The 144,179-nt window shown below is 34.5% G+C and overlaps 1 protein-coding gene and 2 long non-coding RNA genes across 11 annotated transcripts; all 3 read left to right on the plus strand.

Moving 5' to 3' along the window:
- The first annotated feature begins 3,480 nt into the window (after window positions 1-3,480).
- Window positions 3,481-90,591, plus strand: LOC127872961 (uncharacterized). Of its 3 annotated transcripts, XM_052416484.1 has the most exons (11): window positions 3,481-3,648; window positions 27,941-28,123; window positions 34,903-34,991; window positions 36,539-36,634; window positions 38,259-38,534; window positions 41,294-41,389; window positions 46,054-46,332; window positions 49,202-49,297; window positions 67,336-67,425; window positions 85,976-86,428; window positions 86,534-90,591. In XM_052416484.1, exons 1-11 carry the CDS (start codon window positions 3,606-3,608, stop codon window positions 86,966-86,968), a joined length of 2,136 nt encoding a protein of 711 aa, XP_052272444.1. In that variant the 5' UTR covers window positions 3,481-3,605; the 3' UTR covers window positions 86,969-90,591. The 3 variants fall into 3 exon arrangements, with proteins under 3 accessions (XP_052272444.1, XP_052272443.1, XP_052272445.1); XM_052416483.1 differs by having other exon boundaries at window positions 85,976-90,591; XM_052416485.1 differs by lacking the exon at window positions 27,941-28,123 and having other exon boundaries at window positions 3,489-3,648; window positions 85,976-90,591.
- Window positions 49,568-66,445, plus strand: LOC127872966 (uncharacterized). 4 transcript variants are annotated; one of them, XR_008045860.1, is made up of 6 exons: window positions 49,568-53,852; window positions 54,475-54,603; window positions 55,389-55,450; window positions 57,553-57,627; window positions 59,080-59,192; window positions 65,038-66,445. It is a non-coding gene; the product is annotated as an uncharacterized LOC127872966 (long non-coding RNA). The 4 variants fall into 4 exon arrangements; XR_008045862.1 differs by having other exon boundaries at window positions 57,553-57,623; XR_008045861.1 differs by having other exon boundaries at window positions 55,389-55,440.
- A 28,334-nt stretch (window positions 90,592-118,925) lies between the features above and the next one.
- On the plus strand, window positions 118,926-133,379 carry LOC127872967 (uncharacterized). Of its 4 annotated transcripts, XR_008045864.1 has the most exons (9): window positions 118,926-119,182; window positions 120,524-121,364; window positions 121,601-121,656; window positions 123,514-123,536; window positions 124,914-125,001; window positions 125,427-125,505; window positions 125,937-126,112; window positions 126,345-126,463; window positions 126,822-133,379. It is a non-coding gene; the product is annotated as an uncharacterized LOC127872967 (long non-coding RNA). The 4 variants fall into 4 exon arrangements; XR_008045866.1 differs by lacking the exon at window positions 124,914-125,001 and having other exon boundaries at window positions 118,928-119,182; XR_008045867.1 differs by lacking the exons at window positions 118,926-119,182; window positions 120,524-121,364; window positions 121,601-121,656 and adding an exon at window positions 122,469-122,691.
- Window positions 133,380-144,179: the final 10,800 nt, after the last annotated feature.

Consider the following 144,179-nt stretch of genomic DNA (forward strand, 5'->3'; position numbering starts at 1 on the left):
GATGGTGCAGGATGGTTCCATTGGATTTCCAGACCCACAGCCCTTTCCAAATGACACCGTCGAAATGCCCTATTTCTTGGTTGGAGATGACGCATTCAGCCTTAGCGAGAACATGCAGAAACCCTATGGACATAGAGTCCTGACAAGAGACGAAAGCATCCTGAACTACCGGTTATCCAGGGCTAGGAGAGTATCAGAAAATGTATTTGGGAATTTTTGCCAACCGATTCCAGGTACAGTAAAGTTCCGCTATTAAGACCAGGCAAAATAGTGGTCTCAATTTCGAATTGGTCTTAATATCGGACCATTTTCCTTCATAAATTAACCATTTGAGACTAATCCAGCAGCTGATGTTTCACTTCTTAATATTGAATATTGGCAAAAAAAACGCATAATGTTTTAAATCTTCGAAGTGGCCTTAATAGCGGAACTTTACTGCAATACCCTTTTTCAAAACACAATTTCAAAGAAATGTTCACGTTAACTTTTATCACATAACAATACTGGTCATCTGTAATTTCAGATACTTCTCGCAAAGATGAACTACAGCCCATCTACAGTAAGGCTGATTGTAAAGACATGCTGCATTCTCCACAACTTGACGAGGATCAGGTACCCCACCATGCAGAATGCACTGGTTGACCATGATGATGGAAGAGGCGATCTGGTTCCTGGGGAATGTAGAAGAGGTCGCAACATGGAGGATACCAGGAATGTCAATACCAGGGGCCACAACACAGCAATAAAACAAGGCAAGATCGTGAGAAACACTCTGAAGCACTGGGTCAACTCTCTAGCGGGATATGTGCCAAAGCAAGACAGGATGGTGCCACATTACAGATTGAAATAAAGTGTAACATATTTGTGGAATAAATTAATAAAGAGTATTGTTGTTTTTGTATTGGCCTTATAAAGGGAAGTAATAGTAAAAGTAAGACACGAAATTTACGCAAAATCTTTAATGAAAAAGACTTAAGGTAGCGCACCTCTAATGGACAAATATCCAAATATAATCTAATTAATTATTTTCTTAATCAGCATCATTTCACTGAACTACATGCAAATTTGTAGGTAGGCTTTCCATGCTTTTTAAAAAAATATACCGATTTTTTTCAAAACCACCCCCACGCTCGGCTTTTGTCCAGTTTATTTTCACCCCTGGAGTTAATCAAAAGTTCCATAATTCATTCAAATTTCCAAATATGGGCATGCAGTTGGTGTGTACAGATGCTGTAAAGGTGTTTAAGTTTAAACAAGATGAAATAAGTATTCTTTTACAGACATTTATTTTTTACAATTTTTTATCTATGGAAGAGCGCCATGAAATGTAAGTGATTTCAGCCAAGTAAAAATTGGGTCGGTTAAAAACAAAGTGTCATAAAATTAAAAATAGTATCATTTAAGTCATATTTTAAACTTATTTTTTATAGAAACACTATATACAGCAAAAAAAACAAGAAATAGACAGATTTACCGTTTACTTTTTGAAATAAAAATGCAACATGCATGGTTCGTATTTTCAACAGTAAATCACCCAATTTCGCCATAACGTTGTTTTAATTTTAATAATTGAAGAATGTGCATAAAAATTGCTACATATTTAACAATAAATATAGCTTATATGCCATATTAAATCAAATTACGTTAGAAAATAAATAAAACGCGTCGCAAAAAAGTATACGTCGTCGGCAGGATTCGAACCTGCGCGGAAATATCCCAAAAGATTTCTCGTCTATCGCCTTAACCACTAGGCTACGGCACCTAATAGTAGGCTCTTCAACCTTCGAAGAAATCGCGGGAAATCATTAGAGGTGCGCTACCTTAAAGCATAATCAACATGCATAGTCGAGTCGGAAAAAAGATATCTAAGTCTATATAAAAAAGTCTATATCAAAACGCCCGGATGGAGAAACACCGTTTCGGAAATATTCGGCTGTATGCGCAATTATGCGCAAGGTTGCGCTTACATTCGTATCTTTACGCTCTTAAAAGCTCCTTATCGCTAACCGAAAGAACGAATATTATTTGCGCGACCTAACGCTTTCTAGCGAATTGCAGTAAATGTTCGTCAAACTTCGTAAATCATTCGCACCAAATAGTTCCTCTACGTTCACCTTTCGTTATAATATTACACAATGCAACAAATTTTCTAACAATTTCGGTAAGAATTCGCTAGAATTCATAAATTTACCCTTTTCGCCAGGCTTCGTCATATGGATTCGTCTATGTGTGAGGAGGCTTTAAAGCAATGACCATATTGCTGTTTGTGTGCACAGAAAATAAGTTGCACTAGTAAATCTTTATGTATGATATGTAAATGCAGAAGAAATTCAAATATTGTCAGCTTAACTATGTGCATTAGATTTCATCGACGTGCATGGTTTTGGTGTCAATTCAAGTTTAAATGCAGACGTCCATCGCTAACAAAAAAAGGACCTTTTGTTTTTTTCTTCTTAAGCATACACATTTTTTAAACGTTCCTTGATTATAAGTAGATCTACCCGTTAAATCTAAATCAGAAATGCAGTCAATTAAATCTTAAATCGTTTAAATGATTAAATGTTAAAAATAGAATTTGAACTTTCTGCATTCTGCGAGTGACTTTACTTTATAACCTTAATAGGCTTCATCGTCAAATGCGCACGCCTATAGGTTTTGTGTATAGATCTAGGTTTATTTTATAATACATTAGACTTGAAGCCCATGAGTACACACACATATAACATACAATGTAGTCAACAATGGTCAATGACATACAGGCATATGCATTATGTATTTTTTGCAATATAGATTTAGAATTAACAATAAAAGAATTGGAAACTCTAAAGACATGCATATTAAAAATGAACATTTTTTAAAATGTAGATCTATATATATATATATATATATATATATATATATATATATATATATATATATATATATATATATATATATATATATATATATATATAACACCGATTACCGTTACGTACTTAGTTTATGCAAGAATATAATATGCATATTGTAGAGTCGTATCTTATTCAAATTAACATGAATGTTCTAAGAATGTGTTTATATTTATATATATCTATTTTATGTATTTATTTAGCGTCAAGAATCTGCAACCACATGTAAAACCTATTTCTAAATGTAAATTGATAACCAAGAATACACATTGAACGTCATAAAATGACCGTTAATATATTCATATGAACAACAAAGCACGATATTTCTCTATCGGTACATGGTGGGAATAATCCAGACTCGATTTTTCTTTGGTACGAAGCTTTCGAAAACAGTTTTCGTAAGTCGACTGATCAAATGTTTTTTAGGTTAAATAAAAACATATGAACACGGCTTTGTCTTTCTGTTAATGGTCACAAATATTTGACAATTAAATTCAACAGACAGAACATATCTACATACTTTATTGTTTTAAACTAAATTTATGCATATTTCTTTTAACATTATTTGACATTGGCGCCACATTGTATCTCCCAATATGACGTCATAATAACGTCACACAGAGTTTTGATTTCTGCGTTCTGTATCGAAAACGATAAATCAAACAAGATGGCGTGTGTTTTCATATCGTAACGACAATTATTCATCTTAAGTGGAAGATGAAACACATTCTACTGTTAATCGCGACTGTATATGTCACTGGTAAGTTCTTTTGACCACAGTAATTTTTTCGGGATTTAGTGTCAATGTAAGAAGATGTAAAAATAATGGGTAACATTTATTTTGTATGATAACTGGTTAGGCCAGACGGCATATGCAGTTTTTGTCAAAAATAGCCAATTAAAGTTCACCCTTGGGAAAATTATTAACAATTACTCAACTTACAAAATTAGTATTTCAAAACATTGTCATGGCATTTGTTTACAATCAGCAAAACGTTTATTTGAAAATAATAAAGCCTATATCCATATGCACATCTCAAAACATAACTTATTCAATCAGTTCCGGTTAACTTTTTGCTGCATTTGTAACCCCTGTTAGCATTATACAAAAGCTTTCTTGTTAAAACTTTGTTAATTTATTCCTTTACCTAATGTATACCTTAGAAACTTATCATTTTGATTTTATTGGGGCATTATGGAAAAATTAATACAAATTAAGCGGAACTGATGATTATCCGGAACTGGTTGACAAACTGTACCTGAAAAAATAATTTTTTTTTATTAATAATATCAAAAGACCCAAAATGTTCAAATATCCCTCTTATATAGGCTCTTTAACATAGTTTCATCCAAATGGATCGTTTCACATTTTGGTAAATTGACAAAATTTAAGAAAATGTTTCAGATTCGCAAATTTTTGTTCATGTAATTATGATATTTGTGAGGAAAAAATAATATCGAACATTTACCATGCTCTCAAATACCATTTATGTGTATCTTTTGACGATTTAAAAACCTGAAAATCATAAAGTGTTGAAACACGAAACGATTGAATAATTTGGAAAGTTCTGTTGTCATATTTTGTGACATTACGAGGATTGCATATTTGGGACGATTGAACTTTATCGGTACGAAAAAAAAATGGAAAAGCATATAAAAACTATAATTGTATGATTGCTAAGCTCACAATACATAACACAGCGCTACACCTAATAATCCTTTTTATTTTACATATTCCTTCAGTATCGGGGGCTACCGCCCCCAAACCCCCGTTTTGTCGATAGTGGTAATCAACTGTGTACTTTTAAAGTTCAATCTAGCCGCATATTTAAAGTATAGAATACATCATTCATTGTAAGACTAAGAGCATGGATCGGCAAGTGGTCTAAGCAGGGATGGAAATTAGTTGTTGCCCGTGAGCCCGGGGCAAGTAGATTTTAGCCTGGGCAACTTAAAATCATAAGTTGGTAGTCCAGCCGGGCAACTAGCATTTTTAAGCTTGAAACATTAGTACAATTAAACATTTAATAAAATTGGCGACTGTTGATTAATAATTTTAATAATATTTATTCATAAAGGCCAAGGAAATAATTCAACTCAAACTCATATTAAGACATTATACACAGAAAGAGTGTAATGTAAGCAATTTTGTTCAGTTATCTTTTATTTAAAGAAAGTATTAGATACACATGACAATACATGTACATTGTACTGGGCTCGTTAGTCTTTAGCTGGGCAACCAAAATAGTAAAGATGGTTGCCCGTGTGGGCAACCAATTGTAAAACGTTAGTTTCCATCCCTGCTAAGTGTCAGAGTTTTACTTCAATCTAGCCGCATATTTTAAGTATAGAATAAATCACTCATTGTAAGACTAAGAGCATGGATCGGCAAGTGGTCTAAGTGTAAGAGTTTTACTTCAGGAATCAGTGGTTCGAGCCCAGTTGAGGGTTACTAGTTTTTCTTTCTTAAATTGTATTCATGTTTTTTACTTAAGCTTTTTAGATCCATTGATTACATTTGTCATTAATCAATATAAAGCATTTAATGACAAACGTCATTATCTTCCAAAATCTGTGAAAAAGATTTAAAATCAGCTTCTGGCAAATTTCGGGATTAATGACACATTCCTGATAACATATAAGTTATTTCTCTATAGTTAGAAAATTATTTTTTGTTTGTTATTGTCAATTAGCATGAAATTTACTGTACACAATTATTGCAAAAGTTTAGAGCTTTCATTTCAAACTGATAACTGTGAACAGATATATAGGATTTTCAAACAAATCAGGGTTCAGAGGGCGAGTGCTTTTTAGAATTGACCTGTTTCTAAAGAAATATCTTAAATAATTTTGCCTCTATTTTGTTTTACAAACTTAACAATATTGAAGGATTCATAACATGTCTTACAATTATTTTCCTTCACTATTTAACTCTTAAGTGGTAGAATAAACAGGAGAATAATAGTACAATGTATGCTTGGGAAAACAGGTTTTTTGCAACTTGTTCATGTGACAGGTGATGATCTTGATAAATACACAGCCAGTATGATGAACATCTGTAATAAAATCTTGCATTTGAAAAGTATTTTTCTTAGATTCCATGTTTTCCACTGATAGATATTTATCTTTTGCAACAAAATGCTGCAAAATTGGCAGGGCCCTAGTTTGGCCGTTTTGAAATTCGTCCCCATTCCTCCCTAAAAATGGTATACTTTTTTCCCCTATTTTTAGCTCTACTTGCCGAAGGCATGAAGAGCTTATGTCATGGCGTGGTTTCCGTTGTCCGTGCGTGCGTTAGACTTTTTTGTTTACAAGATCAAGTCCACAGTTTTCTTCCGATTCTTTTCAAACTTGTTCAGTGTCTTTATATTAATGAGGACTTGAAACCTATTGAAAAAGGGTTACATCAGAGTAAAAAGTCCAGAATTATCTCCCCTTGAATTTGAGAAAATTGTGAAATAAGGCTTGTTTACGCAATAAAGTCCATAGCTTTCATCCAATTATTTCCCAACTTGCACAGTGTCTTTATCTGAATGATGAGACAAACCATATTGAAAATGAGTAATATCGGAATTATAACACCAGAATTATCTCCACTTGAATTTGAGAAAAAAAATGAAAACTTTGTTTTTTTATGTGATTAACTCCATAATTTTCATCCAACTCTTGGCAAACTTGCAGTGTCTTTGTATCAATGAGGACTCAACCCCTTTTTTAAAAAGAGCAATATCAAAGCAATTAGTCCAGAATGACTTCCCCTTAAATATGAGAAAATTTTGAAATCCCGCTTGTTTACACAATCAATTCCACAGTTTTCATCCAATTATTTCAAAATTTGCACAGTATCTTTATATCAATGAGGACTTGAACCCTATTGAATATGAGCAGTATCGGAGAAATAAGTACACAATAAACTCCCTTTGAATTTGAGAAAATTCTCCTTGTTTGCGCGTTCAGTGTCTTTATATTAATGAGGACTTAAACCCTATTGAAAATGGGTTACATCAGAGTAAAAAGTCCAGAATTATCTCCCATGAATTTGAGAAAATTGTGAAATAAGGCTTGTTTACATAATAAAGTCCACAGTTTTCATCCAATTATTTCCCAACTTGCACAGTTTCTTTATCTGAATGATGAGTCAAACCCTATTGAAAATGAGCAATATCGGAATTATAACTCCAGAATTATCTCCCCTTGAATTTAAGAAAATTCTCCTTTTTTTGCGCGATTAAGTACACAGTTTTCATCTTATTCTTTCCAAACTTGCACAGTGTTTATAGCAGTAGCCCTCATAGGCCTCTTGTTTATTTTTATACTAATGAAAGCTGGTTACATATATCGTGCTATTTACCTTTGATTGAAGGTATATTTATGTGAAATACATTTAAATATAGCAATTTTAAGTGTTGAATGGTTGTTGATTTTTTTTTAAATTCCCCTTTTCGCCCAAAAAGACATGAAATTCCCCCCTCTAAGGGCCCTAGCCCCAATTCCCCAAAGTATAGAAATTAAAGGCCCTGCAGGGACATCACATTTTATATAGGAAAAAAGGTCATTTAAAATATTTTGTTTAAAAACTATAATTTTATTTTTTCTATCAGTTAAAATAGGTTCCCAGCTTTTTTCCATTAGTTTAAATTTTTTAAGATCACACTGTCTGTCAGGTGATGCATTCAGACGCTTGAAACCTTTTTTCCCTGTAGTTAAATTAATGTGATAATTAACATTTGTGTATACTATGTGGTCTTCTATCTGACGTTAAAAACAATTATGTTATAAGTTTATTTTTTATATATTATATTCTGTGTAAGTTTAGTAGAGGCTTTTAAAGAGGGGGGGTAATCACGTGACAAACAAGAAAGCGACGTCCATGCAGACGAAGGTAGTTTTCATAGTTTTAAACCATTTATTATACGCCCGTTTTAAAAAAACAGGACGTATTATAGTTTCACCTTGGCGGCGGGCAGGTGGCCGGGGGGGCGGGTGTCGTCCACAGCAGTGTCCGCTCTCTAATTGAAATAGTTTTCATCCGATCTTCAGCAATCTTGGTCAGAAGTTTTATCTAGACAATATCTAGGTCAAGTTGGAATATGGGTCATGCAGGGGAGAAAATTAGATCACTGGGTCACTAAGTGCATTTCAAGCATTTAGCATGGTGTCTGCTCTCTAATAGAAGTAGTTTTCATCCGATATTGACCAAACTTGGTCAGAATTTGTATCTAGACAATATCTTGGTCTGGTTCGAATATGGGTCATGCCGGATCAAAAACTTGGTCACAGGGTTATTTAGTGGATTTCAAGCATTTAGCATGGTGTCCGCTCTCTAATTGAAGTAGTTTTCATCTGATCTTCACCAAATTTGGTCAGAAGTGTGTCTAGACAGCGATTTTCCTTGTCCAATTGGGAAAAGTACCCGTACTGGTCCGATTGGGAAAAATTGAGTCGTGAAAACCTCAAAATTGGGAAAAATCGAGTCGTGAAATCCTGAAATTGGGAAAATCGCGTCGTGAAGTTTGGGTCTTATTGAATACATCATACAGTTCATACTTAATTGAACATACCCATTTAAATAATCATTTGCAGGCATGCCTTAATGACCATTAAGTTATAAAGTTTATATAAATAACAAAATATTATAAAGAACACACCAAATCAATTACTAGTTGTTTTAATCTCTTTTAAAGCAATGTCTCTCTCTTTCATTTTTGTGAAAATTTCAACAATCTTTGATGTTTGATCATCACTCAGTTGCTTGCATCCCTCCCTGCACAGCATCATTATTGCTGTCAATGTGTCCTGTGATAGATGGTTCCGATTGGTTTTATGGCATAATATTTGCTATTATGACTCATTTCAAACTACGATAAAGTTACAAACCAACGTAAAACAGGACGCTGGCTGCCTGGCAAAAGAACCGGAAACAGTAACAACTCTATTGATTGAATGCGCTGAATAATAAAACCCGAAATTAATCGAGCGCGTGGTTACACACAACTATACGATTTTCTTTGTTCGCTCGCCGAAAGTTGGTTTTTTTACGAAACTTTCTATCGTTTTGAGAAAAAATTCGGACGCTGATTGGGATTTTTCCAGATGCCGATTGGGAATTTGGGAATTTTCGCTCGATTGGGAAAGTACCGTTTTGGGAATTTGGGAATTTTCGTTCGATTGGGAAAGTACCGTTTACCGGTACTTTATAAAGAAGGAGGAAAATCGCTGCTAGAATGATGATATGTAGGTCAAGTTCAAATATGGATCATGGTTATTAGTTATCAAGTTGTTCAAAACTTTCAAACGGGCGTATCTTTGAAACAGTTTGGCACTATTGTTACTTGTATTTTTTTATTCCGCTCACTTTCAAGACATATTAGGAAGAAAGTAACTGGCTTTTATTTCATAGTAAATTATTCGCTCTAGATCTCGACTTTACTCGGTGCAAAATTTCTAAGTGGGATTACCTAATTAGGGCTCCACTAAGAAAATTTGCGGGTGAGTAAAGCAGTCTTCACGATAGTTCATTTTACCCACTAGCCATTCGGGCTACTGGAATAGTGAAGAAAAGAAGCCCAGCAGCAAAATTACAAGCCTGAAGTAAATTCGTTAAAATATACACCCTGCTTATGGGTTTCATCTTTCAATATCAGATAATCTATTAAAAAGTACAAGTTCTGACAGGTTATGTTAACTGTAAAGCCCAACCCATGCCAAAGACAAAAAAATCTTACCGGACTTGAGGTCCGATAACTTTTAAAATTTACCCGACCTCACCGCATTTTACCGGATCTTATTCTGCTTTAAACAAGCAATAAAAAATATATTGTATAGTGTTTAATCGTTATAACGTTCACAATGTTTAATAATTCTAAATACAATAAAATAACGAAATTTACACCCGTTCAGTCAGCGCTTCCGGTCGTCAATTACGCCCAAAACCGGCAGTATTACGTCCTTTTAACAAATGGCAGAAGTCACTTAGATGTCCGATAATCCGCACTCGTATTCTTGTCTAATATCGAATAATAGTCACATTACACAGCCATTTATGCTGATACAGATGCATCACAAAAACTTCTCAGGTAATTTTCCAGTCGCCAAACTGTGCTGTTCAGCGTCCATTCGGTAACGAGAATGCATATCATAAGGGCAGGGTTAACTGGCGACGGCGATCATTATTTCTGATTGACGTCAGTCTTGAAGTTAGCGTTTATCGCAGATTGATTTACAAGTAATCACAGTTTTAAAATTTACGCAATATCCATGGACTCTAGATGACAATATACGATCCGTGGCAATATCCAATGGTAATAAATTAGTACATGAAAGACGGTGTCCGGTATCATCGCACCTTTTTACCATAAACAATAACTTAAACAATTATTGTTCCTTATGAGAAATTAAATGCAAATGGTTAGCAATTAATAACGTATGGCGAGCAAGTTGTGAAAACAATACCCGTTACAAATTGCATGTGGTAACAATTTAATTTAAGTAGAAGTATATTTCATCATGTCCATTTTTAGAACTGAATAACACATTTTTTCTAAAGCCACGGTCATGATAATAGTATTTAAGTCCCTTTGTACGCATCTGCACCATTCACTACACATGATGCCATGTAAAACCCGTGTTTTAATAAGAGCACGAAATTTTTGCTGACATAGTTGAGTTCCACGCGTGGAAAGCGTACATGTCAAAACAGACCATGCGCCTTAGCTATATATATAGACGTGCATGTAGTATTTTTAAATGAAAAAATACATCAGCATTAATGCACACAATTAGATAGTATTGACACATTGAAACTATAGACACAATACGTACATTTACGAATAATAAATTAAATTAAATTCCCTAATTGGTTGTTATAACAAAATATTACCAGTGAATATAAATATGCTTGCACATTGCGTCACTTGATTTTCGCATGTTAAATGGGAATGATCCCATCCGAAAATTTACTTTTCATAAGCGCTTGCGTAAAATGGCAGACGTTTGTGTTTATAAAATTCATAAACACATTAGCATCAATACTAGTCATATTTTGGTTTTGAACATTAAAATTGGTATTTGTTCATATTCTAGTTTCGTTTTCATTTTTTTTACCAAAACACACAATTTATTTATGGTCCGACATTGTCGGGAATAATACAGGACCTCAGCAAATTTTATCGGAAATGTCCGAGGTCTGATGTCTTTCGCATGGGTTGAAAGCCTATTGCAAAAACAATTTCACGTCAAGGTAAATATGTCCTTCATTAATCATAACTCTATAATTTGTGATAAACAACTTCTTCGTTCATATCATCTGATCACTGTCATCCTGGAAATCCTCATGGTCAGAAACCATATCCTGTAAAACAAGCGTCCTTACCTTTATTGACTTGCTTTCAGTTTCCAGCCAGGCTTCGCTCCAGCTATGTATTTAAGTATAATGCAGCCTTTCGAGCGTAGGTACTTACAACTTTGGAAATAAACTTACGGAACGTACACACACACACACAAGGTTACAAAATAAAACGATGTTTATTCCGGAAATGCAAGCCGCAGTTGTCGATTGGTTTACTTCAGCAGTAAACACATCAGCATGACGTGTGCCAAAAGTGCACAACCAGTCTAAATTATTCACCACCTGGCATGGATTACGACTCGAAAATAACCGATGAATGTATGGACCAATCGGAATGGGTTTAAATCTCGTAATTTAGGCGAACTTAAACGAAGTTCTTTCGGAAATCTTCGCAAAGTTCTCACAAAATAATGACATTTATCACACTTAAAAATGTAAACAATATTGATACACAGAATTCCTACTGGCCCAACAGGCGTACGATATGGCAATTTTAATAGGCACGGGCTATAATTTACACGCCCAGGCCCCCTGGCGTGCGCTTATTTCGCAGACTGGTAAAGTCGAGATATAAAGCGAATTTAAAAACGAAATACACGCTAACAACCTTTTTACTGATATGGCTGGAAAGTGAGCATCATTTAAAAATTAAACAGAAGTAATAAAGGGTATAAAACGGCAAAAAATTACTGTTTCGGAATGGACATCGCCATCTTGACTATCACATGATTACCCCCTCTGTTTTATATTATCATATATTGGATTTACATCTGCTGGTGTGTGCTCCTTTTAACATAAGTTTTCACTTCCAACACTCTGATACACTTTAACTAAAATGAATTTAAAATATTGAGGTCCACATTCTTTTCTTTTACATTAATCATTAAAAAAAACTCCTTGGGGAAATTAAACTAAAAATTATATATGGAAAAAATGAAATCATCTGGGGGGAAAAAACTTAGTCACAGATCATGTGCCCAAAATTAAACTACTGTGAAAAATTGTAATCGCCAAAACGTAGACAATTTTAATTTGGTTATTTTATAGTGTTGGCTTTTTTTCAACCCGAAAGATGTAGAAATTCTAAATATAATCAACGATCACAAATAATTCATTTTAATTTCTTCCATTTATTGTTGATCAACAAAGGTTATAATGTGCAACTTTTGTATGTATTGACCTTATTCAAGAAAAAAATGTGTATAGATTATTTTAAATAACATAAATACTCAAAATCAATGAAAGTTTTGCAAAATATTTTGTAAAATAAAGTTAAAATAAAAAAAATCAGTGGTCCTCATAGCTATTGCCAAAATTTCAACGCTAGATATGTGTTCTGGTAACATAGATTTAACACGATACAAAATGCTCGTTTTTATTTTTTGTTCCACAATATGTTCCATATTAATTTCCTGGCACCATATCTGAACATTTACAAGCGAACATGAGACTGGCTTCGGGCAGAGTCGGAAGATCAACATATTAATTAGGACTACGTCTTGCTTCCAAAGTTGCTGAAGCCAATCTTGCCTTTGCTCATAAATGTTCCAATATGGTAGCTGGATATTCACATGGAATATATTGGGATCAAAAACCACAAAAACTATCATTTTGTATCAAATTAAATCCATTTAACCAGACCAAGTCTAGTGTTGCAATTTTGGCTATTGCTAGAAGAAACATTGATTTTTATGTATTAACTAACTTTAAAATAGTTTACGAAATATTTATTGATTTTTAGTATTTAAATGGCTTAAAATAAAAATGTATAATCCGAAAAGTATCTTTAATGTAAGTTGTGTGAACAGCGCATATTTTAGTAAAGAACAGCATTTATTTCCTATTGAATGGTGAAACACAGCAATGCACATGCAAAATTTAGTCCAGTAAAATTTACAACTGGCCTGTACCTTTTTCCTTTTTGTAGGACAGTTTTGCCTGTAAATGGTGATGTTTTTTTTCCCATGTTTGCGTGTGAAAACAGAAACTGATTTTTTGCTGTAAGATATCAAGTTTTGCATTATCTGGTCTTTATTTAATGCCATAAATACAGCAGTCTATAAACCCTTTCAGTTTTTGCTGGTTCATAATTTTTCTCCCTTGTGTGGCGTCTTGCAAGGATTATCAATTGTATCGATTGTAAGCGAGAACAGAGATTTCTTGTTTGACAGTGTTTGTTTTCAACGATGTAAATGGACTTGATCATATGCACTAAAAGGTTTGTACTTACCTAATTGTTAATAGTGTTGTTTTTTTCTGATGCAATTTTGATAATTGTTTATAATGCTGATAAAGCAGCTGTATTGTTTATGTCTGTGATATGTTTTCGCGATGCCAAAATATTCAAACAAACGTTTGTACTGAAATAAATCCTGTTCACTAATGTGGATATTGATTAGATAGAAGGAAATATTGCGTTATTTCATGTTTCATGAAAGAAAATAATAAAAATTGTTTCCTCATTGAAAAAGTATAAACAATTTTTTGACATTTATATTTTGATGTAACTAATGGTAACCAGTTGTTTTAATTGAAAGCAAACCACATCCTAATGCAACATCTTTGAGTTTGTTAAACAGCTGTTTGTTTGATTAGAAATTTTACATTATTATATCCCATTGCGCATGTATGTGTCAAATATCCGCCAATATGAATGTTATGAAAGAGCATTTTTATCAACAGATTAATGGCCACGACTATGCTGCGCAAATTTACCCAGCATTATACAAGTTATCAGACTCAAAACCTGATTGATAACAAGTCCAGTCTTCGAAATTAGCACACGCCCGATCGCCCGTGGCGAGTAAAATTACTGCCTGGCACATACAAAAATTCACGTTTGTGGCCCGCGGGGCATGTAAATTATTGAAGCCAATTGACAGTTTAAAAAAAAAATCGTAAGCGGTTCTTGATATTTGCAGATCTATTTTTCAATTTTGCGAACAAACACCTTGCCGTAAGTTGTAAAACAATGAAATTCAATTGGTTTGACAACACGCACCTGCTTGCACACGTCATCGTTATTGTTTTTGACCGATGCAGTTTGGTCACATTCGGTTCTTATCGACGGTTTCTCTAGACATTAATCGAGAAGATGCTTTTTGAATCGATCATTTCAATCAAGTAATACGCTTCCGTTTTTGTCAATGTAAACAAATGTCATTGTCGACATAGAGGCAGTATCTTAGGTATTTTGATGGGGCTAAGCCCGATAAAGCACTTCCAAAATAGAAAATTGACAATGATTTAGAGAAAAAGGAAGCCAAGAAATGGTACGAGGACACCAGAGAACGCTCTTTTCAAGAGCACTGGTGTAACGATTGACCGTCTTAATTCTAGTGATTGATTAGATGTAATTGTATTCACTACTATTGAAACAAATGTTCTGCTTTACTATGTGTAGCATGTAAGTGTTAAAATGTTGTGATTTGTTATAATTTTGGTTAAAAAAGTTTGGGCATGTAAAAAATATGTTGGGCATGTAAAAATTCTTAAGTAACTGGCCCGACTGGCATGTAACTTTTCAAAGCTAATTTCGAAGACTGCATGTCCATGACATTAAAATTATTCTAGAAGAAGCCAATGGTAAATTGTTAAGTCAATTGATTTGTTTTAAAACATTTGGAAATAAAACATTAATTTTATCAACATATTATACATAATTATGTCAATGCATATTTTTAAACAATAGGATAAAAACATTAAATTAATATGTTGACCACGTTTGTGGAATTCATGATACTGATTTGAATGATCCAAAATAATAGGTAAAGTTGTTATCCACTTGTAAATTCTTTATATTTCAGGGTTCGCACAGGGCTTGAAAAGTGCTTGAAAATGAGTCCTAGGCTTGAAAAGCCCTTGAACAAAGGTTGGCCTTGAAAAAGTGCTTGAAAAGTGCTTATTTCATGTACAAAAAGCCTTAAAAATGTCTATTTCTGCTCAAAATTACTTTTATCATCGCTTTAATTATTAACTTAAATCGTTCTTAAGGGAAATATTATGAAAATTTATCATAAATTCCTTCGCGCAAAAAGTTGAGTACGAAATATAAGCTTCGTACACTATTGAGTACGAAATGTTATGTGTACACGTCACAGATTATGTGTACTACGTCAGAGGTTCTTCGTTGTGATCAATTTTCGCGAGTGAAAACGCAGTGATGGGGAAGTGTCGTTTCAAACCAGGGTGGTTAACTGAATATTCCTGGGTACAGAAAACAAATGACATTCGAAAAGCACATTGTCGATAATGTATGAAGACCATTGATGTCGGGGGGATGGGGGAAAGCGCTTTGAAAAGCCACAAGAAAACATGAAATTGAGAATCAATATGTTTGTTTGTAATAACTTTAAAAAGTAAATACATATGTGAGACTCATTGAGTTAAGGATGGATATTAAAAACATGTATTTGTATGTAATTAAATAACATGTATGAGTTAATATGGAATAAGTTTAATGAGTTTGAGCAATTAAATGACATTTAATGTGTTAATCTGGTTTGAAAATGCATTTTGTTAAAGGAAACTAACGTACTGTTCTTGGCCTTGAAAATGAAAATTTGGCCTTAAAAAGTCCTTGAAAAGTGCTTGAATTGAGGTTTGCGATTTCTGTTTGAACCATGTATTTGATCTTCATACAATTTCAGTCAAACAGGATCTACTTTGTACGTGCCTAAATGTCGCACCAATGGCTATTGTTTGATAGGTCATGGGCTGCTCAGCTATCATACATTTCCAGCCAAGGATGATCCACTTCGAGATGTTTGGTTGAATAAAATATAAAGCTGAGGGATATCATGTAAACAAACAAAATAGACAATATTTTTTCCACATATTTGATCACATCATTCTGGTTTCCGTTTCGGACAATAAATAAAATTTTAACGTTGTGGTTATTGCTCCCTCTTTTCCGAGACCCAATTATATCAAGTCCCAGTGTTTAACATACAGACCATTCACATGAACATTGGTTGTACATGTAGATATATGAAGTACATGTACTGTAGATATATGAAATACCATTGGCTGTGTGATTTGTCAATTTTGTTTGCTTGGTATGATGTTTTTGATAAATATCTTAATTTTATCATTGATTTAAAAACAGATTTATGGTTAAAGAGAACTTTACATTAAAATTGCATACCATTTTGTTATATCATTTTGTTAACTAGTTTTGATTGCATGTCAACTGAATATATATAAATACTTTTTACATTGAAATTTTAGTTTTGGTTTGGAAATACTAGGTGACACTAAGAAAGGCATATGCATACAGACATTCCCAAAAGTGTCGGACCGTCGGACCTGACCGACGTTTTAATGACAGGTCCGATTGAAAATGCCATGTTGCTGGTCCGAATGTCCGGGAAATAATTCAAGAAGAAAAGTTGATTTATTTTATAGAATTCGTTCCAGTGTGCGATCATTTGAGAACGAATATTCCTGGGCATTCCGGAAATTTGCGCTTGGTACCAATTTCGTCCGGTCTTTTATTTATCGATTTCTAATTGGTTAGCGGCTGGCAAAAATGAACGGTAACTGACGAAACCTCTTCGCTACTTTCCGAAAAATCTTAAGATTCTGCGAAATGCTGCTAATGTCCGCCATCTTGAAATTTTAAGTGATCGATTTATAGCAATGTTAAGCACTGCAGTAGCATATTGTAAAGCGATATGTTAACCGAATTATATATTGATTACATATTTGCTAGGTTACTGGTTACTCGTTTACAATTTCAGGGGACAAAAATTCCACTCGTCCGCTCGTATTGACGAGTGAAATCTTGAAAGGACGAGTGAATTTCCCTAAAGCTCTCGTCCTACAGGACGAGTGAAAAAAAACTGATGTTAAAATATATATTTTCTGACCAGTAAGACTCTTTTTCATTAGATAAAATCATTTCTTAAAGCATATCTATTCCGAAAGTAGAACGATAATGCACCAGAAATCGTAATTGAAAATTTCATATAGCAGGTGCGCGTTGTTATGCGAGACTGTGTCCCGAGTAAATATTGGCTTTTTGGTGTAAACTTTGCGCGTCCATGTTGACAGGGAACCATTTGACTTCATTCACTGTAAGTATTGATTTTTTTAAAGAATTATTTTACTGCGAAGTACCGTTTTAAACCAGTCTGAATTTCATCTGAAAAATGTCTGACATACGAGCGTTCTTTAAAGGGGGCACAAGCGATGTTCAACCATCCGAAATGGAAAGCACGCAAGCATTAGAAAAAGGAAAAAACAAATTTGTCTTCATTTATTTATTTTGTGTTCCTCATAAATAAAGTAAGTTAACATTTCTTCTGTGATCAGCTGGCATGAATAACTAAGTAAGCAGCATTTTAGCAGTGATATAGGAAACATTGTTAGTCATATCAGTCCTTTGCAATCTTTCTTTCACACATATTTGAAGGACAAGTGCATGTGTTTGAAGGACGAGTGAAAATTTTAATGCACTTGTCCTGCAGGACGAGTGCAATTTATAAATATTTTTGTCCCCTGCAATTTTCTACATTCAAACGATATGTATTAAGCACATTTTATTATATGTGCAAAACATGCACATGTTTTCGGACTGTCATATTCGGATACAGTATGATTCGTCAATTTTAATTTATTTTCGACGTTCTTTATAACATTTTTATAGAATGACGATACACATGCGGTGATACGGATGGTATGGTTTATAATATTTCGCATTGTAGTCACCAGAAATTGCAACTAGAAATACTACAAAAAAGTACAATAAGCTAGGTCAAGGGGGTGTCCCCCATAGGAACTCGGCCCTTAATCCCCGTTGGGGTCCTGCGGTCCCAGACCCCTAGCTTAATTTTCCGGATTTCACATTTGGGTCAATTGACACCCCTGAAATTAAGAAAACAAATATGTAACCATACAACTTATCGACTTAGGAAAACAACCAATACTTAGTATTAAAGGAGCATCTGAGTTGTTGCCGAACGACATAACACTTAACTTCGCAAATATATAAATACGAAATATATGTTTGTACATTGATGTTTCGGTCCTATGAATCCCAATCCGGTCCTGCAAGTTATCTAAGACTACCGGATGTCATGTGGACTTAAAATACTTTTGGGAATGTCTGTGCATATTGTGAAAAATCAGTACTCAAGTCTGTTTCCTAGCTTCTATGTCACTGCAATCTAAACCAGGGACCCATTTCATCAACAATAATACAAGATGTTTTGATTTATGACAATTTTGTAATACAAACAATATTAAGTAATCCTTTAAGTTGGTATTCAACATTTGTGCGTCTTCGAAAGTTATTAATAACATTGTATAGATATCCTACAAAGGACAACTTACAACAGGGTCCAGCTGACCATTGAATCTGTCAGAATTGCAAGCAGCTATTGCAAAGTAAGCATTTTAATTTAAACTTGTAACAAATTCATGCTACAGATTTGCGTAATCCTTTGGGTAAAACACTTTAAACAAAAATATAAGCTTTATTACAACAAAGATAATTTAAGATGAGCACAACCATATTCTCAACATTGTAACTTTGTATCTTTCTAGTTGTTGAGGTAAAACAACACCAGGGATACAACTGCAAAAACAAATAAAAATGCCAGTTTTAAGCATTATAGCTCCTTTAAAAATTCATGTAACTTATACAACATGTCAAATATTGATCATATTTGGATCAAACCATTTTCTGAACACTTGGGTATAAGGAATACACAATACATCTTTACAAAATTAACATTACACATCTAATGTCACTGACAGCTTAAATGTTAAGCATTCCTGTAGAGGTTTCTGTACTGAATCGAAATGTACCAGATTGTGGTTATGGTACCTAAATATGTCATGGATCTATTCATGCTACCAATGTTTATGTAATTCACATATATTTATAATAAAACTAGGAGTATTTATAGTGATATCATATTAAAAAAAGCAAATATTGTATCAATCACAGTCGTGTATTGTTGTGCTTTCTATCTTTGTTACCCATCTGGTTAGACCTAATGGTACTGCGCTGGTTCATAGCATTCCTGATAAATTTATTCCACTTATAATCAAGGGCTTTTTCCTGCTGATTTTAAAGCCTTTATTGGTTATGTTCCCAATGGCAAAACATACCCGGTACCTTTTTTACCACTTCAGTCTAAGAATCCTCATTTCATAGTTTTAGTTTTGAACTTCTATAAAGAAATAAAGAAAGAGATTTCTGAGTGTTAAAAGAACTTGTAAGTTAAATGACTATTTCTCCTGATTTGTTTTCATTCACATCATTTCTCCTGAATAACATTTCTAAGAAATTCATAAATTTTACTTACGGCCTAAAGCAAAATAAGCCTTTTTTCAGTGAGGCCAGGTTTTGAAGGCATGTTTTTAAGGAAAGTTTCTTTTTACAATCATATTCCTGATTCTGTTTTCATTTCAATAGGTTTTACTCTTTCTGTGTTGAAAATTTCAGATAAATCGGCCAACCTGTTTGAAAATCATGAAACTTTAAAGTTGCCTAAACTTGCAAAAAAATGCCATTTTAGCGTGACATTTATTTTTTGGTAAATAAGAAATGCATGTAATTGTTAAAAGATATTTGAGTATCATATTAAATTATTTTTGTATTTATACTGTAGCAAGACTATCTGTCTTTCTAAGAAACTCTTTTCCGAGAGAAAAAACAAGCATTTTCTAATATAACATGTTTAAAAAAATATACTCAATTGAGGCCAATAGAGCATTTTCATACCTTTATTATATATTGCATGAAATAAACAATACAGGCAGCTTTACATGTATCGTGGGCTTAGCACAAAACGGTCGTAACTGACATTTTTTACAAAAATGACTTTATTGCATATTTTGTACTATAATGTCAATATTTATAATCTGAAAAAATATTAAAGCTAAAATCTGCTTAAAAAAAACCCTAAAACCGTCATTTGGCAAAAGGTCGTATCTGAAAATGAAATTATTTTCATTGCATAACAGTTGTATCTGCAGTTGCAACCGTTTTGCACTGAAAAAGAATATAAACATGATAGTCTAATGGTACCAGTACCTAGAATGTGAGACTGAGACCATGGTAGCAATACATACAGACTGTGACAATGCCGTGATTTGTGTTACCCATTTGGAAAAGTATTGGTACCAGCCAAATTGTGTGAGAAAAACCCAGAAATTGGGAAAATTCACGTTGTAAAGTCTTCATATTGGGAAATTGGTATATTTGATATTTTGCTCCCAAATACTTAAAAATTAATAACTCAATGTTGTCAAGTTGTCATACCATAGAGCTGCATAGGAAAACTAATTAAAATTTGTTTGTTTTTTGTTTTCTTCAATTGTCTTTTTTACAGGAATTGGGAAATTTGTAGTTTTTTTCCTAATTGGAAAATGCCATTTCTGGTACTTTATAAAAAATAAATAAAACGCTACAATCGTACCAGTACTAGTATGTCAGACTGTGAAAATGGTACCAGTATGTATCATGTTAGACTGTGACAATAATACCAGTATGTAGCATGATAGACTGTGACAATGGTACCAGTAAGTATTATGTCAGACTGTGACAATTGTCCCAGCACAATTAACCAGTCAGACTGTTACAACGATACCAGTACTTAGCATTTCAGACTGTTACAATGGTACAATTACGTAGCATTTCAGACTGTGACAATGGTTCCAGTACCTAGCAGTTCAGACTGTGACAATTATACCAGTAAGTAGCAGTTCAGACTGTGACAATGGTACCAGTACGTAGCATGTCAGACTGTTACAATTGTTCCAGTACCTAGCATGTGATACTGTGACAATAGTACCAGTGCCTAGCATGTCAGACTGTTTCCATGATACCAGTACGTGGCATGTCAGACAGTGAAAATGGTACCAGTAGGTAGCATGTCAGGCTGTTACAATTGAAGCAGTACATAGCATGTTAGACTGTGACAATGGTAACAGTACATAGCATGTAAGACTGGGACAATTATACCAGTACTTAGCATGTAAGACTGTGACAATGGTACCAGTACCTAGCATGTCAAACTGTTTCAATGATACCAGTACGTGGCATGTCAGACAGTGACAATGGTATCAGTACCTAGCATGTCAGACTGTTTCAATGATACCAGTATGTAGCAAGTAAGACTGTGACAATGGTACCAGTACCTAGCATGTCTGACTGTTTCAATTATACCAGTACGTAGCAAGTAGGACTGTGACAATGGTACCAGTACCTAGCATGTCAGACTGTTACAATGGTGCCAGTACGTGTCACATCAGACTGTTTCAAATGTTCCAGTACGTAGCATGTGAGACTGTGACAATTATACCAGCATGTAGCATGTTAGATTGAGACAATTATACCAGTATGCAGCTTATGAGACTGTGACTCTGGTACCAGTACATGGCATGTCAAACTATTTCAATGGTACCAGTACGTAGTATGTGAGCCTGTGACAATTTTACCAGTACGTAGCCTGTCAGACTGTGACAATTATACCAGTATGTAGCATGTCAGACTGTGACAATTGAACCAGTACATAGCTGGTCAAACTGTGACAATGATACCAGTTTGTAGCATGTCAGACTGTTACAATGGTACCTGTACGTGTCACATCAGACTGTTTCAATGGTTCCAGTACGTAGCATGTAAGACTGTGACAATTATACCTGCATGTAGCATGTGAGATTGAGATAATTATACCAGTACGCAGCTTATGAGACTGTGACAATGGTACAAGTACATGGCATTTCAAACTATTTCAATGGTACCAGTACGTAGCATGTGAGACTGTGACAATTTTACCAGTACATAGCCTGTCAGACTGTGACAATTATACCAGTACATAGCATGTCAGACTGTGACTATTGAACCAGTACATAGCTGGTCAAACTGTGACAATGATACCAGTAGGTAGCATGTCAGACTGTTACAACGGTACCAGTACATAGCATTTAAGTCTGTTAAAATGGTACCAGTTCGTAGCATGTGAGACTGTGACAATTATACCAGTATGTAGCATGTTAGATTGAGACAATTATATCAGTTAGTAGCATGTGAGACTGTAACAATGGTACCAGTATGTAGCATGTTACACTTAGACAATGGTACCTGTACATAGCATGTCAGACAGTGACAATGGTACCAGTACCTAGCATGTCACACTGTAACAATGGTACCAGTACATAGCATGTTAGACTGTGACAATGGTACCAGTACATAGCATGGTAGACTGTGATAATTATACCAGTACTTAGCATGTCAGACTGTGACAATTTTACCCGCACGGAGCATGCAGGACTGTGACAATTATACCAGTATGTAGCATGTCAGATTGTGACAATGGTACCAGTAGGTAGCATGTGAGACTGTGACTATTGTATCAGTATGTAGCATGTCAGACTGTGACAATTATTCCAGTACGTGGTATGTCAGATTGTGACAATGATACCAGTAGGTAGCATGTGAGACTGTGACATGGTACCAGTACGTGGCATGTCAGAATGTGACAATTGTACCAGTACATGTCATGTCAGTCTGTTACAATTATACCAGTACGTAGCCTCTGAGACTGTGACAATTATACCAGTATATAGCATGTCAAACTGTGACAATTATACCAGTACGTAGCATGTCCGATGGTGACAATGGTACCAATGCGAAGCATCTGAGACTGTGACATGGTACCAGTGCATGGCATGTCAGACTGTTACAATTCTACCAGTAAGTAGCATGTGAGACTGTGGCAATGGTACTAGCATGTCAGACTGAGACAATGGTACCGGTATGTATCATGCCAAACTGTGGCAATGATACCAGTACATAGCATGTCAGACTGAGACAATGGTACCAATGTGTAACATGTCAGACTGAGACAATTATAATAATGATGCTCAAAAGGTAGGAAAAAGATTAATAGGATTTTGTACTAGTTTTTGTCTTAACATTTTTCGTATATCACAATAAATATATTTGAAAACACTGTAGTTTGTATTTGAATTCAGAAAGAGGGTTATAGGCCTGCTTTTAATAACAAAGTTCATTATTTTTTTAAATTAAAATAAGCTGATAAGACTTGTTTTGACTTGAACTCTATTGAATTATAATAATTACAATACAAATATTAAATGCTTTATTAAAGATTTAAAGATATGACAATAACTTGTTTCTTCTTATGTATTGGTCTTCTACTTAATAATTCTGTACAGGCCCCCCCCCCCAGTCACTGTGTAATGATCATTTTTCTGTTACTAGTATGTCTGCATACATTTAAATAATTTTAAAAAATCAAATAAAGTGATAATACTTTATAGTTATAGTTATTGGTTAAAAACAATCACAATGCAATGCATTTCATGTACTCCAGGTAATCCAACTTGAATTCAAATAAATGTAAATTTTTGTATTTTCTTCCATCATTAAAAAAAATATTTCAATAAACACATATTTCAAGTATTCCGAATAAAAGTCTTCATATTAAGACATATGAACAGAAATAAACTGATCTAATTTTCAGATACAACCTTTTTGCATAAAAAATATAATCAAACATTACAAGATTTTAAGCGCAAAACAGTCGTATCTTGATATTTAACAAATATCTCTGACTACAATAATGCCAATAGAGGTATATTGTGTGAACTTTAAATGAATGTACAATACCTACATTTATGCAAAATAATTTTGTATAACTGATAAAAATGAATAAAATATTATTATTTTTTATCGTACTGAAAAGTTTACAAAAAGTCAGTTACGACTGTTTTGCGCTTAGCCCGCGGTATGTAACCTATCTATTTCACTAGAAATTAGGCACCTGGAAGGCACCATCTAAAGATGGTATCCTAACCTTTGTCATAATATTTCATGTATTCTGGAGATTTGTGTCCTAAAATGCACTAAATTTGTCCCAACAGTCACGGTTTGACAGTGTGTCACTTCTAATGCTCACTGTTTGACAACAATAGCAGATTTCTAATTGAAAAAGCTATCTTAACCTATTCTTAAGACCCTAACAGAGGTATACATATTTCAGTGAAACTTATATGCTGACAAGTATCAACTGTAGATTGCCTGGAATATGTGTCCCAACAGTCACTGTTTTTGTCCCAACAGTCACGGCTGTTTAAAGTGCTTCTATTTCTGCTTTAACAACACCCTAAATATAAGCATGCATGTCATTGTCTTCATTGAACAGCCATTGAGAAAATAAGACTGGTCTTTGAACTTTCAGGTTTATCAATTCATCATACTAACTATAGCAACTTTTTGTCCCAACAGTCACGGCTGATTTACTTTACACAGATCACATTTTTAATGGACCCTAAATGTAATACTCTGTGGTCCATATGATTCCCAAACCTCTGTTATTATAATTTTGTTACATTGCAAATACACACAAAATAATGGTCTTAATGCAATGGAACATGTCCCAACAGTCACATTCATATATTTAATGAATTCTTAAAAATATTTACACTAAACCGTTAAATATTTTAACAGAAATTATTATTCTTACTGCTTTGGTTTTCATCTTGCATAAAATAATTAAAGATCTACGAGGTACATTTGATTAAATACTGAATTATAAAATGGCAATACATTTAGTAGGAAGTGCAACATAATATTGTGTTTTTATACTTTTTATGCCCCCCTTCGAAGAAGAGGAGGTATATTGCTTTGCTCATGTCGGTCGGTCGGTCTGTCGGTCTGTCAGTCAGTGTCGGTCGGTCTGTCTGTCCGTCCACCAGGTGGTTGTCAGACGATAACTCAAGAACGCTTGTGCCTAGGATCATGAAACTTCATAGGTACATTGATCATGAGTAGCAGATGACCCCTATTGATTTTGAGGTCACTAGGTCAAAGGTCAAGGTCACGGTGACTCGAAATAGTAAAATGGTTTTTTGAATGATAATTTTAGAATGCATACGCGGCCAACAGGGCACACTCTGAACAATATTACTGAAGCAACTGGTCTGTAATCCTAAATCTTTAATTATCAGTCCAATGAAACATCATCCTTTTAGTAAAATACAGTGGATCAGTAAAAATATTATCAGAATATGAGATTTTTTGTATATTTTTTTCAAAAACTAAAATACAAGATTACTGTCCATTTTTTTTTTTGCAACGTTATATTGCGTTTTTATACTTTTTTTTCAAAAACTAAAATACAAGATTTCTGTCCTTTTTTTTCCTGACAAATAGAACAGTAAACTATATTGTGTAAATGTATAAAAGAGCAAGAATTATCCTCCATTACACTAGTAACTGATACTTCATATGTAACGTTTAGTGGTTTAATTCGTGACATCATCTCAAAAACTATGCAAGATAAGTTGGTCAAAGTTTGAACATTGATTTTAATGCCATGGTATTAAATGACAAACATGTTTGTGTACAGAATAGTCTTAATTCTTCTTAAAATAAAACTGACCATGTTCAAGACTCTTTTTACACTACCTTTTGACTCTTATTTTATCAATTACTTTCATATAAAAGATGCAGGGCTCGAATTTAACTTTTCTCTCTACTAGCAAAACATTGCGAGCAGCTTAAATACCAGCTCTCAAAATCAAAAACATTCTCGCAAAATTTGCTGGAAACATAAATAAAAGTAAGTTTGGACATTAGTTTAGTACTATTAAAACTATATAAAATATGTCATCAACCACAAGTTTGGGTGTTATATATGAAGTTTTTTTTCCCACTTTTTCACTGTTTTCGTGGAAGAATTTAATTTCCGTTTTTTTTTTCTCTCAACTCAACGGTTAACTTTGCTTTATATTTCGTTTTGTTATTTCAATCTGTGGGCAAAAAGAAACTAGTTATTTTTCGCTTCGACGACATGACTGTTCAGGTTTTTATGTCTTTTATAGTGAACATGTGTGGATAATCAACTGTTTCATGTTCTTTGTACCAATACCATCCGCATATATGTACTATAAGTATACCAGTCTACATACAAAGTGCGAGCTTCCGCATATGGGTATTCGGACGTTCTGTTAATTGACCTGGGGTTTAGCGTTCACAACGTCGAGTGCATTTAGCAATATAACTCTCTTTTTTTAACTATTTCTTCACTCGCAAAAGATTTCTAGTGGCTTAAAACTTAACTCACAATTGGTATTTTTCACTCGCATTTTGCGAGTGTGCGAGTGTTAATTTCGAGCCCTGAGATGTTTATCATGCACAAAGTAGTTCTATTTTTCATTCTCTATAACCCAACTTACTCATAACATGGATAGATAATAATATACACGTCTCTTTAAATCCTATATTTTGTTATAATATTTTGTACATTTTTTTACATTTTCTGTCATTCATGGTTAGTTTTTTCATACTGAATGAAAAGATTTCCTTGAAACTTTAACTATTTCATAAAATTTGAAGTTTTGGCAAATAGAAACATCTATATTATTTCCACTTGTAAGAACTTAATTTTTTTACAAAATGTCAGCAACTTGCCCTGCAGGGCGAGTAGCTAAGAATTTCCACTTGCCCTGCTGAAATATGTACTTGCCCTGCAATTTATTGAAAAAATGCAATTAATCATTAACTAATATGTTTTATTGTGATTTATTGTGTTAGTGTTTACTCATGAACTTCAATATAGTTAATATTAAGCTGTTTTAATCACCTTTAGCTTGTTTGTTTTCATTTTGCCCTCATGGTCACGATCATTATGATTACACTTAAGGAGAATTGGAGAGTCCGAAAGGCGTTTTGTTAAACTCAAACAAGCCTCTGTGTGTACAAAAGGCTTTTTTCTCCAATTTTCGTCCATTAAAACTTGCCAAAATCCACTCTTTAAATCTAAAGAGGTGAAGAATTTAGACGAATTTTTTAGCAGTATTGAAAGACCGTATACCGTACTGTATAGGATACATTCACGTAACATACAAGTATCGGCGCATAACGGGAACAGGACTAATTTTAGCACTGTGTGCAATAATCAACATCCAGTTGATTTTGAATCGCCGATTAAACGATGTTTTGTTTGGCGAATTTTTTTTAAAACTTGAAATTTTAATCTTTTCGGCCAGAAATGCCACTCGCCCTGCAGGACGAGCGCTGCCGGAATATTTGTCCGGAGCTGATTGCAACTCGTATTTACGAGCAGGCGAGTCGATTTGTCAATCCCTGAATGGTATAGGTCATGTTCCCAAAGTGGTAAAAAAAGCCCTCAAATCATATGCAACACACAAGGTTATTGAATGAAATGTTTATTTATTTTTCACACTGCAGCATACTTGAATGAAATATGCAAAAAGCAAAACTTTAATATGCTTCAATATAATATTCAATCAAATATTTGTGCGAATACGTGCAAGAGACATTGATATTTTCAGCCACACTACAATTCTCACTCTGGTGGATTTTTTTTATCACCTTATTATGTCACATCCGGCTAAGGGACACAAACATAATACTAGTAAATGCGAATAACTGAAATGGTCTATATGTAAGATTAAATGTAGGTATATTATAAAGTGTAACATCCCGATTATGACACAAACAAAATCCGGTTTAAGAAAAAGGGCAATTTGGAATAACCCTTATAACGTTTTGTTTTGGGGAATTTTATGCCTAATTATTTTTGGGTAAAATATTTATTTTAAGCATTTTGTTGTAGCCAAATATTGGCTTAAAAATATGGCAAATGCCTTGATGACAAAAGTGTCACTTAGTATTTAAAGATATCATACCTGTTTTTAGAAGCAGCCACTGCTGATGTGCTACAGCGTCATCACACTAGCTTGCAAAGCTGTGCCAAAGCATGTTTGGCAGAGAAGGATATAACATGCCGGTTTTTCAAGTTTGAAAATACAACAGGGACTTGCCTCCTGTCAGGACGAGATAAGCCGGACTTTTCTTTAAATGGAGATAAGAAGATGCCTGGTAAAAGTTGTTTCCCATTATGCAGTCATTGAACTTCAAATGTTGGTGAAGCGAAATTTTTTTAAGGCTTGTATGCAAGGAATGTAGCAGGTTTTTGATCATAAATAAATTTGCCCTATTGAGAAAGCCAATCCAAAATTTACTAGGGATGTGAAAAAAATGTTGGTTTTCAAATATTTATTGAATGATTGCTATTCTAATTATAATGTTTGTTTAATTTCTGCAAAACTCAATTATGGAAACACCATTCTAGCTCAGATGTCAGGATAAGTCATGGTGGGTAACTGGTACATTATAAGGATATTTTGCAACTGACTGTCATGCTTCTCTTGCGGATCTGTTCTTGCCAATTTTTGTTTCATCAATGATTGACTGCTTATTGTCCCCTACCAGTTTCACCAGAGGGGTTGTGCTTTGTGCCCTTCTCAAAAAAGTGTGTGAAATGTACGTTTTAAGTACGTTTTGCGTGTGTTAAACGTAGCGGTATTGGCACTGCGTTTTATGTGCGCTTTTTCTTACCGAGTGAGTTTTTAACAAAAACAAACAAACAAAAAAATGTGCGCTTTTTGTGGATAAATGTGCTCTTTATGTGCGTTAAACGTGCGCTTTTTATAAGTGCGTTTTTGACTGCCATTTATGTGTGTAAAATGTGCGCTTTATGTGCGGTAAACATGCACTTTTTATAAGTGCGTTTTTGACTGCCATTTATCTGTGTAAAATGTGCGCTTTTAAGTGTGTTAAATGTGCGCTTTTCGTGAGTTAAATGTGCGCTTTTATATTTTAAAAGCGCAAATTTAACTCACTTAAAGCGCAGTTATAACCCACATAAAAGCGCACATGTGTGTTAGATGTGCGCTTTTATGTGCGTTAAATGTGCGTTAAACGTGCGCTTTTTATAAGTGCGTTTTTTACTGCCATTTATGTGTGTAAAATGTGCGCTTTTAAGTGGGTTAAATGTGTGCTTTTCGCGAGTTTAATGAGCGCTTTTTTATTTAATAGGCGCACATTTAACTCACTTTAAGCTCAGTTATAACCCACATAAAAGCGCACATGTGTATTAAATGTGTGCTTTTATGTGCGTTAAGAGTGCGCTTTTCGCGAGTTAAATGTGCGCTTTTTTATTTAAAAAGCGCACATTTAACTCACTTTAAGCGCAGTTATAACCCACATAAAAGCGCACATGTGTGTAAAATGTGCGCTTTTAAGTGGGTTAAAACTGCGCTTTTCAGCGAGTTAAATGTGCGCTTTTTTATTTTAAAAAGCGCACATTTAACTCACGTTAAGCGCAGTTATAACCCACACAAAACGCATAATTTACGCACATAAATGGCAGTAAAAAACGCACTCACAAAAAGCACACATGTGCGTTAAAGGTTCATCTTTTGCCTTAACAGTTGATTCAATTATATGCTGTTAAAAGTTTTTTTAATTCAGATGCAATAAAAACCAATAATTATATAAACATATATATTTGTGTATTTTAATAATTACAAGATAATTCAATTTTATACTTTAAATTAAAGTATAAAATTGAATTATCTTGTAATTATTAAAATACACAAATATATATGTTTATATAATTATTGGTTTTTTTAAATTAATGTACACCAACATTTTTTAACAAACAGGAGTAATTAAGTATCAATGGCAATTTGATGAAATAAATATTTACATAATTTGATTATAAATAAACAAAAAATAATAGCATACTATAATAACATGTACAGTATATACACACAAACAGCTATATACATAAGAAAGATGCATATCAATAAAGGCCTGTCAGCATTTCTTTGAGGCGGCGGAGTGCAGCTCTCATCTTTCTCTCCACGTCTGCCACCAGCCGGTCAAACTTCTTTGCAACTATTATACTGTCATGGCCTTTGCGCGATGCGTCTCGTGCATGATCTCATTTGATCAGGTCCTGAAAGATATTTTATAATGTAAGTGTTGAATATTGCTGTTATGGTAATCTCGTTGCTATAAAAATTATAAATTTAAATCAAAACTAGTTTGTTTGCTTGTTGTTTTTGGTTGTTTATTTTGCAATTTTAATCCCCTGATCACATGTGACTTAACGCTTTTCATAAATAAATACGTTTGATAGAAAATACTGTTCGAAAATGTACCAAGATACGTGGTCTCATTTTGCTGTGTGGACTGGTCGGAAGTGTGACACCTTTAAAATGCAATAACCAGTACCCTGTATAGTTTTACCTCTAAACAAATCCAGCTTTTCTTGGTCAAGGAGAGGGCGCAGTTTTCCCACTCCTGTTCTCCTCATGTCGGCCAGCTTGTGCAGGGTAAAACCTGGTATTCAAGTCCATACATCAGGTAGTCTCCCTTTTGCTCCCTTTTTTTGCAGGCGCTGCGATGATGCACATTCTTTCCAAAGGATCTTCTGATCAATGTAAATTTCACGGTCACCATGGGATTTAACCTTTAAATTTAAAGTACTCATTTAATATGGGGGGAAAAATCTGTTCATTAATGACCAAAAATAGGTATAAATAACTTTAAGATGACAATAACCATAAAATACAGCCATAATAATTCAAATGGTGTTGTTTTTCCTTTAAAATTGCATTACATTTACTCATCCATTTACATTTCCCAGTGACAATACATAAATATGATAATGATCATAATTATTTCAATAAACTAAATAAAAAAGGGATGCAGAATTAAAAATACAAACCTGTTACAACAGACTGTTCTTCAGTATTCCAAAAATACAGGCAGTTGTTGAACTAGACCATATCACTTTATATGTCTTTAACCACCCACTTTTAATCTCCTTTGCAACAAACTTATTTTTGATTTACACATTGTAGTAAATACACATTTTATTTCATCACACAATACTTCGTGCTGAAAGTATTTCAAGACATTTTACACTAGAATAATAACGCTGGTGGAAAATGTATCGGCATGTTTTGTTTAGTTACAGCGCGTGCTTTCAGTGTACAAGGTCCGCCCATAATTATTGCAGAATAACCCATAGACGATTTTCTTCTTTGTTTATATGAAAGTTTTCACGTGCCGTGTTAGAATCGTTTTCTACTTGATTCTCATATACTATTTAATTTATCACAGTTTACAGTGATAACAATACATTACAATCGCAACATATTGTTTTGTATCACATGCACGACAATTAACATTGAAGACCGATTATAATTAAACCAGTACGCGCAGTCACCTTAACAGACAAATCAGAGAAACCGCTATGATAACTATCAATAGACACACAATGACACCGATAATCGATCAATATGTACATCACAGGCCTTAAGTTTCGACCACCCTCAATAATTTCGAACGCGTCTTTAATCCGCTGTTCACAAGTTTTTGATTCTTGGTCTGACGTGCAATAAACCGGTCCTGACCGGTTTTAGAGACTGCAGCGAATGGGTTTATCACACCTTATCCAGATAAGAATGTCATTAGGGTGTGATGGCATGTGCACTGTGTAATTGATTTCATGACATGGGAATTTTAGCAAACAGAATCGGACCGACTGTTTGGGATTTTCAATCGGTCTTTCCTGACCCCAATCGGTCTAGGACCGACAAAACCGAAAAAAATATGATCCCTGATAATAAGTCTGAATGTTGTTCACTTTATACATGTACCTAAAATGTAGCTTAAAAACAGTTGCTGATTCTGCTTGTTTTCAAAAAGGAACTTCCAATCTGTGGTTCTCAAATAGATAGTGCCTTAACAAATCAAAAGTATATCAACACCCCTTAGTTAGGCTTAGATGGAGGACTGATAGGGTCTGGCTATCCTCTTATCTGATTCCATGCTGTGTCTAAGCCAAAAATTACATAATTTGAGATATACTGATAAGGCTGTCATTTCAACACCAAAAACATTTATTGAAGAATACACAGCACCCTTAACACATTATATTTAATTGTAAATATTTAAATATAACATGCTGAATGGTTTTAGCAAATAATATTAATAGTATAAATATTATTTAAATTGTCTTTTAAAATGTATGTTTATGGTCAATGTGGTAGACATTAATTGTATTAGGGTATAAATATCAGTATAAGAAAGTTCAAATACTTATTTCAAGCCCACATAATACTTTTGACACTTTCAATATTTTTAATTAGTTACCCACAGTCTGATTTAGGTGGAAATTTTTAGAAATGTTTGAGATTAAAACGTAAGCAATAGGGTATGCATTGAAATTGTATGATAAAGTATGTTAACATGAAACAGGTTAATATGGACAACCAGTAATTATTCAAACTGCCCCTTATATTATTACAGGTTACTGAGATTATGTCTATGTTTATTCATTTGATGTAAATAAATTGTTAGAGCCTGCAACAATTTTGTTTTTTCTTCAATTTCTGTACAAGTCATTTGCTAAACGGTTGTTAAAGAGGCACTTTTTAAGAAGTGTGTTAAACATGTGTCTTTTTAGATACATCCGTTTCAAACAGATCATATGATACAAACGCACTTTAAATAAAAGACTAACTTATGCTTAAAAAAGACGCACATCAAAATAGAAAAACGCACTTTTGTGAGAAAAAACCCACATCTGTAAACCTTATAACACACTTCTTAGATAAAAAACACACATTTTGCTCACATCTACACTCAAAAGAGCACTTACAGATGAAGAAAACACACAAAAACACACTTCCTAAATAAAAGACGCACTTCTTAGATAAAAAACACACATTTTGCTGACATCTACACTCAAAAGCGCACTTACAGATGAAGAAAACACACAAAAAACGCACTTTTTCACAAAAATAACGCATTTGAAAAGAAAAAACGCACAAAAAGCGCACTTAAATGCACTTTTGAACACTGAAAACGCACATATTAACAAAAAACACACAATTAACGCACTTTTAAGTGCGCTAAATGTGTGTTTTGGTAAAAAGTGTGTTTTTATTTGACAAGGGTGTGTCCGTCAGTCTGTGAAACTGTCACACTTTTCTGGATCCTGCGATAACTTTAAAAGTTCTTAATATTTTTTCATGAAATTTGAAACATGAATAGATGGCAATATTGACATGATGCACGTTATTTCATTTTGTTCCTACGTAAAAAATTCTGGTTGCTATGGCAACAAATACACAACATTTTTATTTTCTATTTCTGACAATTGGTGGAGCCCGTAGGGGACAAATATTGCTTGGCTATAGTCTTGTAAAATTATGTTCTCGTGGTAAATAACAATGACACGGTCCATTACATTTAATGTTTTATTGTTCTATCCAGTGATTTTTTTTCGCTTTGTATTTAACATCCTGTTCCTTTGTTATTAGGAAAAATGTGTGATAGACCAGGAAATTGAGAAAATTACAAAATAAATATGATTATATATATATATATATATATATATATATATATATATATATATATATATATATATATATATATATATATATATCAATTGTTTATAAGTGCATGTAAAACTGCTTTCTAAATTCATATTAGTAAGTGCTAGGGAATTAAATTGCTTATAGTAGACGCAATTAACCAACTATTTAGTTTATTGAAAAAGTTTGGTATATTTTTGGGAAAATTTTGGTCAGATATTTGGGGTAAAAAAACTTTTTGCCACTCAGAAACAGCCTTTTTTTACTTTTTGCAATTTGGAAACAGCCTGTAAGAGGCTGTAATTTTGGGCAAAAAAATCACTATTAAATCTATTGTTTAATCCATATAAAGATTACTCCTATAAATATGAGGTCGATTTACAGCGGGGTAGCTTACGTCTAATTATTTGGACTATAATTATAAAGATGTGAAAAAAACATGTTTGTTTTCGTGCTATCAATATTAAAAATTATTTACTGGTTGGACAATATGATAAGTTTATCAATGCATGTTTCATCGATTGTTATTTGTAGATGGTGTTGTTAAAAAACATTGTGGGCTAAAATGCAATTAAAAACATGACCTACAAAGATACATAAGTAATTCAATAGACTTATCCCGGAAAAGCACGAGTTTAGAAAAACCCACTAATCACCCCGGTACAAACAACGCTGGTCCATTATATCAACCAATGATAGCTTACTTTAAATCATAGTGATTGATACAGTGTGTGATTTTGAAAGGATTATAAATGGGTCAGCTTTATTTGTACCAGCAGATTAGTGGGTTTTTCCAAAAAGTAGTTTTTTTTCAGGGATACATGTATACAGACTATATAAACACATTCAAAGCATGTTCATTGCTGTGACAGAAAACTATTTTTTGGGTCCTGGTTTTCAGGAAATAATGTATGTATGTTACATTCAATCCTAATTAATATTTACTTGCGGAATTTGCAGTTATAATGCCTGATGTTATCAGGTTATTTGATTTACGCTTGTTCCATGGGAAAGTTATTATTTTTTTATGAATTTAATGTTGCTTTAGGAATATCAATGTATATGTTTCAGAAGGTCAGTATTGTTATCCCCTGCCATAGGCGGAGGGATACTGTTTTGGCGTTGCTCGTCCGTCCTTCTGTCCGTCCGTCGGGAGCCATATCTTGGAAGTGATTTGGCGCATTTCAATGAAACTTTGTATGAGTATGTATATGGATAAGAGGATGATGCACGCCAAATGGCAGTGTACACCATCAGTTAATAACAGAGTTATGGCCCTTTGTATCTTGAAAAAAATGCTTTTTTGAGTGTCAAATGTAATAATTTGTGTCTAGAAGCACATTGGCGGGGGATATCAATTCAACGAATTTGATTGTTTTATTTGATAGAAATATTTAAAACATGTTTGTCCTGAATATTCAGGGGCTGCTGATGTCCCTAGTAATGATGGAGAAGTCAAAACTCTTCTCCAAAAGTACAAAAAAGTTCAGGGAGAACTCGATAAGCTGAAGGTTGGTGATTTTTTTTAAATTTTAATAACTTACGTGGTGGTGGTGGTTTATTCAGAATGATTTCCAAAAAAAAAATAAAGGTGTATGAAATTCAGTTTTTAATATTCATGTACACATTTATTCAACATTATTAATGAGTAAAATGTAATAAATATTATAGGTTCACACATTGGCTCCTAGGGTAATGTGGAAGTTAGTAAAGTATGTACTGGGATTAGGCAAGAGAACTTTGATCAACAATTTGTCAAGGGTGCAGACAAAACTGAAAAACACTGCTACGGAAGGATTTCGTCCTATCAGTTACATTCAGCGTTATATTGTAAAGAGTAATATTATTAACATCAATAATTTCATCAAGACTGGGTAATAATTGTTTCCTGTAGAGTAACAATTGTTTACAGATTTAACTAATGGTTACTTAGTTTTTGGACACACCTGACATAGATTCAAATTCATTAAGATGTGGTCAAAATGAACATTCTGAATCAACTCAACTTCAGTCATGAATTTTGCCCCTAGAAAGGTCAGGTTTTTTTTTAAAGATTTGACCTGTTTACCTATTTTGTTTATGCATTTGACCTGTACAGAAACCTGCCCATTTTTTTTTTTTTTATATCAGTTATCTAATTGAATGGCACTGAGTATGCTGAATTTGCACAGCTCAAGATTACTTCAAACCAATTTAGTAAATTCTATCGGAAAATTATAGTTCTATAGATACCCTCTACATTCTTCGTTGTAAGCTGCTTATCCAAAGCCTCGGACTTCACGCTCATAATTCCGGCTTGAACAAAGTTTGGCCTTTAAAAAAGTGTTTTAAAAGTGCTTATTTCATGTAAAAAAGCCTTGAAAATGTTTATTTCAGCTCAAAATTACTTTTACCATTGCCTTAATTATAAACTGAAATTGTACTTTAGGGAAATATTATGAAAAATTATCATAAATTCCTTCGCGCAAAAAGTTGAGTACGAAATATAAGTTGTTCAAAATAGGTCAAGGTCAAAATTTGATGATAAAGGTCATAAGTTTTTGTTCACTTTTTTATCCCATGGACGTTTTCTTATTATGTTTGAAGATTGGTTATTCTTTAAGACAGAAGATATATGATAAGAATTGCTTATGCTCCTTGAGGTCAAGTTCCCATGTCACAAAGGCCAAATGTGTGTCTAGGTGTTCATTATTAGTGTATTTCTACCCTAAAAACCATATTCTTAGCGGCATAAATTGAATGATTGGACTTGTTTTTGGCAAATGTAACGCCTGGTTTGCAATAAGAAAAATATTAGTTTTCATACAGAATTCACAATTGCTTAAAAGTAGTTTTATTTAAATTTACATATTGGTTTAAATATAAATTGGCTGATATTTTAGTGCATAAGTTTACAAGTAAATAACATTGTGCTATTTAGTCCATAGCTTTTTCAAAACAATTTGGTATTTTGCTAATATTTTCACAAAGCACATTGATGCAAATTAATGCAATGCATATTGTTCAGTGTCACATTTTGATACCAGAACAATTGTATTCAGTTCTTTTGTTTTTCCAGAAAAATACAGTTTCTAAGAGACATATCGTTAGCTTGAGAAGGCAACTTCAAAAGATGAAAGGACGTGTCAATATAATTAACTTGATTCTCAAGAAAGTAAGTCAATTTTGAGAGTTGGAGATTTTTTGTGGCTGAGCATAAAGTAAACATAGAGAGGATATTTGTCAGTGTAAGATTGTTTGTTATTTCACGAGTGATCATAGAAAATATTACTTTTCTATGATCACGAGTGAAATAATAAACGATATTACACTGACATGAACAAATTTTCTGTTTCTTTTATGCACCATTTTCAAGATTATAATTAACAGCTGTTTCCCTTTTGCTGAAAAGTTACCATTTCTCGGAGTTCCTTCCGAAGCGTGCCTCAATACATTTTAATACACAAAATGACGTCATTAGTGTGGCGAAATGACGTAATTATACTAGCTAAACTCTCCAGTTAAACTTTTTACAATGTAAATAAACAGTTAAAAAGCATAAAATTAAAATAAAACTTCTTGTATTCGGTGGAATGTCGATTTAAATTCACTCTTGATCATAGAAAAAATATATATAATTATTTATGATAATCTAAAAATAGAAAAAGGAGTTCCGAAAATTTGTTCTTTTCACCGTTGAAAATAACAGTTTGTTCTTTTCAATGCTGTTATTTCACTGTAGAAATGCCAAATTTTTGTCATTAGGTATACAAGAGCATGTAAGATTCAGGTGTGGCATTTTATGTTCTCATTTTTATATATTATTTTTAATAAATGGGGCATATAACAGGCACAACAGTTTTGTTGCAGGCAGGCGTGCTTCTGGACGTGGCAGGAGAACATTAATGTCTGCTCATTAACTCAAAACAGTTTTGTTTGGACCATTAACCAATGAAATGCAGGGTTTACTTAAACCAAGGCCTGTTTGTCCTTTCCTTGTTAAAGTTCTTGGAGCAAGTTATTTTCCAAGAAAATAGCACATAGGGCTAATACATTTTCATAGTTATATCTCTAAGTTTTCTTTCTACTCTTATAATCAAACAAATTTGAATAAATATCCATGCTTAACTTTATTTTATTTTTTCAACTGATAAGTTTGTCCTTTGGCATTTTAGTTGCCAATGTCGTTTTGTTAGGCAGTTTGTCTTGCCAGTTGTTATGTTATGATCCAACATTCAGAAAACAAATGATTCTGATATATGCAGTATCACACAATCAAGCTTCCTGATTCTCATGAAAACATTATTCTTTACTACTTAGAAATGTAATTCTTAAGTGACTGTGACCCAATTAACACTACCTTCTGAAAACATAACATTTTTTAAAAACATGGAAAATAAAGATTGTTTGAAACTTTATAAGCTCTTACATTTGATAAGATTGTCAGTTCTTTCAAACTGTGACCTCTTAAGAAAGATGATAAAAAACACACATAAGTTGCAGTTGGTTCTATACATTTAATGATTGCTATTATTTATTTAAAAAATAAATTATATGCATACATTTTTCTTTTTGCACGTGTAATTTATGTGTCTGTTTATATATCAATAAAATTAATATAAATAAAATATTGGGCAACTAAATTTGGGGCAAGTTATTGTTCAAAGTAACTTACCCTCTGGACAAGCAGAAGTTGAATCCTTTTGTAAACCCCTGTCATTGCATGTACTTAGGTGAGCTATTTGGGACACCATTTCCCTCATGTCAGAAATTCTCATCTTAGTGTTGTTTGTTTACAGAGCCATGGGAAGCAGATGAGGACCATGTCTCGTCTGTTGAGGTCATTTAAAAGGAGTAGCAAAAACAATAGGAGAGCACTAAGAGCATCCAAAAATAAACAAAAACAGAGGATTGTGATGATAGGGCATCTTGATAATAATCTTGTTCGTAATCTGCAACAAACTGTTAGAAAACAACGTAAGAAGATGCGAAAAACCAAAGCTCATGTTCGCAACTCCATTAGGTTTTTAAAGCAAAAGTTCTCAAGGATGTTGAAAAGAATTAACAAAAGCGTGGTAAGTTGTTTTACTTCTTATTGCCTTTTTTGAATTTCTACAAATAGATGCAAAGTTTAAATTTATATTCCATCTACAGTTCAACACATTGTATAGCTGTGAGCCTTTCCTTATTAAATAGTTAAGCTTAGCCCAGTTCTTGTGGAAGATCTCATTATTTGTTGCATTCAACATATTTCAGTGTTAAAATTGTGGTACCTGCTCCTTTCTTCATCATTTATTGTTTAAAAAAAACATGATCTAAATTTGGAATTTAATTTAGTTTTTTAAATTGTATTTGAATACTAATCAGACAATCGGAATAGTGAAAATTATTTTTTTATTCTTTTGAAAATCTTACAACATGTTTGTTAGACTTCTGTTTACATGCAGAAAATGTGTTTGCTTTTGTCAATTTGGAAAATTTGGCATTAACCTTATAATTATTACAAAAAAAGTCTAAATAATTTAACAGTTTTTGTTTGTCACCTATATAAACCCAAACATGGTAAAAACTAAATCTGTATATAATTATATATATTTATGCAATTATAATATCAGTCTGCATTATAATGGATCTGTATTATTTAACACAAACAAATCAATGCTGACTTTTTGCATGTCAACTGGAATGAATGATGTCAACGATGCACTTCATGCATCACTGGTGTCAGTGAATACATTTCTAGTGTCGTTATGATAAATAATGTTAGTTGCTTGAAATCTTCTCAGGAATCAAGTGAAAACTCTATTATTCAGTTCTAGCTCTAGATTCAGTGCGAATCTTCGCTCTAAGAGTTTTTACTTGATTGCTGGGTAGATAGCTTACTTGTATGGTGTAGAGTTTTCACTTGATTGCAAGGAGGATAACTTAGTCAAATGGTGTAGAGTTTTCACTTGATTGCTGGGAAGATAGCTTATACACATGGTGTAGAGTTTTCACTTGATTGCTGGGAAGATAGCTTAGTTGTATGGTGTAGCGTTTTCACTTGATGGCTGGGAAGATATAGCTGCCTTAGTCATATTGTGTAGAGTTTTCACTTGATTGCTGAGAAGGTATGTTAGTCATATGGTGTAGCGTTTTCACTTGATGGCTGGGAAGATTGCTTGGAGGATAGCTTAGTCACATTGTGTAAAGTTTTCACTTGATTGCTGGGAAGATAGCTTAGTCACATGGTGTAGATATTTCACTTGATTGCTGGAAAGATAGCTTAGTCGTATGGCGTAGCGTTTTCACTTTCACTTGATGGCTGGGAAGATAGCTTAGTCACATGGTGTGAAGTTTTCATTGATTGCTGGGAAGATAGCTTAGTCGTATGGACTAGAGTTTTCACTTAAATGGCTGGGAAGATAGCTTAGTAGTATTGTGTAGAGTTTTCACTTGATTGCTCTGGGAAGATAGCTTAGTCAAATGGTGTTTTATCAGGTGAGTATAGACAATGCACTGTTGTTTCAAAACCCAATCCAGTCGGTTATTCAGTACTGGAGGTGTTTTGATGTTGTTGTTAATGTGGTAAAAAAGTGCTCCATAGGTACTCCTGGTGCCTTTTTGAATAGTGCATGCCTGATGATCTGTTTTTATAAACAAACACACTGTTATACTTGCATGTCTTTTAATAACCATTAAAGAGAACATAAATTGTCAATAAGTAATGAATAAAAGTATAGACATGCATAATATCCAATACACCTATGTTTAGGAAAATAAATAATAAAACATTTAATATGATATAAAAAATCAATCTAATATATCTTTATACTATTCAAAGCAGTAATGCTGTATGATATAATATTTTAATAAAATATTTATACAATTTTCATTCATAATGATTATTATTAACCATGACTTGAACAATTATTTTAACTGTTAAAAATAATCCATTTCTAACCACAGGTGGTTAGCATGTGGCTATGATATTAAATCAATAGAACGCGGGGGGGGGGGGGGGGGGGGGGGGGCCATGTTATGCAACTTCATCTTGATTGCTTTATTCATCCGTCCGTTTAACCGATTTTAATCGCTTAGAGATTAAGCGTCACCGACAGCTAATTGGTGTTAATCTGTTTTGTAAAGTCAATAAAGGTATGAAAAACTCGCGAGTCAGTGTTATTTATTTGTATTTCGTATCAGATAGATATTTATCTTGCTATGGATACCGATTTTAAGCCTATCCTCTTGACTAAAAAACTACTGAATAAAGAATATTCATTTCTTGGTCATCTCTTGTAGAAGTGCAAGGCTTCATTTGTGTGTATGTGGCATTATTCTTTGCAGAGTTATGTGCCCATCAACTCAAGTAAATTTTACATTCTTAATATCATTGTACAAGTGTTCTTTGTATCACAAACAAGACTCAGTTTTCTGCATATCAACCTGAAGCTTTGTAGATATGTGGTTTATGCAATGTAGAAGTAAAAGATGTTTCTTTAGTGTATGGCACAATATTCTTTGCAGAGTCATGTGCCCTTGTACATGTAGACTTTGTTTCCAGAGCTTATCTCTCAGTTTTATGTGTATCATAGATAGATATTTGATACAATCGATATGTGGTATATAGTATACAGATGTACAGGTATTATTTTTGTGTATGTCAGACAATTGGTCATGGTTTGTTATGTGCGCTTGAGCTTGACCAATTACTTCAATAAGTCAACATTGACCTTTTTGTCTCTGTGTGTGGCCAATGTAAACAATTTTGAAATAAATGTTACTTATCACTAGGTACTTGTCATCTTCAATGAGTGATCTATAGCTACAGTTGTTAGGTAATATATTACAGAAATATAAATCTGGTGACCGAAACAAGCAACTTGGGATGTTGAGAAAACAACTTCAGGGAATGAAGGTTTACAGAATGCTTAGACAGCTGAAAAAGGTGAAAACATACATTGTTAGTTAATTGGTGCATCTTTAAAATCTATCAAGCTTTGTCGTAAATTAATATTAAATGAAATGTATTTTTTTCCAAAAGTACAAGTGACTTAAATGAAGTATAATTCATTTGTCAATTTGAAAATTATGGGGCTGCTGCATTGCAATTTAAAGTGGATGTAAATCGAGTTTCCTGTTTGAAACTATTTTATCTTGTATATATTAATATACATATCATTATAACAATAATAACAAAGTTCAGCAGGAAAGAAATCTTATTGAATAATAAAGTCTTATTTGATGGCAAGGGGCCAATTTCATACAAAAATTTTCTATTCTCAATAAGTGTACATACACATGTAATGCAAAATGAAAATAATTGTTAAATATAAGAAGATGCCCTCGAGTTTATATAAACATTTTGGCTTATACTTAGCTATCTATAGATTGTGAGATTTGAGTGGGGAACTGTTGTATCCGCCCAATTTTTCTATATTGTATAAAGGGTTTAGTTTTGACCTACGCACAACAAACAAGTTTCTCTGTGTGTATACATACACAGGCTGTAAATCAATCCTACCACTTTCTTCTTTTTCTTACTTGTTTAGCTCGCCTGATTGCTCAGGTGAGCTTTTGGGATTGGTCCTTGTCCGTCCGTCGTCCACATTTGGTTTGTTTATGTTGGTTTGTATTGTGCTGTTTTGTACTGTTTGGGCAATCGGTCACTTGCCTTAAATAAAGGACCAACTAATTGTTTTAATGAGAATACAATACTGCTCCAGCAGCTGGTGTTTCACTTCTTTATATTGTAAACACTCTAAAGGCCACATTTTTTGTCCGATTAATGAAACTTAAAATATTTGTCTCAATGATACCTCGATCAAGTTCGAAACTGGGTCATGCTGGGTCAAAAACTAGGTCACTAAGTCAAAAAAATGAAAAACCTTGTAAACACTGTAGAAGTCACACTCATGCCCAATCTTTATGTAACTTTGTCAAAATGTTTGTCTTAATGACATGTTGGTTGAGTTCAAAAGTCGTTGAAAAACATGGCCGCCAGTGGGCTGGGCAGTTTTTATGCTCGCCCAAATTTTTTGAGGGGAGCATATAGTCGCCGCTTCGTCTGTCTGTGCGTGTGTCCGTCCGTCCGTGCACAATTTTTGTCCAGGCTATTTCTCAGCAAGTAATGACAGGAATTCAATTAAACTTTATGGGAAGCTTCACTACCAAGAGGAGATGTGCATATTATCAGCCGGTTCTGGTCAGATGATTTTTTTACAGAGTTATGGCCCTTTGAAATTTTCCATTAACTGTACATAAAGTGCAATTCTTGTCCGGGCTATTTCTCAGCAACTAATTACTGGAATTCAATGAAACTTTATGGGAAGCTTCACTACCATGAGGAGATGTGCATATTATCAGCGGGTTCTGGTTGGATGATTTTTTACAGAGTTATGGCCCTTTGAAATTTTCAATTAACTGTACCTATATTGCAATTCCTGTCTGGGCTATTTCTCAGCAACTAATGACTTGAATTCAATGAAACTTTATGGGAAGCTTCACTACCAAGAGGAGATGTGCATATTATCAACCGGTTCTTGTCAGATGATTTTTTTTACAGAGTTATGGCCCTTTGAAATTTTTCATAAACTGTACATATCGTGCAATTCTTGTCCGGGCAATTTCTCAGCAACTAATTACTGGAATTCATCATATTATCAGCAGGTTCTGGTCGGATGATTTTTTACAGAGTTATGGCCCTTTGAAATTTTCCATTGTACCTATAGTGTAATTCTTGTCCGAGCTATTTCTCAGCAATTTATTATGGGAATTCAATGAAACTTTATGGGAAGCTTCACTACCAAGAGGAGATTTGCATATTATCAGCCGGTTATGGTCGGATGATTTTTCACAGAGTTATGGCCCTTTGAATTTTTCTATAAACTGTACATATAGTGCAATTCTTGTCTGGGCTATTTCTCTTTTGTGAACTTTTGTGATAGTAAATTGTCTGTCTTCCGTTGTGCGTCATGAATATTTGCCTTGTTAACACTGTAGAGGCCACATTCATTGTTGGATCTTCATGAAACTTTGTCAGAAGATTTGTCCCAATAAGATCTTGGACGAGTTCAAAAATGGATCCAGTCTGTTGAAAAACATTTCCGCCATGGGGCCATTTGTTGTTCATTCTTCATGAAACTTGGTTAGAACATTTTTTCTATTGATATCTTGGGCTGCAAAAAAACAGGTCATTTCTTTTTATCTCAGTTGAGCAACTTTGGGCCTTTCAGGCCCTCTTGTTTGAATATGTAGTGCAATATTGTGACAAAAAAAAACTTTGGGGAGCATCGCCCGTCTCCGACGGTTTCTTGTCCTTATTTAGCTAAACAGAAACCTTGTAAACACTATAGGCCACATTTGTTTTCCGATCTCATGAAACTTGGTCAGAAGATTTGTCCCAATAAAACCTCGATCGAGTTCGAAACTGGGTCATGCTGGGTCAAAAACTAGTACACCAGGTAAAAAAAAGAGAAAAACTTTGTAAACACTGTAGAAGTCGCATTTTATGCCCAATCTTGATGAAACTTTGACAAAATGTTTGTCTTAATGATATGTTGTTGAGTTCAGAAGTGGTTCCGGTCCTTTGAAAACAATGGCCGCCAGAGAGGGGGCAGTTTTCCTTATTTGGCTATAGAGAAACCTTGTAAAGAATCTAGTGGCCACATTTCTTGTCCGATCTTCATGAAACTTGGTCAGAAGATTTAAACCAATGATACCTCAATTGAGTTTGAAACTGGGTCATGCTGGGTCAAAAACAAGGTCACTAGGTCAAAAAAAAGAAAAACCTTGTAAACACTGTAGAAGTCACATTTTATGCCCAATCTTTTATGTAAAGTTGTCAAAATGATTGTCTTAATGCTATGTTGGTTCAAAAGTGGTTCCGGTCTGTTGAAAAATATAACCGCCAGTGGGCGGGGCAGTTTTCCTTATTTGGCTATAGAGAAACATTGTAAATACTCTAGAGGCTACATTTCTTAATTTAATTGTCCGATCTTCATGAAACTTGGTCAGAAGATTTGTTCCAATGATACCTCGATTGAGTTCGAAACTTGGTTATGCTGGGTCAAAAACTAGGTCACTAGGTAAAAAGAATGAAAAACCTTGTAAACACTTTAGAAGTAACATTTCATGCCAAATCTTCATGTAACTTTGTCAAAATGTCTGTCTTAATGATATGTATCTAGGTCAAGTTTTACGTTTGGTAATGTGGGGACAAAATCTAGGTAATGGGGTCTAATCTTACAAAAACCTTTTAAACACACTAGATGCCATAGTGTTGGTCCAGTAATGATGATACTGGACTAGGATGTTTTTCTTGATGATATTTAGGCAAAGTTTGACATTGGGTCATGTGGGGTCAAAATCTTGGTTAAGAGGTCCAAATCTTACAAAAATATTGTGAAAACATGTAGAATAAGCATTACTTGCAAATGTTTGCATTGCAAAAAAACTCATGCAAATGGACAGTACTCAATCAGAATTATTCATATGCTCACACTGCAAAAGTAAACAGAAGAGAAACAATTTTAATTATGCTCTAGAGTACTGAATTTTCAACTTAGAAATGAACAAGGCATTGTAAAAAAATGTGAGCGTACTAGGGCCATCTTGGCCCTCTTGTTTATCTCACCTGAGCACATTCCTCTGTGCCTAAAAGGTAACGGTCGCACTAAATGGTTAAAGGTTACAGTATCAAAGTGGGCTATTAAACAGCTTTTTCAGCCATAACTTTGCTATGTATTGAGGAATTTTGAAATAACTTGGAACAAATGCAATCAATCAGAAGACAAGAAGTCACGTGTAATACTTTTCTCCCTATAATCTCAGATGTCAAGGTCTCACTTACAAGAATCAAATATCAATTTTTAGTCATAAAACACCTTTTTATAATAGTAACTTTGTCATTTGTCGTGCTATTATCAGATAGCTTACCAAAAACGACACGAATGTGAAGAAGTCAAACCCTGTGTTTATAAAGAAAAAAATGAATTTTTGGGTTGATGCAACTTATCTAATTAACAAAAAACCAAGCGACACAGTTGCATGTGATTATAAATTCTTGTTTATATTAACTGCCACGGAAAAGCAAATGTTTGAAAAAGTACTTTTGTATGCAATATTCCTATTGTGTCCAACTTTTTCCATCTTTTCTTAGATAAACATTCATTTGTTTCTTACTTTTGAAGAAAGAGCGGTAAGACAGCTTGCATACAGCTTTCTGATAATTGAAACAAACAATCTATAAAATTGTTCATAAACATGTTTTATGTTGATCAATATTGTACCTTTAATTTTATTTTAACAAGGTATATAAACATCTAAGTGAATATTTATCTATAAGGGTTCTTGTTATGGTCACGAAATCTTGTTGCAACTTTACATGACCTTTAACCTGAACATTTTCGCCATAGTCTTGGCGGTAAATTATGATTTCATGCATACAATTATCGCAGAACATCCTGGTAAAGAAATATCTTAGACAGCTGAACCAAAATAATAAATATGACTGTTATGTCATGGTCCCCACATTTTGATTTTAAATTCAAATTAACATTTTGATATAACAAAGCTAACAAAAGTTGAAAAAAAATGTTGCATCTGTTACAGTTATTGAGAAAACAAGAGAGATCTGGCAAAAGATTGGAAAGAAAACTACAGCAATTGTACAGAAAGATGAATATGAAAATGAAGCGACGTTTTCAAGCAGAGCGTAAATTTGGAAAAAAAATTGATAAGAAAACTATGCAGAAGGGCTTTCGTAACCTAAAACGCATCATGGCAAAGAAAAATCCACATTATAAAAGTTTGAAAACACTTTTAAATGGTCATTATTTGTTCATAAGAGGACAGCTTCAAAACTTTATGAGAAACCTAACACAAAGTAAGGTAGGTTGTCTATGATAAAGGTCTTACAAAGAATGTCCAGCTATCTAGATTTGCAAAATTTGTGACTTTTGCCAAAAATGTCCTCGTTGTCTCATTTATAAAAAATGATTGAAAAACTTATACCAGAAGGGCTGTCATAATCATTAAAAACAATCTGTTTCCAAAAACTAAGTAACCATAGCAATTTTTGCAAAGAGTCTAGCAAGCCCCTATGTGATCTAACCATTAACGAAGTTGTATTGGTGAAGTGGATATTGTGTTAGCCTACTAGCGATTGGGAGGTTACAGGTTCAATCCCCATTTTGGGAGCGTTCTTTAGATCTCCAATGGACACTAAGTACTGGTTCTAGCTTCAGGAAAAGGACTACAGAGCGTTTCAAATAAGCCTTAATAAGGCTTTCTATGAAATTGAGCTAAAATAGGTTTAAACTAAAAGACTATCAGGTAACAGTTATGGGGCATCTTTAAAAACAAACTCATTTTATGATGAGATTAAATAAATTTGATCAGCAATCGGTTTTCAATGTCTCCACTGTATCAGATGTGTATTTGTGAAAAAATAACATGGGACATCAGGGGTGGCGAAATCAAATGTCCGAGTTGCCCGAGTCGTACATTTGCTTGTCTGGGCAACTGACTTTTTTCAATTAAGTTGTCCGTGGACAACAAGTTTTTTTAAAGTCGCGTCCAGGTATACAAAAATACCTTCTATTAAAGCCGTAATTAAGTTTTACAAAACCGGATGTTGACACGCAGTGATCTCCCTTATTCTGCAAGAGACCGGGAGCATGCCGCATTCTCAACATTCGGCCCGACTGTTAGACAGTGTGCAGACTGGTTTCTTTATTTTTACAATCAGACGGAAATTAAAAGTATCAATCTAAGATAATCAAAACACGGTCTACCTTGTTATTTAAGACGACTTTAATGGTAAAGATGAAACTTTTTTTTTTAATCTTCAACAACGGACCAGAAACCCGAAGCTTTGAGCAGCCCACCTCCAAAAAAACTAAGAAAGATTATGATAAAAAATATGATCTAAGTTAACGCACCAGAACTTTTCAAGAAACTTGGCTAACAGATTTTCAATGGTTACCAGTTTATATAATCAAATTGCTACCAGTAGCGGAGCCTCAGTCTGATGAGGTCCACATATTGGTATAGTTTAATTTGTTAAGATTACAATGTACTTATGTTCAGCACATGTTTTAATAACACTAGCTTCGCAAGATTTAAAGTTTGAGAAAGTCTTTATATTGTTTATAATATACTGCTATAATGAATGTACCATTGAAATACAATTATAAACTAGAAATGGCGCGGCAGAGGCCGACGCGTATCCCCACGCCGAATGTTTGACCTAGGTGTGCCCCAGGGTTGGTAATGGGGCCATGCATAGCTGAGATTGACCGTATTGTCATAAGAGAAGTTCATCATCAATTAGAAGTGAATTGGTGTAGAAATGAAGAAGTTATAGTAAAAGGCAATTTTGGGTGGGTGTGACATATGTGGGCAGGGCGCCCCAGGGTTGGTAATTGTGCCATGCATAGTTGAGATTGACCGTATTGTCATAAGAGAGGTTCAGTATCAATTTGAAGTGAATCGGTGTAGAAATGAAGAAATTATAGTAAAAGGCAATTTTGGGTGGGTGTGGTCTATGTGGGCGGGGCCCCAGGGTTGGTTATGGGGCCATGCATAGTTGAGATTGACCCGAATGTCATAAGAGAAGTTCAGTATCAATTTGAAGTGAATCCGTGTAGAAATGAAAAAATTATAGTAAATGGAATTTTTTGGTGGGTGTGGCCTATGTGGGCGGGCGCCCCAGGGTTGGGATTGGGGCCATGCATAGTTAAGATTGACCCTAATGTCATAACAAAAGTTCAGTATCAATTTGAAGTGAATCCGTGTAGAAATGAAAAAATTATAGTAAATGGAAATTTTTGGTGGGTGTGGCCTATGTTGGCGGGGCGCCCCAGGGTTGGGAATGGGGCCATGCATGGTTGAGATTGACCGTATTGTCATAAGAGAGGTCCAGTATCAATTTGAAGTGAATCGGTGTAGAAATAAAGAAGTAAATGTAAAATAACCTAAAAAAATGAGTGATAATTTCTGACGCGGCCCCACCCCAACCGCTATAACTTTTGACCCAGGGGTCAGATCAAAATTCCAAATAGTGCAGGGTCGCACATATGCTCATAGCTACCATGTGTGTAAGTTTCAAGGTTCTAGTGCTTTTAGTGTAGGAGGAGATAGTGGCCAGGACGGACAGACAGACAGACAGACGGACGGACGGCGGAGATAACCACAATATCCCCACCTTTTTTTCAAAAAGCGTGGGGATAACAAAACAAGCAAATCATACTCATTTTGATATATTCCACATTATTTAACATTAATCAATAAATGCGTTTATAATTTATATAAACATTAACGGACAAGTGTAGTTCAGCAACAGGCAAGTTAAATTTCCTAAATGGTTGTCCGTGGACAAGTTTAGTTTTTTGAGATTTCGCCACCCCTGGACATATCTTATTATTAATCAGTTAAACATGTTTTGAGTCAAATAAATCATGGTAAAATCATCCTTATGAATCTGTAGCTATTAATAGGCAAACCACGTATGCCTTATTTCAGTTTTAATCTTTTTTTCATTACCCTTATAATTATGGTTTCACTGAGCTAAGCATAAAGAAGCTTGTTTTGATGAAAAATATTTTATAATTCAAAATGTGGAGATATTTTTTATTTATTATTTAATTAAATTTCAAGGCACGCTTTGCAAGTTACCATTTGGTCAACATAAATTTGAAATATTTGGTTGAAATTTTTGGACACTGACATAATTAAATCCAGTAACTCTATGTTACAGAAACATGGATTAAGTCAAAGGCATGTATTGGTGCTGAAGAAACAGCTTAGAAATATAAAAGCAGACTTGAAAAGAGTACATAGACAGCTCCAGAGGGTAAGACAATTATATTTCTGAAGTAGGTAAAAACACACCTTTTCTCTGTATTTGAAACAACAATCTTCTTATTCATTTCACCAGGCCCCCTGCTTATGAGATTTTAAGAGATGTTACTGAATCCAAATTGTCAGTAGTTTTTTATTCGCCCCCACTACGAGATTGGCAGATGTACATGTGACATATTGTTACCTCTGTCCATGTGTGTGGGGGGGGGGGGGGGGGGGGGTTGGTGGAGGTGTTGAGGGGACATTTAATGTTCGGCTCAAAACTTTGTTTTCATAATGAGATTTTAAAATGATCATCATATTGTGCCAACTTCTCACTTTCAAAACTGTGTTGCTTACATAATTTTTTTTATGCGGAAGTACATTTTTGAGTCTGGCCCATGACTTTTTGTGCATAATTTGGACTTCAAAATAAATGAGCGTAAAAAAATATGCAAGCAATTCAATGTGTTGTTTGAAACAATTATGTTTGTCGCTTCAAGGTTAAGGTCACAGTTAACACTTTAACATTTAGTTAATTTCTCTTCGTGATGTAATTAAAGAACATATTTTTGTCCAGCCTTTAACATTGTTGTGCACCACAGAAAGACATACAGCTAGATGTATTCTGTTTTCATTAACATAACATGGCAATATACATGTATTGCAAATGACTCAGATAAGAATAACAATTTTTCCAAAGTTTCAGTCGCTGCGTTTTGAATGTGCAATTCACACAGATATTCTCATTTAATATGTGATTTATATCAATGTTATATATTTCCAAATATGCATATAGTTTTTAGTTGATGTCTCGTAAAAAATACCAACAAATTTGGCTCTAGCAAGAAATCAATACCAAACACAAAACAAAGAAGTGCTTTCATCATTTATAGCAGAGATTTCAGTTTGCATTTTTGTTCGCAAATGTACATACAATTTGATTGAATAATATGTTTAATGGATTTTTTGAATGGATCCTAAATAGGAAAACAGTCAATAAAAAACTATGATTTTTTCTTGTTGCAGAGGAGGACAAATTTTGCATAATTTAAATAGTGCTACTCAATGGTCACATGTAGTCATTAAGAATCTGAGAATAGAGCAGGTAAATTCACATTACTGTCTCTGTACATCATCTTTAAGGTTTATAAGGAACAAGAACAGATTATTGACAGATTCATAATAAACACCTCTTTCAAGCAAATTCTTCATGCAATTTACAGCGTTTATTTTTTCTTCACAGTAAAAACTCTTGAATTTGCTCATAACAATGTCTTCTTACAAAAACAAAGAGAAACTTTAGAGAAAGCATACACATTTTTTTATAACAGCATCATAAGAAAATTAATTCACACTCGTTTCAAAAATATTGTATAAATTATACAATATAATGTCAGCGGTTTTTCAGCACTGTATGCGCCTCCGGAAAACGGAGGCACTCCCAAAGCAAACGGACCCGATCCCAAACCGAAATCATAAAAAATATCCCAATTTCAAAAAAAAAAATTTTTTTTTTTTTTTAAGAATGCAGTGTCTTATAACTTGTGTGACTAACCAGTGTTTGTTTTGGTGAAAACAATCTGCTATAAGGTTTTGACTGTTCAGTTCTTATCTCAGAGTGTAACTGTAACTGAAAAACAACAAAACTGCAGTACTTGAATAAACGTTGAACATGCCCAATATTGCATCTGTTTATATAAAGAATGCAAAGTAACAAATAAAAACAAATTTATTTGTAAAACCACTGAATTACTTAAGCATGATAAATTCACATTTTTTATCCAAATTAGCTGTTTCATCGAAGCAAAAATTCCCAAATTGACCAATTTTGTTGATAAAAATTCCCAATTTGGTCAGACTCCTTTTCCCAAAACAGGCAGAAAAAAATGTTTCAACTAAATACTAAAAGCCTTATTAAATTATTTTGAAACAAGAAAATGTGGACAATCATTAAAAATAATGAGTAGAATTTTAAAATTCTACTTAAAAAAAAAATAATTATGATAATTTAAGTTTTTTTTAAAATTTACTAATGATCATGATAAACTTCTGTATTACGTAAACCATAATAATACAACATAAAATGCTATTTATGAAAAAAAGTTTTAACTTAACAATGCCATTGTATTTACAAAAAGATACACCCAATTATATCAGACACATATTAATAATCAACCAATATATTATTTTGATTTTTTTTTTATACATGACCTGTCATCATAGATATTATAGCCAGTACATGTACTACAATAGTCAATTATAGTCTGTATTGCATATATTCAATCGTCTATGATCGATTCACATCCTCAAACTGACCAAATATGTATTGTTTACACCTAAAAATGTAGTGAATCCAGTTTCATTTTCGGTTTGGTTGGTTTGTCAACTCTTTAAGTTCATTTTCAAAATCTGACAATGACATGATTAAATAATGTATGAAAAGTTATCGTTAGGATAATAGTTTAAAATGCAACACAGATGAACGTTGACATTGCTATTTATATCAAAGTTACAGTAGAAAGTTAATTTCTAGTTCAATGTGCGTTATTAACAGCCTTTTAACATTGATGGACTGATAACCTTTTGGGAAGTATAGTAGAAATACAAGCCAGAATGGCGATCATTAACACGAGGCCTATCTTACAGATTCAAATGAAGCAATTAGAATGAAAACAGTTAACAATGACAAATAGTCCTTTTATTTAAAGAACGCTGCACAATAAGGATGATGTGAATGAAGACAAGTGTGATATGATTAAGGAACTGACGTAATGAGAATGAACTAGGCACAAGAAAAGTGTGTTTTGACTATTTCTCTCTCTATATATATATGCACTTTTTTTAACACTATGTCACATTCTTTGGTTTTGAAGACCAACGTTGGGTTCACACCAAAGTGCAGTGCTACCATGCCCTCTGTGTACATAATACCCAATAACTGCAGTGCCAGTTTAACTCCTTTATTAACCCATTTTTGCCTAGCGTCTAGAAAGGCCTTGGCAAACAGTGTAGATCCAGATGAGACGCTGCATGATGCGGCGTCTCATCAGGGTCTGCGCTGTTTGCCTGAAGGAATTTCTGTAAGAAATATAAAAATAAGTTCCCTAATTTTGGAAATACATTGTTCTGCCGCCGGCAACCCCTGCCGTGGTGGTACGGTAACGGGACAAGGTTCCAGGCATATGCACGCAGGTCCGTTGTTGCACAACAACGATATTTAATATTTGTATGGAAGAATGACGAAGTCCGAGTTCCGGTTAAGACATTGATTTATTTTTCTATTGGCTTCGCATGGTATTCTTATAATGGCATTGGTAATTACATCAAAGTACATAGGTTATACACATGCCAAATCTGGTACATTGATGAATTATAATATTGTCATATCTAGGCCTAACTGTCTCTGAGCTCCGTACCCATCATAACAATGGACAAACATGGCCACTGTTTATTATTATTGTTGTCAGGAAAGTAACTGGTTATTTATTATAATATATACGGAGCAGCTCCGGATGGAACTGTTCTGAAAATACGGGAATGTTTACTTTGTTATATACCTCGCTTTCTGTCATCCGGAGTGGTTGATATTTAAATTACAAAGGAGGTTTCGTCTGAAACGTGTTAGGAAAGATTGGCAAATGCTCCGGAAAAGTCTGGGTTTATATACCCTATGAATCACTCCGGATGACGTCATAAAAATTATGACGTGTACGGAGCTCTGTAGAATAAGAATTCACGGTCATAACCGAGCAACGTTTCGGCGATGTTCGTAGCGCACGGAACATGCCGAAGCGTATAGTTTGAAGTCAACATGTATATTTAAGGATAATATATTCTTAACAATTATTTATATTACTATAGTAAACCAACATAAACTCCGACATCTTGCTACATAGAGTGAAAACAGTAGAATATAATTTAACATCCATTATACTGCAAAAGATTGAGGGAACGCCCAAGACGACAATTCGATTCGTCTGGAATTAGTACTATATTTAGATCGAGGTCTCCCGGACATGCAGGTTGTTTAATGTTTAGCAAATAAAGTTACAATTAAATTTAATTATGCGTAGTAGCATTTCATGACGAAAGCTTTCTAACACTGCACTCTCCATGAAAAAGGGATTCAGACCCCGAATACAGAGCGAAACAGGTAAGTCTTAACAATTAAGGAAAAATCCCAATGCTAAATTGAAATTTTAAATTGATCACGCCTAAGTTAATTAACATATACGAAGCAGGGAAAGCACTCATCATGTAACAAACAAATTAATTTTAAGGAGTTGTCTTCCCGGAAAATGAGTAATCGCAACATTAGCAAAACAATAACATTAAACAATTAAAATTTATGTAACGATTAATTATTAATGCTGTACAGTAAGGTATATATTTCACAAGATACAATAAATTGTCTTATTGCAATCAAGTGTAACATGTAGTCCAAATAATAAGACTAGTATATCAATTGTAATAATAAACAAATGTACATGACCATTTTCAGATATACAAGTAGCAGGTACACATTTGGGAGTCCCAGTCGGGCATATTTACTTGAACAATACAAGGTATTATGTCAAGTCACGGTCATTTAGATAAACGCTATAATACCAAGTACTCAACATTCCTAACTAAATTACACTTATGATTTTTAACTTAACTGTAAGTAGCATTGTTTATAATAATTATAATTGTCAACATATTTACACAACATATTTACATCAACGTACCAATATGTTCTATACACATATGGCTATATCCTTCTCCTCAATAAATTAGTACCTCTCCCTGTGGCCATCAGGTAAGAGTAGTCATCAATACATATGTATGTTGGATTGGTATACCTCATCACAGTAAGGACAACAGTAATTTCTGAGTTTCACAATTCAAGCAATATTGCTTTAAGTACAATTATAACTTCTATCATCTCGTGTAATTCTAGGGCAACTATAACTCTGTACATCTCTGCCAACGTTCGCACGTATTTATATACAGCTTAAGTGGAGGGCAAAATCTTATATTCCTCAATTGACAATATCAACTTCTATACTCTCAATAATCTATAATCTCAATATCTCGTAGTCATTAACAACATGAGTCTCAGTGCTAAAGGGATAGACAGCCCAAGCTACATGATTGTTAGAATAATGTGTATGCCAAATTTACTTTGTATCTCTAATATTTTTCTAGGGTGCCAAAATCTCACAAGGACTGATTTAAACAGAATTTAGACCGGGTGGGTCTCACACGTCTGTCCAGGGATCCTCAACATAAATGGCGGATGCAGTTGGTGTAAGGGACCAAAGCAAGAAACCAATGGTAATTAACTAAAATGGTAGATGCATAACCAACAGAATAATAATCAGGTGGAACAAAATGGCATGGGAGGTATAAAGTCAACTGTTACATCTCATTCTCATAACGGGGTGGCATATCCCCAGGCGCCTAATAATAAGAGACCTGTCGGGCCCTATATTTAATCATAATGGCGAGAGCCTATTACATAAGGAGGACTAGAAGGGGAAGTATCCTAGCCCACCGGCCTCATACTTGTACAAAAGATGTGTACTAAAGGGTACAAACATGTGAATCAATAAGTGTAAGTCCTCCCTACTCTAACTCTGTAAATCACATACTGAGGAACTTAGCACAGGCTTGCAAGCATAAAATTTGAAATACAAAAAGGCAGGCTCCTCTCCCAGCATCAAAACTAAAATAATAATGTCTTTGTAGGTTATCACATGTCTCTTCATTACATCTCAAACAGCCCTGTTGATGCATTTGGTTAACAATAATTCCCTTAAATTCTAGAACTCTTTTATAGTCCTCATTTCAACAACTTACATATGCAACACTTATTAACTACGTAGTACATTAAACAAGTAACAATGTATATCCTTGTACAGCAATAAATAATTTACTTTCTCTAGAATTTTAGAAAATTCTCGAAAGATCTCTAAACTCTCCATAGTCATGAAAGTAAGTTAATTATAACTCACTGTCCTAATAATCTGGTTGATTACAAAAAAGGGGAAAAATATAACGCAAAACTGTACTGACAAAATATTAAACTCTTTTACAACAATAAGATTTAACTTTTATAGGTAGTGCAAGTAAAGCCTACGTCTCCACCCTGCCCCGTTAAAAGGAGTAAAGGTATGTTAAGGTTAGTATAAAGAACTAGGATATAACAGTTAAATCATGTACTTACATTCAGGACTGTCCCACTTACCATTAGTGAACAATGTATAGGTTAAATAGTAGTAGTATAACCTTTACTATGAATATAATTTATAACATATATTATAAATATATTAGTGAATTACTATCATAAACTATTAAGTTATAATGTCATTAATCACTGATGTCAGGTGTAGCCCACATCTTCGGTTTATAAACATCGTAGTTGGGACATCGTAAATTGGACATCGTTGACAAAACAATGTAGATGGGACATCGTAGATTGGACATCATAGACAAAACATCGTAGATGGTACATCGTAGATTGGACATCGTAGTTGGAACATTATAGATTGGACATCGTAGACAGTACATCGTAGATTGGAAATCATAGTTGGAACATCGTAGATTGGACATAGACAGAACATTGTAGTTTGGACATCGTAGATTGGACATGGTAGATTGTATATCGTAGATTGGACATCGTAGAGGGTGCATCGTAGATTGAACATCGTAGATAGTATATGGTAGATTGGACATAGTAGATTCGACATCATAGTTCTTACATTGTAGGCAGTACTTCGTCGGTGATACATGGTAGGCATCTTAGTATAAATGAAAAACATTATAGACTGTTTGTTGTAGCCTGGATTTTGAAATTAGTAGTATATTATGCTGTTAACCATAAGGTTGGAGTATGAAGGAAAAGTATGGTTGTATTCTTTTTTCATGTTTTGTTTTTAATATACTTTTATTTATTTATAAGCTTCTCCTTGTATTCAATTTTCTTTCTGAGTCCAGGAAGATGGTAATAGGTAGCCTCTGTCTTGATTGTAAGCATGTTTTCTTTTGTTGTGGGAAGGAGGGCCAGTGGAATGGTTGAATCATTTCTTATGAAATTCAAGATAGTTTCAAAGTGTTTGGCTGGTCTGTCAATGAAGATTTCAGTTTCATTTGTTTCCTTTGTTAGATAGTGAAGTAGGGAATATGGTTCTTTACTCAGGGTGTGTTTGAATGTTGTAAATATGTATCCTCCGACGTTCAATTTTATTTTAGAGTTATTTTGTTTGTTTTTTAATTCTGTTAATTTGTCTTTTAAATTTTCTTCTTTGAAGGGATCCTCTTTGTTTTCAGATTCTTCTTCAAAGGTTGCTTCATTGTCAGACATTGTGCTTTCAGAATAATGAATGTCTTTGTAAGAGATCAATTGTCTTGGATTGTCCATTTTGTTCAGAATCTTGTCAAGTACGTTATTTTTTGGTTCGTAAGATTTTGTTACTATTCTCTTGTCTATATCTAATGGTGTTCTCGATGTGACATTGTTGTTTGACTGCTTATTCTTCTTGGGGATGATAAAGCGTTCAGGCAATCTGCCCTCCTTGTGTTCCTCCTGCTGATGTCCCTGTTTTTAGGATGGAGTTTTGTTTTCTGAAATGTCTTCTGGGACTGGAAACTCCAATTCTATGTTTTCCGGAGCATTTAGTTTCCACATTTTTTCAAATTCATCATCTTCATCTGACAGGTATAGGTCTTGTTGTAGGATGTTATGGTTTGACTCTTTGTTTACATGTGGCCGGTTGGTTTTGATGGGGGCTTTGGACTTCTTTTCTTCCTTTCTTTTTTTATGGCCTTTTATTATTTCTTCATTTGTGATTTCTGTTTTTCTTTTATGTTCTTCGTGTGTTTTTAGGATTACTTTACATCTACGTTCCACTCGTGTACTAATGTAGTTATCGATATTTACTTTCTTCAAGGCTTCTTCTGCTTTGTCTCCTTGGAGATTGTGTAGGGTGTTAATCAAAATTATGTCTCTTTTTATCCCATTGTTTTTGCATCTGTGGTCTTCTCTCCGGTTAATGATGTTGTTGCATTTCTGGCATTGATATTTAAAGTGGAGGTGGTTGGTTTGAATATGTCGTTTTCTTGTTATAACTAAAGTCCATGTGGGGGCACAATTTGCACTGCCACACGCGAGCCTGTAATATATATATATAATGGACACAGGTAAGGTTTACAGTTTAGCAATAGAAGTTTTATTATTAGATTTCTTTTTTAGTAATATAATTGGAATTTCTTCTTTCTTTTCAGGAATGTTATTTTAAAGGGATCAGGATCATAAGGTCAACTCTGTGGGGATCATGGGTTCCGGAGCAGAGACAGTAGGTATATGTATACAGGTGTAAGTCGCTTTATTTAACATTAAAAAAAACACAACAACAACACTACAATACACAACAAATATTAAATGAAGTACAATTAACATCATATACTGATCAGGCAAAGAATTATAACAATCTTTGTTGGGATGGAGGCTTAATCAGTGTCTTCATGCTAATTGGGTTTGTTTGTTCCACGGTACTCTTTAAGTTTGTCGTGGTGGACAAGAATAGGTCTTGAATTTGGTTTCATTTGGATCTCGTATAATACATCACCCCATTTCTTGGTGATAGTATAAGGATCGGTCAATGCGTTTTGTAGTTTAGGGTTAAAGCCCTTGTGTCTTTTTGCATTGAAGTACCACACATGCAGTCTAGGCCAAATAGGCCGGACCGACGGACATGTCCTGTAAAATTGTGTAAGGTCCGGCCTGTCTGTCAAATTTACAGGACCGATTGTCCGGTAAAAAAAAAAGAAATTCATAGGTTTGTATAGGTTTGTTTATGGCTCTGAAAGTTTTCTGAGGGGCAAAAATAGCAATAGTGTCTTTATACACGTGCTTTTCCGTACCAACGCTCTTTCTGCTGACGGAATTTTCCGAGGGCACCTAATTGGTCTATTTATGTGCATCTTACGAATGCGGGTCAGGACGGTCCAAATCCATGACGGCCTAGTCGCTTAACAAGATAATTATAAATCTGATTATTACAATTGTAATGATGCAGATAGCAATTTGTGTGGTTTTAATAGCAATAGTAATGTATAATAATGATCATTGTCATTCAAACTGTTATTATCTTGGCTATCAATGTCCATGCGTGAAACTGGCCGGTTGTCATTTCTCGAGGCCGTTGTCGGTTTAGGCTGTATTGACCAGACTCATACCTGACATGCGCGCTAAGCGTAGCTTAGTTAAACAAGTATCAGCTACTTTTGTTTTGGAAATTGTTCTTAAGATATTACAAAGAAGCGATTCCTGTTTATATTTACTGTTAACATGCGTTCAGCATTAAAAAAAATAAAATATTTTAACTAAACAAGACTAGTACCATGTATGGCGTGTATTATTATTTAACGTCAGATACAAATGTGTGACCTTAAAAATAATAGCTATTCAATAATTTTATCATTTAATGTCATAAACACCTTGATCCCAGCAATGAAACCAAGTTATTTTACTATTATATTCTGTAGCCAGTAGGTCCTATATAAAAGAGGAGGTCCTGTATTTTTTCCCATTTTACAGGACCTACTGTCCAGTAAATATTTGCCTAGTTTGGATTTGACTGCACATGGGTACCAACTGCATAATTTATGTTGAATTTTCCTTTGTCATAATTTGTTTTCATAGTGACTGCACTTTTTCCCAAATGTTGTCTTGCAATCTCATGTTTTCCGTCATGATATTTTCAAGCTCTATGATGTAAGTGGTTGTGAAATGTGATTTCTCATCGACAGGTTCTCCGATGGCAAGGTCAATGGGCAAGTTCATCTCCCGGCCGAACATCATCATAGATGGAGTGAAACCTGTGCTTGAGTGTATGCTGGAGTTGTAAGCCAGTACCAGTAAAGTAAATGTTCACACCAGTCCCTCTGATCTTTCTGTACAAAAGGTGTCAGCATGTTCTGAATAACTTTATTGATTCTTTCTACCAGTCCATCTGAACTTGGCCTGCCTACTGTTGTTCGTGTTTTGTAAATGCCTAGTAGGGTGCACGTCTCTTTGAATACTTCAGATTCAAAATTTGTTCCTCTGCCTGAGAATAGTTCAAGTATGGTTCCAAAAGATCCAATACAATTTTCAATTAACTTTCTTGCCACATATTTGGCTTCCATGGTTTTTAAAGGTATGGCTTGTATCCATTTGGAGAAGTAGTCGCAAACGACAAGATTGTATCTTTTTCCTCTTTGTGAAATAGGGTAAGGGCCCTGGATGTCAATGGCGATCCTTTCTAAAACTTGTCCAACTTGATAAAGTTAAAGAAGCATCATATTGTAGACATTATCTTTCCACATCTCTGTGTATTCCAAACCAGTGAAATCTGTTTTGTAACTTATGGTATGTTTTCCTGAACCCTAAATGTCCAGCTGTGACTGTTGCATGGAGTTGTTTGAAAACAGAATGCCTCATACTTTGTCGTAAGAGTATCAGTCTTTTCAGCGAATGGTCTTTTGTGACAACCTTTTGATACATGACATTGTTATCAAGTTCTAACAGTTCAAAGTTGTGCCAATAATGTTTCATTTCATTACAGTATTTAGATATTTCCTGCCATTCTTGGCGGTTTCCAGTGTTTTACCATTGAAGGACAATTTTAAGTATATAGTTCCAAGCTTGTTCTTCTTGTATTCTGGACAGTTAAAAATTTCCATCTTGGTAGTCTGTGTCGGAATAGTTATTGGGGGAAGTTTCTCCTTTGCGTACTGTATGTGCAGTCACTTCTTGGTGAATGTATTTTGTTTCCACTCTTTCACAGTGAGTACAAAATTCATCTGCACAAGGTCTGCGTGACAATGCATCGCTGTTATTGTGGACTCTACCTGGTCGGTATTCTAAGATAAATTGATAGTTTCCAAGGGTTTCTAGCCAACGAGCTAATTGTCCTTCACAGTTTTTGAAATTCAGTATCCACTGTAGACTTCCGTGGTCTGATCTAATTTTGAAAGGGTTTTCATAAAGAAAATGGTGGAAATGTTTGACTTCTAGCAGAATTGCATACAGCTCTTTTCTTGTTGTGCAATAATTTCTTTCAGTATGGGAGAAGCATTGTGAGTAATAACTTATTACCCTCTCTTGGTTGTTCTGTACTTGTGAAAGTACGGCTCCTGCCGCAACATTTGAGGCATCTGTATCAAGAATAAAGGGCTGTGTTTCAATTGGGAAGGCAAGTATCGGGGCTTTGCACAGTCGTTCTTTTAACTCTATGGAAGCAGCTTCAGCTTTATCATCCCTGGTAAATGAAGTGTTAGCTTCTGTTAGTTTATGTAGAGGTTTTGCTATGGTTGCAAAGATTTGAATCATTTTCTGTAGTAACTACATAGTCCAAGGAAGGATCTCAACTGACGAACATTTTGTGGCCTGGGCCAGTTCCTTATCTTTTCTGTTTTCTCTGTGCAGGCTTCTATGCCATCTTCGCTCAGTTGATGGCCTAGGAAACTTATTTTTCGTTGAAATAGTTTGCATTTCTTTGGACAAAGCTTCAGGTTGGCTGCCCGGTGTCTTTCGAACATGTCGCGCAAGTTATTTAAGTGTTGTTCAAAGGTTTTGAAATAGCATAGCAAATCATCCAAGTAGATTAAGCATGCTTTGTAAGTCAAACCTTTTATTATTTTCTCAATCAGGCGTTCAAAAACGGCGGGACTTGTTGACATACCAAATGGCATAACTTTCCAGATATGTCTCTCCTCCTATACTGAATGCTGTGACTGGTCGGTCCTCTTCTTTAATGGGAATCTGGTGGTAGGCTGATCTGCAATCCAAAGATGAAAAGAATTTGTTTCCGGACAATGACTCTTAGGATTGATCTATTCGTGGATGCGGATGAGCATCAAACTTTATTCTTGCATTTACTTTGCGAAAGTCTATACACAACCGGACAGATGACTTGTCTGGTTTCGATACAACCACTACTGGTGATAACCATGGACTTTGAGCAGGTTCTATAAGATCTTTATTGAGTAGTTTTTGTATTTCCTTCTCGGCTTGTTCACGTTTAACAGCTGGTAATCTATAGGGTGCTGTTCTTACTGGCATATTGTCTCCTGTGTTGATAGTAAATTCCGCCAAGTCAGTGCGACCCATGTCATCTTCAGATGTAGAAAATACATCTGCATTTTCAATCAACAATGACTTAACTTGTTGACCTTCTTTTTCGGACACATTTTGTAGAGTGGCTTCTATCAATATGAAGAAGTGAAACTCCAGCTGCTGGAGCAGTATAAAAGTCTTTCATGTGTTCTGGTGTTTCAGGTTGGTTGTTGTCATGGTTTTTAATTGACGTCGCGACATTGGTGTGATGTACTAAATGTTCTTGAAAGGCTGGTATACTATCCTTGTTTATCATTTCGAGATGTGCCACTATTGTGTTTTTATGCAGTTTGATAGGTATGAAATCAAAATTAGCTATTTGTAATGGTACAAGTCCATTGGAAGGTTGTACCAATGCACTTGCAAGCAGGATTCTGTGTTTTTCAAAAAGATTAAGGTTTGGAGAGGTCACACCTAATTTTGCGTTGTCATATGGATCAATTGATCTTCCAGATATCACAATCTCGCTTTCTGGTGGTATTTCTATATCTGCAGTCAAGGCAATTCTGCAGCCGTAAACATCAAATTCATTTGTATGGCAGTATACTTCTTCTCCATTGATTTTCAAGATCTGTATGCTTAGGATAATATCACAACTGTGGTTCATCATAAAATCTCTTCCAATAATGAACTCATTGGAAATGTCTGCTAGGAAAACTGAATGTTGAAACAGTTGTTTTGGAATTTAGCTTTATCTCCTGTTATTCCAACAGTATATCATGTGTTGGTTGAAATTTAGGGTTTGTTATCTTGCCATTTGTCATAGATACTCTTTTTCAAAATGGTTATGTTGGATCCTGTGTCTACTAAAGCAGTAATATACTGGTTTTTAATCTGTATTGGTAGAAACAATCCTTCATGTACTGTGTCTCTTAAGTTATTTACTGGAATCTGTTGGCCCTTCTCATCAGGTTTTCGGGTCTCCTTGTGGGCCTCCATGAAGACCGGTTCTCGTTTCCCTGGTTTAAATGAGGTCTGTTTTGAGTCTGGGTCCTGTTATTTTCATTAAATCTCTGCCACTGTCTTGGTCTTTCAAATGTACTTTCCTGTGGGAAATTTCGCTGTTGTTGGTGATTTTGAGGACTTGGTCTTCCATAAGTACAAGGAAATGGTGTTGAAGATCTGTCTCTGTAGTTTGTATTTCTCTGGTTTGTCTCATGCTTATCTTTTGATAGTTTTTCAAAAGCATCAGCCAATTTCTCGCGAGTTTTTGTAAGCTGTGTGACCGTTTCGTTTCCACTTTTTGCATCACCATTGATAAAGGTACAGTCGGAATTGATGTGCTTTGCTATAGGCTCAGAGTTATTTTTGAAATGACTAGACTCTGTTCGTCCTGCAGAAACATGAATGGACTGTTTTCTTCTGACCTGTGCTGTTTTGTATGCCTCAAACCGTGTTGCTATTTGGGTTGCCTCTGACAATGTGATTGGTTCAGCCTCTCTAAGTTTCATGCGCAAGGTTTGGACATCAATTGCTTCAACAAAATGGTCTCGAGCCAAAGTATCTGTGAATTCCTTGGTTGTATTTGGGTAGGCCATAAGGGTCAGCTTCTTAATGTTTTGAGCCAGTTCAGGGATGCTCTGTCCTACTCTCCTTGTACGGTTCTGTAGTTCAGTCCTAAATATAACATTTTGATTCTGGGAACCATATCTCTCTTTCAACTTATTGATAAAAGTGTTTATGTCTGTTTTCTCGTGCCTCTGTACAGGGTTCGCACAGGGCTTGAAAAGTGCTTGAAAACGAGTCCAAGGCTTGAAAAGCCCTTGAACAAAGGTTGGCCTTGAAAAAGTGCTTGAAAAGTGCTTATTTCATGTAAAAAAAAGCCTTAAAAATGTTTATTTATGCTAAAAAATACTTTGATCATCGCTTTAGTTATTTTACTTAAGTCGTTCTTAAGGGAAATATTATGAAAATTTATCATAAATTCCTTCGCGCAAAAAAGTTGAATATGAAATATAAGTTTCGTACACTATTGAGTACGAAACGTTATGTGCAGTACACGTCACAGATTATGTGTACTACGTCAGAGGTTCTCCTTAGTGATCAATTTTTGCGAGTGAAAACGCAGGGATGGGGAAGTGTCGTTTCAAACCATGGTGGTTAACTGAATAAGAGGAGAGAGCTAAAGAACTGGAAAAGGAAATCAATTCTGTTAAAGACAAAATGTTATAGTAACTGACTGCTGTTCAAATGTAATGAACTAGTCTGTTTGATGTGAGCATAGAAAGAGACAATGTGTTTGTTTGTAATAACTTTTAAAAGTAAATACAGTACATTCAATGCGGAACAAACGTATTTCGCGATCCGCGGCACCAAGGCGAAACGAGTCGATGCCGCGTCGGTCGTTGAAGCCGCGTCAGTATGCGGCGGCAAGTCGCATTTCGCCACGAAACTTCGCATCTGTCCGCCGAGGCATGCTGTGATCCGCGACATGATGCCGAGTCGATGCGCATCATGAAATAAAAAATCTTTAAAAAAATTTTAGTTACATGTAGTTAACAAATTTTGAAAGAACAATTATAATAATAATTAAAATCATAATAAATTTATTGTGCGCGGATTGTATTAGCATAGCATAGTTAATGTGTCTGGCCAATTAAGTTTGTTTCCCGGCTGTAGTGTATGTATTTCACACATAAACAATGTCACGTAATTATGTTTTCGCACATACAAGTGGTCAAGGCTCCAGCATATGGTGAAATTAATTGCATGTTGATTTTGCTATTATATTTAAGCTGAGAAAATTAGCAGGTTGAAGCCACATCAGTAATCAAGACGGTGACGACGTATTTGTTGTTTTGTTAATTATCAGCTTATTATAACTATTGTTTGAGTATGTGTATGTAAACACGTTATATTTTGTTCATATTATACAGTTAGTATCGCTACTAATTACCCGATAATTCTGTATATTCCAGTTTTAAAGCAAATGCTGGTAAATATTTACGATACACAAACATTCTTGATATTTCCTTAAGAATCAAATACATTTTGGCATGTGTTACTATTTATAGAGATGATGAAATAACGTCTAATCGGGGCTTTTTTTTTCAACTGAACACGCGATTCACGCTTAAGGTGATGTTCATGTATTTATACAACACAAAATACACCCAAACTTTCCAGATTGTATGAGGGACTTCTCCTAGGTCTGTAGGGATAATTCACTCTGTCATGGTCACCTCTGTCATATCTATGTCTGTTTAGATTTGGAAAATCTATCTCTGTATCCGGGTTGGACAATGATCTGTCTAGGTTATGAGATCCAGGTAAATCTCTATCCGGAGACATGTTTCAGTCCTGGGCTGAGAAAAGCTAGTCTCCATGTCTGGATTTTGGTTTGTATTCAGGTCATGGGGAGCAACTGTAGAGCTCCTGGTCTCTGTATTGGGGGTTGTGTCCCTTGGATTGGACATTTCCAAAGAGATATTTTGAGACTGGGTATATCAAACTCACTCGCTCACTGTGAACATCAAGCATTTATTTTACAATATGTATAATCATAAATACAAATACATTGTACTGTTTATGAACAAGGGTAAAATTCGGCAATATTATAAGCTTGTACTTTATGCTGTTGTGCAACGATTGTTTTTTGTATATTTCAGGCAGGAGCTGTATAATAAGTTCCAGTGCAGTCCGGAGTCCGGAGGAAGCTTAATTAACATAAAGGTCCTTAAGTTCAGTGGAAACCAGCCACAGAATCTCGTGGAGCTAATCAATTACCATTAGCGCGCGTTATGCATAGATTGCCAATCTTTACATAACAAGGACTGCACATTGAACTTTAAATGAATGTACGAATAAAAACAAAGTACTGTGGTGTTTGTTGTCACTATGAAAACAATATAGGTATTATGGTTCATAGAAATCATATAAGTAAACCTGGACAATTCTTGTAATAATCGACCAAGATGATACTGTGACGTCTTATTTTTACATACGTCATATATTAAGTGACGAAATCGTTACATAATCTAAAAGTGCAGTTATTGCAAATGATATATGAAAATTGTGTCTGAAGTAGACGACTGTCGAAATAACCCGACTTTGTTCTAAATCCTGTGATTAATATTATTAGAATTATCATGTGGAATAATTGGATCAATAAACGCATTCTCTATTGAAAGGCATGTGTTATCTCTGGCAACGAGAAAGCAACTTCTTAAAATGGTTACGTTTGCTCGAAAAACATAGATGCCGAGGGGCGGTGCATTTTTCCTTATTAGGCTATATATGGCTATAGTAAAATCTTGTTTACACTCTAGAGGCCACAGTTATTGTCTGATCTTTATGAAACTTGGTCGGAAGATTCGTCCCAATAATATCTTGGACGAGTTCGAAAATGGAAACCTTTGCTTGAAAAACATGGCTGCCTAAGGGGCGGGGCAATTTTCCTTATATGGCTATAGTAAAATCTTGTTAACACTCTAGAGGCCATATTTATTGTTCGAAAATGATGCCGGTTTGTTGAAATATATGGCCGACTGGGGGCGGGGCATTTTTCCTTATATGGATATACTCTATAGTAAAACCTTGTTAACACTCTAGAGGCCACATTTATTTTGCGATCTTCATAAAACTTGGTCAGAAGATTTGTCCCACTGATATCTTGGATGAGTTCAAAAATGGTAACCTTTGCTTGAAAAACATGGCTGCCAAGGGGCGGGGTATTTTTCCTTATATGGCTATATATGGCTAAAGTAAAATCTTGTTAACACTCTAGAGGCCACATTTATTGTCCAATCTTCATGAAACTTGTTCAGAAGATTCATCCCAATAATATCTTCAATTCAATATGTTGTTTGAAACAATTATGTTGGTTGCTTCAAGGTTAAGTTCACAGTGAACACTTAAACATGTATTTTTTTATTATTTATAATTAAAGATCTGTTTTGTCCAGCCTTCAAAATTGTTGTGCACCACAGAAAGACTTACAGATAAATGTATTCTGTAAAACAAATCGATATAACATGGAAATATACTGCAAATGATGCGGCAAAGTTTCAAGGACTGCATCATATTTCCAAACATGCATACACTTTTTTCGCTTGCAAAAAACTTAAATTAACAAAATCTTTTATTTTAACCATATTATTAACTACCTTCAAGAAAGGTTCTAGATAAAAAAAAATCTCTTAAATCTTTATATACCTACTTAATTTCCATCTGATAAGCCTGTCTTGCAGCATCCGCTGTGGAGATCGTTGATACTTTTGTGTTTTTTCCCAAGCGTATCCTCAAATTCTTCAAGTTAGAGTAACAGTCATTGTCAACAAAAAGTTTTTAAGCCTCACTGAAATGCCAAAAGTGTTGATCATTGATGTATAGATAATTAATATGTATGGACTTTTATATAATTTTGCTTACCACAATACATTATTTATAAGATCAAACAAGAAGTGCCACACCATTTTCAGAATATTTTTGGGAAAAAATATACTTTTTGTGTTCGTGGAAAACAATAGCACTTGGTCATATAATATAAACACGTTTGAATTTGATTTCCAAGCATTTACAATATTACACAAAACTTTTCATATGAAGTATTTTTTTGTTTAGCAAAGTCAGCAAATCTTTGCCTGTTGTTATATTTAAAGTGACTGACTGGGTGCAAGTTTCCATCAAGATCTACTTCACTCCAATTATTAATGTTTAAATATATTATAATAACAAACATTTTTTGCATCATCCAAGTAGTTGCCTGTTCAAAGTTTCTGTAAAAGAGGAAATATGAAAGCTATTGAAGAAATGAACATATTTTTTATTTAAATTATAAAAAAAACTTGATTGTGCATATTAGCAAGCAAAAATTGGAAAATTGTTGTAATGTTTATTTGCCTCTTCATGTAGAATACAAAGGGTTTATACTTTTTACTCACAGAACTACATGGATATTTTTTCAGATGACCAAACTTGGTTCAAAGGGGCTGGTTCAAAGGCAGCTTAACCAAGTGAAGGCTAGGTTGCAACAGGTGAAAAGGAAAATGTTAAAGGTTAGAAAATATTGATGTTGTTTTTCTAAAATTTATATTTATTTATTATCATGTTAAAACATGTATTTTTTGCTGGTTGACAAGTTGACTATTTAAAATAATTTGCCATATACAACATTCTTGAAGGCTGAAAAAAGTGTCAGACATTTTTCAGAAAAAGTCAAAAGAAGCAAAAATAACTTTACTGGATCTAAAAAAAAGTTTCACACGTATATATGCTATTTTCTTTTTGAGAATTGGGTTATTTGAGGCGTGGAATAGAGGTGGTGTGGAATCCCTCGATATAACTTTGACACAAAATGCAGTTCGTTGATTACAAAGTTTTCAAACAGTAACCATTGTTTTTTTTCTGATAAAAAGCGACCTAAACAGGTCAATATTATTTTTAATCATACATTGTTATGTTATTATAAAATATTTCCTCTTTTATAGTTGTTCAAATAGTGTTTCTAAAAAGCATATACTCGTTTATTTAAGAGTATTTTTCATGCTTTATTGTCTGCTGACATTTGTTTCACAAGAAATTAACCTCCAGTTTTAAGGCTATTAAAAATGAATATTTTGAAATTGTATTAGCCAATCCTAACCCACAATTCAAGAAAACAACTTACTTCCAGGATGGCGGATTGACAATATCAACACAATTGATTACTTTGATGATTACAGATGATAATTTTTTTTAAAGCAGCATATCTAATACGATGGGTGTTGCAGAAGTTGGTGGATTTTCTTCATTCCTCATTAGTTTGTTGGCAAAAGTCAATGAAATTTACATATTATACAAACTTATTATCACAGACTTTATATAGACCCTTTGAGTTATTCTCATTTACTAGTGTACGTGTTGTGTCCCTTAGCCGGATGTGACGTAAAAAGATGATACAAAATCCGCCAGAGTGAAAATTGAAAGTGTCGCTGATAATATCAACGTTTCTTGCACTATTTATGCGTAAATTGCACAACTATTTTATTTGTTATTATATCGACGCCTATAAAAGCTTTCGCTTTTCGCATATTTCATTTAAATACGTTAAAGCGTGAAAATACATTAAACATTCCGTTCAATAACCCTGTGTGACGCAATTAAGACAAAACCCATACTGTTAATATTTTATTAAAATGCCAAATATTGAAAAAAAGCGCAGAGCGTTTATATTTTAATGGTATTGATCATTGGCATATGATTTGAGTGCTTTTTACCACTTTGGAACATGACTTTACCATTTAAAATGGGAATTGAAGTGTCAATTCACTCCACCTGCAAAGTTTAGACTCCGCCCACTGGTTGGCAAAACGAGGTGGAATTCATATAAGAGCCTATAGGGAAGGTTGACAAAATCATTGTTTTTCATGATATTTAGCATGCAAAAGATAATAAAGATCGTTCTAGTTATGTCTGAATAAAACATTTGCATGCTAAGGAAATGCATTTATGAAACGATGATATTGTTGTTATTATTTGTTTTTAACATAGAACTCGAAAGTAGAACACAGTGCAAGAGCTCGGTATGTGGTTACGACAAAAATCTCCATTCTTGACACTTCTTCGCGACCATTGTTTGGTAAAAAATTCTCATAAATTGAACTTATTTCAGAATAAATTAAATTTAGTTTAAACTTATTTATTTTAGCTCGATTGCGTCGAAAGCCTTAGGCTTATATAAACGCTCTCGAGTCCGTTTCCTGGGCCTAGAACCAGTACTTGGTGTCTTTGGGGGAGATCTAAAGAACGCTCCCACGGTGGGGATCGAACCCGTGACCTCCCGGTCGCAAGGCGGACACCATATCCATTACACCACGGCGACCTTATAAATTAAATTTTACGAACGAAAACAAATAATGCTGAAAACAAACAAAAAAAAGATCGATTTTATGTACGCAACATATTGTACCTAGTTTGAACCTTTATTTGTCTAAAAACTTACCTTGTTACACATAAAATAGATTCTCTTGATTAATGTAATTGTTTGATTTAGTTGTTCACACCAATGTTGACACTCTTTGTTGCAGCATTTTTATCCCGGTGTTTTATTGCACCTTTGTTCATCACAACGCGATTATCTCGTTATGATCGGATACTGTCCAGACAATTACAAAGACAACAAGGTGTCATAAACCCAGGAACCTATGCTTGGGTCCCTGCATAAACCGCATGTTGCAACCTATTGTCTGGTAATTAAACACAATTTATGATACCCCGATGTCATGCCCCATTTGAATATTAAGCAGTCATTTAAGCCAAATTTTAAAGCCAAAATACTGAACAGTTGCTTATCTAAAATATTTTAACATTAAAACAAAATGAAGAAATTATTTGAAATGGATTTACAGGAACTAGTGTTTAATTATATATAAGCCAGTTTAATCATAATAATACAATGTTTAATAACCATAAATACATTTAACATATTGTGGAATTTAACTGCTACGCAATTGATGTATTTAACGGGTACAGACAAATGTTAACTTCGCTATTACGTGTATAAATTTCAAGTCCGTTCACGAAAACAAGCAATCACAATAGGGTAAACAATACTTGCGTTAAATAAATTAAAAATATAGATTTATTGATCATAAAATGCTAGATTTTTATCACTCCTTATAACTAGTAAAGATTTTTCAATATACATGCAAAGACAGTTAATATGCAGAGTTCTTTTGCGTATGTATGCTAAAATTTATAATGCTGCCCCAAAATTTATTTTAGCATATAGTCGCCGCTTCGTCTGTCCGTGTGTGCGGACGGTCTGTCTCTCTGTCTGTCCGTCCGTGCACAATTTTTGTCCGGGCTATTTCTCAGCAACTAACGACCGGAATTCAATGAAACTTTATGGGAAGCTTAATTCACTACCAAGAGGAGATGTACATATTATCAGTGGGTTCTGGTCGGATGATTTTTCACAGAGTTATTTTGTTAATATTGTCATTCAATGTAAACGAAACGAAAATCCATTCAACGGGAAAGAAAATCACCTTATCATTAGAAAAATTGTAATGCATTCCGCCTGTTAGGGCTTTGTTTTATAATTGAAATGCACTTTCGATCGCTGATGAAAAATAACACTATATCCACGCCAATTCGTTCAATGGAAAAAAAAGGATACAATTTAACAATTGTAATGTATTCCGCTTTTTAGGGCTTTGTTTTACAATTTATTAAATGCACCTCTTACAAATTCGATCGCTGATGAACAACAACAATATCCCCACCAATTAAAATTGTGATCAAATAAATGTATGTTTCATTATTTTTGAAACATCATTTATAAAAGTCTTACTATAAGAAAGAATACGGCTTATAGTTGTTTTGTTTTGTGGGATTTTCAGTATTAAGTCTTCCAATCACGTTCTCTGATGAACAATACCACTGCTGCTTTATCAGCAGTATAAACCGAATATCAAAATTTCATTAGAAAACAATACATTATTAACAAGTACAAACCTTTTCGTGCATATGTACAGCCCATTTACTTCTTTGACAAAAAACATTTTCAAACAAGATCTCTGTTCGTTTACAATCGATACACTCGATAATCCTCGAATGTCGTCACACAAGGGAGATAATTAAAAACCGATAATAACTGAAAGGGTCTATTTAAGCTAACAATGCATGAATTCCATAAAGCGCGATTGAAACGCGTTGCTATAGAGACCTCAGTTACGACATGCTTCGCCCGCGTATATTTTATTATAAGTAATGTGCGTTATGCGCATTTAAATTTGATCTAAGTGTCGTTGATAAAAAGAATTTTAGGCAAACGAGATCGGGATATTTTTTTCTCTGATGGGATTACTGCCCCATAGATAAAACACAATGGGCGCTTTCAAAGTTGAATGGGCACTTTGCGAAAATGATAGGGCACTTTTCAAGATTTTTTTCGTGTAAACATTACAGACAATAGGAACATCAGCGTCAGTAAAATTGCGAACCCATCAAATTTATTTCCGAATCTGTGACACAACTATATTGTTTAACATGTTAATTATATATTTAACAAACCCGATATTTATAGCAGATAAAAATAGTATTACCTTGCAATTTGATAATAGTATAAATAATCCAATAAAACATTGCCATTATTTACGATATATGTGTTTATGAATTTTGTAAACACGGGCGTCCGCCATAGTTAGGAACTGTACAGAAAGTTTGTAATTTGGAACTAATCGGTTTATCTCGGAAAATCATTGATAAATGCATTTGTCGTTTCAATCTTAGGGCCTAGTAATTTCGGCAAATCGAAACTCAGCTTGCATAAAACATTTGCTCAATTAACCGTTAAACTCCACCTCCTTTCTCTGCAAAAGATTGGAAGTCGTAGTTATGCACGTTCTCTTATAGAAGTGGACGATTGCCATTGAGGAACAAATCAGGTCGTGCTACAATGACCTTGCGAGTAGGACCTGTAACTAAACTCTGGAATACACACTGACGAACAAACACACGTTTTGTTCAAATGTTGATCGCTAGACAATGGAAGCCAATTTTGTTGGCGAGAAATTTTTCACTTAATTGCTTCAGACAGGAAGCGGCTTTCCTTTGATAACATCAAACTGTCAATTTTCAGAGTGCAAATTTTCGGAAAGCTTTAACTGACTCGTTGTTTACACTTCCATTAAAAAAAACACTTGCTAAAATTAAAATTTTGATTAAATTATCAAAATAAAGCAAAAGCGAAGTTAAAAAATAATATTAAATTAATTTGCGTCAGTTCAAATAAGGCGTTTCACGTTGTAAATCAACGAGTTTTCATGACGACAAGCAACTTTTAACAAACATTACTGCGACGACGCTGGGATCGATCTACCTCGATTTATTTTCATGAACAATCTCATAAGCAGAGTAAGAGTAAACAAAGAATTTGTGTTAGAGTAGTTTATCTTATATAGATTTATGCACTGGGCATCGCATTGCGTAATGGTTGCGCATCGAATTACGGAAATGATGCGCTGTTTTTCGTTTTAATGGGAAAGGAACGCACTGCGCACCTTTATCCCGATCACTGGCCGCAACTATCACGTGACGTCACATAGCTACGTCACACTTAAGTTGAATATTCAAATTTGTTTACATCATTCTCAGCTGTAACACCGCGAAGGTAAAAACGACAGTAGTTAACGTAACGAAATCATGACGTCAGTTGAAAGTACGGTGATTAAGTTTTGTCACTCATTGGGCTACACACCGACCAAAACGTTTTAAGAAGTTGAAAAAGTCGAAACAATTAAACTGTTCAAGATTGTTGATATTCAAATGGCACGAGGGATTGAGAAAGGTACTCGAATCGATAGAAGATGTTACTCGAAGTGGTAGGCCGTCTTACGTTGAACACACCATGACGGAAAAAGAAAGAGATTTTATTAAAACAGGCGTTTAACAGTGCGATATATCGCGGAAGAGCTTGGAATTGGGTCTTGAACGGATTGCAGAATACTAACAGAGGATTTCAAAATGCGCAAGGTTAGTGGTCTATGGGTTCCAAAACTGCTCTCTGATGAAGAACGAGTGAAACACGTTAAGTGCTCAGAAGAGTTTTTGAGAAGATACCATGAAGAAGGAGAGCGCTTTTTGGACCATATCTTCACACTTGATGAGACGTGGTTATGGCACTATGATCCGGCAACGAAAGCACAACCCTTAGTGTGGAAAACAGCAACAAGTCCTCCGCCGAAAAAAGCCCGGGTTATGAAGTCTGGTGGAAAACATATGTTTATCCACCAGGTGCCCGATGGTCAGACAATAAATGCTACCTATTATCAAATGGTAATCAAAATTTCGTTATTTATTTCATATTTAATGAATTATTATTATGTATTGTTATTTTTACAATTGTGTTATAACTAAACATTATTCGTATTCAAAACAGTAAATGAAAATAATTACAATTTAAAAAAATAACATTAAACTCAAAATTCATAAATTTGCCTACTGCATGTACTTCGCCGGGATTTAACTAATGCCCTTAGGAAAAAGAGACCTACGATTGATGTCAAACAACACCACGATAATGCACCTGCGCATAGGACTCAGTCAACGGAACTTGAGATAGATGTAATCGGTTTTCACGCCTCAATTTGGCCCCTATGGACGTCGGAGTCTTCCTGGAAGTGAAATCACAGTAAAGCGGTATTTGCTGTGCAAGTTAACAGGAACTTACAGTTGCAGCACAGAGAATCGTACGTGTCGTCTTTTGACGCTGACTGGTATAGAGCCACTTTTGACAAGTGGATTTCCCGACACATAAAGTACATTCACGTTGAAAGTGATTATGTATAATATGTTGAAAAGATTTGACAGTTGATAACTTCATAACGTCATTGACGTTGAACAGAAACGTTATGTGTGCGTCGTTGTGCGCATTTTTCACATGTTTAAATATCTGTTATATCTTTATTGATTTATTAATTCCCATGATATTTGGAGAGTAGATTTTGAGGGGACGAAATATTCTTATCATGCAATTTATGTTACCGAATGAAAGTTATAGCGAAAATCCACGAACTTCTGGAACAACCCTGCTTTAAAGACCAAAGGATAATTATTATAAGCCCCCCCCTTTGAAGAAGACGGGGTTTATTGTTTTGATGGATGTTGGTCAGTCTTTTGGTTGGTCTGTCGGTAGACCAGTTTGTTTCCGATTAATATCTTGGCAACAAATTTATACTTCACATGTGAATTGGCCTTGGACAGAAGATAACCCTATTAAAATTCGGGTCACTAGTTCGAAGCCCTGTTTGGGGCGGAGCATACATCTCCGAAAGCGGACCACTTGTTTTAACTATGATTCATGGTCATAATTTTTAAGATATATTTGATGAAAAATCTTTGCGAAAATTACCCACCACTCAAAATGATTATAACATAAATAAATAATGTTAAATACACTCTAAATTCATCATAATTGCCTTTTAACCATATTACATCAACTGACATCATATGGTGTTCTTGAAGAATAATTTAATAAATCAAAGTTTCAAACACATCAACTTTTCCAGAAAATGTCAACACTATGCAATGGAAAATGCCAAAATATTGATTAAAATAAATTCCTGATTTTGTTTTCGTTGAATGATTCAAGCAGAATGATGAGCGTTGGTTTTTCTGATGCGCTTACGTTCAGAAATTATGATCTAGAGAAACAAATAATTCAATAAAGGGATTTTTTTTCTAATTCAAGGATGGTTTTAAAGGTGGTCTGACATACTTGCTTGACACAAAAACAAGGAGTTGGAGTCTCGTTTTTGAGGATAATATTGGGATACCGGACTCACGTTTGTGTAGAAAATTGGAAATATTTCACAAATTATTTAACATTTCATGGATGTATACATGTCCATGAAGAGAGAACAATGCAAAAGAACCATAACCATTCGTTTCGTATGTAAGAATTGTTGTCCTTTTTAGCTTACCAGAGCACAACGTGCTCATGGTGAGCTTTTGTGATCGCTTTTTGTCCGTCGTGCGTCGTCCGTCGTGCGTCGTCAACAGTTTGCCTTGTGAACACTCCAGAGGCCACATTTATTGTCTGATCTTCATGAAACTTGGTCAGAACATTTGTCCGATTGATACCTCGACTGAGTTTGTAACTGGGTCATGCTGGGTTAAAAACTAGGTCACTAGGTCAAAAAAAGAAAAACCTTTTGAACACTGTAGAAGTCACATTTGATGCCAAATCTTAATGTAACTTTGTCAAAATGTTTGTCTAAATGATATGTTGGTTGAGTTCAAAAATGGTTCCGGTCCATTGAAAAACATGGCAGCCAGGGTGCGGGGCAGTATTCCTTATATGGCTATAGAGAAATATTGTCAACACTCTAGAAGTCACAATTATTGCCCAATCATCATGAAACTTGGTCAAAACATTGGTTTCAATGATCTCTCGGACGAGTTAAAAAATGGTCCAGATCGGTAAAAAAAACATGGCCGCCAGGGGGCGGGGCAGTTTTCTCTATATTTCCTTATATGGCTGTAGTAAAACTTTGTTAACACTCTAGAGGCCACATTTATTTTCCGATCTTCATGAAACTTGCTCAGAAGATTTGTCCCAATTATATCTTGGATGAGTACAAAAATGGTAACCTTTGCTTGAAAAACATGGCTGCCAAAGGGCGGAGCTTTTTTCCTTATATGGCTATAGTTAAATCTTGTTAACACTCTAGAGACCACATTTATTGTCCTATCTTTATGAAACTTGTTCAGAAGATTCATCCCAATAATATCTTGGAAGAGATAGCAACTGATGCCGGTTGGTTTTAAAACATGGTCGCCAAGAGGCGGGGCATTTTTCCATATATGGCTATAGTAAAGCCTTGTTTACACTCTAGAGGCCACATATATGTATAATCTTCATGAAATTTGGTCAGAAGATTTTTCTTATTGATATCTTGGATGAATTTGAAAATGGTTATGTTTGCTTGAAAAACATGGTTGCCAAGGGGCGGGGCATTTTTCCATATATGGCTATATATGGCTGTAGTAAAATCTTGTTTACACTCTAGAGGCCACATTTATAGTCCGATCTTCATGAAACTCGGTCAGAAGATTCATCCCAATAATATATTGGACGAGTACAAAAATGATACTGGTTGGTTGATAAACATTGCCACCACGGGGGCGGGGCTTTTTTCCTTATATGGCTATAGTAAAACCTTGTTAACACTCTTGAGGTCACATTTATTTTCCGATCATCATGGAACTTGGTCAGAAGATTTGTCCCAAAGATATCTTGGATGAGTTTGAAAATGGTTTTGGTTGCTTTAAAAACATGGCCATTAGGGGGCGGGGCATTTTTACTCATATGGCTATAGTAAAACCTTGTTAACACTGTAGAGTCCACATTTATTATCCAATCTTCATGAAATTTGGTCAGAAAATTTGTCTCGATGATATCTTGGATGAGTTTGAAAATAATTATGTTTGCTTGAAAAACATGGCTTTTCATCAGCTGGAGTTTCACTTCTTTATATTCCAAGGGGCGGGGCATTTTCCTTATATGGCTATAGTAAAGTCTTGTTAACACTCTAGAGGCCACATTTACTGTCCGATCTTCATGAAACTTGGTCAGAAGATTCATCCCGATAATATCTTGAAATGATGCCGGTTGGTTAAAGAACATGGTTGCCAGGGGGGCGGGGCATTTTTCCTTATATGGATAAAGTAAAACCTTGTTAACACTCTAGAGGCCTTATTTATTTTCCGATCTTCATGAAACTTGGTCAGAAGATTTGTCCCAATAATATCTTGTTATCTCAGGTGAGTGACTTTGAGCCTTTCAGGCCCTTTTGTTTTGTCAGTTACCGGTTTCACCGGAGGGGACTTATGGTTTGCGCTCTGTGTGTCTGTCTGTTTGTGAGTCTGTCTGTCTGTCTGTCTGTCACACTTTTCTGGATCCTGCGATAACTTTAAAGTTCTTAATATTTTTTCATGAAACTTGAAATATAGATAGATGGCAATATGGACATTATATACGTCATTTCCTTTTGTTCCTACGTCCAAAAATTTGGTTGCTTTGGCAACAATAAAACAAATCTGCCAATGGTGAAGCCGGTAGGGGACATATATTGCTTGGCAATAGTCTTGCTGTTTTTTGGACAATGTAATTTTTAGGGCTATATCTCAGATACGATACAAGTCAAGAATTATCTAACACAGCTCTACCAAAATTAATGAATATGACTGACACTGTCATAGTCCCCATATTTTGATTTTTAATTAAAACAAACATTTTGATAAGTAGTTGAAAAAAGTTGCATCTGTTACTGTAACAGATGCAACAATTTTTAATATGATAATTATTTTAAACATGACTGTGTTGTTGCTAAAGGTTTATTGGTACATGTGTTTCCACTAATCACACAATAAATCCTTGTAGTTTTTCCTTGGGGTTAAATGTTTTGGTTTAATAAAAAAAATAATTTCAAAATTCTGAACATTTTGGCATTTTCCATTGCGAGTTTACATGAAAAAAACCTTTATCAGTTACAACCCAAGCGAATCGGAGGGTCAGTAGCTGTGAGCTGGATTATTGTAACTAAGTTTTTACCACTAAAGTTAACAAATAATCATGAAATGATAAAACATCTAACACAGTTTAGAAAATATCATCTATATACATTATTATCATTAACTGTTGTAGTACTATGTATTTCATTGAAAGAATGTACCAGCCATGAAAAATATCTCGAATTAAGACTGTATTTTATAATATTTATCTATGATATATTCATCTTGAGGCGTGGCTAATTTTAATAAAGATATGTTAGATCACAAATATTTTATGAATACTTTTCCACTAATCATAATGTATATAAATTTAGACCTTTGTTCTTTGATGTTTATTGACTGTAAACATCAAAATATTCGATTGTGTTATAGTGTCTAACGACCTTTTTGAAAGTAAAGTGTTTTCTGATTGGCTGTTACAATATCAAGATGTGCATGCTATAAATACCCTAAATCTGACATTGCATGGGTGGTCAATTTCTTGTGAAAAATGACAACTGACGATGTAGCAAGGAAAATACTCATAAATAAACGATTTGAAACACTATTTGAACAAAAGAAAATATTTTAAAAGAAAATATAAATTTATGATTAATTTCAATATTGACAGGTTTTTGTCGCAGTTTTGATCAGTAAAAACAATGGTGACCGAGTAAAAACTTTTCTATAACAAACTTAATCTTGTGCCATCGTTCTACCAAGGGATTCCCCACGATCTCTATACCGTGACTCGAAAAGAACCCACGACTCAACAATAAAATACCATATATACTCATGATTCTTTCTGTTATGTTCAGTAAAGTTATTTTTGCTTTTTTTTACTTTTGCTGAGAAATTGTATCAGCCTCCAAGAAGTATGTATGCGGCAAATTATTTGAAATAGTCAAGTTGTCAATCTTCCCAAAGACATGTTTAAACAAGATAACAAAGGATAGACACATATACACATGCATACCAAATATGAAGGTTACATATGAAGCGACATAGAAGTTATGAGCATTTTTTTAAACCTAAACGCAAAAGTGTGACAGACGGACGGACACAGAGACACACGGACAATGCGATCACTAATATGCCCACCTTCGGCGGCATAAAAAATAATAGTTATCATAGTATTATTGAAAACACATTAAGAATCTATTATTGACATACCGTAATTATATCGCCGAATATCTTCATTTAACATATTTCTGGTCTAAAGAAAATTCCAGTTCACCTAGTTCACGCCATAGCGTCTATATTATACAACGATTATTTTACTGGCCGCGAACTGACCCTGCTACCTTGCGGGTTGGAATGCAATACCGGTACATTAAATTTAAGTCACGCTTCCACTGCTGGAACGACGGCTTGTATTAAAATGTATACGTTTAGATGTTTTAATGTTCAATTTATAAAACAATTAAAAATGGTTTGGCCAAAACGAATATCAGGATAGGGAAAAACGATACTTTTATGAACTTAAATATATTAGTACACAGACAGCTATATGGAACTAATTACTTAATATGAGAGCATAGCCTGTAAGTTAATACACTCTGATGCTTACAATCCTCTGAAAATAAAGGGATAAACACAAACTGTATTGATGTCAAGAGTTTAGTGTAAAACTGTTCTATCCATCAAGCCTTTTCATTTGAGATACAATTGTTTCATGCTGAACACGCAGTAAAAAAGTGTTACATGCTATACTACAAAGATGCGGTCATGTTTCCAATGTTCTGTGGGATTATGCTCAAATCAGCCAATGGAATAAATGAAGTGTATTCATTCGTGTCAAGCCGCGGGAAATTTTATATGAATTTTTGGACACTTACACAAGTCAGGTAAGGTGAAAAGCTGGCTTACACAGCTACGCCGAAAAAGAATAAAACTGAAATAAGGCATGAGTTGTGTACGTAATGATAGCTATAGATGTATATTTTTTACTGTTTCGTATTTAGAGTTTAGATATGTTCCATTTTAATTTTTCACAGATACATATCTTATCAGGACCTTTGATACAGGGTTGTCATAAGAAACTGATTGCTGATCACCTGTATTTAATCACATCATACAATGATTTTGTTTTTCAATGTGCAACAGTACTGTCACTGGTTAAATCACACAGGAGATAGATAGGATTATTGAACTCGAATTTATGGGCATACTAAGGTCATGTTTTTACATGGTTTAACGCAGATACATTTTTTGCTGTCCTTTGCGTTTTTACTGGAGGCATATAGCCTAACTATCAATCTTCAACGTTATTAATGTTAACAATCAAATGTGTTGCATGTATTATTCCAAGTTTCAGTGTTCCGGGACTTTTAAACGAAAGAAAGTATTCTTAAGGGAATAGTTAACTTTATATGGAGTTATAAACTTGCCCTTATCACTACAATATAAAGAAGTGAAACTCCAGCTGCTGGAGCAGTATTGAATTTTCATTAAAAACAATTAGTTGGTCCTTTATTTAAGGCAAGTGACCGATTGCCCAAACAGTACAAAACAGCACAATACAGCACAATACAAACCAACATAAACACAAAATATGAATAAAGCTGGGGTCACCGCCTTGGAACGGTCAATGCAAAGCATTGGGGGTTTAAACCTGGTTATAGAGCGCTCAACCTCACACTTGGCCCAGCAATATTCATAATACATTTAAGTGTAAATAAAATTTAACGTCATAGCATTGTAACTCAAATTAAACAATAATAAAAGGGAATTAAAACGCATTCAATTTAATTACTATTTAATTACTCAATTGCATTGAAGATACAAGAGTAACAGAATTACAACTTTTTGACGAACGATCAAATAAAACTATTAACAATTGTCAACTACATTCCTTCTTTATAAAAAAGATTTGAGAATATAGAATCATAGAGTTAATATCTCAGATAATCATCGCGCAAATATAGGAAGAAGCAGCAATAATGGGTGTAAAAATTCCATATTACATAGCTTGGTTGTTTATGTGACTGCTAAACAAATTAAAAATAATTAAATCAAACAAGAAACGCCTATCAGAGAGAAAATATAAATAAAATGGAACGTTATAAACCCAATGACCTATGCATGTAGATTACAACTGTGAATGACATGACGTGAACAAATTCCAAGGGCAGTACTAAATAAAAATATTAATGGGGCTGTGCTACAAATAAAACAAGTTTAGGTTATTTAATATTAAGAAGCAAATGAATAAAAATGGTAATTCCATTAAAGCGACATTATTGGAATCAAACAGTATATAGGTGTTTTGACAACTGAAGACAGAAATGATTTGATGTACGATTTGAGTCCAAATGTAGTTTACATGCAGATTTGTTCATACGACACAATGACACAATTTTATTCAACAGTGAAAAATGCCTATAATGTAGTATTCATGCAGATTTGTTCATACGACACAATGACACAATTTTATTCAACAGTGAAAAATGCCTATAATATCACTAATGATTCCAAATATTAAGGGAAGAAAGATAAAGTGAATCGAAAACTATCATACACGTGTTTTTAAGTACAAGCATTAACTGCTGACGTGAAACAAAAAAATTAATAATTTCTGATTGTTTTGTTTTTGTTTATTTGTTTAAGCAGAATGATATGTGACATAGGTTTATGATGTGCTGAAGTTCATACATTCGGATCTAGTGAAACAAATAAGACACAAGAGGATTTTTTTCTCATTGAAAGATTATTTTGAAGGAGGTCTGACAGACTTTCTTGACACAAAAACAAAGAGCCCAAGTCTCATGTTGATTATTTGACTACCGGACTCATGTTAGTGTCAAACATTGGTAATATCTCAGTCATTATTTAAGATTTAATGGATGTATACGCCATATTCATGAGGAGAAGTACCATGCTCAAGAACCATAACCATCCACTTGCTTAAATAAAAATTATTGCCGTTAGTTGTTTTTATTTGATGTTGTTAATGCTATATCTTGGTATATTCAAGATTTTACTGTGAAACTTAATTTCTAAATATTCAGCGATTTATGAAACTGAAGCTACCTTCATGTTGATTGAATCGTAAAAACATGTTATCTGCATTTTATAGTCTGCTGCAAACACATCACAGGTCCAAATTAGGTTTAATTTTTGGAGTGTAAAATCGTATGGCAGTGCTCTTGGAATTTTTGTTCAAATATTAGCCATGGGTTCAAAATTGGCCCTCACAAGACGTTTGACGTTTCCCTTATATTTATTTAATGAAAACTCTTTCGTTCAGAAACTTCAAGACATAGATGTTTTGTATTTATCATGAAGCATGGTATGTTTGTCTTCTGTAAAGTTTGTTAAAATAATGCCCCACATGAGGTCAAAACTAGCTGTGCCAAGAGGATTTATTTTTTATAATTGTACTTATCTGTTAAAAAGCTGATCTTAAACCTAAATGTTAAGGTTTTTTATATTAAGTGTCGACCATCATACCATGGTCCTCTACCAACATTTTTCAAATTATGACCTTTGGGTTAAGGAATTATCCTTATTATGTTAGTGTATTTTTATGCCCCGAAGGAGGGCAAAAAGTCCGTCCGTCCATCCTTCCGTCACACTTTACCTTTAGGTTTCTTAAAATGCTCATTACTTCGATGTCACTTGAGATAAAACCGTCATATTTTGTATACATGTGTATATGGACAAGACCTTTCCATACGCACAAAAAATGTTACCCCTGTGACCTTGACCTTAAACTGAGGGTCCGCGTTTAGGTTTCGAAATCTGCGTTTAGGTTTCGAAAAATGCTCATAACGTCTATGTCCATTCGAGATATAACCTTCATATTTGGTATGCATGTGTATATTGAAAAGGCCTTTCCATACGCTCAAAACTGTTTTAAACCCTGTGACCTTGACCTTGAACTTAGGGTCCGCGTTTTGGTTTGAAATCTGCGTTTAGGTTTCGAAATATGCTCATAACTTCTATGTCCCTTCAGATAAAACCTTCATATTTGGTATGCATGTGTATATAGACAAGGCCTTTCCATACGCACAAAAATGGTAACCCCTGTGACCTTGAACTTAGGGTCCGCGTTTAGGTTTCGAAATCTGCGTGTAGGTTTCTAAAAATGCTCATAACTTCTATGTCCCTTGAGATATAACCTTCACATTTGGTATGCATGTGTATATGGACAATGCCTTTCCATACGCACACAAATTTTCACCCCTGTGACCTTGAACAATGGGTCCGCGTTAAGGTTTTGAAATCTGCGTTTAGGTTTCGAAAAATGCTTATATCTTCTATCCAAGCGTTTATAGGGGTCATGTGTCATCCTATGGTGACATGCTCTTGTTTTAAATCTTTTCTGAAACTGCATGGCTCAAAAGTGTGTTAATCGTCATGAAACATCTTAAAGTGGTCCTCTGTTGTTGTTTTTTTCAATCATACCCCGCTAATGCCCCTGTTGTCAAAACTTGCCACGCCTATTTAAATTGGTAAAATAAGTTAGTTTTAAATATTCCATGAAACCCAATGGTCGAGGGTTTTGTATTTGGTTCGTAACACTTTAACCATGTAACATGTATAATTTTTCTCAAATAAATTCTCAAATAATTTCTTTTTAAACCATTAAATGGGTTCAGAACTAAGCTCGCCCAGGGGTCACATGACTAATATAGACTTGTAAAGATAATAACTTTAAAAAAACTTATTTTCTTGAACTACAAGCTTTAGGTATTTAATATTTGCCGGACTACGTTGTATGGTGGTTTTAGCTCCGTCCTATGGGTAAAATTGTGTTGTTTATATATGTATCGTAAAGTAAAAACTTTAATTTGTTCTTATACTGTTATAGGCCATATCTTGCCTGTACCATACAGAGTAAACAAACTTTATAAAAACCACGTTTTTAGACAAACATCACAGTTTCTTTTATACCTCATGATAAAATATTACATTTCTGAAGTGAAATAACAGCAGTGAAAATAAACAAATTGTTCTTTTCATCGTTGAAAAGAACAAATTTTCAGAACTCCCTTTTCTAATTTTAGATTATCATAAATAATTATATATATTTTTTCTATGATCCCGAGTGAATTAGAATCGACATTCCACCGAATCTTTCACATTTTCTTTTTATTGTATGCTTTTTCACCGTTTATTTACATTTTGAAAGAGTTTAACTGGAGAATTTCGCTGGTATAATGACGTCATTTTGTCACACTTATGACGTCATTTTGTGGCTTGAACTGTATTAAGGCACGCCACGGGAGAAGGGGTCACTTTTCAGCGAAAGGGAAACAGCTGGTAATTATTTTCTTGAAAAAGGGGCATAAAAGAAACAGAAAATGCGTTCATGTCAGTGTAAGATCGTTTGTTATTTCACTTGTAATCATAGAAAAATAATATTTTCACTCGTGGCTGCGCCACTCGTGAAAATATATTTTTTATGATCACTCGTGAAATAACAAACGATCTTGCACTGACATTAACAAATATCCTCTATATCTGCACATTAAAGTTTAGTTTCTACATGTGTTTAGTGAGCAGGTGTGTCTGAACTATTGCCCCATTCTAAATAGAGTAATTGCCTTAGTGAATATTCTTATACTTCGATTTTGTTTGGAACAAGCTTCAACAATTGTTAGAGGTATAAACTTGAAACTTCATGTGTAGGTAGATCTTGTTAAGAGTGCTGTTCAATGCATAAGAACCATGTCTTGCTCACCTTTTCAGAGTATGTTCACTTTGCAAATGGTTGTACTAAAATGTTGTCTGAAGTATATCTTAAAGGAAAAGAACATTTATAAGCTTGAAACTTTATTGAGTGGCTGTTCAGTTCACAATAACTCTTGCTCACCTATGTTAAAGAGTCAATGCTTTATGCTAATATGTGTACTTTAATATTGTCTGGAGAATCTCTTGACAAGTAAAAGAAGAAGTAAAAACTTGAAAATGAATAGAAAGGTATATCTGATTAATGGAGGGGATGTGCATTACACAAAAACCATAACTCTTGCTTACATATTGAGAACAGTAATTGTACTTTGTGCATTTTCACTAAAATTGTGTCTGAAGCAAACCTGGAAAGTAAGAGTTACCAACTTGAAACTCTATATAAATATGCAACTAGATCTAATTATTGTTATGTGCAGTGCATATGAACTGTATATATTGCTTCCATTTTTTATTTTTTGCTATTATTTTTTTACAAATACAATTTTTTTGTGGAATAATTATTAAATCTATAAGATGAATGCTCTTGAAACTTAATAAGTAATAATGTTTTTATAAATGAGTTGTACACTGCTCAAAAACAATAATTCCTTCTGTAATTAGAGAGTATCTGTCACCTATTAATTGATAATATTTGCATTTTCAATATCTTGCATATCATGTGAGTTCACATTGCAAAAAAAGATATATATCAACGATTGGAAGAGTAGTGCTTATGAGCCATACTCCTGCTTTTACAGTAATATTCCTTCGAAATACTGACATTTTATGCATCAACTATATATAAGTTACTTGGGCAAAACGTCATTAATATCTATTTATGCATCAACTATATATAAGTTACTTGGGCAAAACGTCATTAATATCTAGCTTGGATTTTTGGAAAACCAGTTCTTGTGACTGAACTGCTTTTGCCTCTGACAAACAAGCATTTCATTCAAGATCAAAGTACTGACAGTACTGGTGTGACGATGCTTTTGATGAGGATGGATATAAAAGCATCAATTTAAGTTTATCTACAACACCACAATTGTGTATGTGGGTACGAAAATTGTGGGTACGAAAAAAAATTTGGAACGAAAAAATGATGCCAATAAAAAAATTTGGGTACGAGACACAATTTGGCTACGAAACAAAATTTGGGTACGAGCACGAAAAACATTTTGAGGGTACGGGGAAGTAGTACGTGGGGAACTTGACCATTTCAGCGAAACTGGGAGGCAGATTGCATTCTCGATCAAATCTGAAAATAACTACTTTTGGGGTTTTCCCAGCGTCCAAGCGTTTGAAGTGCCACCTGGCAGTTTCATGTTTGGTTCCTGTCCCAAACCTCTCGATAAATTTGAAAGAAGACGGAAACCAAGCTGCCTCTACAATTATCAAAAAATAATCAGCGAGGTATGCCGATTGAAAAAATAGTTTACAAAATCGGACTGGCTCGGCCTTTTACATAGGTTGCCATTGTGAAGAATTTGTTCATGGTATGATAACTTAGAGGAGCTGCTTTGCTGAATCAGCATCGTCAAAAATGAGAGTTCTTTTTATGCCCCCGGGTCGAATGACCGGGAATATATTGTTTTTGGCCTGTCTGTCTGTCATTCTGTCTGTCATCAAAACTTTTACTTAAAACTTTAACCTTGGTTAAAGTTTTGCGATGACTTTTGCAATATTGAAGATAGCAACTTGATACTTGGCATGCATGTGTATCTCATGGAGCTGCACATTTTGAGTGGTGAAAGGTCAAGGTCCTCCTTTAAGGTCAAATGTTAAATATATGGCTTCAAAGTGGCGCAATAGGGGGCATTGTGTTTCTGACACAAACACATCTCTTGTTGTAATCAAATTATTACATGTACAATTACTCTGTTTCAGATTTCAAAACAACAAGGGGTTCTAAATAGGGTTGGAAATAAAGGAGGAAAGAAAAATAAAGTGGTGAATCAGAGAAGAGTTACTATCAAAGGAAATTTGGGAAATAACATCGGAAAAAAGAAGAAAAAAATAATTGGGAATAGTGGTAGAAGAGGAATACTTGTTAGAGTTGCAAATAAAGGAAGAATAGGAAAAAACAGAGAAAAGGGAAATGCAAGAAGAGTTGTGTTTAAAGGTAAAAAGATCGTTAACAGAAGAAAAGACAATACAATCCCAGTTGGGAATAAGGCAGGAAAGAAAGCTATTATAAAAACAAAAGTGAATAAACCAAGCGTTAAGAATAAAAAGATTATTAACAGAAGAAAAGACATTTCAATACCAGTCGGGAATAAGGCAGGAAAGAAAACTATCATAAAAACAAAAGTTAATCAACCAAGCGTTAAGAATAAAAAGGTTATAAACAGAAGAAAAGACAATAAAATCCCAGTCGGTGATAAGGCAGGAAAGAAAACTATTATAAAAACATATGGGAATCAACCAAGCGTTAAGAATGAAAAGATTATTAACAGAAGAAAAGACAATTCAATCCCAGTCGGGAATAAGGCAGGAAAGAATACTATTATAAAAACAAAAGTGAATCAACCAAGCGTTAAGAGTAAAAAGATTATTAACAGAAGAAAAGACCATTCAATCCCAGTCGGGAATAAGGCAGGAAAGAAAACTATCATAAAATCAAAAGTGAATCAACCAAGCGTTAAGGATAACACGATCGTTAACAGAAGAAAAGACAATTCAATCCCAGTTGGGAATAAGGCAGGAAAGAAAGCTATTATAAAAACAAAAGTGAATCAACCAAGCGTTAAGAATGAAAAGATTATTAACAGAAGAAAAGACATTTCAATACCAGTAGGGAATAAATCAGAAAAGAAAACTATCATAAAAACAAAAGTGAATCAACCAAGCGTTAAAAATAAACAGATTAAGAATAAATAAAATATTAACAGAAGAAAAGACATTTCAATACCAGTAGGGAATAAATCAGAAAAGAAAACTATTATAAAAACAAAAGTGAATCAACCAAGCGTTAAGAATTAAAAGATTATTAACAGAAGAAAAGACAATTCAATCCCAGTCGGGAATAAGGCAGGAAAGAAAAAAAGAATAAAAAGATTTCGGTATTATGGTACAAAAGGTAACTGGTAACGGTTGCGATTGAAGGAAAAATGTGTTTAGCTCACCTGATTGCTCAGGTGAGCTTTTGTGACCAGTCTTTGTCCGTCGTCTGTCCGTCCACATTTGTTTGTAAACACTCTAGAAGCCACATTTATTGTCCGATCTTCATGAAACTTGGTCAGAAGCTTCGTCCCAATGAAATATCGGTCGAGTTGGAAACTGGGTCGTACCGGGTTAAAAACTAGGTCACTAGGTCAAAAAAGGAAAAAACTTGTAAACACTGTAGAAGTCGCATTTCCTGCCCAATCTTCATGTAACTTTGTCAAAATGTTTGTCTAAATGATATGTTGGTTGAGTTCAAAAGTGGTTCCGGTCCGTTGAAAAACATGGCCGCCAGTGGGGGGGGGGCAGTTTTCCTTATTTGGCAATTTTTGCCCAATCATCATGAAAGATGGTCAAAACATTTGTTTTATTGATTTCTCGGACGAGTTCGAATTGGTCCAGATCGGTGAAAAAACATGACCGCCAGTGGGCGGGGCATTTTTCTCTATATGTATATAGTGAAAATATGTGAACACTCTAGAAGGCACATTTTTCGCCCAATTTTCATGAAATTTGGTCAGAACATTTGTTTCCTTGATATGAGAGTTGAGTTCGAAAATGGATCCGGTCCGTTGAAAAACATGGTTGCCAGGGGGACGGGAAAGTTTTCCTTATATTCATATAGTAAAAAGGCATGTAAACAATCACGAATTAAGGTCATGTTACATGCGAGACAACTCTTCAAATACTGCATTTAAGTTTACAGTATTTACTCCCCTTTGACTATTAATGTTTTCATAATAATACAGTGTCTTTTCGAGAGAGCACATTTCTTTTCCGATCTTCATGAAACTTGGTCAGAAGCTTTGTCCCATCGATATCTCGGTCGAATTCGATACTGGGTCATGCCGGGTCAAAAACTAGGTCACTAGGTCAAAAAAAGAAAAACCTTGTAAACACTGTAGAAGTCAGATTTCATGTCCAATCTTCATGAAACTTTGTCAAAATGTTTGTCTTAATGATATGTTGGTTGAGTTCAAAAGTGGTTCTGGTCTGTTGAAAAACATAGCCGCCAGTGGGCGGGGCAGTTTTCCTTATTTGGCTATAGAGATACCTTGTAAACACTATGGGCCACATTTTTTGTCCGATCTTCATGAAACTTGGTCAGAAGATTTGTCCAAATGATATCTCGATGGAGCTGGAAACTGGGTCATGCTGGGTCAAAAACTAGGTCACTAGGTAAAAAGAGAAAAACCTTGTCAACACTGTAGAAGTCACATTTCATGCCCAATCTTCATGTAACTTTGTCAAAATGTTTGTCTTAATGATATATTGGTTGAGTTCACAAGTGGTTCTGGTACGTTGAAAAACATGGCCGCCAGTGGGCGGGGCAGTTTACCTGATTTGGCTATAGAGAAACATTGTAAACACACTAGAAGTCCGATTTTTGCCCAATCATCTTTAAAGTTGGAAAAAACATTGGTTTTATTGATATCTCGGACGAGTTCGAAAATGGTCCAGATCGGTAAAAAACATGGCCGCCAGTTGGCGGGGCATTTTTCTGTATATGTATATAGTAAAAACATGTGAACACTCTAGAAGTCACATTTTTGGCCCAATTTTCATGAAATTTGGTCAGAACATTTGTTTTCCTGATACGAGAGTCGAGTTAAAAAATGGTTCCGGTCAGTTGAATAACATGGCTGCGGGGGGGGGGGGGGCAGTTTTCTTATATTTATATAGTAAAAAAGCTTGTGGACACTCTAGAAGTCACATTTTTTGCCCAATCGTCATGAAACTTGGTGAAACGATTGGTATATATATATATATCAGATGAGTTCGCAAATGGTCCCGATCGGTAAAAAACATGGCCGCCGGGGGGGGGGGGGCAGTTTTCCTAATGTGACTACAGAGAAACCTTGTGATCGAACAGTATAGAAGTCTCATTTTTTGCCTTATCATCGTTAAACTTAGTCAATACATTAGTTTTATTGATTTCTCGGACAAGTTGGAAAATGGCTCAGATCGGTGAAACACACTTTTTAGCTCACCTGATTGCCCAGGTTTTAGAATTGGTCTTTGTCTGCCGTCTGTTTGTCCACATTTGGTTTGTAAACACTCTAGCATTCACACTTCTCAAGCATTCTTTTGAAAGTTGCTGAAAGATCTCAGTCAAGTTTGATAATGAGCAAAATCACATAATTAATGCCATAGTTATTGACCTTAGATTGTCCAAATTTTCATTATATTATACAAAATCCTTGTAAACACTCTAGAGGTCACAATTTTGTTTCAGATTTTATGAATCTTGGTCAAAATATTAATTTTTTTAAGCAAAGTTTGATGTTTGGTAAGGGGGGTCAACTCAAAATATAGGTCACCAGGTAAAATCTTACCAAAAAAAACCAAAACACTCCATACGCCAGAGTTTTGGTTCAATAATGATGAAACCTGACCAGGATGTTTGTCTGGACAATATATAGGTCAAGTTTGGCGTTTGGTAAAGGTCAAATGAACCGACACCACTCAGGTGAGCGAACTAGGGCCATCTTGGCCCTCTTGTTTAAAAAACGTACGAAAGGGGAATGCCAAAAAAGTTGTGAATAAATGTATAAAGATAATTAACAGAAGACTAGACAATTTAAACCAAGTTGGTAACAAGACAAGCAGGGTCACTAAAAAAAACGATCAACATACTAATTTGTCTGGAAAACCTTGAAAGGTATGGCTTGTATAATCAGGGTTGAATTTTTTAACGTTGTTTCAGGCACCTTTTTATTTCCGAGTTTTAATTTCATGTCCAGCATATAATATATTCCCTTATCTCTTCACAAAATAAGTTCAATGTTTACCTTATAATGAGATGATATTTTGGGTTATTTTTGTCACCAAGTATACGTCGTTAGTTTTGTATGCTTTATTTTTAGATCTTCAATTGAAACGAGCCTGTATTCGCATGTCGTTTTAATTTGATGTAACAAATACAGCATGGCAAGTGAAGAGATGAATGTTCATTTTATTTACTTTTGTACCTGATTAATTATCTGTTATCTAAAAAAAAATCATTGTGTGAAAATTACATTGTAGCGGTCGTTTGCCGGATAATATCGAGTTAATTGTATATAAGTGTATATAAAATAAAGCTTTTACATTCCATTTAATAAAGAAAGTTTACATTATTAAAAATTGCAAGATGTTTCCATAATATGCCCACCCGGTTTTCAAAAGTGTAGATATTAATAGAATATTCACGTCCTTCACATTGAAATTAAAGACATAATCATAAACTCTCAATTTTCAAGGAAATCAGAGCATGTGATAGTTTGATGATTTTATCTGTTCATGTTTGTTATTTGTATGTTATGGAATTACGTTTTTGTTTGAATACAACCTAATATAAACATGCTTTTGTGTTTCTCTTGTACAGTTAGGATCATGAAACTTTTGTTTATAAAATATACTATTGGCCATATGGCTGTTGATGAGGATTTTGCTGTAAGAATAACACTCAATAAATCCATCTGCATGTTTCAATAGATTGGTAAATGGTACCATTCCATGTAACGATGTATTTGATATCACAATGACTTAAAAGATCATGGGCTCCTGTTCAATAAGTTTTTATCTTATTCCGTTTTAAAACTATGGATATAAAAACTAGCCACGAAACTTCAATGCTCAACTGTTTCTTGCATACGATATCATTCAAAGAAATCTTAAGATTAAAAATACACGCGTATGTGACATTTTCCCTTAAGAGTATTAAAGGACGTGGGAATTGCTACCCAAAAATTAATTCAGAAGATATATGGTTTCTTAACCTCCATCATAGAGCCTACCAGTTGATTCTTGTAAGACTCGATTGTGTCATTTATTCAACACAACAAACGAACTGCCGAACTCTTGATTAATACAATGGATGTTTAAAACACCCCTTTGTTGTGTAGTATTATATATTTGCAGCAGGCTTCATCGTTGTTTGAATATCGTATTATCATTCGCCGAAAGGTTTAGGGCTAGATCAGAGGTACGCGTCCACTAGTTTGCTTGTGTCATTTGCCGAAAGCTTCTATCCGAAGTCTGCTTCGGGTCCCCTACATAAAGCACAAGTCCAGCGTATGCCCAAACATGACAACAACATTTGTTGGCCCACAAGAGTTCCTTCTGTTGACCGTCAAATGACGAAAACTCGCTAAGTTTTGACGCGTCACAAAACAAGACTCCTTGCAAGACTATCCTTCAGGGCACGCTAAAGGAAGATCACTGTCGAGGCCTCGAAAGAAAGGCTGTGGAAAAAGATGAAACCATACCTTCCCCACGGTCTAAGCGCGCAATTGTCGGTAATGAATTATTTATTCGCGACTTGTGCAGAATGTAGTCAAATGATAACATGTACAATTTAAACAAAATATTTCATCTGACCTGAGATATTCAAATTTGAAAAGTGTACTTTTGTGATCGGATGTTTATTTCATGAATGAATGGATAAAAGAAAATAGTTACAACCCGTTTGTTCCTAAAGTTGAGTTATAAAGCATACACTTATCGCACGTATTAACAGGCAAGCAGACAACGACAACGAGCGAGGCCTAGTATTGTAATGCGCATTGGGGGGTTAGGGGTCGGGTTTGGGTTAGTGTTAGCCTTATCCTAACCCTAACCCAGGGTTATCTCGCCTATACCAGGCCTCGCTCGTTGTCGTTATTAGCACTGCGAATGCTTGTCTACTTATTCTTTCGAGAACGTTGTATTCCATAAAGATTCACATCAAAAGAGAAATTGCACTATTGAAAGTTCGGTGTTAACTCCGCCAACGAAGGGGTAGGGTTAGGGATTAATTAATGTGTAATGTCTATTTGGTATCTATTATTTGTGTCGTATCTATCTGGAAAACAATGCCACACTTATTCTTGACACTCAAACTAAAAGAAAAACATTTTCCATATTGAAATGCCATAACATAAATGAACAAAGTCATATTTTCATCATATCTCTGGTAAGCTCATATATTGAGAAAGCACTTTGGGAAATTAGATAAGAATCAAAGATTGGGGTATGTTATAAATAATATGAGCGTAAATTTTGACTATATTTATTTAAAGAATCCGTCCGTTCATTAGTTTATCAATAACCCCATATATATCTCTGATTTAGAAATAGGTCATGGGGTTCCCCAAACCCTTTTTTATCCGATATCAACACGAATTAAGGAATATAGGGGTACCTAAAATAGTATTATATATAAATACGTCATTTATTTAACGTCTCGTACAAGGAAATATAAAGCAACATTAATTGCGAGTTATACACAATTTCAATTTTAGACGTGATGGTGGTTTTCGATATAAGACCTTATTGTGACATTTGATTGCATTACCTTCCCCCCCCCCCCCAACACCCCCTTATAGTCATTAAAGGTGCCTTGAACGCGGGGTTGTATACAGACCCTGTTTTTAATATTGAACCCTTAGGTATAGTCTGAAAACTACCGAGACCGCGTAACTGGCAATATGTATTAGTATATAATTATATATATATGTATATGATATTTGTTGGATTTGATGGAATATCGATTTTATTTCACGAGTGATCGTATAAAATATGATTTTAAGCTCCACTGGCCAGAGGCCAGCGGAGCTTGTGTCATGGCCCTGTGTCCGTCGTGCGTGCGTCCGTGCGTTAACTTTTCTCTAAACATCTTTTCCTAAACTACACGTCCAATTCTAATAAAACTTTTCACAAATGTTCATGGGGTGAACCTCTTTCAAATTTGTTCAAATTATGCCCCTGGGGTCAAATTTGACCCCGCCCCGGGGTCACAAAAATGAACATATGCTTATATAAAGCCTATTTTGTGCAAACTTTAAAAAAAAATTCTGTCCATAACCGTATAGCATAGGGCTACCAAATTTGGTATGTAGTGACATCTAATAGTTCTCTACAAAATTTCTTCAAATTATGCCCCTGGGGTCAAATTTGACCCGGCCCCGGGGGTTACAAAACTGAACATATACTTATATAAAGCCGATTTTGTGCAAACTTGAAAGATCTTTTGTCCATAACCGTAGGGTCTAGGGCTACCAAATTCGGTATGTGGTGACATCTAATAGTTTTCGACTTAGTTTGTTCAAATTATGCCCCTGGGATCAAATTTGACCCTGCCCCGGTGGTCACAAAAATGAAAATACGCTTAAATAAGGCCTATTTTGTGCAAACTTTAAAAATCTTTTTGTACATAACCATATGGCATAGGGCTACCAAATTTGGTATGTAGTGACATCTAATAGTCCTCTACCAAATTTTTCAAATTATGCCACTGGGGTCAAATTTGACCCTGTCCCTGGGGTCACATTAATGAACATATGCTTATAAAAAAAGCCTATTTTTTGCAAACTTTAAAGATCTTTTTGTCCATAACCGTAGGGCCTAGGGCTACCAAATTCGGTATGTAGAGACATCTAATAGTTTTCTACTCAGTTTGTTCAAATTATGCCCCTGGGATTAAATTTGACCCTGCACCGGGGGTTACAAAAATGAACATACGCTTAAATAAGGCCTATTTTGTGCAAACTTTAAAAATCTTTTTGTCCATAACCATATGGCATATGGCTACCAAATTTGGTATGTAGTGACATCTCATAGTCCTCTTCCAAGTTTGTTCAAATTAAGCCCCTGGGATCAAATGTGACCGTTCTCCAGGGGTCACACAATTGAACATATGCTTATATTGGGCCTATTTTGTGCAAATTTTAAAGATCTTCATGTCCATAACCATTGGGCCTATTTCTTCCAAATTTGGTATGTATTTAAATCTTTAAGTTCTCGACCAAGTTTTTTTTCAAATTATGCCCCTGTTGTCAAATTTGACCCTGCCCCGGGGGTCACAAAAATGAATATTTGCGCAATAAGGCCTATTTTGTGCAAACTTTAAAAATCTTCTTGTTCATAATAATAGAGCCTAGGGCTACTAAATTTGGTATGTAGTGACATCTAATAGTCCTCTACCAAATTTGTTCAAATTATTCCCATGGGCTCAAATTTGACCCTTCCCCGGGGGTCACAAAACTGAACATATGCTTATATAAAGCCTCTTTTGTGCAAACTTTAAAAATCTTCCTGTCCATAACCATTGGGCCTTGGGCTACCAAATTTGGTATGAAGTGACATCTTATAGTTTTCTACCAAGTTTGTTCAAAGTATGCCCCTGGGGCCAAATTTATATATATAAATGCTCACCCTTCCAACTTAAGCGCCCAGTGGGACGAGGGATAAAAAGAGAACGTCACACGCTTGAATACAGTTCAAACTATGCGAATTGCACGCTTTTTGGGCATAAAAAACAGTTGATCGATACAGGGCCATCATGGCCCTCTTGTTTTATGATCACGAGTGAAATAAAATCGATATTCCATCGAATCCAACACATTTTCTTTTTTTATGCTTTTTTCACCGTTTATTTATATTGTAAACTAGTTTACTGGATAATTTTGCTGTATATATATATATATATATATATATATATATATATATATTTATATATAATCTCTCTTTTTCTGTGAAATAGACAAATGTTATACAATCACAGATAATACGCTAAAAAAGACAAATAAATTGTTATATTGTAACAAGTTTACGTCGCGAGCGGGTCGTTACTCGAATCAGCAGGGAAAAAATACGTATCATGAGTCACAAATAAACGAAAAAAACTAACAGTAAACACGGAAATAATACAAATAAAACGTAGAACAAAATTGCATGAGTAATAATTCACCGCGGGCGGGGGGTAGGGAGGGGTGAGGGGCTACTTCAAAGGCGCATCTGATCGTCGAAAATGATCCATTCGATAAGATATAAACATTAATATCCGATTCACGTTTAGATTTTTGTCTGTAGGGATATTGTGTGTTAGCCAATAAAAAAAGCATATTTGATGAAGCTTTGGTTCAATTTTGTGTGTACATTTCTTCAAATCGATGAAAAATTGCGGATTACTGTTAGCTCATTTGATTAGAATTAAGCTGACATATATTTTGAACTACAGAAATAAAAAAGTCCATTAATGTCAAAACTTGGAATAAAAAATCACATTAAAAATGTTTGAAAAAGAACTGAAGGACAGTTTTTGCTAAATAAAAAAATGGTCCTGTCACTTTTCGGATATATATATATGTGACGTCGTCAGCAGAAATCAGTACAAACACGGTCGACGTTATTTTAAGCAACGCTTGATTGAAGCGCGGCGTTATAAAAATGGAAATAAAGTTATAATTATATTATGAAAAACCTATTGAAACTTGAGATATATGCATATTTTCGAATAATGAAATGCCCCGAGCTCTGATCGACAATGACACTTATAATTTTTTATTTGGTTGGAAGTAGGCTGTCACTAAAACGCTTACTGATTATGCATACAATATAGATAACGTTGAAAACTGCATACGATATGAACAAAGAAGGAAATTGCATACGATATGGACAAAGAAGGAAAATGCAGACGGGATACCGCTTTAATAAAATGGATTTAAATCATTATTTACACGTCACTAAGATCCGCAACACTTTTAATCTGATATTTTATTAAATATATTAGCATTATTATCCATTATTATCCATAGTACCGATAGTTTAATACAAAAGAAAATATTTAAAACCGGTTGAAGTCCGTGGGTAATTTGTTACGGGTGTAATTTTTTGGGTTTTTTTTTCTTTGCAATTTCATATACAATTAAAAAAGACAGGAAATATATAGGTATTTCTGCGTTTTTATAAATTACACGATTGTCAAATCTTAAATGTAACGTATTTACAGAAATATTCATAAATTAGTAATTAGTCTGTTAATTGCAAATAAATTTGTGTCGTGGTAAAAATAATACTCGTTAAAGAAATAAAAATATTTGCTAACATTAATTTTATCCCATTTTCACCGCGACATTGACGGTATAACACGTTGTGGAATATACTTGCTTGTATTCAACACTGTGGAATATACCTGTCGCGTGCACGGACTACTTTTTAAATGACGTCATGCGATATGCGCTAAAATAAGGTCGATATTGTTTGGTTCATTGATCGAATTATAAGGTCACCCATTAGAAGAAAATGTGCATATTTTGCAGAAAAATATATATATGACATATTCACCAAAAGAAATGTTGAAATAAAATATAAAATTACACGATTTTTGTTTTGTTATTTTTTATTTATATTTACTTTACCACTGAATGATTTTTCATAAGAAACAAAGTCGACAAAACTTAAGCTTCAAAATAATACGACCTTCAACCTTTAAATCTAGTCATATGACATAATTTTTCGCCATCCGTTTAATGAATCAGCTGATTGATGGCGTCATAAAATGACATACTTATTGCTTCATTTTCCCCATTTTATAAACGCGACTTTTGTCACTTATTTCACATGTTTTGTACATGTACTGTATGTCGACATATCTGAATTGTCTATTGATCACATTTTCCTTATTTCGTGTAATGTGCATTGTTTATAACCAAAGCATATACTTTTGACATTTAACTTAAATATTAAGAATGTACAACAAGCCATACACATATCGCACAGTTCATGAATAATCTGCTATGTTTGCTTTCCTATTTAATTCACGTTAGGCATAGAGCTGTGTAAAGTATAAGATGGTAAAAATAGCACCACACTGGAATTGGGAACGTCCCATTTTGTACACGGGTATTTTCTTCTCATTTATCTGTTGTGTACTGGAATGTTTTCCATTCTTTGTGTATTTATATATTAAATTATTTTCTCGTACAATAAGGGCATTTACCATAGATTAATAAAACATTGTGCAAGTTTAAACATAATTATGTTTGTATGCAGAAATCTGCAAATGCAACCGAGTTTACCAACGGCTATTATTAGATAAACTGCTCCGGTTCATTTGAACAGCAGTAATGTAGAGTACATGACGTAGCGTGTGACGAAGAAGAAAGTTTATCGCGTTCATAAACTCATTTGAATAAAGTGATAGAATGGCATAAGGGTCTTTATTTAACTATGCTAAAATAATTATTTAAGACCCTAGATGCAAAATCGTCAATTATTGAGTTAAATGGATTATTAGATGGATTTTAAAGGATAATTAAAGGTAAGATACTAGTTCTTACGTATTTTGATTTGTGTTTGTACTTTTGTCGTTCCCTGTAGTCTGTACTCGGGAAAATGATTTTAACATGGGCGCCATTGATGCATCGGATCACACACGGCATACCCATAACATTATATAAAAAAACACGTTCTGCGCGTCCTTAAATTCGTCGTCCGAAGTCGGAAAACGTATTGCCCTGTATATTTTGTCAAATAAAGTGTCAGTCGCTGCAATTGTCTGTTTACTCGTCAAAATTGTCAAGGTCTTCGATAGCTAAAGAAACTTCAGCTTACAGTTTATTTAGTATTGACAGACCTGTACAAAGTCGCGCCAGTCAAAAATCATAAAAAGCGACATTTAAAGTTATGGTAGCCAGAACTAGGTCGTCGATGGTGTACATGTATGTTGACATCGACAGCATTTTGTCAGGAGCAATCGCCGCCATATTGGATTTTGATCATTTTCTTTCGAAAATAAAATGAATTATAGTAAAGTAAAATCTTCTTTTCGCGGTCGTAATGTGTTAAAATTCGCATACTGCGTAAAATTGAATGTAGGCATATGGTGATATTTTTACTTGTTTTACAGTTTGTGTGTGAATTTTTTAAAGACTATTTTGCGTACCAGAACAAATACATGTATATCACTACGCATGGTTACATTGGTTAGATGTTAAGCGCTTTTATATGACTGAATTAAAATTATTGTTAAGGTTATTAGATCTATTTATGTTAAATGTCACGTTGAAAAAGTCAAATGGGATAAATAGAATACTAGGATTAGCGTTGAATACAGAGAAGTTTATGTTGCTCGGCTCGAACACCGAAAGCGCTCGCCAAGGCTCGCGCTTCCGGCGTTCTAAGCCTCGCAACATAAACTTCTCTGTATTCAACGCTAACCTAGTATTCTCTATATTACATATATTAACGGCGCCGTGAATAAATAATAGAAGGCGGGATTTTTATTTAAAGTCAGCGTGTAATGTTATACGGGTGTAATGCTAGGTTTTAGGTGTGGAAATGACGTGTAAAATAAGCAAATTAATACTTATATTTGTGTTGTGTTACAAACAATAAACTTTAAACAACTATAAATATTTGCTAAAATTATTATTTCCTTGGCAATGCCACGGCGCTGTTTGATTGTTGTTTGCGTGTTTCTTCTTTGTACATATCGTATGCAAGAAAACGCAGACGATATATATAACGCTGAAAACTAATATATATTTCCACTGTTTTTTTTAAGAATTAACGCACACAATCCACGTTCTAAGAAAAACAACACAAAACATCTAGCTTAATGATAAATATCCGGTCACACGTGTCATATGGCTTCAACAGGTGTTAACATTTTCTATACTGGTCTCGAAAAATATCCACAATCCCCCTGCGCGACACCATAGCAGAAGTGTAGAATATACTTACTCTGCAGTACTTGGGTTTTATAGCAAAAAAATGTTCCACTTTTTGCCCTTTATACACAAGTTAAGTGTCAGCAGAGCTGGCAGGTGGACTCCATCGGTTCAAAACTTGTACAATTACAACCATTCTGTACATTGCGTTCAGAACATCCCATAAAGCTCTACTGCTTAAAAATTGCGTTGCTATTGCCAGCAATATTGCCTTTTTTGTAAATTTATTCGAGTATTTATTAGTTAATATATTGTTGATACATTGTGTGCTTTAAGAATACCTCTGGTAATAGGTCATAGTCAGGCAAAGTATTTGTCCGACTATCTCAATAAGAGTGAATTCAGTATATTCGCCTATCCGGGATACACGACTCATGAGTTCGCGAAAGAAGATGCCATCCAAGAGGTGCTACCCTTCTTTTCCGTAAGTATTTTATTAACTGAATAAGTGTCACTGTTTATACAGAATCTTCCTAAAAACTCTGTTTATATATATATTAATGCGCCCCACCTTTTGTTCAATGATATTCTGAATATTAATATTTGTTATTAAATTATACTATTTATGTAGTAAATGAACACTTACCTTTTAATACATGTATTAACATTCCAAGAGATTTGATGATCACCAGTGAGGGAATTTTATTCAAATACATGACTGCATATTTATTATGTCTATACAGAATGCATTTTATAAGTAAAACCCTCCTCACTGTAATTTTAGCTTCCATAAACGTTTAATTATTTTATTGTTGCTAAACACTTGTAAGGAGCGAAGCAGTTTCCATTTTTTGTAATATGTATATCCATTACAACTCACCACAGAGTTTTAATAGTTAGTTTCCTCTATGTCATATATCTCATTTTACTAAAAATCGCTCTTGGTAAGTCCTCATCAGAGCTTTGTTTACATTCGCTACGGCGGCCATCTTGGATTCTTAGAACTTGTCGACCCGGGTCGATTTGCCTTAGTTGGTCGTTCGATCATAGGTCGGGTCGACCGGGTGCTGAATCGACCAAGGAAGATCAGCGTTCTTTTGGGATCATTCCGGTTCGAGCCTTCACGAAGAACGGTCGTATTTTTGTATCATACAAACTAAAGAGGTGCTATTCGGTGGATGATCAAGAGAACAGTTAAACTTGAATCGCCGATCCAGTTTGCAGATAAGGTTTTCTACTTTCTTTCTTGTAATTGTTTCGCTTGAAATTTCAATCGGTTTAACTTCATGAATTGTCTCATTTTTTGACTTGTTTGTTTACATCCTGTGGTGACTCATCCGAGATACAGATTCTTCATCTCATTTTTTAAGTCGATTAACGTTTTCTGTTTACGAAGAAATAACTGCTTAGCTCCACGAACCAGATATTCCAGAGTTATCCGCTGTTGTAATCCAACAATCGACGTACGTTATACAGAATAAATCTTAAAACTTATGGCGGCGTTATTTTGCTTGAAACTTGTTACGACTAACTAATTAAGTCAATACGGGGTAGTACAAAACGGGGCAGTACGCTACAATATATATATATATATATATATATATATATATATATATATATATATATATATATATATATATATATATATATATATATATATATATATATATATGGCATTTGTAATTTTCCTATATTTGGAAATACACAATAATTATATATATATCGCATATTTATACTATATACGATTCCGTTTAAAATAAAATAAAATATAGAAACGTTATCGCACACCTATGATGACTAAATGTGCTTTTATTTGTGAATTGAAACCTCGAAATACATAAATGAGATTAAGGGCGACCCGAGTTTAAGCAACGTAAATTACTGCGCTATAATATTTAACAAAAAAGGCGCGGGAATGTGTACATTACAAAGAGTTCACCGGCCCAATTTTATTTAAAAAAACATTAACGAATATGTTATAAGATTGTAAATGGTATTAAGAACCGAGCATGTTTTGCTATTGAGTGTTTTTCCCGATATATTGTTGAACTATATTAACTTATATATAAGCCAATCGGCCTACTACAAACATTCAGGATATAATAATTAGTAGTAGTAGTATTCGAGTTAAGAGACCCCATGCGAATTAATATCCATCAATTTCCGCAACAATTATCAGTTTGATGTGACGATAATCTAGAATGTGTTACAAATGCTGTCGTTATTTAACAACTCGATTTGTATCTAAGAACAGAGTTTAAATGTATAAATAACTGTAAATCATTGTATTTATTATTTAAATAAGACATAAATTAATATTGTATATAACTCGCCGACGGGGATAAGAAAGACGTACATTGCTTATACATCTTCTCATTATTTATACACAGACAATAACATTTATCTGTCAACAAAATAATTGGTTAGATTTACAGCCACTAAAAAAAAATCTTAACACAAAAAGAGAAGTGCCGTCTGTTCGGAAGTGTGTAATGACCGTACAATATGATTTATTTGTTTAATTAAAAAAAATGTGGTAAGAATCCGAGCACCTAGGACTATAAAACAACAGAACAGCTACGAGAATTTAAATTCCATTAGAGCATAATTTGCTTTATGTTATAAGATATATGTATAATATAATATAACATTTTTAGCAGTATAGTTCTTACCCCGCACGTTTAAAACGACAGTCAATATATATTTATTTAATGAATCTATATTAGAACGTTGGAATGATGATACACCGGTTAATAAAATACTAGAGACTCGATCTGTGAAAAGAGGTTTAATGTACATGTGCGTAAAGTGTCTTCCTAGAATAGCTTGTGCTGTCCGCACAGGCTAATTAGGGACGACACTTTCCACATAAACTCGAGTTTTGCTTAGAAGAGACTTTCGTTAAACGAAAAATGTCATAAAAGCGGAAAGTGTCGTCCCTGATTAGACTGTGCGGACTCCACAGGCTAATCTGGGACGAATCTGTACGCACATGCATTTAAACTCCTTTTCACAGAGCAGGGCTCATTATGTATTTGCTAATATTTATTTCAAATGTTACGAATGTGCATTTTCCTGTTGCTCATATGGAATAATAAATATAATTCAAAGATTTCAAAGTATATCGGCAAGCAAAACATGGTAACTAATTGAATAAGGGCATACTTGAAATGGTAAAAAATATCTTCATGTATCTACTTTAAAACGTTAAGCAATTGGTGTAAACTTTTATGTAAAAATAAGATAATTAAATAATAACTTGATAGAACAGTATCTTATTAGTGTTCACAGTTTACAAAACAATAATATTTTTGTAATAACATGTGAGCTTACTTATAAGAGAATGACACAAATATCAAACAAACAGTAGTCTATACGATAAATCATAGTAGATGATGTGAAAAATTGTTGTTACATGAAAAATCTCCAGTATAGGGTAAGTAACATAAAGGTGGGATTTATGATTAACAACATCATTAATTATAACAATACTTCAAGTAAGGTAACAATAACAACAACAATTAATAGTTAAAAAGTAATTAATAATTAAGTACTTATGTGAATACGCTCCATATACAAAAGTAGGATTAATAATTGACAACAACAACATTAATCAAATAATACTTCTAAATATAGTAACAACAACAATGATAATAAAAGTGATAGTGATAATGATAATACTAATTATGATGATTATATCAATCACGGTGATAATGATAGTGATGATTATACAGCTAGGAAGGGCAAATAGTACGATAACACTGAACATTAGGCGTGGTGCCTAAGTCATAAGTCTACAAATTCAGTTTATTTTACACGCTATGGCATTTCCTATGTATAATACATACATGCACATGCACTTGTGTAGTGATTTAAAACTATTGCAATATCTGTTTCAAAATTGTATTATGATTGAACGTACGTAGGTCCCCCTACTATAAATAGGGTACTCGCCCATCGAAAGTTTGGGAAGGTAACTGTAGGGAAACTTTTAAGCGATTAAATAGTACGATTATACGTTTTATCGAATTCAGTTCATAAAATTGCTAAACGCTAATGTGTACAGGTCTTTATGATAGAAAAAGTTTTATAAAATTAAACAAACGTCTATATTATAGAATTATTCCGACAATTCGTAGAAATTCTGATGGGTATTTAGGCCAAACAATGTTATCAATTTCCACTTACATAGACAAAAAGAAGGTGAAATAGGTCGTTTACTTGTTTTTACTATTCAATTGAATAATAATTATTTGTTAATATACAAATGACATGAATTCAACTTTCAAATCTCTGTATAATCTCTTTCGTCACTTGTTGGCAAATTACAATTATTACATTTAGATAATATGATCGCAAAATATACAGCTGGTTAATAAAGTGTAATAAGCAAAAATGATGAAAACTTGACATGGAATACCAAAATAAAGTTTAGGGTTCGTTGGGGAACCAGTAACTTGTTAACCTCTTATACTCCTCGTAAAATTAGTGATAATTGACGTTTTTTAGGGTTCACTAGAAATAATGTTTTATCTGTCTATTTTGCAAATGTAATACTTTATGTGTATTAAACTTATTATAAACGTAAATGTTACCATTTGATATATGTATATAAAGTTTTAGTGAGTAATAGTAAAAGTAATTACCAGTAATTGTGGCAAAAGTAATTTTCATGTACCTTATTTTGATACAACCTTAAACGATATGTATCTAGTGTCTTGTATTATTTTAATACTATTTTAATACCCGATATGTTTCAAAAATAGACACAGCATTTTTAAAGAAGACAGATAAATAAGCATGAGATCTATCAAATTCAACAACAACATTTATTTCAGCAATAAAGCTTACAATAAAGCTTCTAGCATACAATAGTAAATGTCTGTTTTTAGATATATTCCGTAATGGAAAAAATACTGATTAATACTGCTACAAAAAAATCAAAAAGTAAACTCACTGATCGCCTTCCCTAAATAATTCTGTAATTGTTGTTACTTCGAACTTCTGTTTTGAGAAATAAAATTTTGTGAACTAAATGCTGTTACAATTTATGTACTGTTTTATGTGGCCTGTGAAACAAATTAAAATATATTCTGTTCTGTTCTATAAATATACCTCTGGTTCAGTTGATTGTATTTATTATTTGATAAAGGAGTCAGCAAACTATTAAAAGAAAATTGGTAGATTTTTTATAAGCGTTTACACGCCAAATTCGATTTTTTAAATACACGGAATAAAATTCTCATTATATTATTAAGGGCTTAGAATAGACATAATATTTATGTTTAAGTTTTATTAGTTTTTTTACAGATTGTGAAAATGATATGTTAATATTCTTTCCATTTTCAATTAGGGCAGCACACTCTAATGAGTAACTCGATGATGGTGACTGCGGCCACATCAAGTTCTAGCCTGAATGGCATTTTGGATTATGGAAGTCAAAGTGTAGGTATATTCATCAGTAGATACTGATTTACCATGTGATAATGTTAGTATACATATTGCAATGAGCACTGGCAAAATTATACTTCCGGTATTCATAAAAATTGTTTTTAATACATGGACTTTTTCCCATCTTTGCGAAGTGGCCTTTGGCCCCTAATTTTTGTGAAAAAATGAGTTGAGAACTGTTCCAAATTGTGAAACAATAGTTTAGTTAAATAGTTAAATTGTGAACATTTGAGTTACAAGCTTATCAAATGTTTGAAAAACTGCCATTCTCTAAGAAGGAAATAAAGCTCTGCAATATTTAACCAATGTTCATGCCTCACACTTTTCCAGACTTTGTGATGCAGAGACCATCGAGGTGTTGCTGAGACTGTATCCACCTCCTCAAGATGTGGACATAATGTGCCGCACATGATTGGTGTTTTGGAGAAGCCTGTGCACCCATACGATTGGAAAACGTTTCTTGCCCAGTTGTTCATACTCTTGAAGAACATTTGAAAGTACCAACATTTCCTCATTGATGCTGGTAAACCAGGCTTGGTATTTTGTAAAACAAGTGAAAAATCTACAGTTGAAACTCACTGTTTGTTAAACTTTAAAGAGTGCTGACCTCTTACCATCAATGTCTAGCCAGTCTTGCCCAGCCTGAATCAAAGGACCTTGACTCAGTATCGCCTGACAATGGTACCCTTATGAGGAAATAGGGCAGTTTTTTTAAATCAGACTTCAGTAGACAAGCTACCTGTCCCAAGCCGAAGTAAAAAAACAACATTTGTCTGTTTGTTTTAAGGTTGAAAATTGTATGGTCCTGTTTGTCAAATAGCCTTAGATTATTTGTTTTGATTACCAATTTATATGTTATTGTTTACCATATAAACTTTTCATTGGTGAACTTTTCAGCAACAATTACTAGTGTGAAAATTTTAATATTAAATTGGCCTGTGAAACTTATGATGTGATGCTATTAATGGTAAATGTCATGTATTGAAACATGTTTTATAAAGTTTGTCAAAACATTTAGCCATATGTCCATGTGTGTTCATTTATTATGACAGGTGGTAATATATAAGTTTTGTTGAAGCTCATCATACCCATGATTGCGAAACCCATTTACTTGTAAAATAAGAATAATGGTTGCTATGGAAACATTTTTTGGCATTTACTTATTTGTTGATGGAATTAATTCTATTTATATGATAATGGTATTATGTTTATTTTTACTGATTTATAGAAGGTATCTTTTAATGCCTTAAAAATAATACATGTTCATCTTTAATTGTTCTGAATTAGAAGTACATGTTGTTATTATTTGTGTTTATTAATGGCCATCAGCAAAATGTCTTTACATTAACATTTTTACCAGCATATATGTATGGCACTATTAAATTACATGTATGATGTTTACGTTGTGCAAAGTCTTAAATGTATTGAAATCAATACACTGTAAAATATGTGGATCTTTTCTAAAAAAAGGACATGTTGCACATTAACTCAACCTATTTTCTTAGATTCTTTTTGTTACTATGTATTAAATAAACACCATGTTGAAATAAAGATCATTGACTTTAAGCAGTTTTATCATATATTTGACAAAAACGTAAATATTTATTTTTTTTTATCTGATATTTAAACAATTTTAATGAAATTAATGTATTTTATGTAAATTCGCTACCATAGCAACCGCTGTATTCAAATGATTGCTTTTGTTCGCACATAAAATGTAAAAATCATGGTCAGTGTAGCTAATGCATTGAATCTATGTGTTAATGCTATACGGTAAATACATGTATACTGTATTTACAAAAGAGTTTGTTGTCAATGTCAATTGATATAGAAAACCATTATTTAGCTATAAGATCGTATAAAGGGTGCATGTGTTCAAAACTCAATAGCTCAAAAACTATTATAGATAGAAACCTACAATTTTGGATTTGACTTATGCTTGCATTCATCTTTTACAAAATGACAAAAAACAAAAATGTGATTTTTCCTCGTTTGTACTGATTTCTGTAGCCTATGACACACACACACACACACACGCACGCACGCACACACACACACACACACACACACACGCACACACACACATATACTTGTTTAAATGTTTTGTTCTTGTCAACCGGCAATCACATCAAGTACCCACATTCGTTCGATTTTTTTTTAATTAGGGAGATATCATATGAAATGGCACAACATATTTAAACTGATTTAAAAATTGTTGTTTGATAGTAAATCGAAATTAAGAAAAAAAAAACATTTAAATATTATGAGTATACTATCCATTGTTACCATGTACATTTAAAAAATACGCTAGTTTCCCATTTCATTTTGTGATAAGCAATTTTTCAACAACCTAACTATCTACATAAATGTACATGAAGTAAAAATTATAGACGCTAGTTGGCAAAGCATTTAAATGTATAGAATCCGTTTTTTTTCGTTTTTTTTTTATATAATATTAAGTTATTTGTCAGCGTTATGATTATATGAAATGATTATATAAAAGTAAGAACCACATAGCTGAAATTCCAAATCCGCTATCGAGCGCGAGCGATCATTTAGCCATGATGCTATAATACGCAAGTTGTAAATCTATTACTGTCAAGAAATAAATTCTGAGATATTTTTTGGAAAATGTGTTTAAATTGTGTTTTGAATGCAATTTAAATGCATTTCCACGGATCTGTTATAAGTCTACTTCCAACATTATGAACAATGTTCGTAAAAACTATAAAATTATCGTTTAAACTACAATTCAACATAAAACAAAATGAAAAAGAAATGTCATGTTGATCCTTAAAATCCCTTACATAGCGGATTTTTAAGTCACTTGATTGTTTTAAAAATAAATCATCTGCTATATTTTAATAAGCATTACTTTTTAAGCAATTACTTTAAGTGTTAAAACAAAAACATGGTTATATCTTTAAATACAACGGGTTATCATTCCACTTCAAACAAAAACCGCAATAGTCTTTTTTTAAAGAGTCTAAAAAAAATACACATACTAAAGTTCATAGTATGTTTGTTGTGAGAAAACAGCTATGTTAGTTGGGCGTTGAAATATAACTAGAAATGAAGGACTTTGTTTTCTTCTTCCGTTTCTTTCGTTCCATTTTCTTGTCTATTCAAATGATGAGGAAACGCAAGTAGATTTTGTTGTGCTTCTTACCAATATTTTATCTGCCCCACAGAAGAAAATGATATCCATGATTTAAATGTTTTTTTTATAAAGGGACGCATTTTATTACTTTGTTTTATAAAATACACTTGACGCATGTCTCTTTAACTTTTTATTAATTGTATATTCAAGTATGCGTTAGTTTGAATCCAATAATATTTGCTTTATTGTTTATACCTGTAAGTAAACAACGTTCCTGAAATAAATTGTATACTTAATAAGGTAGTACAATTATAATGGGCAATATTCCAAACACATTAAAAGTATTTTTTTTTATAAACTTCATACCATATGTGGTCATATTACAAATTTTTAGGGTAGCTTTCCATGCAAAAAAAAAATCATGATTTTTTCTGTATGATGACCCATAATTTGATTTTTTTCTAAATTAAATTACCCCTGGGATAAATAAATTCAATAAACTCATATTTTAAGCATTGTTTGTTAACAATGTTTGTATATTTAGTACAGGATATGTTAGTATATGATAAAATAATATAATACAAGACAATTGAATGATAACACTAATGAAAAAAATCTGATTTATTATGTAAGATCCTTCAAAACTACAAGTTCGACTCGCGTATGCAAAAATCACCCATACTTTTTTTTTCTTTTTTTATAAGTTTTATGTTATATTTTTGGACTTTGAGCATTTATATTTTAGCAGAGGTGGTCAGCTTAAATCAACATAAAAAAGCAATTTCCCCGTGTATATTTTGAACAATTCACTAACAACTTATAGGACTATTAGAAAGATTTTTCAATAAATTCAAAACCACATAATGGCAAATGGTCAAAATATGCAAAATAAACAGAGTAATTTACCAAGTCAAGTCAATTTTATTGGCGAATACATTTGTACATAGCCAAACAACATACATAATACATGTAATGACGGTGTGAATAAATGCATATACAACAATTGTGACGAAAAGTATGGTGTATATGATGGACATGAAATAATGATTAATGGTTGTGCGTTGACAGAAACACAAAACAACAATAAGCAATATACATTTATACAAACATAATACTAATTGTGACTCGATCTTAAATTAAATGCCATTCGAGTAAATTTAGCCAAGTTATTTAATGTTTTTTTATTCGAAGTAGACAGCAGTTGCTTAAATTTTATAGTAGAAGACCAGCGTAGATAATATTTAGGTAACAATAGTTTTCTTAAATCTCTATATAATGGACAAATTAACAAAAAATGGTATTCATTCTCAATTACATCCATATTACATCTTGTTCATTTCTTGAAATATTTCTATATCTACCTTCTTCAATGAGTAGTGAATGTGCAGAACAGCGAAGTCTAGTTAAACAAATTCTATCCCTATCGTTTACCACAATATCTAAATAGTTTTCAAAATCAAAATTTGATTTGAATAAACGATACGTATCAAGTTTGGGCAAGTTATCAATATCACTAACCCATGTTTGTAAACTGATATCCTTTATACGCTGATAAATACAATTAACATCACTAGTGGTTATATCAGATTTATAATACAAAAAAGGCAATCCTAAATCCTGGAGAAAATATCTTGAGTTTATTACCCCAGTTAGTAATATGCGAATTAACATCATCGAAATCTAGCAACAATTTATTAAGCAAGGAATCTGGTTTCTGCTTTATTTTGAACCAAAATTTAATGATTCGCATCTTTTTTATACACTCTAAGGGAAAACGACCCAGCTCGCCATACACTGCCGCAGACGTAGTTTGTGGTCGAACAGACAATGTCTGTTTAAGGAATTTTAGATGGACTTTCTCTATGTCCGGGCTGTGATTAAATCCCCAGATCTCAGTCGCGTAGGTCAATATTGGCAATATCATAGCATCAAAAAGACGTATTTTGTCAGCAATACTGAATGAGATTTTAGAAAAAAGTTTATTTAAGGAAAACAATGCTCTAGATGCTTGTTTCGATAAGGCTTCCTGCGCTTTTAAAAAATTGTCGTTTGAGGACAATGTTACACCGAGATAAGTAAACTTATTTACTAACTCGAGCTTAATATCATTATATTTAACATCAATATTTTTATTTTCTATTGCCTTTATTAAAAACCATAACAACAGTCTTGCTTGTGTTCACAGATATACCCCATTCGCTGCAATATCCATGCAACCTATCTAAAAGACGCTGGAGTCCAGTTGCTGAGTAAGAAAATAGAGCGGTATCGTCAGCAAATAGCAACGAGAATAATTTTATGTTGACGACATTTACATATTCAGTAGAATCATTATACAAATAGTCATATATATCATTTTAGAACAATATAAATAATAATGGTGATAAAGGCTCACCCTGTTTTACACCAGAATAACTATCAATTTCAAAGAATTCTGAAAGAGAATAGCCAGTTTTAAATGTGTGATTACATTGATTTTCTATACGCGTGCTACTACACAGTGTACACGAACCACAACTTACATTACTTGTCTTAACGCATGATTTAACACAACCATATATTGATTTAATCATTTTAACAAATTTAGATGATATGTTATGCTGCAGCAGTTTGTACAAAATTCCGTTTCTGTAAACGAGATCGAAAGCTTTTTTAAAATCAACAAAGGCACAATACAGCTGCCGGTTTTCTCGATAAACTACTCTATTTATCACTGCATTTAGCACAAAAATACAATCTATAGTGCTCTTATCGTTTCTAAAACAAAATTGAAAATCACTAAGTTTATTATTGTTTTCAAGCCATTTACGTACTATTTTGTCTAGCAATATGGAAAATATTTTAGAAAAAATACTAGTTAGAGTTATCCCCCTGTAGTTATTGACATCGTTCTTATCTCCTTTCTTAGGCACGGGAACAATAACGCCTAAAGACCATGAATATGGATATGAACTTGTACTGTAAATATAATTAAACAATTTACATAGGACAGGAGATATAATCTCTTTACAATCAATAAAAATCTCAGGAATAAGTTGGTCAAAACCACCGCTTTTCCCCCGTTTAAGATCCCCTATTGCATTCATTACTTCTTCAATTGTGAAGTCGCTATCAAGGAATTCCACGGAAACAATGGCACTATCTAATAAGTTTGATAAATCTTCTTCAACTGTGACATTAGAAAAAACATCATCGCTTGAAAATAAATTCTTAAAATGTTCAAAAAATGTGTCCGGAGTAATATTACTATCATTTCGCCGATTATTTATCTTTTTTATTTCATTCCAAAACTTTTTAGGTTGTGACTTGGCATATGTGCGAAAATTTTCTCGTTGTCGCATGTTAAATGAACGCTTAGCACTTCTTTTTGTTTTATTATATTGCGTCTTCGATGTTAAAAATACTGCCCGATTATCAGTTGAGCGATCATCGTAAAATAATCGTTTGGCCCGCATGTAGCTACGACGCGCAACTTTACACTCGTTGTTAAACCATGGGCTATTATATTTCCGTCCAGGTGTTTTCTTAGAATTAAAATATGTTCTCGTTTGACCATATGCATTAAATGCACAGTCATACAATAATGTCGCGAAATTCTCAATAACTATGTCAATATTCAAATTACTGCTAATTATATTATCGACAATGCGATCATATTCGTGTTAATTGTTTTGCATACTTGTTAAATATGTGTTAGACTTATCATCGTCGTGACACCAATTCAATTTTTTTATTGTAACTTTCTCGTCCCCAATAGACGCTTTATCCACATTGAAGTTGAAAGATATTTCAATAGGTGCATGCGGGGAGAATGAAAAGTATTCATACACAACAAAGTTACTAATGAAGGGGAACAACTCTTGGTGCGCCAGTACGTAGTCGATAGTACTACTACCGTTAGCCGTCATAAACGTGTAATCACCTATCCCCGCATCAGATCCCCAACGCCCATTAACAATTCGCAGATCGGAATTTAAGCATAAATCGATTAACTTATTTCAAGACGAATTTACGATTGTGTCTTTGCAAAATCGCTCGGGTAAATAATTCGTACAAATGTCATTGTTATCTAAAGTGTTAATAAATTTAGGTAACTGTTCATCCGCCTGTAAATAATCGGATTTATTACCACAACGTGCGTTTAAATCACCGATAATAGACGTTAAGCCTAATGACGAATAATGACAGACAGTTCGTTCTAAATATTCGAAAAATCCCTCGCTATGCAAATTAAAATAAATAGAGTTATGTGGAGGAATATAAATAAAACATATGTAAACATCAAAAGAGGTATGAACAAATGAGCTATCTAATTTAATCCATATAGCACCCTGATTGTCAGTTTCTATTACTGAAATAGCTTCTTTCAAAAAAGATTTATAAAACAGACAAATTCCGCCATGTCCGCGTTTACAGAACGAGCTGTTATCAAGATAACGAGGCACATTTATACATTCATAGCCTTCTAAATCGAGTTCATCATCAGGCTTTACCCAAGTTTCACAACAAAATACAATATCATATAGATTAACAAAGTTAACAAAATCTTCATTATTAATACAGTTTTTCAGTCCATTAACGTTCCAAGAGCAAAAACTCAGTTCATACTTTTCATCGGAATCCTACAGCGGCGGCGTAAAGGTCGGGACAAACGGACGACCATCGATGAACAGTTTATCGCGGACAAGGACGGCGCGCTTCCCATCACGCCTGGCTTGCATCATGTGGTCAACGAGTGACTTCCGGCGCTCCAGAACTTCCGCGGGGTATTGCTCAATCACGTTGTATGGTGTCCGACGCAGGTCTACACGCCTAAGCGCGTTCTTTATGCACATAATTGACTGGGTATCCTTGAACTTTGCGACTATGGGCCTTACTTTATTTCGTTGGTATCTCCCGATTCTGTGTGCCCGGTCAATCTGAATCACACTCTCCGGATCCGTAATCTGTAAGTGTTCACGACAGAACCGTAGCACTTTTGAAACGCAGTCTATAGCTCGAGAGCGATCATATGTGGCACTTCCCATCGCTGCGTGCGGCGTGTCACCGGAAGCATCGCGCGGCTCACCGGAAGCTGTTTGTGTACCACCCGATGCATTGACTGTTGTATCGATTGATGGCTGGTTATTGTCAACCACTTCCGTGATTCCGAAAAATAAGAGGTTGTCCCTCATTGATCGGCATTTAAGGTCAATCACGTCTTCCTTCAGGGAATTGTTTGTTTGTTTTAAGTTTAAATTTTCATCTGCCATAGTTTTTAGGTCACGTTTAATGTTTATTATGTTGGTTTTGTTACCTTCGGCTGTTTTTGATACGGTTTCATACTTATCAGCGAGAAAATTCTGGCTTTTTTCGATATCCTCGCACCTTTTCTCGATACAGGTTAATCTTTCCGTGATGTTTGCAATTTTAGCGGTGATTAAGTCTAATTGACCCAGTTTCTTGTCAATATTGTCAAGCCTGTTTAGCAACTTTTTCAAAACGTCAGAGTCAATCGTGTTCTGGCCATTATTCGCGAAATAAGAATTTCCATTGTTCATTGAGCTCGTATGAGTATTAGGAGTATTAGCAGGCGATTGCCAAAACTGGTTATAGTATGGCGGACATTGGCTATTTAAAGGTGTAGCGCACTGCCATTTGGGTGGGGCCGGGTTACTTGGTGAATACTGAAAAACCGCCAAACCCTGTGGGACTTGACCACTTGTATGCTGCTGCTGTTGCTGCGGCTGTTGAGTGAGCCCACTCAAATCTGCTGTGCACCCACCATCTGCCATGTTCTTTTTTCGACTCTGCTTTGGTTGAGGCTTTAACTGGTCAGGAGGTGAAATCCCGCTTTTTTTGCGTTTTCCCATTAAGTCCACAATAACACATCACAGAAAATTTACTAAGTAGGAACGTATTATCATTGTATTTGTCCGAATGTTTACTGTTCAATAACGTCACTAGAACACTGTTTATTCCACTTTTTTCATTTTTTTTTCTTCCCACATTTTAAAACACCGCCATTACTTCACGTATGCGCACAACGCCTTACCAATTCAGTTAACACCTTCAATGTTCTTACTCTCTTTATACATATTCAATACATTATGCAATAATGCTTAACATGCCAATGTAAGGATGGCGTTGGTGAGGTGGGGAGGGGGGGTGGAGGCATGAGTAGGTCTGAAAAGTGGTGGAGGCATGAGTAGGTCTGAAAAGTGAGACAAAATTACAAAGTTTTATACGAAGTATATTTCTCTCTTAACCAAGATCTATAACATTGTTAGATTTAAATTCTAATGACCACATACCTAACAAGCTTGTATTAATTTAATAACAATGTACAAACAAAATTATTAATGCAAAATTTCAAAACGAAGCTAAATAAGCATATACTTAAAAGTTTCTTTGACATGGACAGGGCTTTCTACACTATATCCTGCAGTTAGTTACAAATAGTAAATACTCAAGCACATTTGGTGAAACTTGGCAAGCATATAAAAGGCAATGTAGGGATTAAGTACAACCCTTCATTTTTCACCTTATGTGATTGATCATGTCATTGTTACTAAAAATAGAAACAAAAAGCCACACAAAATGGATCCAACGATAACTCAGAAAGTACTAAGGGTGCTTTGATGAAATGTTGTGCACTTACAAAGGGCATTATGGAGATTATGCAGTACCATATTTCTTACCTCAGTTGTGAACTGAACTATAAATGTTCTTTTTTGTTGTACATATATATGTATTTGTTTAGAAGTGTTCTTTATATATGTGCCTGAAATTGTTTTTTTATTTGTTGTACATATATTAGTATTTGTTGTGTATTTTGGATGTCGATATTATATTAACAAACAATAAAGGAATTTACTAGGGTATCCATAGTTGTGTCCTTACACGATGAAATAATATAAAGTATGCTTGAATGAAAATAAAATACTATACTTTTAATATGTTCTTAAATTTATTCATACAATATTTAAAGGAACACTAAAGAAATATTAATTAAGATATGATCCGCATGCTTTGCAAATCTGGGCCGTATGGTCCGCAAATCTGTGCCCTATAGTCCGCAAACCTGGGCCGTTTAGTCCGATAATTCTTACACGATGAAATAATATAAACATGCTTGAATGAACATGAAATACTACAATTTTAATATTTTCTTAAATTTATTCATACAATATTGAAGGAACACGAAAGAAATATTAATTAAGACATGGTCCGTATGCTTTGCAAATCTGGGCCGTATGGTCCGCAAATCTGGGCGTATAGTCCGATAATCTGGGCCGTATGGTCCGAGAATCTGGGCCATATGGTCCATGGGCCGTATTGTCCCTAATCCTTTATATTGACTATATAAGAAAGTAAAAGGGGTAATATAAAGCAGCATGCCACAGAAACATGTTGGATTTCACACTCAACTATTAACAGATAAAAATTATTCACCAGATACGGGCAGAATGTATACATTTTCACTCAATCGTTCACACTAGCAAACAAACAAACACACGAACACATTTACACAGGTCCATACAGTCTACAGCACTCATTCAGAAGCTCACTCGTAATATGTTTTTTTCCGGTCCCAAGCCGCGAACAAACGCCCTTGTGTGGCACGTGTTTGCCGACTCTGATTCCGCTGCAATTTCTTTACCTTGATGAGTTTGCACTGCATAGGTACTTCATTCGCTTCGTCAAACATCATTTTTGCTTATTACACTTAATTAACCAGCTGTATATTTTGCGATGATATTATCTAAATTTTATAATTGTAATTTGCCAACAAGTGACGAAAGAGATTATACAGAGATTTGAAAGTTGAATTCATGTCATTTGTATATTAATAAATAATTCTTATTCAATTGAATAGTAAAAACAAGTGAACGACCTATCTCACCTTCTTTTTGTCTATGTAAGTGGAAATTAATAACATTGTTTGGCCTAAATACCCATCAGAATTTCTACGAATTGCCAGAATCACATGCCTGCGGTCCTTCACCTTGACCGTTCCCCTGTAGAAGGGATCGTTTAGCGCATCGCTTAGGTACTGCTCATCGATCTGAAAAAGAAATTTTCAATGGACTATTGTACATTACCCATTATATACCAACTGTAAAAAAATCAACAAAATATGGAATTTGTGATATATTGAACGTCATTTAGTTGTTATTAAGTTGCCACTTAAAGCCGCGATTTATAGGACTCGAAATGATGTAATCGAACTAAAATAAATAGGTTTTAACTAAACTTTTATGCACAGATGGGGATTTATTTACCTCAAATTCTGTCGATACTGGGTCTGTTGGTCGCATGTTCTTGCGAGACCTGTTGGCGAGTTTACATAGATTTTGCTCACTGATTCGAGCACCAGGTGGTAGGTTTGGGTCGTTTGGTTCCAACATCCGACGGACAATGACGGCTGCACTCTCGAACACGTCACATCGAGCTGCCGCTTTGATCTGTAATTAAAACCGAAACACATACTAGCAACTATTAAACATGATTGAACATTTTATTTCATTCTGTAATTAAAAGCGAATAAGTGGACTTTATTAAAAATAACAGTCCGGAAAAGTCCTGTATACTTTCGACTATAAATACCTCTTTCGCGTTCTGAACAGAAGTGAGAAGGCCGGGATTTGCTGTGTGACTGTGTCCCCGCGCTCCTTGCACAAAGGCATCCCCAGTTTGCTTGATGACCGCCGGACAACCAGCTCCCATTCCTCGGACGCTACATCGCCACTCCGTCACACCAGATACCAGGGTTCTCTTCACCACAAACGCATAGCCTTCACTGGATACTAGCTTCCGCGAACCTTTCTTGGAACCACCGTCCACCACAGTGTAGGTAGGTGTACCATCTAGTACGACATCGTGGACGGTTTCATCGTTGAGGTCACTGAAAGAAATCATTGTTGATTTCTTTACATTAATTAATATAAGTAATATCCAATTAATTTAATCAAATAACAAATACAAATGCGATATATACTATAATTTGAAAAATTCATTGACAATGTTCGAGTTTGTATAAGCTTAGTAGCTGAATAAATGTTATTATTGTTATAAAAAGAAGTAAAACATATAGGAGTGTTATTATTATTTGTATAGAACAACAAATATTTGTTTGATGTATTTTTTTATATTATTATAGGAATGTAATTATTAATATTTAACAATTGCTATAATATGATATAAAATATAGGAATATTGTTGTGTTATTAACGTTATTAGTTTTTATTCGGCCAACTTACGTCTCTTCTGCTTCTGACTCCATGGAACGCTCTGGGCGACTAACGTCAAACATTGACGTTGAGTGATCTGCTCTAACTGTGTCCATAGTATCTCAACTTCCGGACTCTCCGTGCAACAACAGAGCAGCCTGAGTTGCTTCAATGTCTGTCGGTGCATCGGGACCCGCGGTACGTGGACGACTTCATGTACATCCATGTCATCATCAGAGGTGCCGTAGTGACGACACCTCATACACACGAAACGCAGTTCATCCTGATTACGAACTGCTTCGTCATATACCTCTTCCGATATCACGGTGTTTCCACATCGGATATGATGCCAACGTTGGCACTTGTCACAAGTGACCGCTCTTGAGTTGGAGTAAATTTTCGTTAAACAAAATAAGCACGGAGGCGCAGGCATTTTTCATCGAATATGGTACGACCATGTCCATAATTGATATTTATATTGTCTTCAATAATAACGATTGTCACACTTTACCTTTAATGAGTAATTAAAGACATGCTCACTCTATTAGCATTAGTGTAATTATCAACATCAATCAATATGTATGTTATAAATAGCGCACCAGATGTGCAAACATAAGCCGTTGTTGTATACAATTATAACGATTATTACACTTTAGCTTTAATTGGTACTTACAGAAGTGTTAATCCATTAAGGTCTATTATCAATAACTGTAATAGATAAGATCAATCAGTAGGTGTCATAAATAGGGCGTATCCAATTTACAAACGTACGAGTCACTTATTCGAGTGTCATACCCCTATTGCAATTATAATATATTTCATCACGCGACATGTATTAAATTTTACTAATTATGTTATAAATTTTTATTACCGTTTTCACCACGCGGCATGTATTACATTTAATAATTATGTTATCAATTTTTATTTCCGTTTTCACCACGCGGCATGTATTAAATTAAATAGTGATGTTATTATTTTTTTTTGCCGTTTTCACCACGCGGCATATATAAAATTTAATAATTATGTTATAAATTTTTATTACCGTTTTCACCACGCGGCATGTATTAAATTTAATAATTATGTTATAAATTTTTATTGCCGTTTCCACCACGCGGCATGAATTAAATTTAATAATTATGTTATACATTTTTATTACTGTTTTCACCACGCGGCATGTTTTAAATTTAATGAGTATTAATTTACAACTTTATTAAAATATATTCTGTCGATTAAAGTGAATTTTTGCGTGATGTGTACTGCTTACATTAATAGTTGATGACAACATTAAAATGAATCTGAGAGAAAAAATAACTATTTCATTTCCCGTGTTATTTATTTTCAAAAGCGAAACACATACTAGCATGTATTTATTTTTAACACATTCATAGTACAATGGTAGCACAGTATTGTAGTGTTGTCGTGTTTTAGAATAATGTACATTACGTAAAGAAACATGTGGGCCGCAAATCTGGGCCGTATAGTCCGATAATCTGGGCCGTATTTCCGATAATCTGGGCCGTATGGTCCATGGTCCGTATTGACCGTATACCAGTATAAATTGCCGCCATAGTCTTTTGATGATTTGTGCGTTGGCATAATTATTTTAGCTAATGTCTTATACTGCAGTGTTTGTTGCTGCCTTTGGAAAAAGGTTGCTAATTTTAATATATATTTGAAGCTTTGAGTACCAAATAATGTGTTGTTATGCCCCCGGTAGGGTGGCATATAGTAGTTGAACTGTCAGTTTGTCCGTCCGAACACTTTAATGGTCATAACTTTTTCAATATTTAACATAGCAACGTGATATTTGGCATGCATGTGCATCTCATGGAGCTGCACATTTTGAGTGATGAAAGGGGAAATCAAGGTCATTCTTCAAGGTCAAATGTCAAATATTCCGTCCGTCTTAAAACTTTAACATTAGCCATAACTTTTTTAAATATTGAAGATAGCAACTTGATATTTGGCATGCATGTGTATCTCATGGAGCTGCACATTTTGAGTGATGAAAGGTCAAGGTCATCCTTCAAGGTCAAAGGTCAAAATTTGCAATATTGAAGATAGCAACTAGATATTTAAAATGCATGGGTATCTCATGGAGCTGCACATTTTTGAGTGGTGAAAGGTCAAGGTCATCCTTCAAGGTCAAAGTTTAAATACAGATGTATGTAGATGTAGATCTACAATGTAGATGGCTTCAAAGCGGCGCAATAGGGGGCATTGTGTTTCCGACAAACACATCTCTTGTTTTTAAAGAAATGCTTAAAACTCCACTGAATACTGCTTTAATACCCAAAATGATATTTAACCCCAACAGTTTCATGGTATTTATATGTACACGTCATGTATATTATTAATTTATTACACTGATAAAACATGTATTATGGAATCCAAAAAAATACCCTTTCTGCTGTAACCAAAAATGGGAAAACAGATTGCAAATCCAAAAATTTGACGCAACATAGAACAAATGAGATACATATTAACAAAGATTAAGCTTGCTTGTCTCGAACATAGCAATTATTACTATTTTTCATAATATTCAATAACAAATGCCAACTCAAGAAAAATTATCGCAAAGGAAAACCAATTCCAAATTGAAGATCTTATTTTACTATGCAGGTGCAAAGTATGTGTCTGACCGGAAGGGCTTTAGAAAGCTGCTGCATCAAGAGCTGACGTCAGGTTGTAACGACATACTGTACCTGCATCTTAGCTCCAACGATGTTTGCTGCAAGGATAGCGATTTTTACCGGTATGTTGAACAGTAATTATTCAGTTTTTATTTTTATTTAACCTATCTACCTTAGCTTTATTTCATCGATCGCACTATGCTTATTGAGACACTCGAGTCTGTTCCTGGGAAGAACCAGAACTTGGTGTTTATGGAGAAGATAATGAGAACCTCCTAACTCCCTATCACTAGGCGGACACCACATCCACCACACCATTATGCTTTTACAATGGCCTGTATTATTGAATGTCCACACCAACCCTCTAACTAGAAACCCTGGAATCGCCACTAAACAGCTTAGCAGCATGAATAAAAATGAGCTTGATCAACTTAATATCATTTTCTTATTAGATTTTTTTGGATTGGCATTTTAATGAAATAAAATAAGTTAGTTTCTCAATTTTTTTTTGTAGTTGTTTGTAACTTTTTATGCCCGCAATATGTGGCATATAGAAGTTGAACTGTCCGTCAGTCAGTATGTGTGTATGTCAGTCTTTCCGTCCGTCCGTCGGAAAAAAAAACCTTTAACCTTGGTCATTACTTTTGCATTATTGAAGATAGAAACTTGATATTTGGCATGCGTGTGTTCCTCATGGAGCTGAATATTTTGTGAAAGGTCAAGGTCATCCTTCAAGGTCAAATGTCAAATATATGGCGTCTGTCCGTTCGAAAACTTTAACATTGGCCATAACGTTTTCAATATTGAAGATAGCAACTTGATATTTGGCATGCATGCGTATCTCATGAAGCTGCACATTTTGAGTGGTGGAAGTTCAAGATCAAGGTCATCCTTCAAGATCAAATATCAAAAAAAATATTCAAAGCGGCACAATAGGGGGCATTGTGTTTCAGACGAATACATCTCTTGTTAATAATTGTTTGTGATGGAAAGATAATACAATGAGCAACTTATACCATTACCTTATTATCCCTCGCCATAGGCGGAGAAATATTGTTTTGGGGTTTTCTGTCCGTCCGTCTTTCCATCTGTCCGTCCAGCACTTTTGTGTCCGGAGCCATATCTTGGAAGTGCTTTGGCGGATTTCATTGAACATGGGTATGAGTATTTATATGGTTAAGAGGATGATGCACGCCAAATGGCATTGTACACCATCTGTTAATAGCATAGTTATGGGCCGTTGTATCTTAAAAAATGCTTCTTTAGTGTCAAATAGAACACTTTTGTGTCCAGAAGCATATTGGCCGGGTATGTCAATTAAATGAATTTGCTTGTAATTTGTAGTTGTGTGACACAGATCCTTGATGTAGTATAAAGTGTGTGCAATGAAATTAACGTGGTGCTTTGCGAGATTCTTCCATGTGATTTTGATGTGAGAATGTTTCCCCGATGGCCACTCTCAGGTGCACAGTTGAGGAACTGCTGCCAGTGGATAAGGAGCGCAAACAGCATGCTGTGGGAACTGAGTCACCATGTGCCTTCTGTGAGATACATGGACTATGGAGCAACTAAACATGTATAGGGAAAGATCTAGAGTGAAATAACTGCGGTGGACCAATCCCTAATTCTGTTCAGACATCCTTCTTTGCTCAAGAGATATGCCCCCTTAATTGGTGAAAATTAAATTGACTCATTGAGCAGTTTTGTTGCAATAACTGGTTTCTAAATAACTTTTACATGAAATATCATGAATTTTAAAATAGATGTATTACTTTGTGGTGGTACACTTGCACGTTTTGTTGGTTTCAGCTCTAGACGTAAAGCCCCATAATTAAAGATATCTGTCGGCGCTGTAATATGGAAGTTAATGAAATTAAAAAATAAACATGTATAATCATTTTAGTAGTTCTTGCATAAGTTTCGTCAGGATGATCATTTTGGTCAGTTCAGAGTTGTCCATTTTAATTGATTGAAACTAAAGTATTTTTTCATTCGTCGAGGGAAACCAGTTCATTGAATTTGCTGCTTTAATATCTTAGTTATGTTTAAAAAAAATTGTACGGTAATTATCTATAATCAAAATTTAATTTTAAGAAGTCCCTGTACTTGTCCTATGATGGACTACATCTGAGTGCTCAAGGGGCTAGGAGGTGTTTAGCATCGATACAGGACGACCTGCCAAACCAGCTGTGTGTGGAGGCTGCTGTTCAAGATCCTACAGAATGGCAAGCTCTCTCAGCCACGGAAGTACCGGTTCAGGAGCATGACAGCACCATAGCACTCTTTTCGGATATTGTGCAGACTGTGAGCTTAGTGCTACAACAAAGTGGACTATATTTATGAGCCATAAGCAAATGTGATTTATGCACAAAACTGCAATTCCGCGTCGTGCTAAAACCTTAACATTGGCTCTAAAATCAAAGCGCTTCCACATTCAAATATTCAAAACAATTTGATTTTGCTGTATTTTTTATATTTTTGAATAAAATTAGCCGTTTAAAAAAAGTATAATACCTGTATTATGGTTGAATAAATTGTAGGGAGCTCAATCAGAGATTCAAGACAAGGTGGATGCAAGTGAAGTACAAGTTCCCAGGTACATTAAGCCTCAGGCCGGGTTTCCATATGTCCGCGTTCCGTGTCCGTGTATCCGTGTCCGCGAAAAAACGAACTGGTTGAAATCTGTTGGAGCGATTCCATGTAACCGCGTTCCGCGTCCGCATTTTTCGTCCGCGAATTGCGTCCGTGAAAAATCGCTCGGTGAGCGATTTTCCACGGACGCGGACTCAGTACACGGACGGAAGTGAACATGAATTGTCGACTTTCAAGCATAAATATTAGTGAAAAAATAATATATTTAATAAGGGATCACTCTGAAATATACAACCAACGTATGAAAGAATACAAAGAGAAAGACATTGAATCAAACAAATCGTATATATATCGTCTGCATATTGTACACTCTATAATCGCTTTTAAAAGACACAGTATATATTTCAAACAAGATATAACGCTATAAGAAGTCGCTATTTATGTTCTTTTTTGTCTATGCGGGTTCACATACAAGTTTTAAAGTCTGTAATACGAATAATCAGCAATGTTTATCAATATAACTATGCTTATTGTCATTAATTCAGCCTGTCCAGAGTGGCTTATCAGCTAGTTTCGGCTTTCTGTACTGTGGTGTTGGAGAAATTAGCTGATAGCGGTAGGAAACAAGGAGATAATTAGGATTTTTGTATACCTTGGGTTATAACAGTATTAAAATATTTTGTTAATAATTATTAATAACTTACCAAGGTCCTGAACTCCTCATCGTTCAGCTCTTATTCTGTAATTAGATGGTAGTATGTACCGTAATTTTGACGGTTTCTTATGATGGCACCCCCGTCTACTATCTTGCATTGCTGCCGCAGCAATCATCATAAAAAATGTGTGCTCTTCTAATAACGACATCCTAATCCAAGAACCACCACGTTTGGAATGAGCTTTTTACACGGAAAGGCTTAAATAATAAGCGGATGCATGGAAACGATACTCCGTGTCCGTATACGGAACGCGGACACGGAACGCGGACCCGGAGTGCGGACACGGATGCATGGAAACCCGGCCTCAGACACATAAACTAACGGTAACTTTTCTATGCATTTAATCGTACAGATATTCCATCATTCTTAATGGGCATTTATAAAGTGATTGCGATCCAGTATTGATTGCTCATATGGCTTGTTACAGCCTTTAAATTAATGTTATGTCTAGAGCCGTTAAGCTGGGCACCCTGTCATGTCTCTTTTTAGCCTCGCCTTTTTGCCCCTGATCAGCACCATAATGCCCTTCATGATTGGTAGCTGTAAGGCAATAGTTGGACTGCAGGTCCTATACTTCTAGAACAATTCATTTAATCATCTAAGGCATTGTTTGTCATTAAGTGGTAAACATGAAAAGTTCAACAGATGTCTTGGTGTGAAAGCCAGACCACAGAGTCGATGTCATAACCATACAGTCATATCAGAACATAACATTCTGTAATTGTATAAAAGATAAACTAGTTAGTTTATATTATTTTGTTTTCCATATTTTCACACACAATTCATTCTCATGTTGTCACAGCCAGAGCTAAGAGGTCTGCAACCAGAAATGTCCAAAGATATGGAAAGAAGGCAAAGAATACCGTTAATTTCAGATAACCTTCACTGTTTCATTGTGGAAATGTCCTACTGGTTCTTAAAACTAGGTTTTTATTGTTGAAAAAAATCCCCATTACCAAACCTATTTTGAAAGTAAAATATAAGTAAAAGACTATATAAGTGTTATTATTTTGAGGACATATTTTCATTCTGTTGTCTTCTGAATATTATTATATAATTGTTGTTATTTTTAAAAATTGTCAACTTTGTTGGATGAGGTTTTGCACTTATGCCATGCCTGTACATGCATGTGTTAATTGTTTCAGTTGGGGAAGAAATGCCACACAAGGTATGTAAAGATTGATTGGTGCATTTGTTATTGTTGACATTTTTGTTTGCATGTACATGCATGTGTAAATTGTTTCAGTTTGCAAAGAAATGCCACACAAGGTATATAAAGCTTAATTGGTGCATTTGTTATTGTTGAAATTTTTGTTTGAATGTACATGCATGTGTAAATTGTTTCAATTGGAAAAGAAATGCCACAATGTTTAATGTGCTTTCACCAATAACTTTGAAACTTCATATGTAGCTGCACCTTGATGAGTTATACATGCCACACCCTTTTTTGGGTCACTAGGTCAAAGGTCAAGGTCACTGTGAACTCTAAAAAAAGAAACTGCATCCGCAGCGGAGCGTTGGAACCTGCTATGCGGTGCTCTTGTTTTTATTCATCATCATGTTACTGGTAGTGAAATCTGTGTGAACTATAGCCATAAAATACCGCTAGGGAAAGCACAGTAAATAAATATGCTCATAACTTCTATGTCGCTTCAGATAGCAATTTCATATTTGGCATGCATGTGTATATGGACAAAGACTTTCCATGCGCACACACATTTTGACCCCTGTGACCTTGACCTTGAACTAAGGGTCTGCGTTTAGGTTCGAAATCTGCGTTTAGGTTTCGAAAAAAGCTCATAACTTCTATCAAGCGTTTATAGGGGGCATAAGTCATCCTTTGGTGACAGTTGTTGTTTACCTATATATACATAAATGTAATGCATTCTTTACAAGTTACATAAAAATCACCTTCTTAATGGAATTACATGTAACATAAACATATGCCAACACAAGGCACTCATTGTTGCTTTATTTTTAGACACACTTACGAACAATAGTCATTAGCGAGGCTGTTTTCGGAGAAAACGCGAGGTTTTGTCATAGCCTGCTCGTCGTCCGCTGGTGTCTTGCTAAAACCTTATCATTGGCCTTAAAATCAAAGTGCTTCCACCTTCAACTTTGAAACTTCATATGTAGATGCACCTTGATGAGTTCTACACACCACACCCATTTTGGGTCACTAGGTCAAAGGTCAAGGTCACTGTGACCTTTAAAAAAATCTGACAAGCTTTCGCAGCCGAGCGTGGCACCCGTTATGCGCTGCTCTTGTTTTATATTAAAACTTGCTGCATGAATGCTATTACTGCAGTAACTCTCTTCTTAGTTTCATGTCAAATAGGTTTAATCGTTTTGTTGGTTTTATATTGACGGTCATTGTAATTAGTGGTTGTCCAATTGTCCGGGATAACAAAAATATATTTCAGACATAGTTTCCCTTTTTGACTGGATGGCAATTTTAAGCCTAAATGAATATTAATTTTACATGATTGTGCATTCACAGACACTGCATTAATGATCCTGTTTTTTTCGTCATGCATTAAAGGTCATGCTGCAGTGGATTTGTTTACCTTGACATTACTGAAGATGTGGCTGTTTTCTTGCCTGCATACGAGTTGAATGGCTTATGCTTGGTATTAATTATATGACAATATGCTCCATACTTTTTAACACTTTCCATCTTGACAGGTTACATAAATATTTCTTTCATAGGTATTTTCATTACTTTGATTTTAATATCAATCAGCAGAATGTTTGTTGGTTTCATCTGTGTCCTATTTTTATGTATCATAATAAAGTAATTGGTTCAAGCATGAAAGACCATGATTGCCTTGTTTATATGACACTATATTTGTAGCATCCCAATTGATCTGATAGCGTGGCACAATGCTATAAACACATTTTATGTTTTCATTAAAAAGGATGAATTTAATGACAGGGATGTATTCACATTATTTCAAATCATCTCCAAAGGTATGCGCTTTTCAAATTATATAACCGGTAGTAATTTGTAGCATTTGTACTGGTAATATGGACCGATAGCATAATAACTTTTCAGAAACGCAAGAAGATGGAAGTCAAGACTGGTAAGGTTAAAAGGGAGAACCCTACCATGGCAAAAAAAGAAGAACAAACAGGTAAATCAATGACAGAAAGTATTCTTTATTGTCAGATAAACAAATCTTGTTCAAGAAGATCCTTTAAAACACACATTCATCCTTTCATGTATGGTCATTGAGATGTTCTACAAATACAGTAAAACCAAGCTTTAAAGACGACAAAAAGGACCTTATAAAATTAGTCTCAATAGCTGGTATTCTTAGAATTCAGGTATAATTGATTATCACCAATAACCTGTTCAGCGGGGTTTTGGTGTATGTTAGTCTTCCATGTGCAAGCTTTTCAGGACCAGTACTGGGCCTGTATTGAATTCATTATAATGTAAAGATTTTCTAAAGTATGAACCAATTGTGGTACAGGTTTTTGTTTTGTTTCAATTTTCATGAGTTTTTCACAAATATTACTTAGATGCAATTTTAGAATCCTCAGGCTGAGTGTTTTTTTTTAGTTTCCTTTCTACAATTGCCCAAACTGCAGGGTGTGCTGTTCATCTGAAGATGCCCTGCTCGAACATTTTATAAGGAAGCATTCATCGTGGAAAGTTGATAGGCCTGGGAAGACTGTCATGAATGTTTTTCAGTTGTAAGAAGATTTGAGCTGCATCTTTAGAGACATGTGTATGATGTAGGTAATCATTTGTATATTTTCTGTATAAACTGTACAGATGTGTTAATCATTGTTAATTGGTGTTTTTTTAACTGTTACGAGAAAAGAATTGGCAATGTGTTGTAAAGTTGTCGCTTGTACATTTTTAAATGCATTTTTATGTAAAACATATTCATTCCAAAGAGATATTTCTTTAAGGCATGCCGTTTTAGTACTTTTGGTTGCACTGCTATCATATTTGTGTCCACAGAACAGCGAGATATTCAAAACAATCGATGAATGGGAAACACGCTACCTGATGGCAAGATCAATGAACAGACAACAGATCTGAATATGTGTCCGCTTCATCTTGTAAATTGTCTTGTTCATGTAATATAAAGCATTTTCATTTATCTCGAAATTTCATTTAATATCTAACAAGTCAATGTGTTTTACATTTCCTACCATTATTACAAATGTTCAATTATTTGTTTATCTCTAAGTGTCAACACTTTTGTCCGATTAGAACAAACTGCTGATACTTTATGAACAAATCAAGATATGGGACTGAAATTGCTTCTCAATTGGTTTCAAATATGTCGCAATGTTGAAGTTGGTCTGGCGATCCCGCTCATTTCAAGATAAGAGGATTCAGTTGTATACTTTTAAAGATCGTACATGAAAATCACTTATATGCCTTATGTGAAAATGACAAAATTATTTGTCATTATTGAATTATTAATTTCAGAGTTCCAAACTGATGCTGCTCTTATTTGATGAAGATTTCTCCATTCCAACGGGTTATTACACAATAGAGGAACACTCCAAATACATGGAATCGCTAAGTATAAGTCTTCCGTCTGATTATAAAAAAAATAAAAATAACTTCTTACCTAAAAGAAAATATTCAGGTGAAAACTGGGAAAATGATGAGGGAAAGTGTCCAACTGTACAGTTTAATACTGCTACTGACTATAGTCCTACTCCTAAAGATATATATATACTGTAGCTAGTTATAATGAAAATAATGTGTTTGTCTCTACATCTAGACCAGAGTTGTGCAATACATACTTATCAGGGACAACTTTAAACAAAGGAATGCGGAAAAGAAGAAAATCAAATGAGAATGTTCAATTTAATGTTGACAATAAATTGTGATCAGATATATTGATTGAACATTTAACAAACTGTTCAAACGCTTTAAAATTGCAAAATCTTGTATTACAAACTTTAGGAGAAAAGGGTTTTGCTACATCAAAGAAGCAATCTTTTGTTTTAAATTAGAACAAGAAGCTAAAAGATTATCTGCATATAACAACTGTACAACTGGAACCTTTGTATGTTCAGTTTTTAAAAATAAAATTGAAGACAATGAATTTTATTATGTAAGGTATGTTGAATCTGGAGTTTACAGTGGATTCATGAAACAGAAGTACTAATATTTCCTTAAGGAGCATTTAAATGTTGCAGATGATAATGTTTTGTTGCATCAAGTTATCACATTGGAAGATATAAATCAAATGAAAATTGATGAAAATAAACATAAAATAAAAAGGAATCGCCCAGATAAAATATTTAGTCATTGTTTTGATAAAATTTTGCCATGATATGTAAATGAACTGAATGACAATGACAATTGTGATAGTGTTCAACTACTGTCTTACGTAGTACTTTTTTCGCCATTTAAATCAAAAGCATCTGTAGACAAGCATGGCCAGATGTTTTTTTTAATGAAACCGCAGGATTTACATAAAAGTTTACTGAAACTAGTTTATGACTTTAAAATAAATCAACTTGTGACCAAAAGTCGTTGTTCAAAAGATATAATAACAGTACCAGCAGTTGTGAATGGTACTCTCCTACAGCAGTCATTTGTTTTGAATTGCTTGTCTGGAAACATCAAAGCAAAGCCAGATTTATTTGTTAAATCAGCACGTTATGAATCTAATTTTGTTGAATCAGGCAACGTTGCTTTGGGTACATCATTAAGAAACAAAACGATTCAGGTCTTTTTGAAAAAGGATTATGTTAACTTATTTCCTTTTATAAGAAGTATTTTCTAGAGTTAAATGAATGCAATGAAACCACTGTTGAAACGTCAGAACCAGTTTTGAAAAAAAGAAAGACCATAAAGCATTTAAAGGGATCTTTTCACGCTTTGGTAAATTGACAAAATTGAAAAAAGTTGTTTCAGATTCGCAAATTTTCGTTTTAGTTATGATATTTGTGAGGAAACAGTAATACTGAACATTTACTATGGTCTAATATAGCCATTATATGCATCTTTTGACGATTTTAAAACCTAAAAATTATAAAGTGTTGCAACGCGAAACGATTGAATAATTTGGAGAGTTCTGTTTTTGTCGTTAAATTTTGTGAAACTACGAAGATTGCTTATAAGGTATAAAATACGTCAAGTATGTGTACTCGGCGGAATAGCTCAGTAGGCTAAAGCGTTTTTACTTCAGGACTCCAGGGGTCACTGGTTCGAAACCTGCTCCGGGCAATGTTCTTTTCCTTTTTTAAATTTTATTCTTGATTTTTTACTGGAGCTTTTACGATCCAATGTTTACATTTATCAATATAAAGCATTTAATGAATAAGTTAAAAAATGCCAAAATCTGTGAAAAGGCCCCTTTAAAGCAAATAAATATTTGTAGATCAGAATTAGAGAAAGAAGTTGGCATTTTTAATAAAGACACTGAAACGAATATTTCTGAGCATTTCGGAAACCTGTCAATATTTAAAAACAACAGTTGTTCCCTTCTAGATCATGGCACTTTAGGTATACAAATGCATGATGACAGTGGCAATGTAGTTTGTTGCCTTAATGATTACTGCGAAATGGATGGTTTATTTAAAGAAAATGATTTTATTTTCACTACTAGGTTTTGTCAAGAAACTGGTGACTATCTTGACTGCACATGTAAAATATACAAAACTCTGCTTAATGTGAAGGAATTTAATATTAGGAACGAAGAATTTCTAGTTTTATATCTTCAGGAGATAACTGTGTAACTTGGATGCATTGTTAGTTTGTTAAATTGCATGTTTTACCTTGTTTAGCACCGGATCATGTGCAGTTTCCAGAATCATTGTCAAGAATCCAACACTTTGTTCAAAAGGCTTTGTGTTTTAATAATCAGAAAATAGTTGAAATATCTAGAAAACCAGAAATTTGAAAATTTTCTGTTCTTATAGAAGGTGACGAGTATCCAGCTTTTGTTCATTTAAGCATGAACAAAAGGCTTGGTAAATGCACTGTGTCATGCACTGCTGGTAGATGCCGTTCTCAAAAGAGTAATAAGAGAAATATAAGTACTTTACTTAATTCGAAGGTTTGTAGGCACTTAAACTTATTTAAATCATATACCCACATGTGGGACGCTTTAATTCATACAAATATTGATACAATGGTGATGAAGAACAGCAGTTATTTGATGACAATATTGATGATGAAATGCCTGTTTCGGTTACATTAAGTACTGCTGCATACAATAACTTCAATGAGGAATCTGGACTTTGAAATTTTAAGTGTAGAAGTAAACATTCTCCAAGACTTAAAGACAACAATGAGTTAAGGGAAAATATCATAAAACGTGATCAATGGAATGATTCTAACCGTGTTCGATGTTCAGATGGTTGCCTAAAAGGACCTGTATTATTTCCAGATATTCCAGACAATACCTGTCCCTGTGGAAGCGGTTGGCTCAAGCGAGAAGATGACAATAATTACAGTGAAAATGGACTGACCATACACGAAAGACAAAGGACATTAACTATTTACACAAATTTTGCACCTGTAAAATGTGACATTCATATACGTGAATGCTATAATTCAATTAGTAAGCCATGCAGAATACTTTAAGATGAAAGGGAATAAGTTTGTATACATGTATTAAGTAGGGATACAGCAGCAGGAGATGAAATAGGGTGGGAGTTTGTATCTATGGTTATGAATTCTACTTACACTTTTTCCTCTTACTGCCAGTTTAAAAATGAGATGTATAAAACTCGCCACAATAAGGCTAAGTTTATGGATCAAACATTTTTTATTTACATTTTTGATTCAGTTAGGCTTCAAACATGAAAATAGATTTCCGTATACCCTGTGATGTATGTGGTTATGGTCTTAAGAGATTGTGCTGTGATGGTACAAAAGTAGGAGTTGGATTTCGGAATTCAAATTATTAGGAAATTACAGAAACAAACCAGGCTTTGGGCATTAATAATACGCTGCATCGTAGAATGGATAGATGTTTTTTGAAAAATTTGAATGGAATAGGCAAACAAGAAATGATTAAGCTTCGAACTACTTTAGATTACATTGCTCGGAAAGAACTGAATGAAATTAAAGAGAATGAAATTATTCCAGAGAAGGAATTATTGGACCGTATCAAGTTGTTAAAACAAGCACTGCCCTCTGAAGTTTTGGGTTCCTTCGAAAGATTTTATCAAATGAGTGATAATGAACAAGTTGCATATTCAAATGTGTTAAAAAGCTAGCCACAACAGCGTACATTACAAGCCTTGTACCCCCTGCATATTGTTACAAAATTAAACAATTATTAAATAGCCCTAATATTGAAAATGATCGAAATGATAGTATTATTGAAACTCGTTCGTTTGCACCTGAACTAAGAGATTTAATTTGCGAGTCTTTAATAAGCAACAATGAAATATTGTCAGATGACATTAGATTATTTTTGCAATATCTAATTAATGAATCAATGTCATTGCAAGTTACTGAACCAGAACCACCTGTACCTCAAGTGGGCACATACAATCCTGAAAAGTTTGGAAGGGCCTATTATTTTAATGAATCTGGGTTAAAGTTAAGAAGTGTAAGAAAGTTTTACATTGACAATGACAGCTGTGTTAAAAGAAATATAGACCATGACGATACGACTTTAGAATTTGAAAAATGTCAAAAGCTTTATTCTAAAGTTCAAACTTCTGCTCGAGGAACATCAACATTATTTCTTTGGTTCTTTGCAGACCATGGCCATTGGTATGGTTTTCAAATGACTGGGGCAGAAGGAAGAAACGATCCCGCATTATCACTCTATAGCTACTTAGAAACCCCTCCACAAGACGTGTTTTATGACTTTGCATGTAATTTACAAGAATATTGCCTAAACAGATAAAGTGGATACTATAAAAATGTACGTTTTTTCATGACATTTTCCATGGCTACTCCCACAAATGTTCTAGTGCTTTTACAGCTAGCAGACTTCAAGGCTTTGAATCTGTAAATTCTGAAATATGTGAACAATTCAACAGCATTATACAGTGCATTAAAAGGTCGGCCCGTCAGATGTCACAGTCACACTGTTGCTTTTACCTACAATTCTTTTTAAATGAATGGAATAAGAAGAAAATGTTTTCATATGAAACAAAGATTTGCTTAAGCTGGGTTAGTTTAATGTGATACTAAAATGATCTATATTTTTAAGTTCATCTGAACTTTGAATACTTACTATTGCATCTTTTGATGCTTTTTTCTATTAAAGACTGAGCGAGTAAACACATAATATGTATTATTATGCAATAATTGTTTTGTATTATATCTCAACTGAACATAAAGTGCTCATGGTGAGCTATTGTAAATGGTCTTGGTCCGTCATGGGTCAACATTTTTTACTTAAACAACATCTAACCTCTGTGCCAATCTAAATGAAACATGGCACGAGTTTTCTTGCATGAACCTCTTTCAAAGTTGTTAAATGAAATGCATTCCATGCATAAATCTGGTTGCGATGGCAACCAAAAGGAAAGCTTATAAATTTGGCATAAAACATCGTCTGGTTGACCTCCACCGTGAATTTCAAAATATGCTATACCCAACTCACAGGCAAATTTGTCCTTATTTGCTAATAGTGAACACTTCTCTTAAATGGCCAGGAGAGTTCAAGTTCATAGACAAAAACAACAGTCAGATGAGCGATATAGTGACATAATGGCACCTTTATAGCTGAATCATAAATGAAAAATTGTCAATTATATGTTCTGTGACTTGTATGATTTGCAGTATTCATTTCGCTGTCTTCATGCACCTTACAAAAGCCATTTTATTATCAGTGTTCGTGATTCTGTCGTAGCATTTATTCTTGAAATTCGTTGTTTTTCATATTTTTCCTTATTGTTATGCTCACCGAAATAAAATTTCGGCGGAGCATATAGTTGCCAGTTGTCCTTCTTTACTAGTTTCTCATGGCACCTTCAATTCTTTACCGATCTCTTTCATATTTGGCATGTAGGTACCTTGCATGGACCTTTACCTTTTGATGAGGTCACTGGGGTCGAGGTCACCAAGGCTAATAATAGATTTTTCCGTCACACTTTTGTCACAGTTTCTCATAGCACCTTCAATTCTTAACCGATATCTTTCATATTTGGCATGTACGTACCTTGCATGGACCTGTACCTTTTGATGGCGTTTGAGGTTACTGGGGTCAAGGTCACCAAGGCTAATAATAGATTTTTCCATCACACTTTTGTTACAGTTTCTCAAAGCACCTTCAAAACTTCACCGATCTCTTTCATATTTGGTATGTAGGTACCTTGCATGGACCTCTACCTTTTGATGAGGTTTGAGGTCACTGGGGTCAATGTCCTCGAGGCTAATAATAGATTTTTAGGTGGTTTTTGACACATAGATTGACATAGCGCATCATCGGGGAGCATCTATCAGTTTCACTGATATTCTTGTTGTATGTTATATACGTGATCATAGATACTGTAAATTTTGTCTTATGCGACATGTTTATATTGTAGAAGATGAGTACCCTGTGTTTATGCAGTGCCCATTGTATAATACAGATATGATTTGTTTATTCCGCAGTGGTTGAATGAAATGAAAACTGTTTCGTTTGTTCAATATGTTAATGGTAGATGAAAATGACAAGCACATATTTTTTAATTGCAAAATTTGTGTATGTGCATGCTAATATAATAAAACAACTACGTAATTATCATGCAAATTAGCTTTCATTTTAATACTGCATGGTTGTATTGCATTGTTTATTTATATCTGATATAAAATACTGATTCTTAGGTTACTTTATAAGTATGTTACTATTTTGCATGCTTACATGTACATGTTATAGGTATTTAATTATTAGTAAGTCCATGTTTTGGTGGTATTATAATGTATAGCAGTATTTGTTCTACGAAAGTGTATGCGTGTGTTTCATCATATGACTTTGTATTCTTTAACAATTCAGGTTATTTTATATAATTATGAAAATAAACTGTATGTATTATGGCCCTGTGGTCTGACTGCAAATAAATATTCGTATTTGTATACAGTTTTTGTAATGTGATGTATGGTTGTATCGTGTTGTTTCACTTTTTGATCAATATAACTATTATGCATACAATGTGTTATAATTCTTACCTCAAAGGAGCCATATCAATACAAATTACAACTTTCCTTCAAGTGTACAGGTTGACACGAGTGACTGGTGTTTTAATGTCATAAATACATACCTGCTATCCCTAGCTATACCTCCCCAGGTGGGTTTCTCCAAAAATCTTTAAGTGCCGGAATTCGGCCACCTCTCCTACTGAAAACAGACTCAGGTTAAACAAAGTACAATGTAACCTAACCGAAAATCAAGAACCGTAACTCGTATTACTTTTCTGGACAACACACCGTGCAAATCGCCATTTTTTATCGGCTTTAAATTTGGACTTTTAGCTCAATTCTGCGTGGTGGAATTGGGTTTGAAATTGATGAATTGTATAATTTATCGTTTCTGCTTCATTCAGAAATCTTTTCTTGTACTTTTTTCCGGGTTTTTCCATGTGTTTATGATTTGAGCACGAGGATTTCGTGATTTTTGTCAACAAGTTATTGACAATTTTGTACATTGTGAATACTTTGTTTAACTGATTATTTCAGTAATTTTGTTCTTTTTACATTGTTTTCTAACGCGTATTCTCTTCTTCTTTTTTTACTTTCAGAATAAGAATGAGTTTACAAACTAGAGGTTTGTGTGGGCATATTAAGGTTTCGTGGGATTCCCACAAGACTTGTTTGTTATGCACTAATTGTTCCTTTGAACATAAATGTTCTGTTTGTAGTGCGTAAGACGATGCGACGTGGCAGAAAGCAATCCGTCGCAGAACGTTTCTTGCAGAAAACGTTAAGATGAATCTTCATCAGATGAGAAATTTCCGGTGACTTTACAGCAGACGTCAGATGATCAATTGCAGCATCAGTCATGATGGCATTGGTCATGATCGTGCATAAGTGTTCTTCTACACAATGACAGATTGTTTATCGTTTGTCATTGTGTGCAATAATGATTTTACTTTCCATATGACAATCTGTTTTGAATTAAACTTTGTTTAATTTACGATCTTCTGTTGTCGTATTATAGGTTATAGGTACTATTGACTTTCTCTTTTACAATAATAATAAGAGAATATTAAGTATTTTCAATTTGGGCAAATAATGATTGTATGTACCGTATGATAATCTGGTCTGTAACCATTTTTATTGTTGAATATGTTTTGCTCTTGTCTTTCATATAATCGACCACATGATGGTCGCAGATACAAGAGTGGATTAATACCCGGTGACTTTGAAGACCACAGATGACACATTGCAGACATCAGTCACCGGGAACAGGCAGGATGGCGATCATACTTTTATAAGTCGATCAACATTAGACCTTATGGCGACAACCGTCAGCCGGTCTTTGCCTGATGGCCTTGGTCAAGGACACCGGCCAATGCCAGACCTATTGGCAACTGCCATACGGTCATTATTCGGTGATTACGCTAGTCATTTCATGGCCGGTACGTCACCGGGTACCGGACCGGGGACCGGTCCGGGACACAGTCATTATCCGGTGATTACGGTGGTCATTTCATGACCGGTACGTCACCGGGTACCGGAACGGTCACCGGGGACCGGTCCGGACCTGTCGGTTACCGCGGTCCGGTCACCGGTCAGACCCACCGGTCACCGGTCAACATTGACCGGTCCGGTCACCGGTCAGACCCACAGGTCACCGGTCAACATTGACCGGTCAGAAACACCGGTCAACGGAGACCGGTCCGGTCACCGGTCATACCCACCGGTCACCGGTCATACCCACCGGTCAACGGTCTACAAAGAGCGGTCCGGTCACCGGTCAGACCCACCGGTCACCGGTCAACATTGACCGGTCCGGGGACCGGTCCGGTCACCGGTCAGACCCACCGGTCACCGGTCAACATTGACCAGTCAGAAACACCGGTCAACGGAGACCGGTCCGGTCACCGGTCATAACCACCGGTCACCGGTCAACATAGACCGGTCTGGTCACCGGTCAGACCCACCGGTCACTGGTCAATAGAGACCGGTCCGGTCATCGGTCCGAACTACCGTTCACCGGTCATATGTTACTGATGACCGGTCCGGTGACCGGTCACCGGTCAGTACTACAGGTCACCAGTCAATTGACTGGTGACCGTACACCGGTCAACATACACTGATCATTAACCGGTCAACAGTTGCTAGTCACAGGTTAACGATCAGAGACAGACGTTCTTCTTCATCGGATTATTCCACTTCTTCGTCATCGAATGCACATTCGTCGTCGACTAGTTCCGATAATAGACGTAGACGTAGACGCCGGACACGCTCTTATTCATCGAGCAGTCCTCATTCATGTCATCCATATGATCATCATCGATCATCACGGAAACGATACTCGAGGCGACGTTATTCCCGTCATAGCCGTTCTAGCTCTCGCCGTCGTAGCTGTTCTAGATCACGGCATCACAGGAATAAAGGTCGTAGACAAGCTTCATTGAAGCATTGTCGTTCCGACTTTTATGACCGGTCACATTACTATCCTATTTCTGATTGTAATGTCGCCATACCCTATGCACCAGTTTCCATTATGATGTTAACACATGTTGCAGTGACTGATCCGATTTCACAGCCCTTATATTCTGGTGTTCATCTCACCGCAACGGCTGTTTTATCTGCACCGAGGGTATCTAATTCTATTCCTAGTCGGAAACCCCGGCTGCTATACCGTCTATGCGTGACACTTGGTTCAAGATTCCTTTGGAAATGATGTACCTGTCACTTCTGATAATTCACCGTCTATTTCCGGCTTTAATTATCAGTGTGTTGACTTTGCGGAAAGTCATTATTCTATACCGGAGAATCAGCATTTGGTGCAGGATAATCCTCCTATCATTCCTACCACTGTCTACGGACTAGAATAGCAACATCATTCACCGGGTATAGGGCAAGATGGAGATCTTACTATGCTAACTTCGTTAGAAAGTCGATCAATATCAGACCATATGGTGACAACTAGAGCTGTAACGATTCGGTTCGATGCATCGAAAAACCGGTTCAACGCCGCCGATTCGATTTCGATACCAATACGACCAATTTCGATTCGATTCACTGCAATCCCGATTGATCCGCATTTTAAACCTCACCTTCCAAATCCGTCGTCTAAACGTTCTTGTCATTTGTAATACGTCTTGTGACTGGTCAATAGCCAATATGGCATCCAATGAATGAATGAATGAATAACATGCTGAGCATTACATCAACCGGTTATATGGCTTCTTCAACCACGCCGAAAGACGCACCGTCAAAATTAAAATCAAAAGTATGGGAACATTTCGGGTTTCGCGAAGGTTCTGATGCAAAGGAAACTTGCAAAACGTGTTTTTATTGACGTAAGTTACCCATATGGTTTGTTTCCAAAACTGTGTGCATTCTGTTAAGAAGGCAACTGGAAGTTGTTTCTATACTTACATGTGTTTTTTCTGTTAATACATGTGATACATTGTGCATTTTATGTTATTTAAGAATAACTCAACAGGACGTTTTTTTCAATAAATTTATTACTTATAAAACAATGTTGCGTTTTTAAATTACAACATAATAAGTTAATAACAAATACCAAACATATTAATTCATGTTCTGGACAAACCAAACATGAAACAATTTGCAAAATAAGCAGCAAATGGTTTAATTTGAATCGAATCGAAAATAATCGAATCGGACCATTTGGTATCGAAATCGAATCGAATCGAATGATTGGTGAATCGTTAAAGCTCTAGTGACAACCGTCAGTCGGTTTATGCCCGATGGCATTGGTCAAGGACTACAGACGCCAAACGGTCATTGCCTGGTGACAACACTGATCATAGTATGACCGGTACGTCACCGGGTTACTCACCTGGGCCGGTTCGATCACCGGTCCGTGGTATCGGTCCGGTCACCGGCCAATACTACCGGTCACCGGTCAATACTACCGCTCACCGGTCACCGGTCATAGATCAAGAAGAGACATCGATATTCATCATCGGATTATTATCCTCTTCTTCTTCAAAGGCATCTGGGTCGTCAACTAGTACCGACAATATATGTAGACGTCTAACACGGTCTCCTTTATCGAGTAACCGTCATTTACGGCGTCAATTTGATCGATTCCGATCATCTCGAGACTCTAGGAGATGTTACTCTACGAGACGTCGTTTCCATTGCATCCGATCTATTTCTCGGCTTTGCAGGTATAAGCTCGTCATCATGCCTCACGTAGACAGTCTCGCTATGACTACTCGTATCTTACACATTACTATCCTGTCTCGGATTTTAATGTTGCGGTACCCTATGTACCAGATCCAGTTTCCAGTTTAACATTAACAAATGTTGCTAGACTGGTACGTATTCGCAGACTTTGTCTATGGTGTTTGTCTCACCACTTCAGATACTTACTCTGCTCTACGGATATCGGCTACGCTATTTTTTGGGGTACCTCGTGCTCCGACACCGTCGAATCCGGACACGTTAGGGCTTCAATATTCGTCTGGGCAATTTGTACCGATCAATCCTGATAATTTACCATATTCTTCTGATTTTTAATTATCAGATGGTTGATTTAATGGATGGTCATTCATCATTATCAGAAACTCGCAATCTGGTACATGATACTAGGTCTAGTATTTGCAATTCTGTTTCCACTGATTATTTGCACACTTCTGGTGTTGTAAACAATGAAGCCGATTCAGAGGCAGATTCCAATGATGTCACGGATCAATAATTGTTATCAATTAATCGGATTTATGAAATGATATTTCAAAATCTTAGTGATGATTATTGCCTAATAACTGCGGAGATGTCTACTAATTCGACAATCTCAATCACGGAAATTTGGTCCGAAAAATTGATTCCAACAGGCATTTTAAGGATGCTTCTCGCATTGATACACGCCTTCCTATTGGTTCTACTGTCTTACCAGTATTTCAATCGTTGGAATCAGCTAATAAGACATTCCAAAACGAGGAGAACTGTGAAAAGTGCCTTAGGATTTATCTGATCCTAAGCATAATGAGCGGACAAGAGTATTGCACATTAACATCTTGAAAAGCAAGCATTCTTTTTTAAGCTGTTTTTCTTTAAAATAAAAACATGTTCACGATTCCGTTGTGAAACATTTTATTTATACCCCAATACACCTATGTGCGAACAAAAACTCAAAAGGCTGTAATACCAAACAACTCACAAACACAAGCCACGCGTGTTTTTGAGTAAATAACGTCTTTAATAATTACTCTAGTTAGTAATCGCAAAGGAAGGCATAGTGTGAACCAGATAACAATACAAATTCACACATAGACGAACTGACCACATCGGTTTGACGAAACGACTTCACATCTGTGATTACCGATAAGTTAGACGAAACGGGGATTAGACGAAACGATAGTAATCCGACGGTTTCAACTAACACACATCGGTCGTTGTTTACCTCCAGACACAGGGGTGAACATTTTATCACTCTTTGTGTCTGGAAACCAGGAACTTTTTCATTCTATGAAAGAACATAAAAAAATTCTCTATCGTCTTACACATACCAGGTCGTCTCAACGCCCTGATGGACGTTTTGTCTTGCAGTTCATTCTGTCGAATTAGTACTGCGCGGCAGTATTTTTACAATTGCGTGGATGTATATGCAAAGTTAATCGAAGAACGTTGTTTATCATCGAACGCTAATAGTAATCGTAATGCGATCGTAGATCGCAGTGTAATACTGAACAACGTCAATAATGCATTTCACAGAAATCGATCCAGCAGGGTGTGCGATTGTTATACATTCGTCCACTTGACATAACTGTAAATATCTTGCCTTCTTGGTGAGTTTTTGCCATAATTTCATGGAAAATAATTACATTTTATACAACAGTTGCTTCTATACTTGTTGAGAAACTTCCAAAAAGTTTTAATAAATATGGCAAGAATTTTGTAAGTAATTACTACGCTACTAAAGGTGTTGTGCCAAACAGTTTTTCATTTTCCATTGTGTCTGAAAATACAATTTTAAAGCATACACATAAATTAAGTGCTAATAAGGCCTCAGGTTTGGATGGCATTCCTGCTAGATTTGTTAGGGATAGTGCTTCTTTCATATCTTGTCCCCTTGCACATAGTGTTAACTTGTCAATCATACAGGGTTCTGTTTCTGATGACCTCAAGTCAGCGAGAGTTATTCCCCTCTATAAGAAAAGTGTTAAGACTGAGGTTTAGTTTAAACCTATTTATTTTAGCTCGATTGCATTGAAAGCTGTAGGCTTATATAAACGCTCTCGAGTCCGTTTCCTAGGACTAGAACCAATACTTTGTGTCTTTGGAGGAGATCAAAGAAACGCTCCCAGTGGGGTTCGAACCCATGACCTCCCGATCGCTAGGCGGACACCATATTCACTACGCCACGGCGAGGTTGAAAACTTCAGACCGGTTTCGGTCTTAAGTATCATCTCAAAGATCCTTGAAATAGTAATTTATGACCAAGTTGAAGGTTACTTGAATGACAAAAAGCTTATGTATAGCTATCAATCAGGATTTAGGCGTGGCTACTCTACAGACACCTGCCTTACCCATTTATCTGATTATATTCGTTTTGAGATGGATGAAGGTAAGATGGTTGGTATGATATTGTTAGACCTACAGAAGGCCTTCGATACCGTCAATCATAGTATTTTAATCTCGAAACTTGAGGCTATTGGTCTCCATAGTGACGCAGTCAGGTGGTTCACCTCCTATCTCTCCGATCGCCATCAGGTTGTTGACGTGTTGGGTACTATGTCCTCCGAGGCCTCCATCTCATGTGGTGTTCCTCAGTGCTCCAATTTAGGTCCCCTTTTATTTTTAATTTATGTGAATGATATGGCCGCTGTGGTAAGAAATAAAATTTTACTTTATGCTGATGACACTGGCATCCTGGTAGCTGGTAAACACATTCCAGAAATTGAATCCATTCTTTCTAGCGATCTCGAACTTATAAGTGAGTGGTTAGTGGACGATAAACTTTCCCTACATCTTGGTAAAACAGAATCTATATTGTTTGGCTCAAAGCCCAAACTAAGGTCAAATCCTCAGTTAAACGTCTCTTGCAATGATGTGTCAATTACTCCATCAAGTTCTGTTAAGTACCTAGGTGCTATATTGGACCAGTTCCTGTCTGGTAAAACCATTGCTAGGTCAATTATTACAAAGGCAAACTCAAGGTTAAAGTTCCTATACAGAAATAGTAAGTTCTTAACATTGCACACCAGAAAACTCCTTGTCATGTCCCTTGTACAGTGCCACTTTGACTATGCCTGCTCTTTTTGGTAACCTGGTCTTATTCAGTCACTTAAAAATAGGCTTCAAACTACACAAAACAAGATGATTAGGTTTGTTCTGAATATGGATAACAGATCACATGTTGGTCAAGAACAGTTTTCACATTTAGGTTGGCTGGCTGTTTCAAAACGAGTAGAACAAAAATCAAACTTTGTCATGTACATAAGGTTAAAAATGGCCTTGCACCAGAGTATATGGGTGAGAATTTTAAGCCAGTGTCTGGCGTACATAATCGTTGTTCTAGGTCTAATATGGTAACTCAGCCAGAATCTGATCATTTTGCTGAAAATTTTACATTTGAAGACTCTGGTCGTTTTTCCAAAAGGTAGGAAGTTTTGGTTCTAAAACATTTACATATAATGGTATCTGTTTATGGAACAATCTTCCTCAATACATCACGGCTGTAACTAAACCTAACAATTTCAAGGGTGCCATCAAGAAACAGTTTTTAGAGTCTTTATAGCTTTTTATAGTATAATTTTTAGTATGTTCTGTTAAAATACTGTGATACATTTTTAAGTCTTATTTATGATCATTAAGATGCAAGGATCTCATAATTATTCTTAAACTTATAGTATGCTACAAAGTGTGTTCATTAACTACACATGCAGTGTGTAACTTTCTTAAGCAACTTCTGTGATAATAATGAGCATGTGATTATATTTGTTCATTCTTAATCAGAATTATACTGTATTAAACAGTACATATTTGATACATATACATTATTAAATATCTAATACATGACTGTTTCATGGTTACTGCCACCAATATCAAGGCTCACAATGGAAATAAGTGAAAATCATTTTTCTCTTTTTTGTGTTATCCTTGGTATTGTGTGTGCATTCCATGGTTTGCTATGTATATTGCTGTGATAATATATTTTATATTGTCTGTATTATGTAGTAACTATGTAATGTTCATATTTTTACCATATTAAATCAATCAATGAACCATGGGATTATGGTTTTACGACCTTTTTAAGACTCCTGTACAATTATTTTCAGGAAACTTCTTCACAGGTCAATTTCATATCTCAGAGAGACATATTTATACTGATACAAGCTTCTGACCTTTTCGTCGTCAGAAAACATTTCCTGTGGTGTCCCACAGGGCTCCATTCTTGGTCCCTTGTTATTTTTAATCTACGTAAATGATATGTCAGCTGTTGTTAAACATAAATTACTCTTGTATGCTGATGATTCTGCCATTTTAGTTTCGGATAAAAGTATATCTACGGTTGAGAAGATGCTTAGTGATGATCTAAAGCAAGTCAGTGAATGGTTAATTGACAACAAACTGTCATTGCATCTAGGTAAGACCGAATCAATTCTGTTTGGTTCACGGCAGAAACTCAGGTCACAATCCTTTCTAAATATTTCATGTGATGGAACACCCATTTCATCTACATTATCAGTCAAGTATTTAGGGGTTACAATTGATCAAAATTTGTCTTTTACTTCTATGGCAGAGTCAGTCATCAAGAAGGCCAATGCAAGGTTAAAGTTTTTATATCGAAAAAAGGAATTTTTATCCACAGATACTAGAAGGCTTCTAGTCATGTCTTTAATTCAGTGCCACTTTGACTTCAGTTGCTCTGTTTGGTACACTGGTTTAACTCAAATGTTAAAAAACAAGTTACAGGTCACCCAAAATAAACTTATCAGGTTCATATTAAATTTACATCCTAGGTCTCACATTGGTAAAGAACATTTTACTAGACTTAACTGGTTGCCTATTGAAAGTCGAGTAAACCAGATCACACTTTGTCATGTTTTTAAAATAAGCTCTAAGTTGGCTCCGCTATATATGGAAGATAATTTTACTCCAGTCAGTAATATTCACAATAAGAATACTAGGTTCAGAGTTAGAACACAGTCAGACTCTCCTAATACTGATCTAAACATGCATGATTGCAATAGGTTTGCCATTCCAAGGGTTCTGGCAAAAAGTCATTTGCTTTCAATGGGTGTACTCTCTGGAACTCTCTTCCTCAGCATATCAGAGATGCCAAAAGTATTCCATCTTTTAAACACAGTGTTAGGGGGCATTTTTTAAGCCAGATAGATTTTTAATGTGCATCTCTTTAAGATTTCTTACTGTTGATTTAACTTGAATGTCAATATAGATAGATTTATTGTGTCTTATCTAGTTGCTGTATGATTATTCTTTAGCTTGGCAAATAATTTTATGTTAATTTTTAAACACTTAAATTGTGATAACTTCTTAATAATTGTCTAGTCTAGAACTTATCAGAATATATTCTATGCATTTAGGTTAGTGTAACTTAATATGTTACATGTCTTTCATTATTATTCACTGTGATATTACTATATACTGTGATATAAAACGTTGTCTCCTATGTCATACAATATTATAACTATAGGACCACAATGGAAATAAGGGTTTAATTGCAAACCCTTTATTGTGCAATCCTTAACGTATAATGTTGATTGACATGGCTTTGTTTATACAAGCAGGTTGTTTTTTATTACTTATTGTGTGTATATAACATGCTGCCATGTAAATCTATGCATTTTATGTTGAAATAAATCTATCTATCTATCTATGAAACGTCAACATTATGTTTTTCGTTCATTTACCTTTTTTAATAGGTTTTGACTTGTGTTATTGGGTTGCTTATTGAGCTTCCTATGAACCTTTGTTTCAGCGGCTTATTAACAGTCCCAATATATATTTTAAGACTATTTTTCGTCTTATTATGGCTTTTATCATTTGGATCTGTAATTTTGTTATGTCAGCCAGGATTCCTTGCTTAAAATCAACTTGCCTCTATGGCTAATAACCCTTCAAAGTTCCAAATCTTTCTAATACTTGTGGATATGAAGATGATGATAGACTTCTTTGCCCAGTCAGGGCGTTAAAATTCTATCTTAAGAGTAGTTTATTCGAGGTTCTCGTAAGAGACTTTACATTCCGTTAAAAGGGGGGATGTGTCTGAGGCCTCGTATTCTCGTTGGGTAGCCTCGACTATTAAGAAGGCGTATTCATTTCTCTCATCTAGGGGTGTATTCCTGTTTAAGATTAGACCGCATTAATTAAGAGCCATTTCGGCTTCGTGGGCCTATATAAATAATGTTCCACTTTCTGAAGTGCTTCAAGCTGCTTTCTGTAGGAATCCGACTACCTTTTACTCATTCTATCTTCGTTCTCTTGAGTGTCAACAGGACAATTTATATATGTTGAGTCCTTGTGTGGTTGATCAAACAGTAGTTTCTTCCATGGCGTAATGTACTGGTCCTATTCAGAAACTAAGTACAATACTGTACTAACGAAGATTGTATGAGGACACATTTCTACTATCTCTGGCTGAAAAACCTGATTATGTGTTTTTGCTATGATGGGAAAATATAACGAGAACCTCCCGCCATAGCTACAAAATCAGCTAGGGATAGCAGGTATGTATTTATGACATTAAAACAAAGTTTCTGAAATAAA

Source organism: Dreissena polymorpha, chromosome 3, assembly GCF_020536995.1.
Source record: "Dreissena polymorpha isolate Duluth1 chromosome 3, UMN_Dpol_1.0, whole genome shotgun sequence".
Taxonomy (NCBI): domain Eukaryota; kingdom Metazoa; phylum Mollusca; class Bivalvia; order Myida; family Dreissenidae; genus Dreissena; species Dreissena polymorpha.

Excerpts from the sequence above, each read along its gene's own strand:
- LOC127872961 (XM_052416483.1), top strand. The coding sequence starts at position 3,606 with ATGAAACACATTCTACTGTTAATCGCGACTGTATATGTCACTG. Across the intron at positions 34,992-36,538 it reads GAGAACTCGATAAGCTGAAG|AAAAATACAGTTTCTAAGAG; the intron begins GTTGGTGATTTT and ends TTGTTTTTCCAG. Across the intron at positions 36,635-38,258 it reads TTAACTTGATTCTCAAGAAA|AGCCATGGGAAGCAGATGAG; the intron begins GTAAGTCAATTT and ends GTTTGTTTACAG.